Here is a 138,974-nt window from a genome sequence, read left to right on the forward strand (position 1 = left end):
AACGGTCGCCAATAATAAGCTATAAGCTTGACCCTTTGGCAACCAATGATACAATAAGAGAAGGGGAGTCTAACATGATGCTTGTGGATAAGGGGGACAATAGGAGAGACAGAAAGAGTACGAAAGAAAAGGTGATCGAAACCTTCTGATACCAGGCTTGCCATAAGTTCAACTCACAATACATACATACGTACGTGAGTATTTCTTTCCACGCACCCTATCCATCTTCTTTAATTTCCTTTTCTACTTGTCACCCTAAGAGTTTGTTGTACTCGATCTGCTGAAGCTATCATTTGGGATGACACAATGTAGTGGCATAGTTTTATGACATTATTGTACGAGGGAGAAAAAAAAAAGAAAAAATGTATGGAATTTGAGACCTGATTAGACTTTTTGCTTGGTAATCCTACGTTGATTTGATCGACGAAATCCGGCAGATTTGATGAGCAAAATATTTTCTGCTGATAGGGGGACATGCCTTCGGGCACCTGTATAAAGAATGAGGAAAAAAAAAACACAGTCAAATAAAAACAGTGTCACTGCACAGCGTCAACAACACTACTGAAATGATACTGCTCATGATGACGTAGACTAGATTTTACACACGGTGTCATTTATTCTTGAAAGTTTTGGTTTTACCCCATGTCATTCCTTAGCGATTCCTTAAAACTTTTGCTTGATTTTTTTTTCAGAATTTTCGTCAGAATGATATGTGTCAGATTCTTTAGAAGTGACAGATAAAAGTCTTGAAAAGCCCCCCCCCCTCTCTCTCTCTCTCTCTCTCTCTCTCTCTCTCTCTCTTTCTCTTAAAGGAATTAAAGCTGTTAAAATTCAGCCATACGGAAAGCATTTTTTTTTCAGTTCACACTTTGGAAGGCTTCATACTTCAAACGCTATTAAGTGCCCAGTTACACAGCTGTCATGTTATGCAAAGGTGATAGCCCCACATGGGTAGACTAATCCCCGGGAGAGGTCATAGTGACCTGTGAAATGGTGGTCATTTCTGGAGATGACGAATTTGAAGAGATGAATAATGTCATATCATAAAGTAAACCATACTGGAAGGTTTATTGGAGATTTTAGACGGAACTTCGATGCTGGAAGATGAACGATGGTGAGAAAGGTCAGTTAATATACGGAGAGCTGAAGATGCTTCACACAACAGCTGGTCACTAAACCGAAATATTTCACAGTCATTATTGCGAACGGAATATCAAACGGATAATTCACACTTTTCCCTTTGACGTTGTTTGATTTGTTTTGCGTTTATCGACCTTGAAATCAGTGAATATCAATGATCGTGTACGTAAAAGAGCAATTGCAAGAGCCCAGAACAAAGTAACGTGGTCAAAATACTAGCCAGTAACTCTCCTTTATAGGTGATTGATTTCACTTTAAAACGTTTCCGCCTTGTATTCGGTTCTTTAGCGTATCGAGCTGACTGGCATCTTCGTTATGAATGCATTTCACGCGTTATTTGCAGCCCGATTATTTTTGACAATGTCGATTATCTTCAGGATTATATTGAAGGTCATTATTTGTATTTCACGCGCGTGATGTGATACTGAAATGCTTGGGTGAAATCTATACGATCACCTGTAAGTGTCATGTGCATTTCAAACAAACTTTTATCCAGAAAGACAGTCTAAATTTGTCACAAGTCATGTCTGAAGACGGATATTAGATTTAGCTATTAATACATTTGTGACGCTTCCCGGTGATAGTAATGAAGAAGGGTATGTTAGTCATATTTTCATCGTACATTCCACTAAATCAATTCACTTGTTGCTTTGCTTTTTCTTGCGGGTATTCGTTGTCGATGAGTGGATTATGTTACTTTGTATATCGAGGAAGGGTGAACCAATTGACGTGCATTGAGTACCAATATTTTCTCATTATACCTTGAATGACATAGATTGACTGAACTCAAGAATTCCAGCCTTCGGTATTTCATGTTCTGAAGTGGATATTATTGCAATCTTATAAATAAAACATAATATGTGAATACTATAATTCTATGGATAAGTATTAATAATTATTTGTCGTTGCTCAGACCATGAGCCAAATGTTCCATGTTCCATGTTCCATGTTCCATGTATGTTAATTGATTCTACCAAATGTTCCTCTTTTCGCCAAATCTTCTTCCTTCTTGCTTTTTTCAACATCAGTCCCGAGTTTCTTTCTAATGCTGCATTTGTAGTGGTCTTGTTCGTACTTGGGTGTATCTAAGCTCACGTAAATAGGCCTTCCTGCCTTGAAATATTATGTCTTTTAGTTTTGGCTCTTGTGGATTTATACACTTTATTTATTTTTATCAACAACCTAAGCAAGGCATGTTTATGAATAATGCGTTTAATTTGATTAATTGGGTAGTAATATGTACGGGAATTGGGGACCATGCATTTATTTTTTTTTTCTTGTATGTATATTGTAACTGGTGGGACCCGCAATCTATACACAAGCTTCACTTTTCTCCATCCCTATAGAAATTTATCTATCGGTCAAATATATCACTTCTTTGATTATCATCCAAGGTATTATTGTGATACACAGTTGTTGTTTTTTAGATTAGTTATGTTGACATCTCTTTCCTTTTCTTTACATTATGTAGGCCTACTATTGATTTCATCGAGATGTGAAAAAAAAATAAACTTGAACTTGAACTTGGAATTAAAGATAATAATGAAGTCGCCGTTCCGTACTGAGAATCCGGAGGACGCAATGACAAGCTTGGAAATAATTTGTAAAAATCGCACGGGAGGTGGAATACATCGCCGCTTGATCCACATACTCACTGAAATATCACTAAAAAGTCATTATCGAAGTTACTGGACAACGTAACGAATTCTTAACTGTGTACAGTAATATTCACATAGCAGTTATATGGACAAATAATAACTATATTTGAGATTAGAATTCAAGGCGTGTATAAGCATCTATAAGTATTAATTACTAATTGCTCCCCCCTCCCACACAAACTATTCAGCACGCATCATCGGCCTTCATCTGTATTCCATCAGCAGCTTTGTCTATTTTTCACCACAAAATATCGTATAATCATAGTATATATTCACAATTATGGTTTTAAAGTGTGATTCAATAAGATATTCTCTCTTTTCACTTAATACAAGATTCCCTGATTGATCCTTTGAACAGAATCGCTAGGTTATTTGGTGGAGTTCCTTGTTTCAGAGGCTCTATACATGAACTGTTGTTCGTAAGACACATCTTCACGTTGTTTTATTTGTGTGCATGTGTGTGTGTGAGTGTGTGTTGACGTTTACCAAGATGTGGCAGATAGTTCGTGTTCTTTTCTTTCCGTCTGAATGACAACTAAGTAATGTATATCAGATCCTTCTCAGTCAGAGACCGACGTAATATTATACATAAAGAAGTCCAATTGCCGACAAAACGTTGATCTTTGATAAATGCAGTCCACGGCCCGATAATCTTAATAGACATACACTTTATTTGTTAATGAGTACAACACATACCACACATTTGACGACGATGATGATGATGATAACGTAGATTAAATCATACATTGAACGCTTACCTTGTGAGCAGTGATAGGCCTAGCTACGGGTTACCTTTGATGTCTTACATTTTGACGTCATTATGTGAACTTAGTTCGTGAATAATCCATAGTAAATTCACATTAACGGCTTTTTGTACGATTCAGTGTCTTTTCACGGCAAGAAGCGACATTACGATATCAGTTTCAGTTACCATATAGTTAGTATGATCAAATATTATATGAATGACAACGATTTTGACTAACAAAAATATAGTGAATGTAAAATATGACCATACGAGTATTTCTATTTGGGCAAATATGTCTTGTTCACGGAGTATTTATATCTTTAGCTAATTGAATATCCAAATAATCTATCATACCGATGACTCTTTCGCGTTATGTTGTTTCCGTCTGATCAAAAACAAAAATGTTTAGCACCAATAAGAAAACCTCAACTTACGTCGACCGCACGATGACGTGGCCTCGAACTTGTAGTGTCCTTGCTCTTCTATTCGTAGACCGGCGATGACAAGGGGGGGGGGGGGGGAGGGGAGGGAGGGGTGGGGGAGAATAGGGGGAAGCAAAGAAAGAGAACATTAATTACTCTCGTCACGTGGGACCCAACAGGTGTTTTAACGTCACCATGGTTACTGGCCGCAGAGATACTAAAGTCATCATGTCTGCATAACAAAGCATGTCCTGAAATTTTTTTCTTCTTAGTGGAGAAATCGTTTGGCAACATGAAGTTTAGATGCATTTACTTTCTTGAGTCTTTTTTTTTTACACAAAACACCGGTCTTTTTATCAATTTCTGAGGGATTTTTGATAGGTCACATTGTTTTTCGTCAACAAATTTCAATGCAGGCCGGCGCAGTAGCTCTCCGGAACGAGAGCTGCGAAAAAAAAAAGAAGATGATGATTTTAAGGCTATTGACATGCATGCTTCCATTTTATTCTCTCCTAAGATGGCAAAATTGATATTATTCATCTCAAAACATCTGCTGTATATTTTCTCGACTTGTTTTAGCACCCCCCCCCCCCCCCGAGGGTGGTTCAATTTATCAAACACAGACGCCATCATAATCGGTGAGGAACAGAAGCAAAATAATCATCAAGGATTTAAAGATTTAAAAAATAATCGTCCGAGTCTACGATTGCTATATACGTCTTCGATGTAGGAAGAAACGGACATATTTGATATTTATTTATGTGATATTTATTTGAATTTGATACTTATTTGAATTTGATATTCATTTGATATTTGATAAATGATAACAATAACCCACGTTCTTGTTATCGTTGTTGATTGTTGTTGAAGGTTCGATTCTTTAATCTTAATTTTGCGCAGATTTGATAAATTTGACCAATTCACTCTTATCTCTCTCCAACATGGGATATGTACAGCGAAAATCAGAAACGCTAATCTAATGAAGACAATGGTAATTTCTGCAAGTACACCCCCATGACTTGATGGATTAGAAGTGGTTTCGAGAAAAAGATAAAACATGGTAAACTACGTATAAAGATAAAGATGGTAAATTACTTATGTTGTGCTGTAGGATCACACGACACACAAACAATTATTGCAATTAATGCAGTCGACATTTCAGAGATAATGAACATCACATTTAATATTTCTAGCCTTCAGATCCGGTCGTTAGGTCTGAAATCGCCATTCATGAATACTTGACCTCAACTATTATGGTTATATTTGGTGTTGACCACGAACCTCCTTGTATCTGCGCCTTTGGGGCGCGCGCCATCCGGACAACCTTTTCTTGTTCTCGTCTGGGTCGGGCATGAGGCCACGGATAATGAGGTCCCGCTCCCGACGAACTTCATTCTGGGCCAGCTCCCTTTCCCTCTCCAGTAACTTTTCCTGTGGATCAAAATCAATTGATGCGATGTACAGGTATACAGGTGAACGCGCGTGTACACGTCTGTGTATATAGTTTAGTGCCTGTGCAGAGTTTTATTCAGTTTGGATGCTGTTTTTGTATTTCATCGAAACACCGAAAACGAATTAATCATGCAATCGCCCGAAAACAAACGAACAAACAAACAAACGCCTCGAGAGACATATAAAATATGTATCACTATATGTAATACATTGACCATGACAGCATTCTGAAATAGACTGACCATGGCTATAAGAAGAATCCTTTTCCAGGAGGGGGCGGGGCATTGGGTAAGAGTGTGTCACTATGAAGTACATTCCGAGGAATACGCAAGCGACGAAACGCAGCGCCCGAGCAGGGAAGGTGTGTGTGTATGTGTGTGTGTGCGCGCGAGCGTGTGTGTGTGCGTGGGGGGGGGGGGGAGGAAGGTATTTCCTATCCCACACGAGGGGGCTCTTGCGTTTTTACAATTGAAATTCAATGATCTAGTGCACACGTTTTGGTGGAAGTTTTTCATTAAAAACATGATGAAAGATTAAGTTTTGCACATCTGTAGCAATGATATTGTTTCATGTTTCAAATACGACTGTCCTCGAAAACTGGCCTAGTGAACCTATTTTTACCATTATTTTTGGACGATTGTAACAATAATTGCAAGGTGTGTGTCTTAAGATCTCTGTCTGACTGTGATAAGAGATGTAAGGTGAAGATGGAAAAAGCACAACAGCCACGCAGATCTTAGGCCCTACTGCTTTTTCACGCCTTGTGGACGGAAAAAGGTGTTTGTTTGTTTGTTTGTTGTTGTTGTTGTTGTTGTTGTTTTTTGCTTACTGAACATTTTATTGGAAATTCCCAAAGAAATAATGAATGATGTATTCTCAATCATCGAATTTGATTATTTCTATTCAATGCATGCGCGTTGATTATAAGGTTCATTGCTCTTTCAGTGATTGGACTAACGTATACCTGTGGGCAAAAAGTGGGGCAGAAAATTTGTCAGAATGGAATGACCAGTTATTTCTATTCATTGCATGCGCGTTACAATAGTATAAGGGCTATCACTCTTTCAGTGATTGGACTGAGGTACCTGTAGGGCACAAAATTGGTCAGAATGACCCGTTGATGACAGGTGTTTCCGGACCACTACAGGACAACAGCTGATTCTCTTCAAACTCTCGAATGTAGGATAGGGGAAAATTTTCGCATAAATATCCATGAAGAAAGCTTACCATAACCAACTTGAAAATAATTTGATTTTCAGTCGACATGGTGTCATTTCAAATGTTTGTGTTTATCATTCATTTAAAGTGGCGAAAACGCGGTTTAGAGGAACACGTGCTCTCAAAGACAGTTCTCGAGATATTGCTGTAACGAGTGTCTGTGCTCGGTAATTACGAATCTCCGCATAAAATAAATCTGCCAATACAAAGACAGCAAAGAAGGGGCATTATGTTAATATTTTTTAAGTATTTTTTTTTAAAGAGCCGTCACAGTGATTTTACGAGATACATGTTGATTTTTGTGCTCGGCACTTTTTCCCCCAGCAGGAAGCATTTTAATCTATACGACGTATTTCGAGGAAGGATTTGTTTTATCTTAGTCTAGTTTTGTTTTGTTTCGTTTCGTCTTCTAATGCCAAAATCGGCGGTAAAAGGTTTAGATTTGACGTGTGTATATTCTTATAGCTGTTTTCGTCATCGCAGGGGTAGTAAATCTGTCTCGGTGGTAAAAATGTATACTCCGAGATTATACAGATTAACAGAGCGAGATTTACGGCGTCATAAATATTTCGGGCAAATATTTAGACTCGCCTCAATACCATCAGAAGTGTATCATCACCGTCAAGTTTCAGTAATGAAGGTGTGACTCGAGTCGGACGTATGGCCGAGTTTCTCTGTCACCTAATCCGTTAAAGCCTTCCTCAGACGGTATTTAGCTAAAGTAAAATCAAATGAAAGTTTCGTCCCGCGAAAAAGTAACAGGAACGCCAAGAGCGAAAGGTCAAGTTATCTTAAGTCTTTGAATTTAATGAATCAGTAATATCACTTCAATCAGAAGTGTTAATTTTCTTTGAATGGACAAAAACAAGAGTGAATGGTGGGAATGTGACAGCAAGTCCCGCCGCACACTATACGACTCACACCTCTAATGATTGACAGACTTTGGATCCGAAATAGATCCCAATAGCCTCAGAATAAACACGCTTGTTTTGAGAATAGTCTTTGAGAACGCGTGTTCCTCTAAATCTTGTTTACGCCGGGACAGACACATATTAAACACAAATACGTTCAATGACACCATTTTGACTGCGAATAAGATTATTCTTTTGTGAGGCGATGACATCACCTTATATAATATCATCTAATTTGGGTTAAATTCTTAACTGTAAAATCAGTTAAGCTTTTGTTAAAGTCGCTATACCCTTGAGATTATGTAAATATTTACCGGTGGTCCGATTTTGAACGTCAAGTGCTAGTTCCTCTGGTAGCCACTGGCAACTACTTTTTCGCACACAGGTTGTGGGGGGGGGGGGGAGATCGAGGGCTTTGCCGAGAGCACTGCGTGCAGCTCTAGCTGTGACGTAAATGCTAGGCAATATCAATTACGCCTCTTAATATCATGACAAAAGAAGGAAGTACAGTGTTTGTATCACAAATAAAAAGTTCTACTGAGGGAAGGGAGTGACGGCGTGATCTCAAATACAAGAGCAGAGATGGTAGCATTCTATAAGGCAAATTTTGTTTCATCGAGACCTTCTTGGTTTCATAAAGGGTTACCTTGTTGAAGAACGCAACGCGCGTAGTTCACGCAGACGACAGTGTCAGAGTAGTGAGGTGGAATCTTTTTTTTTTTTTTTTTGTCATATCCCTGATCAAAGATTCTTTATTGTGGCACCGTCATCACCGTGATCTAATGCATTAGATTTTAAGACTGTATCATCTAAGATATAATTTTAGTAAGATTTCTTGAAGGGAAAAAAAGACTTTCAAAATGATCTGGAAATTACACAAATGCGCTCGGAATACAATCATGAAAGTTTAACTGACGAAAAAGAGATGCGTGATTACAAAAAAAAAAAAGAAGAAGATAAATCATGTCTTATGCAACCATAATCATGGTAACGATAAGTATCGCCTATACAGGGACATAGAGATTATGCAATGTACTGTGGCAGTGACTATATACCTTCAACTTTACGTCAGTATAGTAGTCACATGGCCATCAACATCACATTCCAAATATAATTGCAGCAAAAACTGGTGTAATAATTTTACTACTCGTGCTCACTAATTCATCTTTCAGTCAGAAAGTATGAGTATTGCTTGGTCTGTATTTATGCAGATTATCATGAATTTTCATTTATTGTAAATTATTCTTAATTTCTGACGTCAGTACAACCAAGAACCATCGTATATATGCAGAGTGTATTTAGCACAGAAAAAGGATATCGATGTGGCGTAAATAGATCCACTGGATGACAGAACATGTATGAATAAATCATTTTCTCACTACCTTTGTGATGGTTATGATTTTATTACCATGTTTCATGCTTACCTCATAGTCTTGTATCACACGTTCTGCCAGTGCGTCCATATAGCGGGCGCTCGTTAAGTCAACCACTTCGCTCCCCATTAGCCTCCAGAGGTTGCGTCGACACTGAATATTGGGTGGCACGTAATAGGCGCGTCCTCGAGTTGTCTCCTCGGAGCCAATGCAAATAAAATTACGAGAGAGATCCACAGTCAGAGAAAGACAGAGAGTATCAAATACCTTCCAAATAGGCATATCATGATATACAATTGCAACATAAATTGCGTATAGAATGTAATACATATTACATGATTATAATGTATTACATTATAACATACATATAATTGTATGGATGAAACATATTGCGTGAAACATATATACTTCGCATATATTTGTAAAGTACTATTTATACAGCCTTATCATTATGAAGTATTAAACTGTATGTATATCACTTTTCTTCTTAAGTAAAAACAAGAGAGGAAAAAAAGCAAACATAGATCTACACGCAATTTGCATGAGAAATTCTCGCAGGCCATACCAGTTTTTCATTGCGATATTGACATTCACATTGTTCGCTTCAAGACACTGCTCATAATTAGGTATACAGGCAAGTACAAGTGTAGGTAGCTTTCAGGAGTTTTGAACCTTTTTTGGAACGTCATCCAGGAATCAAGCAATTGCTGTCTGTCTCAAAGGGCAAGACGACATGTCGTTTGCTTAGCACACTTCTACGATAATGTGGAGTTTATAGGTTCCTGTCGCTAAATGAATGATGATAAAAATGAGGAAATTCTTGCGTACAATGTAACGACAAGAAGCAACATTTTGTTAGACTCTACCTTTGTGCGTGGTAATCCATGGCCACCTCCGGGAACAGAGCCCATTTTGAGCGAAGAAAAGTCAAAGTTTCCAACTTAACCTAATTGAACCTCTGTGTGTTTGAGAACTTTTGAGAGGAGAAACTACCTTCGTACTATTGGATTATACGCAGAGGGGACTGGGTATACATCACTGCCTGCCCACCAAAGTGAGCAGGTTTGGTCATTGTGACCCCTCTGTTCCCATGGTGACCAACCACGCCATGATATCCAATGACTTCTAAGGTCATGCAACAAATACCGCATTGTTTCTGTATACAGCGGAAAGCTTGTGATAGAATTTTTCTTCGCCTCTCATTCCGCGCTGATGTAACTCCCGACATGGGATGTAATTCAAGCAAGACTGCACACGCATTTATTAGCTTACACACACACAAATTTGTCCATATTTTGCTGCAGTTAGTTTCATCTTTACTTCAAGTTAATGGTTTCATTTTCCAGCTCTTTGTTTTACCATCTTTTACTCAAATACGACATTTGGTTATTAAAGAACAATCATCCAATCTTTGCTCATACTGCCAAAGAATGTACGTGGATTGAGCGAAAGCAGCAACATTAGTAGAACACATTAGTGAGAGTTTGAGGAAAATCGGACAATCGATGCAAAAGTTTTGAATTTTTAAAGTTTTGGTGTTGGAACCGCTGGATGAGGAGACTACTAGAGGTTATGGCGTCATGTGTGGACAACAATATAAAGAAAATATAAAGGGAATTCCACAAAAGAATTATTTTTCATGAAAATTACAGATTCCATCAACTGGATACTGACATTATTATGTTAAGGGTAGCAATTATTCCCCCTGCTTTCTGAAGGCGGTTAGTCAAATGCTCTTTCATTATTCTAGAAAAGTGAATCTTTGGTTTCATTTAATGCTCTCACTTTCCATGCAGTTCTTGGTTTATACCAGCTTTTACTCAAATATGACATTTGGTTATTAAAGAACAAGGCACATCCAACCTTTGCTCATACTGCCAAAGAATGAACACTTAAAAACAAACAAACAAACAAACAAACAAACAAACAAACAAACAAACAAACAAACAGAGACAAAAATGAAACCAAAAAAGTAATCCAGGAACTCACATAGGTTCCAACACTGACATAAGAAAGGATGGGTACAGCAATATCTAAAACTCCCATACTTTCCATTAGTCGCCTTATCGAATAAAAGTGTTGACCATATTACATGCATTGAACATTTAGAACGTGATCAGTTATAGATTTGTGACATGTGGCGTTTTTCTTTTCTCTTTTTGGAACTGATCGTCGGGCCACTACACATACTCTGCCCTTTTCCTGCTCTTATACCTCTTTTACACAAACCTGCCTCCACAATCACAGTCAATGTTTCGCCATTATGATATAGGACGCTTTATCTTCAAAGGAGATGAGTTTTCCGAAATATAATGTGGTAGACCCAGCGAATGCGCAAAGATTAGTGAAACGCTCAAAAAAATTTTGAGGAAAATCAAACATCCCCCCATGTTGTATTTAATTGCATATGCCACCTATTGTAGTTAAGCATAAAGAACAAAATCCTGAAAGAAATTTCACGAATCTCATTTTTTTTTTGAAATGAAAGTACTGTACTTGATTTTATCACTTGTCAGGTTGAGTTACATTATCATTTTCTACTCCGACTTGATATGCTTGAGAAGCTATAGTACGCAGAGTGTTCTTTAGATCAGGTATCGAATATGACGTTTTGTAGCAACATTCCGTCCTTGTTCAGGGCTCAGTTTATTTTGTACAAAACAAATTACTGACTACAAGCTGCAATGGTCGACGCGTCTGCTGCATTGTTTGTTTATTTGTTTGTCTTTTTCTCCATTGCATTTATTTGTAGTTTTTGGTTGTTTTATGGGTTTTTTTTTTGTTTTGCATAAGATGACATGAAAACAAACACTAGTTTTGAATTAAGTAATGCAAATTGAGGCCCCCATCCATTTCAAGCCTAATCGCCTACGATGGTGGTCTCCTGCATTCAATTATCTCTGTCATTTACTGAAAAATAGTGTATATTATATTTTATGTTTTTGTGTATACTGCTCAATGCAATCACTTATAATGTGTATCTATTTGTGTACTGTTATCGATTTATTTCACTGCACTTGCTATTCTTTGTCTTTGTACTTTTGAAATTTGTATTCAATTTGTATCTGATTGAATGCAGAAATAAATCAAATCAAATCAAATCAAATTAGAAACTACCGTCAAATCAGTCATCCTCTCGGATGATCTTAATGTGAAATCGCGTGCTATATACAAATATTGTAGTCAATGCAATGAGGATTATAAATCATCCCTGTATTTATGTTTAGAGAACGAGAAGGAAATGAAATGGCAGAAAGCTAAGAAGGCTTGCCATGTGCTAAAAAAATAAATAAATAAAAAAAATCATGGATGATGCTCAATGGCATGATGACGGTATAGTTGATAGCCTGTTGTAGGAGTTGGAGTAATGACGACAATAAGTGTGAATATTTATGATAATTATGATATGATAACAATGGTGATGAAAATTATTTTCAACAGCAGTAATAATGGTAGGCCTACTGATTATAGTTAACAAAACAACAATGATAACAAATAAAAGAAGACGACCGAAATAGAAGAAAATCATGATATGGAGGAAGAATGAGGAAAAGAAAGGATCAAAAAGTGGGGAAGGAGTAGGCCTATACAAATTTAGCCTCTTATTGCTATTATGTCAACTTTCTGCTTACCTTTTTCTTCGAACGTCGGCCCATCAACAGACAATCATAAAACGTGTGATTTAATTCCTTGATTTGCCCATCCGGCCTGTGCAGTGCTGGGGACTTGAACAGAAGAGCTCGACCTGATGACACTTTATCACATTACAAGACGTCGATAACTTATTCATGATCGTCTTACTAGTATGTTAACGCCCATGCATAAATGAAATGATCACACCCATCTCCAAGGATACTTAGTACATCGCGCATCTTCCTAAAATACACCCGACGCGCAGCGATTTACTATGACGTCATAAAAGAGTTTTCTCTTGTGGCTATTAATGGGTGCGCGCTGTGGCATCTTGACCAAAGATAAGTCTTTGATCTTGACTACACTGTTGATGGTTTTCTTCTTTGATTAAGTCTGCCTCCTTCAATAGACTGAAGATTCTTGCAGACTGGTGCTATTTACATTATAATACAATTTATTTACAGATATTTACAAGCACATAGAAAATTTGACGAAAAAACTAGCCACTGCATGTGATCAACCGTTAGACGGTTTCGAAATGATCCCACAGATGGCGCTGAAACAATTTCTGACGGCAGGGAATTCCAGTTCCTTACAGTAAGACCGGAATAACAGCTAGAGCTAAGGTGTTGATCCGATTGCAGGGGCGGATCCAGGAATTTTGTAAAGGGGGGGGGGGCGTGACTAACATTTCTGGTGCCACTTCCGGGTTTCATCTCAATTTTTTCTTTTTATTTCTTTTGTCTTTAACGAAAAATAAAAGGGGGGCGTGCGCCGGTTGCGCCCCCTCTGGATCCGCCACTGGATTGTCTGTACAGTTGTATCTATATGCCCCATCAGGAATTATATGAGAGATCAATGGAATAAGGTCAAGAGATGTTGATAGATCAGCAGACTGTCAGAAAAAAAAACAAACAAACAAAGAAGGAGAGGGATAGTTTGTGAATTTGTGATTTTGCTTGAGACAAACAGAGAGAAAGGAGAAAAATTAGAAAAATTAAGACAATAATAAACGTAGGCCCATGCTACATAGAATATTAAACAACAACAACAATAACAACTTTGTTTCCCCTTCGACGCATGCAATTTGAACCAAACGAACGAATCTAAATTATTTACCTTATGAAATTAGTGAAGGGATGTCGAGTGAATAGCTGCTTGTATTAGAGAGTTGGTAGACTGCAAGTATGCACCATGTATTTTTTTCCCCTTTTTGGGCGTTCCCAACCGAGGACACTCATTTCTTAACTTAAGTTCTTAAAATGAAATAGAAGTCATATCGAATCACAATATGATAAGCGTAAATCAAAATTATCTCCTTGTCTTCCAAATGATCGATCATAATACTGCTGCACCCCCTCCCAAAAAAAAAAAAAAAAATGACAATCGAAGAGGAATTGCGATTTAATAAATAATGGCACCCTCATTATGGAATAATCTCCCTCTCAGTGTTAGATGCATTACAGATTATGATAAATTCAAATCTGTGTTAAAAACTCACCTTTTTGACAATTGTTGATTACATGTTTGAATTAGAGAAATATGTGATAGATTTTGTTTCATTATTTTGTACACGCATAGAGACTATTTGTATGGTATTATGCGTTTCTAAGAACTGACTATTATTATTATTATATCAATTGTGATTCGAAAACCCACTCGATTATCCATTGGCTTTTGTACAAATGAGCTTAATTTCTAGCTACATAGATAATAATGTGTTGAAAATTAATCCTTCTAGCACTCGTAGGATGTGACAACAATCAGATTTATTTATCTCAGGGCTGCAGTACGATTTTATTGTGAAAGATATAGTCCGGGAGCCAGCGGGGGTCAGCCTAGCTGAAAAGGTTACCAATTTTTATGTGTATAGCAATTTAGTACATATGCCCCTGAGTATGGAAATGCACGTCTGGCTGGTCATCGGTGGTGGGTGTGGCCAGGAGGGCCACAAAAAGGACCCCCCAAAATTAGGCTAGCCTAGCTGGAAAAGTAACCCCATGAAAACCACTGGAACTTGTTCGTTACACTTACAGGATAAATGAATGACCATTGCCAGACGTTTTAAGTGGTGGGGGGTAGCCGCCAGACGCTCTTAAAGGCCCAACTCCAGCTAGGCTAGCCTAGCTGAAAAAGTAACCTCATGAAAACCACTGGAACTTGTTCGTTACACTTACAGGATAAATGAATGACCATTGCCAGACGTTTTAAGTGGTGGGGGGTAGCCGCCAGACGCCCTTAAAGACCCAAATTTTTCCAGCTAGGCTAGCCTAGCTGAAAAAGTAACCTCATGAAACCCACTGGAACTTGTTCGTTACACTTACAGGATAAATGAATGACCAGTGCCAGACGTTTTAAGTGGTGGGGGGTAGCCGCCAGACGCCCTTAAAGACCCAAATTTTCCAGCTAGGCTAGCCTAGCTGAAAAAGTAACCTAATGTAACCCACTGGAACTTATTTGTTACACTTACAGGATAAATGAATGACCATTGCCAGACGTTTTAAGTGGTGGGGGGTAGCCGCCAGACGCCCTTAAAGACCAAACTTTTTCCAGCTAGGCTTGCCTTGCTGAACAAGTAACCTTGTGAAACCCACTGGAACTTGTTCTTTATACTTACAGGATATGCATGACCGTTGCCAGACGTTTTAAATGGTGGTTGGGGGGGGGGGGGGGGAGCCGCCAGACGCAATTTTTCCAGTTAGACTAAGCTATAGCCTATATATAGCTGGAAAAATAACCTCCTGAAACCCACTGGAACTTGTTCTTGTGATACACTCAAAGGATAATTGAATGATCGTTTCCAGACAATAGCCGCCAGACGCCCCAAAGACCAAACTCTTACCAGCTAGGCTAGCCTAGCTGAAAATTAGGAAAATAACCCCATGAAACCCACTGGAACTTGTTCTTACACTTACAGAATAAATGCATGACCGTTGCCAGACGCTTTAAGTGGTGGGGCGTAGCCGCCAGACGCTCTCAAAGACACAATTTTACCAGCTATAAGGTTCACATATTTCAGAAATGATAGCAGTGTAATTCCATAACAATACCGCTAGCTTGCGAGTTCACCTGTCTATAATCTATGCATGCCTTATTCTTTTGTTCTGCTTCCTTGAGCCCCAACTCATACATTCTTATGGTGACTCTCCCATGTCATCATCCTTGTTCATTGCAATTTGCTCTATTTTTTGAAAATATTCTTATTCCTCATCCCAATTATCACAAATTCTGAAACGCTGTCCTCAGTATAGCTAATTCATAGTTGTACAAATGTAAACATCTGAGAATCACCCGGAGGTCTCCTTTAATGGGGGAGTTTCTTGAGCGCACATGGAAACATGCTTTGAAATATTAATAGGGCAAGTGTTGAGACAAAATACTGTAGAAATATGAGAATATACAGTGCTGTGGTTTTGGTGGAAGAAATAGGGTATCTGTATTTGTCCTCAGTGATAACCAAAAAACTTATTTGGAAAGAATAATAGACATCAAAAAAGAATTGCCCAATCAAACATGTCGGGATTTTTCTCAAACATCAGTGTTCTCATTTTCTTTGCAGTGTAAAAAAAAAAAAAAAAAAAAAAAAAACAGGGCCGGGTACAGTATCCGGATGGAAATTGGTGGGATGGGCGTAAACCCGCGGGTATTATAACATACTGACGTGAAAAAAAAAAAAAAAAACAAGACCAAAAACTACTTTCTTTCTGTGCCCTGGGGAGAAATATTCATCAATTGCATTTTGGAAATGTTGAAAATCACAACTTTTGATGAAATTGTGTCCTACAGTATCTCTTCTTATATGAAGGCTTTTTTATAATTAAGTTTCTTTCCTCTATGACCATGATAAAACAGACCCCTGATGATTAAAGGCATAATTTACCATTTGCAGATGAAAGCATTAGTGCTATAAAATAGTTCTAAAATGTGAGTTAGGGATAGAAACAACCACTGTCAAAATTTGAATCCGTATAATCGATGTTAAGTGTTGTTAAATACACAAAATGCGAACAATAGTTATAATAAAAAATTTTCCAGACTAAACCGTATACAGTTACGGTTTATTGACAAAAACCCTGATATCTCCTTATATTTTAGGTTTTATTGCAAATATTTTATATGGTAGGATGTTTTATGATACAACAGACCTACACATATGCATCAAATATGATATCTTGAAAATTTTTGAAATCACTGCTCCCAAAGGTAAACTGGACCTTTAAAACAAAAGACAATCAAAACTTGGCAAATGAACTCTTTGGACATTAGCAAAAGGGAATACATTAACAATTTTTGCAAACACTTTATACAATTGTCTAATACTCCATCAAGCTCATAAAAAATACAATTCTACTGCAACAAGAAATCCATTCAGTAAGACTCGTCCTCGGTGTACATAGCTTAAAATGCCAACTTTTAAAAAAATAATGCCCCAGCTCTTAAATTTACTTTAAAAAGGGGAAGTAAAGCTCAACACCTTTGGCCTATGACTTTTTAGGTACCATATCCCCTTACGGTTGAGGAGATGGGTAAAGAAAAATTATTAACGAAATAAGACTTATAGGAACATGCTTCACATTACCTCACCGTTTTCTTCTCTTAAGAAAGAAACGAAACCTGATAATTGTTCAAGAGTGTTTTTGAACATAGTACACTGCAAAAGCAGAAAAAAAAAATCAGTGTTTTTAAGAAACGTAACTCACAACAAGGAGGAATTCCTGTCGTGTCTAGTATTGCACGTTTTTGGTTTGGAGGGTTTTGGATGCTAATATTTCAAGTCAAGTTTATGCTCCGGCACTTCAATGAGCTTAAATGTAAAGTAATGATCAACCTCTCTTGCCAATAAACTCAACATTTGCTGTTCTTCAGTAAAGCATATGACAGAAACATATGAGAAACATGTCTAAAATTCATATGAATAAGCTCAGTCACAGCAACAACAAAAATATTATGTTTTCTATAAACTAATACTGCATGTACTTAGTTTCGAGGGATTAAGATGCAAAATGTTATGACAAAAGCCCCTACGTGGCTACCAGCAATTAAACATCCTTCAACTTCTTTAGCAAATGAGCTCATGTGTATCATCTTCTTGTTGAGAAGACGAAGATGAGTAATGATAAAATAACCAAACTATCAACTTTCCTTAACATATTTTACATGAAATCATTATTGCCTTCTCGTAACGAAATTGAAAAAAAAAACCTGAACATCTAAAATTGTTCAAAATCGCTTCTTGATAACGATGAAAGCAAAGGAAACTTAGTGTTTGTAACCACTATGACACGTGTCTACAGATCTGTCATGCTCATAAGAAACGTAACTCACAGAAATATAATTTTATACAGTAAGTACTTGGTTTGGAGGACATTTAGATGCCAACTTTTCAAGAATAATACACCAGCACTGACATTAACTGATGAAAAAAGGAATGCTCAGCTTCTTTATCCAATTAGCTCATAGGTAATTCCTTGTAGTTGAAAAAAAAAAACCGAGTAGACATAAAAATATAGACTTCCCGTAACATGTATCACAGGTCATGATCTCCACATTTGCTTCTCTTAACTTAAAAGAAATAAATATATATTTAAATTTGTTTTAAATGACCTTTAAAGAATATGAAGAAAAAATTCTGTGTCTGCAAAGGCTTGACACGTGTCTAATACTGGGTCACGCTCATATTAAACGTAGCTCACAGGAACAAGGAATTCACGTGTGTATAAAATAATACTGCAGAGAGGATGCAAAGTTGAACCCTTTATTGAGGGTGCGAAAATGTTCCCTTGGGTACATCTTTCCACCCACACTAAGTGGTGCTAGATTGCACCTCTTCGTGAGGGTGCATCTTTCCACCCACATTAAGTGGTGCTAAGTTGCACCTTTCTTGAGGGTGCTATCTTGCACCTTTTACCTTTCGGCGCACCTTTGCACCCCGTGTAGCCTTTACATCTTGGTGCAACTTTACATCCTTTCGTGAGGGTGCAAAGAAACACCCAAAGTTCCAAGATTGTGCCTTGTTTTGAGGGTGCAATCTTGGAACTTTGGATGCTACTTTGTACCCGCAAGAAAGGGTGAAAGTTACACCCTCGGGAGCAACTTTGCCCCCTTGAAAAAGGCGCAACCTCGTACCTTTAGGTGCAACTTTATGCCCGAAGGATGCAAGAATGTACCCTCTCTTGAGGGTGCAACCTTGTGCCTTATTGGTATGATGTTGCACCTATGTGATGCTTATTTGCTCCATGACTGCTGCAAAATTGCTCCTTTAAAGGAGCAAGTCAGTGTCACTGCCTGCTCCTTTACAGGGGCAATATTGCCCATCATCTCAAGGTGCGACTTAGCATCACAAAATCGGGTACGATTTAGTTCCTTAACTACTCTAAACCGTGAATAGTGCGAACTGATGTAAGCCTATTTGCTCAGCATATAACTTATGTTGTTGTTGCACTCTGCAAAGTAAATAGGATTAGTGTAACTTGGATCTTGTGAATCATGAAATGTGTGTGCGTGCAGAATTTGTGAGTTGTGAAAATGTTAATGTAAAAGTTAACTTAGTTGTGTTTGAATAATATACTGAAACCAAAAATTTACCCAATTACCTTTTCAATAAGGTGAGCACTATATCTATCAAACAGTTAACCTTCTCGGCAAGAGTATACATCTGCATGTTTAAGGAAGAGGTGAAAATATGATATGCAGTTGTCTGGATACGTTTTATTCAAAACGTTCTTGAATGCGTACTTATTCACATTATCTATAAGAATAACATATGCTTCTTACCAGTACTCAAAGCCTCTAAAACAAGAGCATGCTTCTTACACTTCTAAAGTATACACCATATCTTAAAAACAAAATGTAAGAGGATTTAAGAAGCTGTTTGTATGCATTCAAACGAATCCATATTTCTATCTAAAATCTAAAACGTGTCTTGTAAAAGGGGAATTCGTTTTATAATGACGATGCCAATTGTCTTAAAGTCCTTATCACGACATGTCTTGGAGTTCACGCTTATTGAAAACATGAGATTCTTGGCACGTAGATTACAACTATGGTTTAAAGAGCTAACTGAGATACGCATACCGTATACGGGCATTTCGATGAAAACAATTAAATGCAACTTCGGTACTGTAAATAATATGAAAATCAAACTTGATACCAGCCCTTATCGACAACAAATACAGACTATGGAGGACTGCAGTTATAATTGTGTTCAGATATTGTTTTGGGTGATACACGCATGCCGACTGATTTAGGATCAATTCGAGTCCCTCGAGCTGAGATTCCGGAACTGCAATGAGCAAACCATCATGATGCATAACAAAGTGACTGAGATAATGCATGCACCAGTTTCTGTTTCGTTGTTCTATACACAGAAAGTTGTTTCGTTTTCCAATCCTGTGCAGGCACACAGAGATTTACAGAATTCAATCATCTTTGGCTATAACGCCATGGTCGCGTGCAAAATGAATGCAGCTTATCTAACTTAACCTGTAGTTACTGAATAGGGGACTACTGTATATTCAATTTATACATTCTTAATCGGATGATAGAACCTGTCAAAGAGTAAATTGCGGATATCATATACCATTGTCAAATTCACTTTCTGTTCTATACATAGTATCAATGGAATGTTATGAACCACTTCAGCATTACCAATCATTATCATAATTATTTCCCTGAAACGGCTGCATTTGTATGAGCGGGAAGAGTTTGGCATCATTCATAGCAAGAGTCGTGACTACAAAACTAAATACATGAATTAAAATACAAGGTTTTAGGACACTTTGAATCATCCCCCCCCCCAAAAAAAAAAACAACTTAGTGAAATGTTGTACAATGTATGCCCTACTTCCATTAACCTATGATCTTTGACCTTTGAATACATGGCCCGCATTTTTTCAACGAATAGGCATTTGGATGCAATGTAGGTATTATATAAAAGAAAAAATGTTTTAGGAAAATACATTTAACCACTTCAGAAATAATTATGGAACAAATAGCAAAATATTGACACGTTCACTTCTTCCGTAATGACATGACAGAAAACTTTCCTCACGGAATCGTTCTGCCGTAATTCATGAGCAAGTCATGGATATATACTTAGTTCGATTAAAAGTATACATTGAGTCATTGCAAAAGCATCTAATGAAAAGTATGCTTCAGAACTACATCATTGTCATTTATTCTATAACACTAATAATATAGAGCTATTGGTCCGCCATATTGCCTAACAGGTCGTTGTCCTCCTACCACGTTTGTTTAGCAAATAAGGCACAGAATTTAATTTTGCACTTGTTGCCAAAGACTCTAATCTTCTTTACCGCTATTCTCAGACATGTATGCTGGTGCTGTATGAATTAGAAACGGAAGCTTACAAATTAATTTAATATTCACCATTTAACAAGGCAAAAGCGAAGTGATGTCTCGTCCACATATCGACTTTGTGATTACAGAGATTTTCAAATGGCATAGGCCTAGTTCATTGACTTTTTGACTGTTGACGTAGTCGGACTTCACCAATATTAACACTTGACAGCAATCATTAGATGATCTGAGGAGTGAATTTGGTGATCATATAGCTCAAAAGTGTGGAAAGTTATTGAAAGAACACCAGAATACTATGTCGACAGTGTTTATCAGGTGAGATACAAACATAGAACAAGTTCCAGTGGGTTTCAGGAGGTTACTTTTCCAGCCAGGGTTATAGTCTAGCTGGTAAAATTGGGTCTTTGAGGGCTTCTGGCGGCTACACCCCTCCCCCCACTTCTTAAAACGTCTGGCAACGGCCATGCATATATCCTGTAAGAGTAAATAACACGTTCCAGTGGGTTTCATTAGGTTATATTTTCAGCTATAGGCTAGCCTATATAGCTGGAAAAAGTTTGGTCTTTAAGGGCGTCTGGCGGCTACCCCCCACCACTTAAAACGTCTGGCAATGGTCATGCATTTATCCTGTAAGTGTAACGAACAAGTTCCAGTGGGTTTTATTAGGTTACTTTTTCAGCTAGGCTAGCCTAGCTGGAAAAATTTGGGTCTTTAAGGGCGTCTGGCGGCTACCCCCCACCACTTAAAACGTCTGGCAATGGTCATTCATTTATCCTGTAAGTGTAACGAACAAGTTCCAGTGGGTTTCATTAGGTTACTTTTTCAGCTAGGCTAGCCTAGCTGGAAAAATTTGGGTCTTTAAGGGCGTCTGGCGGCTACCCCCCACCACTTAAAACGTCTGGCAATGGTCATTCATTTATCCTGTAAGTGTAACGAACAAGTTCCAGTGGTTTTCATGAGGTTACTTTTTCAGCTAGGCTAGCCTAGCTGGAGTTGGGCCTTTGAGAGCGTCTGGCGGCTACCCCCCACCACTTAAAACGTCTGGCAATGGTCATTCATTTATCCTGTAAGTGTAACGAACAAGTTCCAGTGGTTTTCATGGGGTTACTTTTCCAGCTAGGCTAGCCTAATTTTGAGGGGTCCTTTTTTTGGCCCTCCTGGCCACACCCACCACCGATGACCAGCCAGACGTGCATTTCCATACTTAGGGGCATATGTACTAAATTGCTATATACATAAAAATTGGTAACCTTTTCAGCTAGGCTGACCCCCGCTGGCTCCCGGACTAATAGTTCGGATCGTAGTCACCGCGAGTTCGGTGATCGTAGTACACGAAACTTCATCACGACCCGTTTGAATACTTCAATACGTTTGTGTTGTGTGTACACTCAGTTGTGACGTCCTATTCAAATTGACCAATCAGGAGCCACGATTCGGCGTTATTCTTCCACATCGCCAGTGTAGTAGCGTCGCGTATCCAGCCTTTCGGAAGGTTCAGCGAGCGCACACGAGCGACCGCAGCGCTAGCGCAGCATCGATGTACAAGGCACACAAACACTACACAAACACACCTACACTTACGTACACACACGCAAATACAACGCATACGGGGGCACACTGGCACAAGTGTGCGTCACACAAAGTAGCGTCTGCTTATCATCAAGCTTCGATGGTGTAGTAGAGTTTTGCTTGTAAACGTGGTAAGTTTTCTTGAAATGGCCAGTTGTCTCATGTCTTACATGTCTGCCCCATCACTATTATCAGATTTATTGATTAGTAAGGAGTAATATTTAAGGTACTGAGTAAGGTGTAATCGGATTTATAACCTGCAATGTTTACGTTCTTGTGCCATCACCTGCATACCGGTAATCAACCGTACCATAGGCCTAACTGACGTTAGTCTGTACGTATCCACGTACAGTTCGTGTACCCGAAATAGACCCGCACTCGGTCCGGTAGCTGCTGTTTTGCACCCCCGGAGTTCCGGCCAATGAAGGGCAGGCGGATCGATAAGGTCTGGTCGTTGTGCTGGGTATATTTGATGAGCACCATACGCAACATACCTTCGAGTGTCTCTTTCCAGTGATTTTTTTTTTTATATTACATTTTGTACGTCGATAATGACTTCCTTGTTTCCTGACAGCCTGGGCCTGGGTTGGGATTCGATCGTCAGATTATCTGAGCTGACTTTGTATTATTATGAAAGAATTCAATCGTGGCTAGCTTTTAAGCTTTCTGAGGCTTAGCTGAGCTTATTCTGGTGATGACTGTTGTGTATTGTTGTGTAGACTCTACTAGTAAAACATAGATTGTGTGATTTTAGCCTGATGTTAGAATTGGTTTATAGTGTCTATTATGTTCTTTCATCAAATTTCATGACTCCAACAAGTCAGCCCTCATTTGTAACGTTAGAACTGAAGCAATTCTAACCACACTAGCGACCCCAACACGTACAGGGTTCGACCGACAAGTATGTCTAAGGCGAAAACTCTCTCATTTATAATAATGACATTTGCTGGGTCAGTTGTTCGAGCAAAATGTCATTATTATAAATGAGAAGTTTTTCGCCTTAGACATACTTGTCGGTCAAGTACATTGTCAGGGTGTATGTGTATTCGGTAATACTATTTGATACTTGACTGAAAGATCGGTCTGTATCTGGTCGTCGGGGATACATGTATGTTCCGCACAGACTGCGTCTGGCTTCATGGATCCCCTCTCTGGAGGAGAGTGATAACGTCAAAAAATGAAAGACTCCTCCGGACAGACGGATCTTTCTGTCTAGCAGTAGCATACTGGTTACCATGCTCTGGGGTTAGAGCAATTCTAACCCTAGACAGAAAAATCTGTGTGTCCGGAGGAGTTTTCTATCAGTTTTGACATTTACGGCTCTGCTCCGTAGACGGTAGGAGATATAGGAGGGGATTCCACGAAGCCAGACATAGTTTCCTCGGAACATAGCCCCGATGACCAGATACAGAGCAATCTTTCAGTCAATTCTAACCCAGACTGCTTCACACTTGACCTACAATATTTATTTATTTATTTTTATATACACAAGGGCCCGAATTCAAGAAGGTGGTACAAATGAAACCATGGTCTAAACCAAGGACAAAAACCATGGAGCGCCAAGTGTCACACGGAATATTTCGTTACGAAATTTGCCATTTCGTCGACAAAATGACTGTTTCGTTAACGAAATTATCATTTCGTGGACGAAATGTTCATTTAGTTACAAAATGTTGTCATTTCTTTACAAAATAATAATTTCATCGACGAAATTACTGATTTCGTAGCGAAATATCCCATGCGACACTTGGCATTCCATGGTTTTTGTCCATGGTTTAAACCATGGTTTCATTTGTACCACCTTCGTGAATTCGGGCCAAGGCGTCTACAGTAAGTTATGTGTGCTGTAATTTGTGAAACAATATAAACCTAACAAATGCTGATTAATTATGGTCAGGTGTGCACCAAGGAGGTTGCCCCTTTGTACAGCTCTCTCTTGTTTTTGTCCTCTGTTGATGTTTATTGCAAGTTTACCATGTGGTATTAAATTTCTTAGTGTTGTATAACGTCATACCTACTACACACTCAGGACATTGCTGGACATTTTTTTTTTTTTTCATTTTCTATGTGTGCTATTTGGAGATCCATTTGCATTCATATAAGATGGACTGGATTCCAAATTATTGACCAAAAATATGATTTTTTATAATATTTTTGTGTACAATCCAGTGGGAAAGATGTGGGTTGATGATGTGATCGTATCTGTACTCATTGAAAAACATAAAACACTACAATTCCATTTAACTTTTTTATTTTGTTTCAGATTGTGAAGAAATTCTATCATATGCATTTTGTGTGATTTATTTTAGGACAACATGTAGTGTACATGGTGTGGAGTGGTATAAAACAGTACACCGGGCTGACATCTTTCATGCAATCAGCATTAGACTCAATCAATTCCCCAATTCTAACTCTCCCACTCTGAAAAAAAAAAAAAAATCATGCTGGTGCCCTCAAATAAAAAGCAATTATAACAAAAGATGTACTCCCAAAATTCCTGATATTGCTTTGATATCATAATGTGACAATATAGTGTAAGTCATTGAGGGCTTTAAGTTATCAGTGGCAACCATAAGTGTTTTTAAATATTGCAAGATTGTGGTTTGCCTAACCAATAGTCATTTAAGCAAAATGCAAGATATTAAAAAAAAGCACAAAACATGGCTAGAAGAAGATGCATTTGAATGGATAATCTGTGAGCCATGTGATCTAAACACTACTAAGTGATTGAAGATAATATTTTCAATTGTAATGTGACCCACTGCCACTGTATTCTGATTGAGGTCCATTCAGTACATCGCAAGAAAACTGCGTACACTGTAATATGGTGATTTGGCAGTAAAGTCAACAATTTTGTAAGAAATCTGATACATTGGAACCCGTCCATGAACAGGATGGATCACAATATCTTATCTAACAAAATCATTTTGCTGCCTTTAACTGGATATTCAGAGCCATACAAAATTGATTTTCAAAGATGGATTTTCCCCTCAAGTCCAAATCAGATGCCTTCTCCCATTGATCACATCACATCCTCATGTGCCCATTACAATTTCACCACTGGTGAGTGAATAGATGCTGTTGCCATGGGAACCTGATCATTTCATTGAGAAACTGGGAGAAAAACACCTGTCGCTCTCTGGAAATGCGTTGAATGAATTACACAGCTCTGTGTCCTGTAGAGATACACTTATTGTAATTTTATGGTTATGATGGATTGAGCCCACCAATTTGTTCTGAGCACTTGATCATTAGGGATGCAGATCATATGAGCAACCACTTTTTTATTCATAATTTATCATATTTAAACAGGGTAACCCAGCCAGTTGTTGTACACTGTATTTCTTCTAAAGGGGCCGTATTAACACATGACCCAAGAACATTTATTGGCTTTCATTTTTTTTTTTTTTTCAAATCACACAAAGCATGAAAACACTTTGGGCAGAGTACTAAGTAATCCATCCATCCATTATTTGTGATATTGCCACACTGTCCAATCTGAAACAATCGGTTGTAAATTCCTGAAGTCGCTTTGTAGCAAAGTCTGCAGTTCCAGATTGTGAACAAAAACATCCTATCCAAATTTTTGTGCAATCATCCAGTATTTACTGTGTGCATCAATGAAACAACAACAACAACCTACAGTATAATAACTGTCATATAAAGATCCTGCAAAAATACACACATATAGATCTTACATCATTGTTAAATCCACATGTGTAATATTTTATGTTTTGACGTGTTGATAGTTACATGGGAGAAGCGGGAGGGAGGAAACAAAAATTGATATCGTAGTGAAAATGCTAATTTACACAAAAATGGTTGAATACATTGTAATCGGTATGCTTTACATAGCAATGTATCATTTCATGTTATTTTTAACAAATTTTGATCACCATCTAGAATGTTATAATTTACATTTTTTTCACAATTCTATCCATACAGGAATAGTATCTACTTCGAACTGTGCAAATATCCTGACTTTGTATTGAATCGATATAATAACCTATAATGGAAATTAATGTACCATACAGTTCATATCAATATTCTAGTGCAGTCACTGTGCTGAGCACTGGTGAGTGCAAGATGTACACAGAAATCAGCAGCCAGTGTAACCGTGTGAATTTGGCTTTGTTTACATACAATGTGTTAGAAGGTAGGCAGATAGGAGAGGCAGGTGCACAGGGGGGTTGAATGGCAGCCATTTCTCCCACACTGTAACCATGACAACACATAAAGAATGACTATACGTAATACAAGTATGTATGTGTGCTGAGTCATATCCCGTTGTACTGGGGCAGAAGCTGTCAATTGTTGCCCCTCAAATTTATTGTTTCCCAGGAGTATGGGGAAGAAGAAGGATGGGGGGGGGGGGGGGGGGCGGATGCATGATTAATACCCTGGAATGAATCTTTGTCTTGTTTGGGGGGAATTTTTAATATTTATATTACCCTCGTGGTGGAGAGTGCTAAGCACTCACCCATAGCAGTTCAATTAACCTGTATCTCATTTGATTCTTTGAATTTTGATAGTGAACACAATCATGTCTACAGTGTGTTGTGCTGTACACTCCAAACAAAGAAAAATCAGACAATACAATTCTTCCACCTCAAATGGCTAATTGAATTGGTACCTATTTATAATGCAAGTCATATTCTTTATCAAATGAGAAGCTGTCATGATCATCAAATAATTCTTTGTTTTTGTTTTGTTTTGTTTTGTTTTGTTAGCTCACCTGAGCCAAAGGCTCAAGTGAGCTATTGCGATCGCCCTTCGTCCGGCGTCCGGCGTGCGTCGTGCGTCGTGCGTAAAACTTTTTACATTTTCATCTTCTTCTTGAAAACCCCAAGACCGATTTTCATCAAACTTGGCAGGTAGCATCCCTAGGGGGTTAGGAACTCAATTTGTTAAAATGGGCACCATGCCCCACCCAGGGGGCCCCCAGGGGGGCCCAAACCCCCCAAAATTAAGGAATCTGTAAAAATCTTCTTCTCTAGAACCAGAAGTGATAGAGCTAAGTTGATACTATGAGTTAGTACATTTATGACTGTAGTTTCAAGTTTGTTCATGGCAGAATCAGGGGTGCCCCCCTTGGGACCCAGGGGAGGGGGGTGGGGAGGGGTGCTAATGGGGCCTAAATTATACATTTTCATCTTCTTCTTGAGAACCCCATGACCAGTTTTCACCAAATTTGGCAGGTAGCATCCCTAGGGGGTTAGGATCTCAATTTGTTAAAATGGGCACCATGCCCCACCCAGGGGCCCCAGGGGGGCCAAACCCCCCAAAATGAAGGAATCATTAAAAAATCTTCTCTAGAATCAGAAGTTATAGAGCTAAGATAATACTATGAGTGAGTACATTAATGACTGTAGTTTCAAGTTTGTTCATAGCAAATCCAGGGGTGCCCCTCTTGAGGGCAGGGGAGGGGGGGGGGGGGGGGTTGGGAAGGTCCAAATGGGGGCCTGAATTGTACATTTTCATCTTCTTCCTGAAAACCTCATGATGGATTTTCGTCAAACTTGGCAGGTAGCATCCCTAGGGGGTCAGGATCTCAATTTATCAAAATGGGCACCATGCCCCACCCAGAGGGCCCCAGGGGGCCCCCAATCCCCCCAAATTAAGGAACCTTAAAAAATTTGGGCCCTTATTGTACATTTTCATCTTCTACTTGAGAATGCCTAGTCAAATTTTAGTAGAGCTGTGAATAATTTAGATTAGTGACTGCGTGAAAGGTGAACTTGCGATACTCAGGTGAGCGCTAGACCCGCGGGTCTCTTGTTTTTTTTTTATCTGCTCTTTTAGCTCAACAAAGCCCATGTTAGACAGTGCTTGAAGTGGTGATTGAAATCATAGCATTGTTCTTCATTGCCACATTACTGTGTCAGGAATTCTCACCAGAAAATCTATATACAAACTTTAAATGATACATATTTCTATTTCAGTATATCATCTTTAGATTACAAATTAATTGCAGGAAGATTGTGCCACAATCATTTTTACTCCCCTGTATATTTTTTTTTATTTGTACAGTCTCTTCCATCTCCTCCTTCTTGGAAGTTGTTCCAATCAACGATGACGAAGGCCAAGGCCTCCCTCAGCTCCTCCTCCTCTCCCCCGATCCACATCCACGCAGACATGGAGACACCGGTCCATGTACATGTGAAGAGGGGTACCAAGAAGTCAGCTTCAGCCATGGCTGTTGAGGTATGTTATACACATGGTGTGTCTCTTCCTTTACATGCAGTGTAGGTACTTAAAAGATAATAAGTTTGTGATATGTGCATTATGCATCTGAAACTCTTTTCTTCTATCTCTTTCTCTCTCATTCGTTTATCAGTTTTGCTTTTAGTATCTCTTTGTGCTTAATTTTCTACCAGACTGATTTGTTTCTGTCTTTGTCTCTATGACTGAAATTATTCCTCTATCTCTCTTTGTTCATGGATTATCTATTTTCAGCACTGGATGTCTTATGTATTGATTGGTGAAACAACATTTGCTTCTACAACAATTTCTCCAGACTCATTTTTATGCCTCCGCCAACGAAGTGGCCGGAGGCATTATGTTTTCGGGTCGTCCGTCCGTCCGTCCGTCCCATTTTGTTTTTGTCGATATCTCAAGAACCGTGTGGTGGTTTTGCATCAAACTTGGTATGAGGGTATATCCTTGGGGGATGATACTTTGTGTGGATTTTAGGGTCACAGGGTCAAAGGTCAAAGGTCACAGGTTATTTTGTGAAAAAAAATGTGAAATTTCATGTTTTTCTCCATATCTCGCAAATGGTTCAAGGTATCTTCATGGAACTTAGTATATATGCTTGTACCAATGGGCAGTGATTATCTAGGGAAGTTGGGGGTCATGGGTCAAAGGTCAAGGTCAACTCCTCAAAATATAACTATTTTCCTTATATTTATGCAGTGCGTGAAGGATTTTTTTAAAACTTGATGTATGCATGTATAACCCAATATATATTCTGTGGGAAGTTTCTTGCCAAAAGTTCAAAGGTCAAAAGGTCAAAGGTCAAGTGAAAGTGCTAAATTGCACTTTTTCCTCCATATCTCAAAAATAACTCAGGGTATTGTCATGAAACTTACATATTTATGCATGTTCTACCTAACAGTGATTCTCTTTGGAACTGTGGGGTCAAAGGTCAAAGGCCAGGTTTCGATAATACTATTTTACCATTTGATACTGAAATTATACTTTTTCTCAATACCTTGAAAATTACTCAATGCATAAACTTGTAAAAGGGTCAAAAGTCAAGTGAAAATCATCAGTTCCCCCAAATGCCTGCACTCTGACGTTTTAATCATTCATCCAATTGAACCTAGTTCTAGGAAAGTGAACATTCAGCACATTTGTGGCAAACCTTTCATTTTAATATTTTGCCAATTGTGTGAAACTGTCATCACACATTGTCAAGACATTGTACTATAGACCTATTAGGAGAACCATGTATTATGGCGGAGGCATACACCAGTCGCCGTAGCGACATTTCTAGTTTTTTAATGACCTAGGGCTAGGGTTGTGATAGGGTTTTAGGTTTACAATGTAATTTGATGGGAGGATTATGGTTAGGTATGTATTAACATGGATAGATTTTCTGTTTGGCTTAGTGTGCAGATATTTAATGGGAGCAATTGTCGCAGGAGCATATGTCATGGAACATTATTGATCAATGTATCGATCTGTCTCTCTGTATTCTATGCTCCATCCCTCCCTCTCTGTTTAGCTATATCTCTATCAATCCAAATATTATATCTGTCACTCTCGTCATCCTGTATCATTGGTGTCATAGATTTAGTGTTAATGGAAGTTTGATTTGACCTTGTCATTCATACACATTTCACACGTTATTTCATACACTTTGTGCATAGGAGAGGATGAAGGCATCCAAGAACCGCTTCAACAGCGCCCTCGGGTCTGCTGGGAATCTGCGACCAACGAGGAGTGCAAAAGGGCCGTGGGTTCCAGCCCCTGGCAAATCCACCAAGGGGCAAAAATTTAGCTGGAATGTAAGTGCTGGAACATGCTACTTTTCTCAGGGAGAGAAATTATACAATGTATGTATATCCATTGAGTTTTACAAAGAAAACAGAGACAAAAAAACAAAATTTCAATTTGCTGTTTCAAGGTAGGAGCACACACATCTTACATTTTGTGGGATGTATTACAGCTATTTATAATGGAAGCTGTTTTGTTTGCTGGTTAGAATTTATTGATGGATTGTCTTCCGTAATGTGCAAGTAAAGAAATTATGCACCCTATTCTCTCCAGAGGGCAGACCAAGTGTCCTATTGTGATCAATCAAGTATCGAACTGACTGCCAATGTAATTAGTTTGCCATGAAAACAGGAAAAATATGTTGTATGTTATGCATATATCTATGGATATATGTGCGTACAACTGTATGTTTGTGTCAATCTATTTTTTTAATCTTATATATCCATCCCTCTTGCCACACACCTACTTACTTTATGCCTGTCAAACCATACCATCTACACCACATTTTATCTACAATAACCTTCCATCTGTCTATCTATCTATCTATCTATCTGTCTGTCTATATATCTATCTATCTATCTATTCATCTATCTATATATCTGTCTATCTATTTATCTATCTATTTATCTATCCATCTATTTATCTATCAATCTATTAACCATGCCTATCTCCTATCTGTTTGTTCCATGTCCAGGGTTCATCTGCCCGCCTAGAGATCCAGCCCCCTGGCAAGGACTCCGGTATCCGCTCCACCCTACGGATGGAGGACCTTGACGATGAGGAAGATGAAGTCCAGCACCGGCTGTATGAGAAGAAGATCGACACCCTCATGACTGAGGTTGACTCTCTGAAAACTGAGGTAACTTTGGAACACATTCTTCCCCTCTCTTCACCTATCAGGTTCCTGGAACCCCATCCCTGTAGTTCGATGTTTTATATCTTCATATTATCATGTGTATTTCATGAAGGTAAACAAAAACATTTATATTTATATGTGAGCCCTGTTTTTGTTGCAGAATTATCAAGAGTCTCTAAATTGCTAAATTTTCAACAGATCTTCAAATTGGCAATGTTTTTCTGAAGAGTATAGTTATTTTTTATGCCTCCGCCACGAAGTGGTGCCGGAGGCATTATGTTTTCGGGTTGTCCGTCCGTCCTTCCGTCCGTAATGAATTTTGTGGACAGCGTAACTAAAAAACCTTTTGAGTTATCCTAATGAAGCTTGGCATGTGTGTGTATTAGGGGGTGAAGTTGTGCCTATCAACTTTTGGGTGCACATGCTCAAGGTCAAAGGTCAAAAGGTCAAGGTCAAATACGTAAAATTTCAGAACACATCGGTGAAAGTTTGAGGAAAATCGGACAATCGATGCAAAAGTTATGAATTTTTAAAGATTTGGTGTTGGAACCGCTGGATGAAGAGACTACTAGAGGTTATGACGTATGAGAGGACAACAATACAAAGAAAATATACAGGAAATTCAACAAAAATTCACTTTTCTAGCATTATGAAAGAGCACTTGACTAACCGCTTTCAGAAAGCAGGGGGAATAATTGCTACCCTTCACATATGTCAGTATCAAGGTGATGGAATTTGTAATTTTCATGAAAAATGAGTTTTTGTGGAATTTTCTTTATATTTTCTTTATATTGTTGTCCACTCACACGTCATAACCTCTAGTAGTCTCCTCATCCAGCGGTTCCAACACCAAAACTTTAAAAATTCGTAACTTTTGCATCGATTGTCTGATTTTCTTCAAACTTTCACTGATGTGTTCTACTGATGTTGCTGCTTTCACTCAATTCACATTGCTCTTTGGGTTTGCGTTCCCTTTAATGAATCCAGTATGATGAAAATTCTGAAGTTCATTACTGTGTGTGGTTTGCTAACTATCTAGTTCCTTTTATCTTGTTTTGCTTCCTCCCCCTCGTCCCCTCGCCCCCCCCCCATCATGAATGGACAGAGGGAGATCGCCAAGAGCAAGCGGGCTGCGGAGAGAGCCAAGGAGCAGCTGGATCTGTCCAGGAGGGTCCTGGAGGAGCAGGAGGATGAGCTACGAGACTTCAAGGAGGAGCTGCAGATCACGGAGAGAGAGAACCGGCTCCTGCGCAAGTCGATGGACCAGCTCAAGGACGATGCCCACTACACCAGGTGAGTAAACCTTGTGTCCTCTGTGCACACAGGTTTCTGCTACGTTGAAAGATTCTATGGTTGAAGGCAATATATCCTCATTGTTTCAGATGATTGATGGTCTAACCATCTAACATTCCACGGACTATTTCATCTACCTTTCTCCTGACACTGACACCTCGCAGTGTAACCCATGTGGGTAGCAGTGGACAGCGAGAGATATCAACTGGTTACTTGGTGCAGTATGTGATAGAAAAGACCCCCCCCCCCATTTCTGTCTCGTCAAAATTACCCACCTTTTCCCTTTGCAAAGTCTCAGCCATCGATCTCAATGACAAAAAAGAAATTACTAAATAACCCCCCCCCCAAAAAAAAAACAACAACAACAAACACACTTGCGCTTTTATGTGTCGTATTAGAGCTTTACCGAAATCACACACATGTAGTGACTTTAACAAAATTAGTAAGCTCGGGGAAAATCTGAGGTTTTTGTGGCAAGAATTTAGAGAAGTCATATTCTTGTTTTGAATCAAGTCATTTTTTTTGGGGGGGGGGGAGGGGGATATGATGAGGTGGACATGCAATGTTTCAAGCTTGTATCACTGCTACAAACTTGCACTGCGGCAAGCCTATATGCTGATGTTATCTTTTTGTCCCCGCCGAACGAGTTCGAGCAGGGGACTATGAAACGGGCTCCGTACGTGTGTGTGTCCGTGTGTCCGTCCGTCCGTCCGTGTGTCCGTCCGTGTGTCCGTCCGTGTGTCCGTGTGTGCGTCCGTGTGTGATCAAAATCTTCAATTTGCTACTTCTCTGTCATTTATGAGCCAATTTTGATTCTGTTTGCCTTATATGATAGCACTACAAGGGAGCTTTGAAACTTCTACACAGAATTTCAGTCGTGACCTTTGACCTTGACCTTTGACCTATATTGTACATTTTGCTACAAAATGCTACTCCTTCGCCATTTCTAACCCGATTTCGATTCCGTTTGCTTTATATGATGGCACTAGGTGAGGGCTTCAAAACTTCCACACAGAATTTTGACCTTTGACTTCTTTGACCTTTGACCTTGATTTTTGACCTATATTGTACATTTTGCTACAAAATGCTACTCCTTCGCCATTTCTAACCCGATTTCGATTCCGTTTGCTTTATGTGATGGCACTAGGTGAGGGCTTCAAAACTTCTACACAGAATTTTGACCTTTGCCTTCTTTGACCTTTGACCTTGATTTTTGACCTGTATTGTACATTGGCTACAAAATGCTACTCCTTCGCCATTTCTAACCCGATTTCGATTCCGTTTGCTTTATGTGATGGCACTAGGTGAGGGCTTCAAAACTTTACACAAAATTTTGACCTTTGCCTTCTTTGACCTTTGACCTTGATTTTTGACCTGTATTGTACATTGGCTATAAAATGCTACTCCTTCGCCATTTCTAACCCGATTTCGATTCCGTTTGCTTTATGTGATGGCACTAGGTGAGGGCTTCAAAACTTTTACACAGAATTTTGACCTTTGACATCTTTGACCTTTGACCTTGATTTTTTACCTATATCGCACATTTTGCTACAAAATGCTACTTCCGGCGGGGACATATATTACGCACCGCGTAATTTCTACTTTTCCTTGTTTCCGATTTTATGTTTTCAGCCTTGAGAAGGACCTGGCCACCTCAGAGAGAGACCAGCTCCTGAAGAAGCTTGTGGAGACCGAAATGGACGCCAGATCAGCCGTGGAGCAGGTGGATGAACTCAGGGATGTTGTGCGCAGGTTGAGAGAGGTAATGTCAGGCAAGGCTACAAGGATATCTGATTTAAAACATTATCTCTGATATCTCTTTCAGATTGGACATTTGTCAATAGCTGTGCCATTTGAATTTCCTTTGTCGTCTCAGTTAAACTCCTGTTTAAACATGCATTTGCAATCTTTCCATAGCAGGTATAGCCATTGCACATTAAAAGTGAACAAGTTGAATCTTTCTGTGTGTGTGTGTGTGTGTGACTCAAGTTGTTTGATTGATCTTTTCATGATCTATCAACCCCATTATTCATACCATCTTTGTCCTTGCAGGTATGGTGATGCCACATTTGCTCCTGCCACAGTTACTCCAGTCCTATTTTCTCAGAGGACTTTAAATAGGGTTAGAGTTAGGGTTGTGATAGGGTTTTTGGTTTAGTTTGGTGTGAGGATTAGGTTTATGGTTGTAGTCATGTTTGAGGGTAGAATTTATGCTTGGCTTAGCGTGCAATTATTTTAGCAAATGTCGTGGAACTGCTGGTATATTCTTGGTCTATGTAGGAGAAGCGTCTCAGCTCTCATGATGGCAAGGTTCTCGCCAAACAGAGGCAGCTGCTCCTTGAAAAGCTTCAAGACTTTGAAACCACCAACTCTGCCTTGAGGAGAATGCTGAGGGAGGAACACCAGAGACAGGTGAGAACGGTCAAAGGTCATGGTTTACCATAGGTTCATTGCTCGTTCTCTCTGGCAGGAAACCAGTTCCTTTCTTTAAGTGTCATTCACTGTAGGTCCAAAAAAAAAAAAAATAGTCAAGCTTTTCAAATTAGCAAAAGACTTCTCAAAGAGACAGAGTCATTCTTGCTAGATGCTAATTTTTAGTGGCAGGAAACCACAAGTGTAGATGGTGTAAGCTTTGTTGAGTTTTCACAGCTGTACAAAAAAAAAACCAACAACAACAAAAAGACATAGTACCTATCAAAGCAGTATACGTATAAGAATGTATTGAGGCCAAACTGTTGGCAATCATATAACTGAAATAAAATGGTATTCTTTTATTACCCCATCCCATTGCATGCATATCACATCTCCCTCTTACTATTCTTTTACTTTCTGGAGTGACCATTGTTTATGCTGATAAATGCAGCAATGGTAAAGAGTAGAGGATATACAAGTAATGATTGCACCTGAAAGGGTAGAGACAATCAGGTAAATGGTTTTTCCCTTTCCAAATAATGTGCAACACTCCATAACATTGATGATATGTAGGAGATCATCCTATATGTGACCCGCTACAACAAAATGATCCTAAAGTCGGGCGAGGTCGATTATTTGAAAATTGCACGATATAATCCCCTAATCTTTCTGCTTTAGATTGATGTATAACACATTTTATAAAAATAATCGGCTGCGGAGATATCGATGTTTAAAAGAGAGCATGTCAAGACGTCTGGAAAATCACTGTTTCGAGAAAAGCGCCCTAAAAGTCTTCCTTTCGACGCAATCGCGATCAACGGACACGCAAGTCAGTTTTCACCTCTGGACAATAGAAGGTAAGCCCTAGCAACCCCCGAAGAGTTCATTCAAGCATATCAGCGTCGGCTGTCTCCTCACCAACCAATCAGTGACCAGGATGTGAGAAGCGGCTGAGCATTGCGCACCCCGCCCGCACGCACCAGTCGACTGGGCAGTGTGCGAGCTTCACGCTTCGGTTAGCAGCAAGCAGCAAACTGACCAATGAGAACACTCTGGTCGTTGTGAGGGGCGGAACCTATCTGTGGCGCTCAATCCAAATTTTCGAACCAGTTTCTGCTTCATTGAAACGCCAAAAAACATGGCTCGGAAAAACACTATTTTTTGGTCTTTCCTTTGATCATTTTGCTTCAAAATTTCGACAGATGATAGAACACATGTTAGACTCCAATAATATATCAAAATCAGAAAATCGTAAGTTTTGACCAATTTTAATGCTCTGACTTCAAACTCGATTTTCACGGCTTCGACCGTGCGCGACTTTAGGACCTTTTTGTTGTAGCGGGTCACATATGTTTGTTTTTTTCTTACCTCATCCCTGCAGTCCACTATGGGCCAGGCAACAGAGCAGAGAGACATCCTGTTGAAGAAGCTGACCGAGTCAGAGTCGGCCAATCAGGCGCTGCGGCTGGAGGCCCTGGAGAGCTCGCGGGCGGCCGAGTCGATGCGTGCCACCCTGGAGGCGGAGCGCAACCAGGCCCGTTCCCTAGCCGACCTGCACACATCTGTGGAGAGCACCAAGGCACACCTGCAGAACCAGCTGAGGAAGAGGGAGGCTGACTGTAACCGCATGGCCGTCCAGATCAGGGTGAAGACATTCTCCTCCTCTCCTGTAGCCTCCAACCTAGGTCGAGGATGTAGCTATTGTCTTTCCTGAGTAACACGTTTGATGCTGCGGGACTGCTAACAGTGGATGGGCGTGAAGCATCCACTGTGTATATCCACTCATCTTGCTTTAGCCATATAGTTGAATAGAGATTACCTAATCCCATAATCCCTATGTGTCACCATGGCCTTTCTGTTGGCTTAGAAACAATGCTACACTTGAGTCAGCTTGCTGTTTTACAACTAGGTAAAGTTTGGATGGATTTCTAAATGCTGATGAAAATGCTTGGCAATTTTCACAAAGTGCATAGGCACATTATTACGCACATCACCTGAGACGCGCTGCCTTGACGCTTGATAAACAGCAGCAGCGGCTTCAGGGACAGCGCGTCTCAGGTGATGTGTGTCTTTTGCCTGAGACGCGCTGTCTTTGAAGATGTTGTTGTTTATCAAGCATTTTGATTGTGAGATCATGTTGTTGCCAAATTTTTACCTCCACGAAATAATCCTTATTACTCTAAAATCTCGTTCTTCAAAATAATCCCCTTAATCGAAAAAAAGCTACGACTATAATTTTTAAATCTTTTTAAGATGATAAAGATACCACTACCTTTGGAAATGAATGATGTTCCTAGGTGTACTGAGTTTGTACTTAGCTCTCTTTTGTATCGTCATGTAGGGTAGCCATAATGTGTCCATTTTTATCGCGCGCCTTCGTATCTTGTTATCTACTATCTTTGGTAGAAGTACAGATTTGCGGGCGCGCACGCTCTGCAGTACTCGCGCGATATCGGTATTAAAAGGTATGGTAACAATGGTACGGTAAAAGTTGTGCCAACGGTAAGCCCTCTCTTTACGTGAGTATTTTCCCGGTAGTCATGTCAGCTTTGCAACGGTTTTCAAACGGTAATGCTTGAATGAAAGCAGATCGGTAAGACAATATTTTACCAGTAAGGAACGGTTTTCCCGGTAGAGCATTAAGTTGCTTCATAGCGGTAGTGTAGCATACTGTACACATGATAATGCATAAAATTTGCTATATATGAATGACTGCAGATCTGACACCGTAACAGAACGCCTGATCACATTTATATAATCATATATAATAATATATATATTCACATATATATTCATATATTCATATATTCATATATTCATATATTCATATATTCATATATTTATATATTCATATATTCATAGTATGGACCTGGGGGGTGTTTCATCAACGTTTGTCGGCGCTGACAAGCGTTGATGAAACACTAATGTTGATGTGACACTAACTATACACAGCCCAGTCGCTGTATAAATCGCGACAGAGCAAACACAGAGCAAACACAAAGCAAATTCTACGATTGCATTTAGTTTGGATACTTGACATCATTTTTTGTCACCTCAAACGCATCAAAGACAATCTTTATTAATGAGACTTCATACCGAACCTGTTTTCCTGGGGTTATTTGTGGGAATCCTGCGATCTGGGTACTATTCGCAAATCTAACAACATGTGAAAATATCAACTCCTGATCATGTAACGTGCGTGTGTACATTTCTGTGTTCACTGCTGTATTCCATGAACATGAATTCAACAACTACTGTTATATCCTGTAATATGAGCTGCCAGGACAAAACTCACTTAAGCTCTGATTCTGTATAGCAATCACTTTCAAAGCAATGTATTGATACATTGCTTTGAAAGTGATTATTTCACTTTTTATAAACATTTTGTCTCTAAATAATTGTATTTTTTAAGGAAAAAAGCTTAAAAAATGGAATTTATGTAAATTTATGCAAATTAAGCAAAAGGCATTAATTGTTTTTATTTCTAAATGTGTCCAATAATCTCATTACCCTTTATCAGGTTCAGCACTTAAATCACTTCAAATGGGTGCGCTAGCAGTTCCAAGACCTTTCTTTGGAATATAATGCCTCTGTAAAACATGGAGCTATTGACCCCCTATTCATCGGATGTGCTGAAAATGTATTTTAGGACATTTCTGGAAGATTTCGCTGTAATTCTTTCCTTATTATCATTTCCTTGTGATTATTTCATTTTTTATATACATTTTGTCTCTAAATAATTGTATTTTTTTAAGGAAAAAAGCTTAAAAAATGGAATTTATGTAAATTTATGCAAATTAAGCAAAAGGCATTGATTGTTTTTGTTTCTAAATGTGTCCAATAATCTCATTACCCTTGAAAATATCAGGTTCAGCACTTAAATCACTTCAAATGGAGAGTTTTATCCAATTTTTTGACAAAAGTTTAGAAGTTGGCGGCCATCTTGGATTTTGGCGGCCATTTTGAGTATTTCTTACTTGTGTGCTTGACACTCGAACCAAAATTGATCTATAGACAATTACCTTTACAATGGTACCAAAAATTAAACTTTTACATCAACTTGAACTGAAAATCAAAAATAGCACATGCAAGGCCCCCCACTCTATCTACTAAGCTAGAGCTACCATATGGATAGCTTAACCCTAACTAGGCCGGGGGGGGGGGGGGGGGGGGGGGGCCTCCGAGGCCCCCCCCCCCTCGACATTTCGCACGATGTATCGCTATCGCGAGAAGCTATCGCCGCGACGTTTCATGACTTTTTTCTTTCAAGTTTCCTGCATCTTTTGACACCAAATTTGCGATGCCCGGGTGTGCGGTTCCGAAGTTGCGCATAAATATGCACGTGCATGTCAGACCAAAAATTGCTCAAAAACATGAATTTGTGTACAATTTCAATGCAAACTGTGTTTCCAGGCAAATTTCATAAAAGCATGATTATTTTGGGGTTTTATTGATTAAAATCAATTAATAACGCATTTTCTTGCTCGGAACAATGTCACGGACAAATTCCATTGAAAAAACAATGAAAAACATTAAGTCGGAAAAACAAAGAAATACATAAGAAATTCAAAAAAACAATAAAATACTTAGGAAATTTTTTCTGATTGCGCAATTTTTTTCTCTTACATTTGCTAAGGACACTAAAAAGAATATTTACACAAAAACTGTGCCTGTTTTGAGCTTTATTTAGTGATTTATACCAAATTGTCTGATTTCATGCATCATTATGCATAAATTAGCATAATTTAGTGTAAATGATAATTTTTGAAAAAATTAACTTCATGGTACTTTAGATTACATCATAGGCAATGCGTGTGCCAATTTTCGTCGCGATCGCGCGGTCGACGGCCGGGATCCGGAGGGGGGGCCTGGGAGGCCCCCCCCCCCCCGGCTCTATCATCTACCTGAATAGCCCGGCCTAGTTAGGGTTAAAGCCCCTAGCTAACATTTGCACCAAAAAAAAAACAAAAAAAAAAACAGCTTTAGTGCTTCAAAATTGTTCTCAAATGTGAGTTAGGGATGAAGATAACTAACATGAAAATGTTAGTCAGTATAAGCAATGTTAATATTCATATATACAAAATGTGAACAATAGTTTTTATTAAAAACCTCTTCTATAATAAAATGTCACTGTGACAGTTTATTGAGAAAATTTGTGATTGATATTTAGGATGTTTTGTAGGATGTTTTGTGATACAACTGAACTATACATATGCATGAAATGTGATAATTCAAACATTTTTTTTTTCTAATCATTGCCCCAAATGTTAAATAGTGGCTTTAGATTTAAACTTTGTTTTGTCTTCTCTTGCTATCCCATCATCCCCCACCCCCAGAACCTTGAGAACCAGGTGGAGCAGGAGAAGCTAGAGGTTGACCACCTGCAGTCTCAGCTCCTGGCTGCCAAGGAGAAAGCCGCTGGAGACAAGGATGCCCTCAAGCGGGCCACCAGGGCCCAGAAGGAGCGGGCCTCCCGCAGCGAGGACGCCGTGGAGAAGCTCCAGGCACAGATCCTGGAGGCGGAGACGATGCTGGCGGAGTCCACCGCCCAGGTGGAGGAGCTGAAGGGGCGGGGCAGCAAACTGACGAGAGAGAAGACGCACCTCGAAGGGGAGAACAGTAATCTGAGAAGGTGACTCAACAAATCCACCTTTGGGATTAATTCATAAAGGAGTATTAGAATGGATAGACTAAAGTGACTTTTCACTCCCGAAGAGGTATCATATCAAAGCAGTAGACAGGAGAGGCCAACATGATTTAATTCTCAGAAACTTGCAAGCAGCAGGCCTGAAAAACTCAAATCACTTTCTACAGTGCATATTTGGGATAATGGCAACATTACTATCAGTTAATTACTAGTGATATTTAGAAATAGGCAACTCTTGTTATAATGAAGTCCTTAGGACCATCAACTTTCTTTTATTGTATCATATTTTTGTTGTAACCACACAGTAAAGATATAGAGATATATTGATGATTTTTGTGGGACCTGAATTCTTATTTTGTTGTAACAAGAATTTTGTTATACAAATAACAGTGTTTGTTATAAAGAAAGTCCACTGTACTGGACTGAAAATCAGACTATGCCACAATGTTTCAGTAACAGTAAAAATGGAGAGGAGAAATTCAAGAGGGTGCACCTTTACTCTTTAGATAGACCTTTGAGAGCAGTGAAGAGAAGAACAATAATCAGCAAAGTTTATGTTTTTTATCTACCTTTTTGAAGCCTTTCACTATTTGTTGATATTGTCTCTTTTGGATAATCTTTTTCAGGAGAATCGAAGAGATGGAAGAGAGAATGCGCGAACTGGACATGACCTCCAGAACGAACCTTGACCGGACCAATGCAGACCTGCACCAGAAGACAGCAGAGGCCGGCAATCTCAGGTTGGAGAACGACACACTTCAGGTAGGCAGATGAAAGAAGGACTGTCACCATGTAATATGAATGAGACTTGAGGACGGAGTATATGGATTTATGTATTTTTTCGTTGTTGGTGTTGTTGTTGTTGTTGTCGTCGTTGTTGTTTTCATCATGTTGAATGTCCACATGATTTTGACACTGTAAGTGACTTTGAAGCACTCCACCTTCTGGTAAAGACTTGAGTCACTCATATCTTCTTTGATGTTTCAGTAATCTGGAGTTTGGCTACTGTACAAGTTTTGTCCCCATCCCCCCCCCCCCCCCCCGTCACATAGTGTGCTGTATTAAAGAATTTGTACTGTTTAAACTTTTTGACACAATACTACAATGTCCTCAAACATCAGTTAAAGCAGCACCTGTCGTGGGTCAATGAAAATTTGTTTCGTCAATTTTCGCACAAATCAGATTTGAAGTTGGTAGATAATGTTGGAGATTTATATCCTTTTTTTTTTCCTTGTCATCTCATCCTGTTATTAAGACAGATTAATGTTGCTTGCAGTTAATATACTGTTAATGTACAAGTGTATGTTAATGTTTTTCATCACATGTATGAAATACTTGATCCTTTCAGGCAAGTCATGTGCATATATCAATATGTGTATGTAAATTCCTCAAGCAGATTAGTTTTACTATTCACTCAGTGTATCTATATTCCAAATCCAATGATTTTTCTATATCTGTGATGTCTACTCCCCCCCCCCCCCCCCCCCCCCCCCCGATCTGTGCAGATAGCCAAGAAGGAGGTAGAGGACAGACTAGCCCATGCCTTGTCACAGATTGACCAGCTCAAGGCCAGTGTCCAGCAGTATGAGTCACTGGTGGCGGACTACAAATCTCAGGTCAGTCACCTTTCTCACATTACTCCTTTCATTTCTTTTTGTTTTTGTTTTTGTGTTTTATTTTCTTTTGAGTGGAGCATGAGAGGTGTTTGATATACCAAGATATCATAATGCTTTCTTAGCAGAGGTTTGCAGTGTCACTCGGTCAAAACATTATAATCCACTTCATTGCACTCATCATAAAACAAGGCCATAACATTTCTTCATTCAACTTAACTGATGTCAGTATTCTACGTACCTATAACCATATACAAATGGCATTGGTAGAAAAGATATGAAATTCAATTCAATTCCATTCATTTCATATAAATTCAATTTCATTTCCATCAACAAAAGTAATGAATAAAAGTATGCATTTGTCAGTTATGTTATTTTGTAATTTGAAAAAAAAAGATACAGATCTGAAATACAATACAATAAAGAGATATCTGGAATTTGAAAGCATGAATGTTATGATATACTGGAAGATGAAAGCATGAATGTTATGAGAATAAATCAGCACCCAGAATTTAGTAGAGCTCCATGTATCATCTTACATCATCTGTCATGTAATGTTCAGTGCAGGGGATAAGTGAAAGGAATTTCCTGCTTACCATAATGCCTGTAGATGTTTGGGTGTTGTTTTTTCTTCAAAATTTACATTTTAGCAACTGCAGAACATAAACTGACTTCACAGCATATTAGGGTCAGCATTCACAATGCTGGGTTCAATAGATGACATTGAGGAATATTTTGTCATAACTTTTCTTGCTAATAGGTTTTATTGTGGTACCATGATATCTGAATAATCATGTGATTTGCAACACATACCATTTTGTAATGTAATCTGTACAAGAAAACAAGGGAAAAGTTTCATGCATGACATAGATGTCACATCTTTGCCCTCTAACTTTTCTTTTTGATTCATCTTAGCTGCAGGAATTCATAACACAATAGAATATAAGTCATCTGAAATATAACAAATTCTGACTAAAACTTGATTATTTTGACCATATCTTGTTGCATAATAATGTCAGACCTGCCAATGAGGAACATTCACTGTATCATACTTCACATTGTACCGGATACATTTACAGATCTTGGAAGATGAAAAATTGAGACCTACAGTAGATTAAAGGATTACTCATGAAATTATATGGCCATAGGATGATCTACTTTGTAAACATTCTCTCTTCATGGTAATCTTTTGTGCAATGATAGATCAGCCAGACATTTTGATAATTGCAATTAAAGACATACAGTACATGTATCAATAGACATATTCAAAAGTTAAACATTGAATAAAGATAAGTAATGATTGTGCCAGTAGTCATTATATGTACTAATCTTTGTCAAAGAATTGCACCTAAATACCAGGGCCATCTGACATTAACTGTATAAGCCATGGAACCATGTTCAAACAAATTTGTTTGAGCAGCCACAGATTGTACACTTATGAACACAAACCAACAAGAGATTTTCTCCTAACCCTCACTATGCTGGTTATACTATGTAAATTGAGATGTTCTAATCATAGTTGTGGTCCTCACACTGACACACTAACTACTTTCTATGGGTACAGTTCATTGACTGCACAATCAAAACCGCTCAGCTGGCGTACACAACCAGAAAGTTTGCCTATAACACCATTAATCACACCCCTCCGCCACAGGTGGGTCTGCATTGTATGGTTGATTCACAACAATATGTTTGCACCCCTCCCCCTGGAATGTCAACACAATATGGACATTGCATGGCTGATTTTTGTTGTTGCCTTTTGCTTTCTCTTATTAAAGTTTTCTTGTAATGACTACCCCTCAAATTGTTTTTGGTTGCACATTGTCAGGTGCGTTGTTTAAGGCCATGTTATCCTTGCAATAATTTGAAGTCAGAGTACACATGTACGCTCTATGTTACAACCCATCCGTAAGTATAAACCACCGTTGCCGAGGCATTACACTGACTTGATGCAAATTACATATTAAATATTTGTTTTAAATTTACTTCCAGAGTTTTTCTGCACACATTGCTTGTAGATTAGCAAGGCCATGACATCATTACCTCATCTCATTTGCATATTATTGTAACTGTGTACAGTTGTATCACACCACTGTTTTGTGAAAGCATTTGAAACTTTGAAATTCCATGAATTTCTTTCTTATCTTACCTGGTATGTATATCTTTTTTATCTTACCTGGTATGTCTAAATTTCAGAATAAAACTTACACCAGTGGGTTTGTTTGATTTCTAGGTAATTTGCCAGTGTCACATTGAGCAGGATGTAGATTTTTGCCTCAACCCATAAATGAGAAGAGATTGTTCTGTATTACATTGTATATCATGCCCTGATCTTCTTTCAAATAATGCTTGACAGTTTCTCCCTTATGTTGCAAAGAGTAACCACAAACCAATGCATACCAGTCATTTCTGCAATGTAAATAAAAAAAAAAAATAAGACTCTGTTTAAGGTGTGTGGTTCCCCCCTCTTTTTAACGCAAATGTTTTGCATGCAGTGTAATGCTAACGATACAGGGGTACCTTTGCTAATAAACCGGTGTAATGACTGAATTGTTATCTTGCAAGTTGATTTTTTTTTTTTTGAGCTTTCATGTGGTGACCATTATGCAGTGAAGCTAGTTTGTATTATGAATTGCATGCTACTGCTAGCTAATGTTTGAAAGTATGGCCCTGTTTTGTGCAACCACAACAGAGGATGACCATGGCTTACACATAAAGTAGATCTTGCTGGTGGCAGTTGACACTGTGTGCACTGAACTTGGCCCACATTTTTGTCCTGGTCCCCTTCCCACCCCCACTCCCTCCCCCAGTACAACCCTGTAAACAATCTTCCCACACTGCTCTTTTGATCCCCCTTAATAGCTGTCACACACAGAGCTGCATGTGCTGCATACTGTAAGTGTCCCCTTGATCCTACTCTCATTTTGGTGTCCTCTGCCCCCTCCAACTCCCTCTCTTCCTCTCTCTCTCTCTCTCACTCACTGCCGTGGCTACATTTGTCTTTTGCATACCTGACTGCCAGTAGACCTTCATTAACATCATGGACCTACTGCACACATGGCCATTCATCATTCGTTAACGAACTCATGCATCTGTTTCTGTTAAAAGCGTCACAAAAACATTTTGAACATGCTTTCCTGCTTTGAACCAGTCTTGTCCACTGACAGCCAGCCTGGACAAAAACAAGACAGCACTTTGAAAAATTTAAAAACTACATGTGCAGAAAATAATAAGTCTCTTTAAATCAAGAAAAATGCATGTGCAGTTGTAGTGTATATTGGAAGTCATCTCTCAAGCAATTTCATTTATAGCAAAAGGCAAAAGGCAAGGAAAAGCAAATATTTTGGTAGGTTGATTGTGATTTGAAATATAATTTTTCCCATTTTTCATTAGTGACAATAGATGACATGTGATATTTCCATGAAGCCATGTTACATGCATGTCCACAAGTGTCCGCTGTAGTAGTTACCAATTTTGTGACATGAAATAAGTTGTGTTTTGAGGTTTGTTCCTCCCCATCATTGGTGTTTAATCAAGGGTAGTCTAGTCTGAAAATGCACCTCAGCCACATACTGGTGTAAGACCTAAATGAGGGAAACAGTTCTTTTGTCATTAACGATGCACGATTGCACAGTCGTCATCCAAAGCATCTGAATGTCCTCTTTAAGATGTAAATAATCAGGTGGCGGCAGTGATGACGTTATCGAAGAAAGACCTCAGTTCATAGTTCATGTGTGTAGCAGGTCCATGATTACATGTTTCTTAATTCTTGTGTAATGTATACTAGTACCTGTTGAAATATGTTCAAAGATAAATGCTGACACTAACTATCTGGCTGCATTCTGTTCTGTGCAACTCATGCTGTCATGTCAATTTAATATAGATGTTTTGTCCTGTGCCCAGCTAACTCACTCCAGCATTCCACTATGTTAACCCATTACTTTACAGGGTATGGAAAACTGCATGTGCAGTAGGCTGTTTATGAATGGTATTAGAAACTGAACAAAAGTCAGTGGCATGAATTATATGTTTTATTTAGTTGCGGAAAGAGAAAAAATCTGCAAATGGATAAAATCAGTGAATATTATCATGATATCATGAAGTCCTTCGTACAATTAGAAAAATACTATTAATTAATGATTTCAATTTCTCTTCTTAAATTCTGTGTGTACTAAATGTAGGTAGAATTCATGAAATGTCTGTAAATAGACTTTCTACGTGTGTATTGTCTGTTCCACACCTTAGTACCATTACCTGTTCTGCTAAATGTGTATCTATCTAGTATGCACTGTCCCTTATGTACACTGTATATTGATCATTTCAACACAAAGGCTCTTGCATTCTGTTTCAAACCATACACTATGTCTTTGTGAGTTTGTCCTGCCTACTCTTTTCTCAACCAATCCTTTTAACGAACAAAAAATACATACTAAGGAGCATTATTACTCTGCAAATTTTATGATTTATATTCAAATGAGAAACAAAGAAACATACAAGTTACCCCCAAAAGAATATCTGTCTTTTCTCCTAGCAAATCTTGCCACCTGTTATTCCAGAAATGCAGAGCTGTACATGTAGTTTGTCCATGTTAACTACTTGTTCTACTGTATATTAATGTCTCTTGACTTTCAAACTGTAGGTGTCCAGTTCTTCTTATACTCTTATTTCCTATTAGAAGAGTGAATGATATAAGTGTCTAATATTTGTTGTGGTGATTGATGACATACATACATGTACACTAAATAAATTTAGATATATCCACATATAACATTTCAATGTAGCATAAAGTATTGTAGACAGGTCGTATATATTCAATGAATCTTACTGGAGATCATTAAATTGATTCTGCTGATTAATGCAAATGTATAAAATCCATTGGAAAAATGTAGAAAGAGATAGTTATTTTTTTTCTTGTGAAAAAGCAGATGGTATTTGATAATTCAGTGTAAACTGGTCTCAACTATTTTGTAGAATGATGAAACCAGACTGATATGAGACATGTTTGCAATTCTTTTATAAAGAAACAACTATATCATACCCAAGAATCTGCTAACTTTATTCAGTTTAACAGCATGAAGTCTTCCAGGAGTAAAAGTCTTCCTTTCAGTACTCAATACAGTGTATTTACATCTTAAGAGCACACAAAGTCTTCTTGTTTCTCTTTGCTCATGAACTCACATCTTTCCACTCCTCTGACATAGTGTCTGCCATGTAGTGACTTTACATGTACTCAAGTTTTTGGCACAGTTGTAGCAGAACCTGTAATAGCAGTTACAGTAAAACCAGAAATTTTCATGAGCATGAAACTTTTGTGAAGTTTTATGAGGAGCCTAGATTTGTGAGAGTAAAATGTGCTCGAAAGTTCCTGTCTACACAATGTACTGAATTTACGGAAGTTTTATGTTGTGAAAAAGAATGTCGACTCCAATTAAAATGGAAAGTTTCATGCTGCATTATGTTTCTGGCTTTACATTATTCTATTAGGACCTACCAAAGGTCCTTAAAGACAAGAGCATGGGGCTTCAACTGGCTGACAGAATGTCAGACTCTCCCATATAGTACTCTATGAATGACTAAGCGTTTATTGTCTCCCCATCATTTGTGTTACTGTACGACGAGAAATTCCAGCGTGCATTGTAATTTTACGAATTTCGCAGCGAAAGCCAGCATTTGCAAAGTTAAAATGCACACTAAAAGTTCTTGTCTACTCTGTACGCATTGACTGCCAGTGGCAATTCGCGAAAATTTCATGCCACAAAAAAAGGCCATGGGCTCCAATTCATGAAACTTTCATGCCATGAAAAAATTCTTGCTTTGCAGTAATGCCAAAATGTGCAAAATGGAACTTCCCATGTAGAAGGATGGTCTTGTTTGCTAGCTGTGTGAATGAAAGTGAGAGTAGACACTGTACTGTACACTGTAAAATGACTAAAATAATGGCCTACAGTTTTGTGTGTTGCTTTCATTCACAGTGGTCTACAATGCAAATTGTTTAACACATTTCTTTGTCTTATCTGGTCACATTGTCTAAGGCCATGCAAACTGCATATTAGCCACCATGTCATTGCATTGTTGTGTAAACATCTATCCTGTTAATTGTTAATGGCATTCATTTCTAAAGCATTATAGTAAAAATACAGGCCTCCATTATCTTTTCATGTGTGTATATACAGTGCAATACTGAGAATGAAAGTGTGATGGGGGGAAAAAGTGCTGGTCTATTGTATGATTACAGCTTTCTTTATCCAGCTTCTCAATCCAAAATGAAAAGTGAAACAGAAACAAGAATCATATTGGCCTTGGAGTACATAAAGTATCAACATCTTATAGGGAACAGACTTCTGGTACCGGTACATTGCTTGAAAATCTTAATCCAGATGTTTTTATGTACACTTCAGTTCTACTACATTTTCTTAGTCTCATAGTTACATCCTTTATCCAAGCAAAATTCTTTTAGTATGCTTGTATACTGGCTCTTTAAGATTTTGGTTTGTTTATTGCCAGAATTACTAAGTTTTTATGATAGTGTTGGATAGAATATTATTTGATATTTTGTTTTCCTTCCTGTCTCTTGAAAAAAAAAAATAGAGAGAATGATAATGACAACCTGTGTCAACATAATCAGTGGTATGCAGCCTATTTCTTTTGATATTATGTAACACCTCCTGTAGGAAATTATTTCATGGACAATCATATGGTGCATTTGGATGAACATAATGTGGGAAAACTGTCCTGTTTATATGGTACTATGTATTGTATATGTGTACGTACAAGTATGTGGCAGGCTTCAGAAAGTAATACAGATGATGTAATGATGTAATAAAATCAAAGATAATGATGCAATATTGGACAGTTTATGTCTCTCACTCTTAGAATATCACTCCACTACACGAACTTTCCCCCAAATAAGAAATACTTGTAAGCTTTGCCATCCTGTGTGATTATTGAGCACTTTGTTTATTTGTTCCTTAGATGAACCGGTCGCGGCGAGAGGCCCTGGACGTCTCTATGCAGTTGGAGCAGTCACAGCATGCAGCAGCCAGGGTGAAGCAGGAGACTACACAAGAGATTGAGAAGGTACGGTGTCTCAAGGTTTGCCCTTAAAGGCATAATTTACCATTTGCAGATGAAACAAAAACCTAGCATTAGTGTTTCAAAATAGTTCTAAAATGTGAGTTAGGGATAGAAACAACCAGTGTAAAAAATTGAATCCGTAAAATGGATGTTAAGTATTGTTAAATATACAAAATGTGAACAGTAGTTATAAAAAAAATGCTTCCAGACTAAACCGTCTACAGTTACGGTTTAATGAGAAAAACAGTGATATCTCCTTATATTTTAGGCTTTACGGCAAAAGTTTTACATGGTAGGATGTTTTGTGATACAACTGACCTACACATATGCATAAAATGTGATAGCTTGAACATTTTTAAAATCACTCCTCCCAAAGGTAAACAGGACCTTTAAAGAGACTAGTCTATTGTGGACCCAACTGTAATATTGCTTAAATGGCTCCTGTGAGGATTTGTGTCACAATGTACCATGAAATAGAACTGGTAATTATTTTGGCTCACCAATGATACACTAGAGAAACGCCCTTCTGCCTACAATGAATAGTTTTAACAAGCCGTAATAGAAAGTTTAATGCCTAATGCCATGTGAAACAGCAGTTGATTGCCTAGGTATGAACACATGAATGACACAAATTATAGTTCGATTTTCTTTCTAAATGCATTATTTTTTTCCCTTCTTGGCCACTTGCAGATCATATAAAACTGGAATTCGTACCATTAGTGGCAGTAGATCAGAAGTTCCAAATATATTATGCACTGTACTGGAGCATTTATTGCTGGCAGATGTAGTAAATGGCAGTTGAGTTTCCCTGTGCTTGCACCATGAGGAAAGTTAGCATCTTCTTTGCTCCCGTTTGGTGTTTGCCTTTAAATACAGTGGCAGACAATGACATTGAAACTAGTGCATGTATGCGTGTGTATGTTTGTGTGTGGAAGGTAGATGTAGTTGTTCGTGTGTTCTTTCCATGTTCTGATGGCGCTCTTTCTGTTGCCTCAATGACAGGTGAGGAGTCGTCTGGAGCAGAGACTACTGGAGCTGGAGCCGCTGCCCGGGATGCTGCGGACCACGGAGCAGAAGTTGCTGGAGGCCACCGAGAAGCTCCTGTCTCACGAGCAGAAGAACCTGGACCAGACCAAGCTTATCACGGAACTCTCCACAAAGGTCAGAGAAATTATCCCTCTTTATAGCTCCACCCATCATTAATGCATCATTAATGCATTGAGCCATACATGGGAAAAATGATCTTCTCACAACTTCATTAGTTTGAGGAATTTTTTTTTTTGCAATCATATCACAATCCCTGTTTCAAAACTTCATTTACTGAAAGGAATATTTCCCTTACAGAGAATGTTTTAAATGATTGATTCTTTTTCCAACAAATATTGTTAGGAATTTCTTTCAGGGGGAAATTGTGGATTAATTTTTTTTTTTTTTTTAGTTTGTTTGTTTTGTAATTCAATCATGGGAAAGAAAATAGCTTTTAAATAGTGTAGTTCAGGTGTACCTTGAAGAGTGAAGAAATTCAAACTAAAATCATTTAATATGTTATTTTATGATAATTTTTCTGAAAAATCTACAGTTTTGTAGATTATGATGATATGATCAATGGCCAAGATTGGGGGAGGGGGGAGAACTTGAGAGGTCCCTCCCCCCCCCCCCCTCCTCTAGTCTAATTAAAATTAGTGTTTGCCACTGGAACATATATCACCACTACAAGAAAAAATGGCCCCAGAGAGTGTTTGCATGTGCAGGGACCACCATTGTGTTTAACCCTATAAAGCCCAAGGGGGGGGGGGGGGTGCCCCCATCAGATTTTCATTTGCCACTCCTTTGCGCTTAATCCAATTTCAACCAAATTTGGTGACTTTTCCCAAAATCTTATGACGAACATTTTGATGTATATTTTAGCTACATTTGATATTGCTGGTTGCCATGGCAACCATAAACTGACAACCATGTCAGTCAGATTTTGCATCTTTTTTCTGCTTCCAATTTCAATTAACAATATTACAGTGTATGAAATGGGTGTTTCTTGGCTGAAATTTGTTGAAGAAGTAAAATGTGAAGTAATTGTAGTCCTGGAATGCTTTTCTTATTATTTCCTTTGTTTTTATATGACAAAGGCATAAAACAATAGATATACTAAGGGTAATAGAGATAATTGAAAACAACAGTATTTTCCAAAGATTGCCCTTCTATTTTGTGTCATTTTGATTCCATCCCCCAAGTTATGCCTGTAATATCATTAGTTTATCATATTATCAATCTGCAAACTCAGAATAGTAATAACCCATACATGCTCTTCTGTTGTGATGTACAGGTGGATCACCACGGCTCTCAGATGGAACTCTTCAGACAGAAGTGGATGACGGCCGAGGATGAGTGTAGAGCTCTGCAGGCCAAGCAAGACTCGGTGCAGAGGTAAACCTTGTCACACTATGCAGACCTCCCAACCATTCTGAATTTTGAGGAAAGATTCTAAATTTTGACCGTTCCCAGCTCTTGTTTAATATTAGATAGGATTTTCCTATTTTTCTTGATGATTTTACTACACACTCCTACGGGAACTGCTCTTTCTTTCCAACTTTTGAACCAGGTCTTCCCTATTTTTTTTTTTTTTTTTTTTTAAGTTAGAAAGGTTGGGAGGTCTGCACTATGGTCTCTAGCTTTACTGATTGTTTCGGGCTTACGGAAGCAAGACTGGAACATCAAAATTGAAGGGTTAAAAAGAGACAACTGACTCTATCTTAGCCTCTAATAGACAAACCCACTAAGTGAACTGCTCACTGGGGGCATGCAGTCCTATGTCAAACCAAATTCTACAGTCTGTAAAGAAGACAAGTTCATTTTCAGATGGATGCTTGATGAATTGAAGATTACCAATTGAAGTTCAGTATTCACTTACAGTATTTGTTCCTCACTGAAGGAAAAAGGATGGGTGGTGTTATCTTTGATATGATGTCCAGTAGCTTATAAGCCACCGTGATATCGCTAATGGCATCTTCTAAGTAGATTTCATGTACACTGTAAAACTTGGAAAAGGGGGGGGGGTACTACCTTTTATGTCAGACAAGGCCAGAGCATAATGTTAATTTCAAGATGGACAAATTACTTTTGATTAGATGATAAAAGCAATGTAATGAATGTAAGTGGAAATGTGTTGAATTTCATTAAGTTTATGTCTTTGTCTGTTTTGTCTTATCTCTTTTTGTGCAAACCACACAGGAGGCTACAAGAAGCAGAGGATCAGAACAGAGAACTTCACACTACACTGACCAAACGAGAAGAGGCAGTACACCAAGCACAGGTAAGTTACATAGTAAACAGAACACAACTTAAGAAATTACTACATTGTAGGAGACATGACTGAGTGCTTGTAATCAAGGTAATGTTCACATTGCAGTGCTGTCACTTTGCATACTCAGGGCTTTGATTATTTCAGAAGAAAATATTTGCAATACATTCTGTTCCTGTTTTCAATACTGGAAGGCAAAATAAAATCTTGAAACGAAATATTGCAGTAAGATGTAGGTTAGTTCAAAAGGCAACTCAGTGAATTTGAAATTGTGTAGATCCTACATTGTAATGTACTCAGCAGAAATGGATCAGATTTATGGCATGGCGTTATAGATGAAGACACTGCCACTGATGGATTAGATCTTTTGGCCAAATCGTGGTTTATGTCACTACTCACTCATGCGTATGTCTTCACAGTGTGCAAAGCCTATAGAGGTTGGAAGTTGTCACCAGCTGTGATGAAATGAACAGCGATGAAGGGAGTATGAAATGAATGGTGACAGAAACCACGCTAATGCTAATGTTGCTCATACTTTTCATGTTGGAGAGCAGTGTTGTGAAGGATTATGCCATGACATGGGGGTGAATATTCACAGTTGTAGCTAGCCACAGGACATCGAGTGCATGACATGAGTTGGGCATGATGGATAACGCAACAAACAATTTTAAAATCTCTTTTCAGCTTCGTCTTGAGGAGAAGACGCGGGACAGCACAAGCCTCACGCGGCAGCTGGAGCAATCCGTGGCCGACAATCGCCGATTGGAGGATGAGGCCCGGGAGAAGGCCCTGGCTAGGGAGCGGACGTCCCAGGCCAGGATCCTGGACCTAGAGGCCCAGCTGTCTAGACTCAAGGGCGAGGTGGTGCAGACCAGGAGGCAAAAAGAAGATGTGAGACTTAAACCCTCCCTTCTCTTGAATAGCCGTTGCCATGCCAACCTCAGTGTGTCATATATCTGGTCCAATGATGATGGTGTTAACTCCTCAATTAAGATTCATCTTCATGCTGTCTCATGTAATTCAGACACCTGTCTTGCTTATCCTTGGTTGATTTTTTCTATTGCTCAGCAGACAAAGAAAAGTTAGCTCTTGCTGAAGTCCATTTAAACAAGTTCAAATTGCCTTCTGTGGTGACAATGGATTTGACTTGGCAGTATTTTACTGTGATTTTCTGATGCAATCAAATACCATCATGCAAAATATGCAAGTTCTTGATGGGGGAAAATGGTGACTCACACTCAATAAATGTGTTACCATACAAACACCATTTGTCCAAGAGAAGGGCTTTTGTATTCCACCACAAGGCATGAGTATTGTTATGATAAAGCATAATGTCTTGATAAAAAGAAAATTACTGAGTAATTAAATGTCCTAATTCTAGATCTGACGTCTTCGTAAAGACCTAAAGTTCTATCTTTAATCCAAAAATGATGTCTTTTGAAAGATTGTTCCAAACTTTTGAATGATGTCATCAAGGATTTCTGTCTGTCATTTGTTTCAACTTTGCACTGTACAGATGGAGCGAAAGTTCAACTCACAGGTATACGACCTGAAGGATCGTCTAGAGCAGTCTCACAGCACGAACCGAAGCATGCAGAATTACGTCTCCTTCCTCAAGAACTCTTACGCAAACGTCTTTGGGGAAACGTCGGGCGTCGCCGGATCCCCGTATCGCCCGAGATCGTCGCTAAACACTTGACGCTGATGGCGTACCCATCTTCATTTGTCGGCGGTTCGTGTTTTCCGATAGGGTTGAACACTTTGGGTGTGTTGCAGGGAAAAGTTAGCATGGGCAATCAGAGTAGTGCTGCTGTTTGTATGTTATGTACAACTGTAGAAAGCTTTCCTCCGGGGCATGGAAGAAACTGTTCAGATGTGCTTGGGTTTATGAGATATATTTTGAGCAGAAGTTGGGTACTTCCGATCAAGTCTTTCCAGTGGGATTAAAGGGAAATTGTTGTGTCTTGGTGCTGTTAAATGAAAAAGAGCTCATCTTCGTGAAGATATATCCTGTTATTTATATAGTGCTCTTACGACGAGTAAACATGTATCGCAGTGCTTCACAGAGTTATAATATCAAACTTACTTTAACCCGTTGAGGACGGTTTGATTTTGCTACAACACGCATTTCCCATAGACACCTGCCCGAGTATACTCGGGACTCGTCCTAAACGGGTTAAAGGAGAAGGGAAAAAAGTGAAACAGATGAGGAAAAGAAATACGAAATATACATAATTAATCAATCAGTCATTGAAAAGGAAAGTCTTCAACGTTTTTTGGAACACTGACAGAGATGATGATTCCCTGATACTTTGAGGGAGCTAATTCCACAGGTGTGGGTCAGCTGCCGAAAAGGGTCTGTCTCCTGTCCAAGTCCTAGGGACAGATAGCTGGGTTGGGTCTTGGCCTGATCGCATCCCTTGTCTTTTAGACTGGTATTGTTCTAGCAGAAAGCCAAGTAAACTCATTCAGAGTTGGTGTCATTGACAAGAATATGATGCATCGATTAGCTTCCTATGAATTTCAATATGTATTCAGAAAAAAAGAATGAGAGAAAACTTGTTATATTTCAAACTCAAATGGCTTACTAAATCTCAGATGATGTAGATATATGCAAGAGCATACATGCCTAATCAGTGCTTTATATGAAATTAATTATGTTTAAACAGTTTGCTGATTTCTAAACAGACTTGAGCAAAAAAGAGCTTGATTTACACTTCTTGAGTTGAAACAAGCAGTAATTCTTCGAGGTGTTCCAGAAGCATGGCAATGACTTGTGATTTCTCAGTTCTTTTGAAATTGTCAAATGTGGTTGCCAATGTATGAAGACAGCTTCATGTCTTGTGCTATTAACTCACTTTGTCTCTCCATTGTTGCCAAACATGAGAGTTTGAATTGTGATCAGCTGCATCTGCTGGAATAAGACATATTTTAGAGAGTTGCTCTGATTTCGTTTTTATACTTGTTTGATGATGAAGATCAGATATCTATCAGGACCAACATATTTTTTCCGCGATATGTAGTTAGAGAATAATTTCAGGTATGTGCATGCTCCTATGCCGGTGAATATTACCCATATTTCCTGCAGCACTGATTGTTCATCTGTTCCTTGATGTTATAATAGATGCAGAAATGGCTGCTACCATGTATGGCATACATTTTATCATCATCATCATCTGTATCTTCTTATGATCCTTGCCCTTTGAAGACTTGTACAATCATACAATAATAATGCTAGTTGCCAAAAGTCATATGCCAACAGTCCGTCCAATGTGGGTTTTAAATCAAGTTAAAATTGTAAGCTGTGGTAACAGATTCTGTATGGTGTAAATACCCTGCCCCTACTCTTCAGCACACAATGTTACAGGCAAAAACAGATCAACAAAGGTTTTCCTTAGCCTGAAAGTCCCTTTTAAGACAGGCATCGATTTGCTCTTTTTTAACATGTTTAATTCCATTCTCTTTTGAGAAATTACTATGTTTTGGAAATTATGGATGTGTAAATTCCATTCTCTTTGCATGCAACCTTTTTTTTTTTACCTCCACCATTGAAAATTTGGTCACATTACACATCTTGAAGTTATCAGAAGCTAGTTGCTTTGAATTCTCTTCTTTTCCCTTCCATATTCAAATGACTTATTTTCCAAGCATTTCAAATATACCATTGAGACCTAATTTATTGCAATTGTATACTGTTTGTATTGTAGCTGTAATCCAAAGTGTCATATTTTTTTTTAGCAATGCTTCAACTCTAGAAATGTCTGATGTGTAGTGAATAGGAAACAAGATATTGTACAGTGTACATTTTTATTTTCCTCTTGAATGGTAATAGAATGCCACAATTTTTATACTGTACAGTTCACTTGACATTGTCTCAACATGCAAGATGCACACTTCACCTTGTACTATACTGTTTGTGCTTTATCATATTTACATACATTTGTACCTTATACTTTCAAAATGATATCAATTTTGTCTCTTTTGTCATCAAAATTGTGTGTCTTCTACCTATTCAGCAATGAGATTTCTCACATATTCTTGGGTACTGAAATATCAGCAGCATCAACAGTAACAAGATTATTAGTGAATACTTGATTCTGTGTCTTCTTGCATTTCAGCTTGTGTACTAATACGGTATGTGTATGTTTGTATGTCTGTGTGGGGTGTGTGCACGCATGTGTGTGTGTGTGTATGTGGTTTGTCAGCTTATTTTAGCTGGCTGATGGACAATGGTAGATGTGCATGGGGTAATTGTGATGACAGAGAGACTGAGGGTGGAGGAAAGATGGGGGGGGGGGTGGGGTAGATGGGTAGACTGTGTGTATGTGTTGGAATCTTTTAATATGATAAGGGTATCAGGTATATTATATGTGCATGTCAGTCTTAAATATGTGTTGTGAATACATGTGTATTTGGTGTGTATGTGTGTGTGTGCGTGCGTGTGTGAAAGATACACTGCAACCTAATTTGCTACGACTACTACAAACTTATGTACACATCAACATTTAGCATGAGGTAAAATGGCACAGTGTGTACCAGGCGTGTTATGAGTAGAGGTACATGTAGTAGATTTTTATTTCACTATTCACACACAGATATCAGAACAGAAAACGAGGAAGTCAGAAGAATATAAGCTGTAGGTGTGTCTTTATTTGGATATCAGTTCCTACAACGTAAATGGAGACTTCATGATATATCATGGTGAAAGTATTATGTACAGTCGAGGTGGAAAATTGTTTGAGGCAGACTTCAATGCATTAGCAGTTAAAATAAGCATTTTCGAAGGATATGATAGATGGCATGGTAAAGATCGATCACATTATGAGAATAAAATCTGCACATGTTATGTACCCGGTATATACAAATAAACATTGACAGGGTCGTTAATGCATTATATTATTTGATAATTATACTCTCTTAGCATAAAAGAGGTGGTATTATGGTGACTTCCAATGGCAACAGATTCTTTGGTATCAACTGGAAAATAATGTAGACAGCTAATAAGTGGTCACTTTGGTAGCTGCAATAATTTCTATGTCATATGTAGTAGGCCTTTGATACAGCAGGAAGGTGAGACCTCCCTTGATACAGCAAGCTCCGAGCCATTTTACATGCTAACTTGAAATGTTGACGATAGTTTTAGTGAGAAACAAAAATAGAATCTTGCATTGTTAAGCATTTATTCATTTATTCTTATATACATAATCACTGTCACGAGTTGCACAACGAAGAGTCTTCCTAGAACAATTACATGCTCTTGACTATAATCTGAACGGGAGTTTTACGATGAATTTGAATTTATGGATGATTCTTTCAAATAACTTGGATAAATATGCCTTTTCTTTACTTGCTTTGTTGCTGTTGTAAATTTTTCGTTGAAGCCCGAGCCTGATCGAGTTGTGTAAATTAGTTGTCTCAATTAAGGACAAGGTTGGGGTAGCTGTCTGACTGCTACTGTATTTTAAAATGTACATCTGTCTTTCTTCCTCGGTGTGTATACGCAAATGAAGATCCAAAACTATACTCAACTCCCTCATACAGGTGATTGTATAGCAATGGCGTTGAGACGAAAAGAGAAGCAACATAACAATGACAAATGATGACAAATAACAGCAACAGCAACAAAGCAACTTCTTTCCTTTTCTTGCTGTATCTTCCGTCCGTGATATTCCGGCGGCAACAATTTCTCCAGTCCTGGTGTGGAGGTTGATGATGACAAAGGAGGGAAGTGTCCTATGTTCTCGTAATAAAAGACATCCCTCCTCAAACCTCGCTTCTGTCTACGTTGAAGGCTACCTCATTTCCACTGAACTGAATACCAGGATTTTTGTCCTGCAAGGGGGGGGGGGGGAGAATGCAAGCTATTAATAGGCAACAGATGTCTTGCATCATGTGTATACTTGCATGTTATGTTTGAGTATGTGTATCTACATGTATTTATCTATATATCATAACATATATGAATGAATCTAAAATACATGTAGGGCCCACATTCTTTACCAAAAGACGACAAGAATACTTAAAGATATGACTACTGGAGAATATGCTCATTTTCTTGGGGGGGGGGGGGAGCAGACCGCATATCTCTGAACTTGCCGTTTGTGAATGGAAATGTCCACAAGTGCAACTATCGCACAATTCTCTACTCTACATCCCTATCATACACAATGTTAAATACGTGATTCAACTTGTCACTCAATGGCTATTCTCATGATTCTTCACATAATTTATCTATTTCACGTCAAATAAGTCCAAACTCCAGTTCAAAATGGCTCGAATTGATAATGCCAAGCTATTCTGCATTCGTTGCACACTTTTTTTTTATTGCCATCAACCTGTCATGATAAAATCCCAAGTTCAATAAAACGTCCTTATTTTGTATTACCAAGAAAAGCAGTGTTGCACATTTAAGTCAATCATTCACCTGTTTGCATGTATTCTGTTCAATGACAATAACGTTGCTCAATTGACTTTGTGCCATTATTTTTTTTTGTATGAAAAGGAAATGCAGAAATCAAATAGAATGAAATAAAATATAATATGATGACACATTCTCATCCTCACCGAAGCGTAAACCGGATTGTCCATACCCGCTGAAGATGTATCGGCATCGTATGTCCTGCGTGTAAAGACGTAGAAACATGCTGGTTGAATCAAGAGCATTAAATGTGTTCAAGTATTTGGACATGCTTAACTACGTTACTTTGGGACCTCCACTTGTTATTCAAGCTCTGAATGCTCGTCTTTGAACAAGACGTCAAACCTTTCATTTGAATTGGGTGATATTACTGTATGAATTCCCATGTGTGTTTAATGTTATGACGTCTTTTTGTGAGCATATGCGGACGTGTGGAATTCATAAACAATTTGTGTAAAGACAATCACAATATCAGTAATACAGTTACTCTTCAATATGCCTCTAACTCTCAAGTACCATCATAATTATCAATTTTGATCATAGAGCCGTTCTCACTTTCTCTCTTGTAAGCGTTGTAATCGGTGTCATGACTACCGTCGTTTAGCATATGGGTCTGAAATTTCGATGAATCGAGTTTCAAGATTGAAAGAATAGCTGATAACAAAATAAAACTTATGACCAATCAAAACAAAAGTCTATTAGAGTCCCTCTTTACAACTCTGCAGTACTTTTGGCAACTTAACATGAGAAAAAAAAATGGAAGTGAAGAGTCGCCGCAAAAACGAAATTTGAGATGATGATCCGCCATCGAGAGCCGATGATAACCGCCTAGCATTCTCTAGGCGCTTGCGCACACCATCATCAGAACAGTGACAGCCTGGTATTTCGGAACATAAAATCTAATCTATTATTAGCATACTCACAAATCTGGGGTTTTCTTTGACTTCTTCCTAGAGGCGAAGATTACGGAGACTACCGCAGCCGACAGAAAAATGGCGCCAAATACGACGCCAATGGCAATATAAATAGAAGTGTCTGACAAAGAAAGGAATTATGATATGATAACATGGCAAAAGCCAGTGTGAAATACAACCTTAATATAAACTACATTGCTCTCCGTATGCTTCATTCGTTCTTTTGGTTTATATCAAAGTTCGATTTTAGGCAATCTGTGAATGGCAACTTCGAAGCTTGCCCAACCTATTGGTCTATAATAGAGGCATGTATAGTTTCATTGAATACGCATGCTGCCAACAGCATCTATGTATTAAATTTACACGCGTTTAATGAATACACATTAGCAATTGAATGAATACATAAGGTTCTATTTCGTTCAGCGCTTTGAAAGCGTGTATTTTGAATTAGATGGCATTGGTAGAGATCCTCTTAATAACACAGATTATAAGCACTCGATCTTATTCACGGAGAGCATGACGGAGAGTATATAACAGTACAAATAGAAAACCTTAATTCATACCTACACTTCGCAGAATACAACTAATAATTCTCTTTGTTTATGCACAGGTAACACTGATCATACAATCCAATTCCTAGTGTGGTCCTAAAGAATACTAGTAAATGTGATCTGTACCATAGACTATAGACAGAATCAAGATATATCATACTGACTTAATGTTCACGGAAATAAAATTAGAACTTACTTGAACCAGTGTTCGGTTCAGCTGAAATGAAAAAAAAAAAAAGAAGAGAATCATAAATCAAGAAAACTATTAGCTTTTGTACAATATGTTCTGAATAACATGTACACATCTAACGCAGATTCGAAACTACCACGTGTGTATCATATTGTATGGATCTATCACTGTTGACCGTCTTCATAAGATATCATCACAAGTGTAGAAATTATTCTCATTGTACAGAGTGACGTCTAGCCACATGTCCAAACGTGAAATTTCTAATCATACAAATCATTCTATACACATTAATCACTCAGACTTGTTCACGAAACATCTTTCTAATCACACAAATCATTCTATACACATTAATCACTCAGGCTCGTTCACGAAACATCTTTCCAGTTATCAAATGTTACGTCACAATTAGCGTGGGAGCGAGAAAAAATAATAAGCATGACATTGTGCAGAGCATGGGGTACTATGTTTCTTTAACTTCAGTGTTTTGCAAGTGTATAAGCTTTGTGATTGCATTAATTCATTTAATTACTCAATAAATTAATTTATTCATTCATTTACAGTCAATATCTTTTGTATTGTATTATGACAGAGATCAGCAAGAGAAAGAAACAACACCACTGGGAGGGCAACAGATAGAGACGGGGTGGGGGGTAGGAAGAGAGGTAAGTTTATACTTCATTATGCGGTGGTATTAACACAGAATAACATAATACAAAACGTCCTCGGTTGGGCTCAAGGCTTATAGGCCTACAAGGCTACAACTCACCGCAGGCAAACTCGTCCGACCCGTCGTCGCAGTCCGCCATGCCGTCGCACACCCAGCTGTCGTGGATGCACACCCCGTACCGAGACTGGCAGTAGTGCGACCCCACCGGACATACTTCGACAGGCGGAAAGGTCACCGTGGGACCATCTGGCAGGAAAAAATGAGAAAAAAAAGATGCGATTACTGCTATATGATTAGATACCTTCGTCTTAATTTCTCGGGTAGTAGCCCTATTACTGTAGACGTCATACAATCCTAGCCTTGAGAACAGACCTATAAAAAGTACAATGTACTTTCAAAGGTACTTTAAAATCTTATAGTAAATAATGTATTTCATTTATTGCAAAGATTTACGAGTATAACATTTTACTTAGCCAATATTTATCTCCGACCATTAGGCGAGAAGTGACTTGGCTTCAAGTAAAAACAAAATCAAAACCGCAATATTATGATGCCATACACCATATATGCATCTTTGTTGAACTATTGCTTCCGCGACCACAGCCGTAACTAATATATGTCTAAAATGAATCTTTCGCCTACGTAACGCGTTTGCGGGTCCTAACACTTTATAATCAGATTTCAGAAACCTGAAGTAAATTTATGTAAAGTAATGCATTCATAATGGCAGTCAATGATGTTGAACCATTGCATAATAACTTGAGCTTTACTTCGACTACACGCACTTTCATTTGGTACTTACTACAACCCGACGTGAAGGAGACGTCGTCGATGGCGATGTCGCCCTGGAATTCGTTCGTGATCAGTCCCTCGAAAACGATTTTGTGTGCGTTATTGGAAGAGGTGTAGATGGTGGCGTACCGCCACTCGTTGTCCGTACCTCCAATCTTCGACCACAGCAGAAACATGGCCCCGTCTTCGTCCGTAGACTGAGAGTAGACCTGTAAGACCGGGTAGAGAACATTCATCAGACAATAGAAGAGTTGTGAAAGGCCGACAGACGTTCTAATCTTTGTTCGCATACTTACAGCGAAGATGCATGGACCTACTAGGGCCTACACATGGAAATTCATCAATCGTTAAATCAATTCATTCACCTGTTTCTGTCAAAAGCGTCACGATGAACATTTTAAACATGCTTTCCTGTTTTGATCTCATCATCACCGCCGACAGCCAGCCTGGATAAAGACAAGGCGGCGCATTGAGAAATGTGAAAACTACATGTGCAGAAGATGATAACTTTCTGCACACCGGAGAACCATCGCTCTTATAGATAAGCAATTTCATTTGCGAAATGCACGTACAAGAAAGAGAAAATATTTCGGCAGGTTGAATGTGGTTTTCTAATCTAATGTTCCATTTTCACACGTTGTTTCAGAGTAAACATGGGTCGCAGACGACATGTATGCATGTTTTACCATTAGACAACATTAAATAAATATCCACTAGTGTCCACTTCAGTAATTAGCAACTTTGTGACAACAAAAAAAAATGTCCCGTTTTGAGATTTGTTGCTCTCCATCACTGGCATGACAGGTGTTTATTCAAAGACAGTTGAGTCTGAAAAAAAAGCCCCTCAGCCAAATATGACCGAAATGAGGGAAACGGTTCTTTTGTCAGTGACGATGCACGATTTACACAATCGTCATTGCCCAAATATATGAATGCACTCACTACGATGCACATAATCATGTGGTGACGGCGATGGTGATGGATCAAAGAAAGACATTCGTTCATAGTCCATGAATATATTGTAGTAATTTCATAATGTAATATGTACATAATTCTTAACACCATAAACCTTGATACCGTAGCGCAGTTTCTTTCTGTTTCAATACCTTGGAATATTTTCTTTTAATTCACAGAATCAGTTCTAAAACTCATTTAAGTTGCTCCAGTGTTTCAAAATGTTGAAACCCTAACGAGAAGATGTCAGGAGGAGAAGTTGGTGTAGTTTTTAGCTGGGTTTTCAAATAAATCCATCAATGAAACGTTGTGTGAATTATGTTTGTCTATTTCTGTGATAATTTCTATTGAAAAAAGAAGTATTAATCAGCGTTTGCCTGCAATTGTTTGCCTGTTTTGGCAACCAATTCATGGCAGTGGTAAGGTGACATATGGAGAAAATGATAATGATCGGTTCTAACGATGTTGTTCCCCACTTAGCTCGCCTAACTGCTTCATCGCACAGGGGTTTTTTTATTTTTTTATTTCAGAGTTACGTATTCCCCAAAGTGACACTTACCCTCAGAACTCCGTGGGCTGGTTCTTTCAGGAAGTACCAGAAGCGAACCTGGCACTGGCCATCGCCGGCCGGGAAGGCCCCCGTCGCCATCCGTGCCGAATAACCGTCCGACTGCTCTTTCGCGCTCACGTACGCGTACTGACCTGACGAGAAGTTATGGAGGCGAATGCAGGCATATAGTGCATATGTTTCATGTATAGTCGTAATATCAAATGAATATTTCACTATTTGATTGATAATTCATGTCTTTTGGTACTTTAGGAAATTGCTGTTGAGATTTTTACTCAATGTGGAAATTAAAAAATAAATCCAATTTCCTTAACATTCCTTAACTTTTTTTTTGTTGCTTATTTTGGATCGATGTGATTTTGTAATCGAATGATTTATTGATTGACTGCCCAACGCTGAGATCACCGAGATTAAAGTGCTCGGGTCTGGAACAAAGACTGTAGAAAGAAACTCGTACCATTCTGGCCATTGTGATCGTTGGACGGTCCCGTGATCGTTGACGTCCCGACGGTCCAGTCGAACTCGTCGTTGGTCATCTGCGTCCATCCACACGACTCCGTCAGATCGCCATCGAATGTGCAGTCATAGGCGTGATAGGCTGCGATGAGAAAACACGGGAATCGGGTGAAATTATCAGGGTTTTTCTCTTTTGTCTGAATAAAAAAAAACCACACACACACTCTCTGCTTGGGTGCCATGAAATGTGTTGTGCAACCATCTAGCACTATGCATTACATACTGCAGAATACAAAACCTAAATTCATTGTGTGTTATCAGTACTGGTGACACTGCAGTCAGTCACTAACTTGTAGATCTGAAAAAAAACACAATATCCTATGATAAACAAACCGTAGGACACATTTTGAAGTATTTGAGAATTTGAATAGGTGCAATAGTACTGTTGATTATCACTGTATAATCCATGTCCACTGTAGCAACCTCTTGGAAAGGTTCTTTCATTCCTACTTCAATTCAAAGTTGCTTTCTTGTGGGTGTTCATATTCTTTTAAATCAGTACCGACCGAGCAAAAACTAGACGCCTCGACGTGATCTTTGACCTTGAATAATCTTGGTAATGATGAATTGTCGATGATCATAATAACCTAATAATGAGAAATTATAATGTATAATATGATGAAGATGTCCACCACACAATGTGATGTTCGCGCTTTTAAGATTGATGATCTATACTTGTCTGTCGTATACGTTTCTCTCAGATCATAAGATTGGGAAGACAAAGCGAAAAAACAAACAACAAACTCAAACAGAAACCAGTGCAAGACGCGAAAACAAGGGAAAACAAAGGGAAATCTGAATAGTTTTATTGGTGGTGAGACGTACGACAATCAGACTCGTCGCTGCCGTCCTGGCAGTCGGGTTGGAAGTTGCAGACGTACTGCATGTCGAGACAGGTGTTGTCAGACAAACAGGTGAATTCACTGGGTAGACATGATCTGGGCGTGTCCGCTGAGTCAGGCAGGGAGAAGGAGAGACATATAGAACAGTTATTTTAAGAATGTCTGTAAAACCGTCCATATCTAAACCAGTCCAAACATCTACTTAGGTTCCGTAATCATCTGGCAATGATCAATGATTATTAGTCACAGTCATGTAGTTGTGTGGTAAAAGATGAAAAAATACTTCTCTGAAAATTGCTAAGCACCGATTTCCAACCTCTTGGAACTGTCTGGCATACAAAGCGGGCATGGACTTCCTGTCAACCCTGTAAGGGGAGTGACTCAACAGGGTAGGTATAGCACAAGTTCAGGCTGTTAGAGGTATTGTGAGTTATCCCATTTCTTTCTTCTGAGTTATTTTCTTCATGTTCATTTCAAATTCATTTTTTTTTCATTTGTGATGGGGCCCAAATAAAGCAAACTGGTCTTGGACAACATCCTGCGATCGGGGTATGAATTCGTCTATGCTGTAGTTCTGCTGAATCGCATTGGGGTGTTTAGGAAGACAAACCTCTATACAGATACTGTATCAGAGGAGGTGTGTGACACCTCCATGCTGTATGCAAGGTAACTTTCAGTGGGGCTTTTCATGAAGCGTTTTGTCCAACAAATTTGCCGGACATAATAACAGTTTGTAAGAAAAGAAATATCTCACAAAACACTTCATAAAATTCCCCCTGAATCCATAAGTTCTGCATACAGCTTGACGTTGAAATAGTTTATGATTTGATTTCTTCATAGTCTTCGAAGCACACTGGTTGATAACTGTCAGTGTGTAAGCCTTTATAGTCACCTGGTGCAGCACGACCCATAAATTTGTCTTGGTATTTAAGATGCTATGTACAGTTTGATATCTGCGCGACTTTAGGACAACTCACTATCCTGACAGCCGGAGAGAACGATGTCGTCTATTGCGATATCTCCCGTGACAGTGACTCCCCGCACGGCCTCGATGACGATCACGAAGCTGTCCTGGTGCCCGATCATGATGTCGCCTGTGTTCTGCCAGGCGTCGCCCTGGTCACCGGACAAGCTCCACAGCTCGTCAGCCTGAGAGATCACAGGAATATCTGCCATGTTGAATTTTGTTTTTTTCACACTTTCTAGTATGTTACTGATTTTTTTTTTTTTAAAGCCGGCTCGCACGTCCAGCAAATTGCTTGTCCCAGAAATACATGAATATTGATATTCCTCCGTCACCAGTACCTTGAATATCTCTCTACATTAGGCTGTACGGATGTCTCTGTCAATTCGATCAGTAGCACTTTTGGAAGAAAAACCCCAAGATACAGTATTTATCATTGAGTGAATTACTTTGTCGCGACTTGTATAATAAGTGAGCTTTACTGTTTAAAGTGGCCTGGGCATCAATTGATTTGTCATTTCCATAAAATTTAGCACATTGTCAGATTTTATATAACGTCTTCAATATTAAACGAATAAGTTATTTTTAGTTAGTACTTTAATTTTATATCTCTTCATTAGATTGCTCGTTGGGCATTGTTGAATGAATCCTTATCTCGTGGCATACACGTGGAATGACGTTCCCTGTATTAGCTTGCAAATCGACTGACACACATTTCACAGTGCACGGCGCATCGCAAGCTGGCAAGAAATGCTCTAGTGTTTCGCTCATCACTCATGGACGAATTTCTGTCTCGTATATAGCTTACTGTACAATGAAAAGGTTTCTCTCTTAGTATCTAGCTCATTAGATGATTGTCTGCAGTTCCTTGAGCATTAAAGGAATCTCTTTACAGGAGTATAGTTGGAAATATTGTGCAGGAGGCAGAGCACGATGGCTCAAAAATGAAGACACCGCGAGGTAACCCAAAAAGAAAATGCATGGCTGGCAGACCGGTACCTGTCCACTGCTGCTCTTCAGGTAGACGGACAGAGTGCCAATCGTGCTCCCTTTCATGTGATACCAGAGGGAGATGGTGCACATTGCCGAGGAGTGGCTGTAGACCAGGGTCTGCATGTGAGCCCTCTGCTTCATATCGGAGCCAATCGTTGAGGGGTCCAGCACACTGGTGTCGATGTACATGTAGTAACCTATGATTGGTTGGTTTAAAACACGCCATTCAACAGGTGTCAAGATCAAGGAGGCCTTTCTTTCTACATCACTGACGTAATATGTAAAATACTTTGTCAGTTCAAAGACGCCAAACATACTACAAACTGTAAACCAATGTCAAATCATCTCAACCATTCCGAATATCTCATACACTTACAGTAACACCTTCTACGATAATGCTACTGAAGTCCATACGTTTACCTTTGATAATGTGGTATTCAAAATACAATATGCAGATCAACTTTCATGATTAGGAAATAATGAAATAATGTTAGATTCGTCTAGTATTGATCTTATATCAAGACAACGAATACATTAAGTGAAATGACGTTTGGCAAAGACGCCTTGAGAGCATATCATTTAGAAGATTTCAATACCACTAGTATATTACTATGATAGTGCTGATTATGCCGGTGCTTACCATTTCCCGTTCTAAAACAGCGAGCTCATTCCCATTCATCTCAATAATATGATGCCTACCCAGTAGCTTAAATTGCAATATCCTTGCACTTACGGTGAATGAACTGAAATTTCATCATTGTCACTGTTGTTTCATTCATAATGTTAATACATGGGAAGAGTAACAAAATTGCCGATGTCAAACGCTATACAAATCGATATGTGAAGGAGCTGGATTTGGTTAAACTCGCTGAGACCCACCGAGGTCGGTTCCAAGGGTGTGGTCCGAAGATGGTCCAGTGTTGAGATTCTCAGTTTGGTCTCCGTTACCCTTGGTCCAGTCAAGACTGTCCTTTTCAGAGTTCGACCAGCCACACGTACCGTCCTCAAACGTACAAGATGTACCTGGATTAGAAAACAAACTAGGTAAGATGTAATGCTTTATAACATATTTTGGAAAGTTGTGAGAAGCACACACTATTTGTTAAACGTTAGTTTTGGATGTAAGCAGTGAAAATATACTTAACATTACCAGCTTAGCACTTCTTTAGTAAGGATGAAAATAACAGTTCTGTATAATAAGCATGATAATGATAATAAGAATGACTATGTGCATTACAATCTATCTGTTCTTCTTCTTTTATTATTATTACTATTATGATTATGATTATATTACCATCATTTATTACTTTTATTATTGTCATTATTATGATTGTTATCATTAATATTGTTATTATCATTTGTATCGAATATCATTATTACTATTACTATTAAATTATTATTATTATTATTATTATTATTATTATCATTATTATTATTATTATCATTATTACTATTATTATTATTATTATCATTATTATCATCATCATCATCATCACCATTATCATAATCCATATCATAATTATCATTATCATTAAAATTAGCGTTATCATCGTTGTCATTATCCATTTTCATCGAATACTCTGCTGGCTGCGAATCACACTTACCACAGACACTTTCGTCGGACCCGTCGCTGCAGTCCTGAATGAAGTCGCAGTGTCTGGTCGCCGGGTAGCACTCCGAGGTCGTGGCGCACTTGAGCTGCACGCCGTCGTAACACATCTCTTGGGTGTAGTTGGTGCGGTCCGGTGCGCCGGGCACGCTGCCTCCCGGCACGCAGGCGATGGTGAAGGAGAGATCGTCGAGAGCGATCTCCGACTTGCGTCCGTCTCCGTTGATGGCCTCGAGGACGATCTTGATGGAACAAGTAGATAGATATAGGACTAAATGAATGACTGACTGCATGGGCGGAATGATTAGTAAGCACATAAATGAGGAGATGAGTCCAGAGGATTGATTTTGGTCGATCAATGTGAAAAATGAATACATGAATAGAGATATTAACTTGACAAATAGATGGATACTTGAATATGAATAGACAAACTGAAAAAAGGAAAACATGTATATAGATATACACTCATGCATGTAGCAAGATATGCTACCATATTAAATCTAGATACGTCTTATTCGTTTCTGACTATCCCTCCCTCCTCCTATCCTTAATTACAATTGAATTCTTATTGCAACTGATTAATAATTTGCCACACATTGACGTAAATAAGCAATGAAGTAATCAGAGTTTAAGTAGTAGCCATGAAACAGAAATCATGGGCATACACACTCGAAAAGGATTCGAAGCTACGACCTCCTGATCATCGATCAGGCGTCTTACCCTCTAAACAACTGAGCTTCAAATCCTGCTCGAGTATGTATGATCATGTTTTTTTTTTTCTTTTATCATGGCTATTAAAACACTGATCAACGAAGTGCTTGCATACGTCAATGTGGGGCAATTTGTCAATCAGTTGTAATAAAAACAACTCGACATAAGAATTTCACCAAATTGAAAAATTGAGTTCAAATCCGAAGCCTCTGAAAAGGGTACGGTCCTACCTCGAAGTCCTGGTCGGATTCTCTGGTGGCGATCTCGCGGAGCTGCCAGGAAGGACCCTGCTCGGATACGATGGTGTCGAGGAGCTGCAGTCCTTCCGACGGGGAGGCCGTGTACGACGTCCGCTGGTAGATGTTCAGCGTCCCGATGTCCATCCCGTCCATGAAGTACCACATGCGGAACTAAGGATTAACAGCAGATTGTCGAAGAATTCGGAGAAGGAGAAAGATTAGAAAATTCATTCAAAAACAAACTTTCACTTCACTTTTATGTGCAGTTGATGAATACATACAATAAAGAAGATCTGCTTCAAGCTTTGAAAATTGGGACGCTCTGATGTGTTTGGTGTGACTAACTGCTTTGAATTTATGCATCGCTTAGGTTCATTACTCTTTGTAATGTTATTCACTCGCACAAACCTCCAGTGAATGACTGAAATGGTCCTTATTTCAACACACGTAATTTCAAGATAGGAAATAATTATTTCAACTCAATCAAAATGCGATTGACCAGTCATGCAGCCCCTTTTCGAGTGGAAGGGCTTTTAGTGCGTATAGAGGAAATATTACTGTGGGAGAATCCGCAGAAAAAAAGCAGGGTAAGGCAGTTCGAATCATACATTCTCTAACTGTGACTGTTTTTCTGACACTGTTATCTGACATTACGTTATCAATCATTCATTGTAACCAGCATATCATTCCTTTTCTAAAGAGTACCTGGCACCCCTGACTGATTCCCTTCATGGCAGGCGAAATGAAGCGAGCAACGGCGCCCGGAGCCCGCGGGTACCCGACCTCAGTGTAGATGTAGCCACCTGTTGCAATAAGAGGCATGATTAAACTGTCATAACTTTCCTCATTCTTCATTATTCTTGCTCACCTACTGCTTTACTTCTTGGCCATATATATATATATATATATATATATACATTTATCGAGATGGATGCTGACGATTTTGTGGATTATAAATCTTCTGGCCAAACATTGATCCCATTTATCAGGTACTGCTTAATTACTTTGTTTGTTTGTTTTCATTCTGTAAGGACATTTACGGCATCACTCAATTACTAGGGAATTTAAAACTTGTCTGGGTTTTCAAACTACTGAAAAAAAAAAGTCTAGATCCGTCTTCTTTTTCTATTGATATTTACGCAATGCCGATATCGAGACGTCACATTGATAACAGCAGCGATGCAACATATTCCGATATTCTATGAACAAGAAATCTTATGTCTGCCATGAATCAAACAGATTAGATAAAGCGGAATCAGACGGGGCTCATGATATAAATCCACCCACCCTCGTTGGAGCGGAGGGTGTGGTCGCTGTAAGGTCCCGTCCCCGTGATGGGCGTGGCGTGCGATCGAAGCGTCCAATCAAAATCGTCCGTAGAATCCTGATGATACTCGCAGATATCGAGTTCAAAATTGCAGCGACCAGGGTAGTTATCTAAAAGCATAACGTGCGTAAGGATTAACATGAGACAATAAACGCATTATCAGATGAGTTATATTTGACTAGGTTTGACAAAATGAAACAACTGAAAAATCATCCAAATCGTAGCTACAAATGTGCGTTTAGTTTTGATTTCGGTAAATTTTACTAAGATGCAAAGTTTTGAACGGAGCTGCTCACCCTGTGGAGATCTAGCGAATCAAATGTTTCATAGAATTGTTCTGAAGCCTACTACGTACATATCAATTTTGCTCACCAATGCGCAATAACACTTTTGTAATTTGTTTCGTTTATTCACGCATAGAATCTTCTGAGACCAATACACGATGTCACATTTTCACAATGCCCATCAAGCAAGCAATACAGTGTTAACCAAGATCAACCGCATTTCTTCCTTGGTGAGTACAAGGCCGGCATAGATTAAGAAATAACTCGTAACAGTTATCATTCCCGTCCATACTTTGCTTGTTCTTTTTTTAAGAGAATCTATGTACAATCGCCCTCGAATTGTGGTATGAACAAAGGATTTCAAGCAACTTTTGCTTGCAACACCCACCACAGTTCGCTTCGTCGGAGTTATCACCGCAGTCGTCGCCGAAGTCGCATACACGCGCGGCGTCGATACAGTAGGTGTTGCTACAAGTGAACTGGTCGCTACTACACGGCTCTCCCGTAATGACTTTAAAGCGATTCGAGAACGAGGTTGTCGAAGAAAACAAGAAGAATAAAGAAGATAAAAACGTTATCCAACTATTATTTCCTAAATCGTATCTTTCTTAATGTAAACAGAAATTCATCGTAACTTGGACAGCTGAAAATGTGTGATAACGCAATCATAAACTTCAAGCATGTGAATTAATTGCAACACATGGTACACTTTTTTTTTCACCAGCAGATAGGGTTTTCACAAGAAGATATTAGTTACAACACTTTACCGCATTTATGTCTCGCAGTGGATATTGTCTTCACCATTTTCACAATCAAAAACTCTTTTTCGAAAGTATAAAGGCATATTTCAATTCTGGTAGGCAAGTCCTCGTGTTTGTTTTCTGCACTGGATTACTTTTAATTTCACTTTATTCTTGACGTCTCATACTCCCTTACAATAAACAGTTTTAGTAGACACATTAATGGATTTCACATTCACATTATCTGTGGTCGGGAAACCTCTGCCTTGCTGTTATGAATGTCAGCCAGGATGGTCAATGATTACATCTCGAGATCTAAGACTGAGACTACTTCCTGCACTGTTCTCTATTGCACACCTACAATTAGGTATATGTACCGTTTTCGTTTGATATGGCACAAGATATCCTAATATCATAATATTCGTTTGTTGCTGGGTTTATCATTATCATTACTATTTTTACAGACGTAAACTCAGTGAAAAGCGAAAGAGCTCGCAGATGGTGGTTTTCAACTCACCTGGCGGCGCGCATGAATTGAAGGAAATGTCATCCAAGCTAATGTCCCCACGGTAAGATGCGCCCCGTCTAGCCTGGATCACAGCCTACAGAGCATTTGTGGGAAGATACACATATCTCATGAAGCTATGGACGCAAACAGCGTCCAAACAGTTAACATCAGGCTTAATTCTGTCATATCCCCATCAATGTAGGTTTCGTACATTTGATGACGTATATTTTGTTGTTGTTTTTTGAATTGTTAGATTTTAAGTCAAAACAGACGCACATACACGGACACACACTGAAACAGCGAGAGACCACAACAATGTGGAGAAAATAGTTACAGAAGACATCCAGGACTTATAACCGTATCTCATTGGAGAACGAGACAGATAAGATTTTCACAAATTCTTAAGTTCCCTTGCAGACACAATGAAAAATCGACAGCTTAGGAAGGAGTGAATATTTCAGATAGAAAAAGTTATTACGATTATAATCATATAGACTGAAAAAGCGTTAGGTTAAAGTTTTTAAATCAAATTTAACAATTCGCCAGTCTAGTGGGAATCTACATTATGCCAAACAACTGCAGATAATCTTTATTTAATCATCCGTTTCAACACACATGACTGAAATAAGTCAAATCCATATTATGCTTCATCAACTTTTCGGGAAAAAAAAAAAGAATGCTGAAATCTGTACCCTAAAGTCAGTTCCGGTACCAATGAAGACCACTTGTCGTCTCCATCTGTCCAGCTTCCCTCCCGTCTTCCCCCACAAGTCTTTCCGGACACCGTTGAACTCGAGGTATACAGTCAACGTGTCGACATCGTTGCTGAACATGTGGTACCAGAATTCCAGCTCGCATGCCGAACCCGTTTGGCGGATGAAACTTGTGTAGATGCGGGTTTCGTCCAGGGCATACCCAGGTGAATTGTCCGCCGTTAGGTAGAACCCTGGAGGATCCCCAGGAAAGTGACCAGACATTGGGTTGTTTTGTTTTGTTTTTCTTTGTAATTGCAGTTATCACGAAAGACTCCGTCTGAATTTATTTTTTCCTTGTTCAGGACCTCAAATTACAACAAGACACTTACTTGCCTTGCTCGGTTAAACAATCGATTTTTCATGGTGTGACGAAATCATGCGGTTCGTCATGTCAGAAAAGTTTTCAAGAGCACATTCGATATTCTTGTGACTTCTATGAGAGAGACAAAGACATAAGCATATATATGTGTGTATATATATATATATATATATATATATATATATGGGTTTTGAACAGTAACAAAGCAGAGGAAGAAGATATATATATATATATATATATATATACATATATATATATATATATATATATATATATATAATTGTACATATACATATATTCAAAAAGAGAGAGAAGGACGGACAGACAGATCACAGACAGAGGAGACGAGAAATCATCGGAGAAGGCGAAAATAGGACAGAAGGACATAATAGACACACAATGAAGGAACGAAAAAAAGAAGAAGAGATTCAAGTAGGAGGAGAAACATGATGACGGGGAGGACGTGGAGGAGGCCGAAAAAATAAACACAAAACGGAAAGATGGAAGAGAAGGCAGAGAAAGGGAAAGAAAGAGAAGACAGACAGATATTTTACCTGCTTCAGTACCAAGGGTGTGGTCCACAGCTGGCCGATACTCGTCGTAGGGCGAATCAGACACACCCGACCCATTGACCCTCCTAAACATGAAGACTTGATGGTCGTCTGCAGCTCTCAACGGGTCGTAGATTCGCCATCCGCAGAGGTCCGTCTCGAAATCGCACATGTCCTTGACTGAAATGATTCAAAACGAAAATTGCCTTAATGAGATGATGCTTCATTTGTATTCATTTATGCAGTTGTTACAGCTAATATGAGTATTTATCATGAACAAACTTTTTTGTTCTACACATACTACGCCAGCAAGTTTAAAAGATGATGAGAATGATCTCATTTAACACTTGCATGCTTGCAAATGCTTCATACTAGATTATGTTCAGTGACAATGAATACTATAATGATATTCCATTGTGCAGGTTTATTTCTGCCGAACCGGACACCACTGTAAAAGATGGCGACTTTCAGTTTTTAATTTCAATTTATTTGTAATGCAAAGAAAGACACCTTAATTCTTACATACACAAATAGACAGATAAATCCTGAGGAGACTGTTATGATGTTATCTTACTCTCAACAAGCGAATTGGGCAAAACAGAAAGTGTAATTTCCGTTCCACTTCTCAAAAATCGGCTTTGTAAGATCATGACGTGCAGTATACAGTGTTGGTAATACCACATACCGACTGTGTTACCAGCGACTCCCGGCGCTTATCTTACGTTTGTCTTAGAACATGAAATTATTGTGTAGATATCGTACACAATTAATAAGACGGAGATCGCTCCTGGAAGACGATTTATTTCTTTTCTCTCCTTCTTTTTCTCAAATATACACTGAAGAATCTCACCACAGCCGGCCTCGTCTGATCCATCTGAACAGTCAACTTTAAAGTCACACATCAGATTCTTCCGTAAGCATCTGGTTAGAGGAAAACAAAAACAATTGATATCTTAAACATCCTGATCATTAAAACTTTAACTTAGCAAGTAAAATTCCCTTAGCAAGTAAAATTCCCTTAGCAAGTAAAATTCCCATTAAAATTCAATATCAAGCTTAAGCTCGTAAATGTCAATTGTATTCGTGCAGCGTCTTACAATTTTGAAGCTGTCAATAAAATAACACAAATTACAAAAGAGGAGAGATTGATTTTAAATTTGAATTTTTTTATTTGAATTGAATTAAAATTGAATTTGGATTTGATGGGTAGTGCAGTACTTGTTTTCGGCCGGGCAATATATCTGATCGTTGTTACACGCCCCCTGTGGATCCCGGGTCGTGGTTGGCATGCTGGTTGGTGCGACGGTCACCGGAGCAGCAGGAAGTTGTTCTATCATACATCGCAACCGACAGAGAAATAAAACAAACATAAATGTACAACATTGCATTCACACAATAACCATTTTCCTCAGAACGACGTCGCCTTTAACGGATTATCTCACTTCAAACACAAAAAGACACAGACGATGCATTTCATTTTTATTTTTCAAGATTTCAATTTTATATCCAATGTAATTATCTTCGACAAAAGCGGACACCGGTTGATGTTCATTCCTTCATTCATTTCATTCATTCAATTATTTTTCCATTTCCAACAGAAACATATAAATATTTTACAGAAATTGAATATAGAAATAACATTACAACACATGATAAAAAAGATAAGTTGATGCTTAAACAATCACCAAATCTGAAGCATAAAGTTACTTTTCCTCGTTTTAAATCCTAAACTTACCATCCGAGGGAATGCAACCAGGAGAAAACGTGATGTCGTCGATGGCTGTATTACCGTAACTATCTCCCACAATGCTCTCAAATACAACCTGCGCACGAAAACAGACAATTTAAAGATGAATGATTTCAACCTTAATGAATCGAACTAGGCATCTGGTGGCGTTCCATAGACGAACCTACACAGCTATAATTGTTCCGCCAAGGCAACATTTAGGAAGCAACCAGTTAGCATTTAATATTTTCTTCAGTTATCGATTGCAAATGCTGTCATTGGCATCTGGCAGCAGTCATTAGATTTTTCACTTCCAGCTATTGGTAACTACAGATCTTGGAGAAATGGTAAAATCTCTTTCTCTTTCTCTTCCTTTTCTCATAGTCCGTCGTTTATATTTATGCAATACAATCTTACTGAAATTACATCATTTTTGTTGCGCTATTAGTAATCTTCATACCTGGAAGGGGCTTCCCCCGTTGTCAAGGACAACGTGTCCCCTTTGCCAAAAGTCGCCGTCGGCGGCAGTCTTCTTCCAGACCAGTTTGTCACCCTGCGAGCTGTCCTTGTAAGGACGGATGTACACGTGGAACACGTCGATATTGAGACCATATAACAAGTAGAAGAATGCCATCTGTGTAAGAATAAAATATTGACATCAATACTACATAATCATATTAAATCACAGTCACATTATATTTGACGATTACAATCTATGTATAATATAATTGAACTGAAGTGCGTTCAAACTTGTTTATTTTTCTCTATAAATTTACCTTGCATTGCTGTTGAGATGACGTCACAAAGGTACGACTGACGAGGTGAGCCTTGAGTCCAAATATTTGCAGAGCCACATCAAAATACATGTAGTACCCTTTGGACAAAACAGATGCAAGGCAAAAAGAGGCAAAATAAAACTCGTCAACAATCCAACAATTTTCTACGATGAAGGAAACAATTTGCAGAATCATCTAAGTGAACTCAGTAATGGAGGAAATAATTGCTGCAATAATGCTACGGTTGTATTTTTTCTGTCATCATCGTAATACCCGCCATCTATCAATTATTATCATTATTATCAATTTTTAACGTCAAAATAACTACTTGCATATGCACCATGCATGACTGCTGTATCTATATCAATACATCATATTTATCTCAGAATTCTGTCTGTCCATTTAATTGTTTGGTAGTATACTTGTTTTGTTATGGTGATCTTCAACTACCCAATACTCTGGACAAAAAAGGAGGGGGAAGAGTCAAGGTTCCACCTGAATAGTTCCCCGTGGTGTGGTCCCTCTTGACCCCCTTGTCGTAGCTGGTGTCCGGGCCTTGCTGCCGTGTCCAGTCCAGGTCATCCGTGGCCTGAGTCTGGGACCAGTCGCACAAGTCCGTCTCGAAATCGCATTGTCTGTAGCCCTCGGATGCTTTGGTGGAAAATGAAATAGACCAGGTTATCTTTTCCGAGAAAAATATAATGTCTATGATTATCATAGTTGGGAGCTGGCAAAACCAAATGAAGTGAAACTTTATTTCTCTCGGGAAAATGTTGTGACGCTATAGGAGAGGTGGTATTGGAGTATACATGTCCTGTCGGGAGATTAACGATAAGTAATAGAAGTAGGCTTATCCCTGTGAGAAAAGTATATTGCTTAGGGAAACAGAAATGTATACGCATTGCTTGATTGGAAGACCATTGCGTCCTGTGATGCATGCAGGAAGTCTATACCTCCAGGGTTAAGTCTTACTCCTACTCATGTAGTTTGTTCTTTTCAGGTGTCTATAATTATACAGTGGGAAATATCACTAACACATGTAATGACGTAGCAAATGAGTGACGAGAACCAGCGCAGTAACTGTATTAACCCTCCCAAAACTGCTTTCTAAGAACTTCGCTGCTGATTCAAAGTGATGCAGTTGTCTTTGCCGATAATGGGTTTAAGAAAACTATTCATTTAAACGTATGGCACAATGTGCCTGGTTGATATGTTTGCTGACTATTGGTCACCTATTGCTAACCATGATATGTCGGCATCATTCGCCCTTTTGTGTGGGTCAGTATATGCAAGGAGGCCACTGGATTACAGTTAGCACCCGGCCTGCTCTTTTATAATGAATGAATGAAGTGGGATCGTTAACGTGCGTGAGTCGTGGCTAACTCACACACTGGACCTCCATTAAACGTCCTATCAGAGGGACAGAGAGTTTTGCCTCTTACTACAGAGGGGACAGAATGCTTTAACATTGCTCAGTTAGACTTGGAAATCAAACCCGGTACCCTGGGATCTGGAGGCACTCTCTGAGGGGCTACCAACTTAGCCATATCACTTCCCTATAGAAGGAAATGATCATGCCATGGCATTATCTTTACTCTAGGGCCCAACCCATAACCAGCGAAATACATGAATTAGTCAACCACAATTTTTCCATCTCGAGTGTCTCACCACACGACATCGGTTCGTCCGTCCGATCGCCGCAGTCGTCAGCCAGGTCGCAGTACATCGACTGATCGACACAGCCACCGTTGGCGCAGATTAGACTCGCCGTCGAGTCGCAGTGGTCGACGACCGCGGGTAGAGCGCAATTCTGATATTCGATGTCATCGACGGCCACCATGCCTTCATACAGAATGTTCTTCTGCTTGGTGATTTTGAACTATGAGATGAAGGTAGACAAGGTAAGAAATTTGTTCACAATTTACTACTGACAATGCAGACAAGACATAAAACTGCATTTTGCTCCTTACGACGGTATTATCTACCTTTCACAAACGAATTTTACATGTCATTATGCATAATCTGTAGTTTTACACCCACAGTTGAGTTGATCGAGAGAGAAATGGAAAGATTTGTAACACCATCCCATACCTGCCACGGTCCGGTACGTCGGCCCACACCCACGAGCGCTTGTTGCCACTCCTCCAGGGGGTGATTTCTCAGGAAGTAAAGCAGAACTTCATCACCGGAAGTGACATCGACTAGGGAGGCTTGAAGGTCACCGGTGTTGAGGCCGGCTTTGAGGAAGTAGAAGGAGACGATGCAGCTCTCGGAGGCCAGGTTGAATGTGGGACCGACCACCTCGGCTTTCTCGTCCTCCTCCGATCCGCCGCTCGGCGAGACGTACATGTAATATCCTGCAATGTCATATGAGGTAGTTTTCTTTCAAATTACATGATGAATGCTATCGGTATCTGTTTCATTTTGTCTTCACCATGAAACATTCGTATTACTGGTCGATGATTTATGCAATACGAAGTATGGATAGAAGAATTTGTGATTCCTCCACTAGAATAACACTTAATAAAGACAACTGAGAGTCAGTTTGCTGCAGGATCATTGAATTTTCTACTTTAACAGCCAAAAGTCCTCTTAAGGAATTATTGTTAGAATGAAGAGCAATTGCATAGTCGCACTATGCTTCGAGGTATTTAAAATGGGCATTACATTTGACATTTGACCTTGATGCAACGTTCCACGGCGTCGAATATGATGAAACTAGAGTTTCTCCATTAACTTGACAAATATTATCTGTTATCAAAATATTTAGTCGAACCATTGTTACTCATTGTTAATCTGATTACAGAAGATCACATATAATGGCTAAAGCGGCAGTGACGCTATCGATTAAACATAGCCAGCTATCTTTTTTTTTTTTTTTTTCTTACAGGCAAGTTATGGTTCCCTCACCATTTTCAGTGCCCAACGTGTGGTCGGCGTCAGGCGCGAATTCTCTCACCGCCTCAGTGGTGGCGCCATTTGCTCTCACCCAATCAAAGGAGTTTCCCTCCGTCTCCACCAGACGACACATGTCCGTCTCAAAATCACATGTCGAGGCTGGAGACAGAATTGACGTTCATCAAACACGACGTTGAAAGATAGCATCCAAAAGATGTTTTTGTACAGGAATAGGTTAATATAGAAACGCATAATGCGCGGATGATTATGTAACAGAACTCCCATCACATACTGTGACACGACCAGAGGTATTATGCACAAAACATTATTGTCTCGGGCACAAGGTAAAGCACAGATTTTCTAATATAGCAAATAGGGATCATTGTGATTAAACACGAAATAGACAGACTTCAAAATATCTCTCTCCTAATATCGTCAGTGCTTACTGAATGGTATTCGAGCTACACAGATGCATTCATGTGCTCATTTATGCTCATTCTTCAGTTTCGCCGTCAATTCGTCATCCTTTCTTCCTCTCCCGCTCTTTAAAATCATCAAAACCAATGTATATTCATTAAAAGTTCTGTTACGTGTCAGAAGACTATCCCTCCCAATTGAATACTTTCTCAAGAGAAGTTACAAAAAGAACGAAGAAGAAGCAGAAAGGAAGAAAGACATAAGAAGAGAATGTAAGCAGGTAAGTAGGAATGATTAAATTGATTTTTGTTTTACTGTGACCACCAATGAAGCATAGAATCATTATAAATAATAGCAGCCAGACAACTTAAGTCCCCTCCCAAAGACTAGGCAAATGAGGATAAAGTGCCTTGCCTAGAGGTACAACCGATGCATCCAGGGGATTCGAACCAATTGAACAACGTGATTTACAGTCAAAGGTCTTATCCACAGAACCACATCTCCCCAAACCACAATTTCTCAGTAAACATCGAGGAGCGAAACCTAGCGCTAAATGGTCATATTTTGGTAGGAAAAGAGCGTGCAGTCATCAGTTTTATTGGTGAGTGCTGCATACTCACGGCATTTCCTTTCGTCTAGTCCGTCTGGGCACTGGACCTTGAAGTCACACACCTGGTCGGGGTCGATACAAGTAACGCCGTCACCGCAGCCAAACTTGTTTGGGTTCAAGCAGTGATTCGGCAGGGGTGTGGCTAGTGAGGAATCAACACAATATGCCGATTTCAACATGACGTTTGATCTTTTGCTATTTGATATCAAGTCTGTATCTCTCTTCATCCATATGTAAATTGGTATCAAAGCCAACTGCTTAATTATTTACACGCAACGCAACTTAATTAACAGACTGAATTCCATGTAATAGAAAAATTGGATATGATTACTGCACGTTTATTCAACAAACATCATGTAATAATGTGATTTTAGCGTTGAAAATGACACGGTCGCATGTGTGTGTGCGTGTGTGTGTGTGTGTGTTTTGTTGTAATTGTTGTTGTTGTTGTTGTTGTTTTGTTTTGTTATGACAGTGACAATGATGTGACAATGGCGTCAGATACAAAAACAAAATCAATTGAAAAAAGGTTTCAGTTTCGGATTCGTTGATTTGTCATATCTAATATGAACGACTAGTTAAGACACGTAAGACACCAGACTCATACGAAGTTGTTCATAAGGTATCAAAGTCCAAAAGTTCGACACTCTGACTACGCTAGATTGCTATAGTCCTGACGAATACAAATGAGGTAGCCCATCACCTTTAGACGAATATACATTATTATCTCGACTAAAATCTACATGATTCCAACTAATATAATGAGGGTTAAGTTTTTAGCCTAGCGAAACAGCCACCAACAGGACCTTACCGGGCTGTGTGGGAATCACCGGGAGACTTGAGGCGTGCTTGCAGCCCGGAGTAAAGCTGATGTCATCGAGGGCGATATCACTCTTCACAGTGTAACCGATCGTTCCTTCGATGATTACCTAGGAGTTTCAGAATTGAAAACAAAAATGCAACCCGGCGGAGATATCATAAAACCACGTATTAACGTTTATACGCATCAACATGGAGAGGGGCATTTGGATTTTATTTGAATCCAACACGGTTGTACACAAATGTTTGTATGGAAAATGTCATAGTCTAAAAATTACAAATTTATGTTTCATATTGTATCTGAAAATGAAGTATGTGGTTTACGTGTATCTTGCTAAGTTCATGCTATGACTGATTTCTTAATTTTATCAAAACATATTCAAGTAGTCATCAGAAAGCCTAAAAAATGGAATAGGGTCAAACTAAGGAACCGGCAATTCTGATATACATGTACACTTCATAAGAAGGACTATTACTATAAACTCACCTGGAAATCGCTAGACAGTCGGAGGTCCACTGTGTCATAGAGCCAATAATCTCCTTGGTCCAGTTCCTCGGACCAGATCTGGGTCATGGGTCCGTTGATCTCGGTCCTGGTGTAGATTTTTAGGGCCCCTATTCCATGGCCGTACATGTGGTAGTAGAACCGCATCTGGAATGTAAACGTAGTGGGTTTTTTTTTTTTTTTTGTGGATTTCATCTTCGATAAAACGATCGTCTCTCTTCATGTATAGTCAGGAGTAGATAATACAGGTAGTGGACACATTTACTCAATGAGCAGACCATGAGATTGCTACGATATATCATAGCAACTGATTGACGAATTACCCTTCATAGACGGAAAGTAAACGCCGATTATTCAGTGAGTAATAGCCATGGGGGAAATAATGGCATATATCCTGGAACGGAACTCGTGACGAAAGATGAATGTGATTTCTGATGTCTTGGTCTGAGCTAAATGGATGAATGGTTGTTTGAAGAAAGCAGCCACACTTATCTCTGTTTAAAACGTGTTATACACTCACCGAGCATCCAGTAAGGGCAGCTTTGATTGGAAAGCTCTCAAGCTTGGCCCGGTCGCCGTTCCTTCGTTCGTCACTACCCTCCGTGTAGATGTAGTGACCTGCAGTGAATAAGTTCATAATGTTCAAAAGAATCTATTTCTATTTTCCTTTCACTTGGCATCATTCAGACATTTTAGCTACCATGGAATGTATATAGAGTGACAATAGGATACATAATCCGCATAGAAGGAGAGAGATCATTTACTCCGAATGGAAATCATCATTTCAAAAAGAAAAAATCATTTCCTTATTTTCCATAAAATGGAAAATCTTCATGAATCAAGTGGCATACTTAATTGACACATAAATAGAGCACACATCCCAAAATGAAACAATGAAACACAAACGATAATAAAACAACACACATTTACTCAGTATGGAAATAGCAAAGAAAACTGTACACCCAATAACAGAATATACACCCAATCTAAATTAGATTTTTTTAAAGGTTTTTAGATTTAAGATTCTTATGAAATGGCTATCACCCCCGCATCTTTTAGATCGCAACTGCTGATCTACAATTTAACAAACATGTCGGAAAAACGAACCAGTGGGAACCTGCTCCGTATCATTCAAATACACATTTAAAAATCCAATGATACAAGGATCGTTTCGAGAGAACGATCAAATCAATACTCAACATAAAATCTTTCCTTCCCATCAAGCCTCTCTCCGATCCTCCCCTACCCCATTCACATAATTTTCTTTTTCTACAGCAATTTCCACTATTACGGTGTTTGATTTCATTCAATACAGTCAGCAGTGTTGCATGTATTATTCGCATTTACCTGAATGTGTCTTAAACTGTTAAAGGGATGGTATAGTTTCGGTTGAGATGGGGCTTAATGTTTCCAGATTTTTTGCGAGATAATGACCAACTTCGTATAAAACCTCTGATGAAATATGGAAGAGCAAACGACTCTAAAAAGAGACGTCTTAACAAAAGGTGAGGCCCATCTTTATTAGGATCATTAGTTTTACTTTGTTTTTCTCAGATCTCAGCTCAGATCTCCGCTAATTCAAAACCGATTTTCATCAAATAAACTTTAAATTCCTCTTCGAATTGTATGCTCTTTAATATCTCATAGGTGACTTCTAATTATCTCGCAATAAAAAAAAAACTAAAATCTGAATTCCCATCTCAACAAAACACAGATACACATGCACAATGTCAGGGAAGACGTACCGCTGTTTGAGCGCGTGGTGTGGTCGTTACCAGGACCGGTGCCGTCACTTCCGGTACCCCCGGATATCCGCCTCCAGTCAAACTCGTCGTTCGTCATTTGTGTCCACTCGCACAGGTCCGTCTCGAAATCGCACATTGTGTAGCCAAGGGCCGCTGTGAGAAAACATATATAACAAGCATGTGTCAACATTCATCAGTCGGAAAATGGACCTCAAGTGATATTCAAATAAGTGCTGGACCGATACAAAAACATAAAAATCATCCAAGTTTATTTCAGCCGTCATATGTGTTGTCCGATAAACATAAAAGCTAAATTTAGAGAAGTGATCTTTTGTTATCTAATTCATCATTTGGGGAAAGAACCCTAGCATAAAGAATAGATATACAGTTAAGATATTCAACCATTCATGCTATTATTCATTACTTAATATGTCATGATCACAACAGAGCCTTATTTAAGTGTTGGCATCTACTTCATGTGACGTAATAAATTCCTATCGATGTTTTGGATGATGACGTACCACATGTCGTAGGTGTCTCGTCTGTCAGGTCGCAGCAGTCCACCGTGTAGTCGCACCGACGACTCGTGTCGTAGCATTCTCCCGATGCGCACTGCGACTCGCCCACTCCGCACTCGCCCACACTCACCGGCAGCGGATACTCGCAGTTCTCGAACTTGAGATCGTCCACGGCGAAGCCGCTGTCGGACGGGATCTGCTGTCGGTCTTCGACGTCGATGACCATCTGGGAAAGACAAATGAAAAACAAATGCATTTCCAGACCATGTGAGGAAAAAAAAAAATAACCGCTTGAGGATCACCTTTGTTGTCGCAAGCATGATCTAAAAAATCTGAGGTGCTAAACAGAGTAAGGCCAAGTATAAGTCTTAAAGATAATGAATAAAGAATGTTCATGTTCATATTATAAGTAATTCAATTCTTGGTTTGGACAGAAGTTGCGATGATTTCCTATCAAGGGTACGACAACGTAAATGCACTGGCTGTACACTGACCTGAAAGTTGGCACTGCAGGGTGGTACATCAACCGTTGCCAACAGCCACTTGTTGTAGTCGTAAACCCGATCGTTGACCTTCAACAGCCGCTGGTCCTTCCCGTCGTCGAGAGTCTTGATATAAATCTCGAGGTCACCGAACTCGACGCCGAACATGTTGTACCACATGGTGAATTTGCAGGTGCGAGCTGCGAGCTTGAATACGGGGCCAAGGAGGCGGGCTCGCGTGTTGAGGAGAGTGTCGGCACCGTCCACGTAGATGTAGTGGCCTTGTTAAAAAGAAAAGTAGCATCGATCCTCATACGTTTAGAAATTCCCCAAATAGTGCAGATGAACATATCGCTCTTGGGCAACTCATCTTTTAATAGTAGACCTTTTCTGCCAAATGTGAATTGAATTGAGTTTTCCTTCTTTCTCACAATCCATCAAATGTAGAAGTAAAATTTCTAACAATGATAGACCTAATCTTCTTCGATATAACTTTTACATGACGTATACTTTATAACAGCCTACACCAGATATTTACTATGTTTGATACTGCTGTTGTTGATACTATGTTTGTTTGACGATGTGTTTCTCGTCTGATGCGGTATCAGTACATTCTATATCAAACTCGTGACCATGTATCCGTGGAAAGCGCCCTCATACCATTGGCAGAGTCGGACGTGTGGTCCTTCTCGGGTCCCATGAAGCCCTCGTAAGGGGGCGGGTCGTACCACTCCCAGTCGAAGTCGTCGTCGAAGTCCTGGCTCCAGTAGCAAAGATCAGTCTCAAAGTCGCACGACGTAGCTTAAATCGAGAAGAAGAGAAGGGACAGATTATTGCAACATTTTGGTGACGTTCCCGCAAACACACTTATCATCATCATAATAATGAAAATGATTGTGTTGAAGACAATTATAGCCCCTAAATTTAGTGATACCTATGGTGATGTGAGTGACATTAGTGTAGTGACGATGGTAATCTTATTCTTCCGTTATGACAGCTGTTATTAAACCAACATATGCATTTTTTTTTTAATCTTCGTGATCATTATCATAATAGTCAATAAAAAGATAACCATTTCAAACCTTTGAAATCATCAGGTATCACAGCGTAGGTTTTCATTGCATAAATTCGTCGCTAAGGGGATGAGAACATGCAATATGTTCAATCCGATGGGTTTTAAACACTGACTGGAAAGGTTATGAGCCTACGGGCCCCTGAGGTGTCACTTTCAACCTGTTCAGGTTAAAGTGCTTTCTTAATGTTCCGACAAGCAGAATCATCAATTGTGTGGTGGAACCTACCTATCACCCTTGCCTATCGCATTAGCTATAGTCAAAGATACAATCTTAGCCGGGAGCACATTGGCCTTGTAAACTTATCGCAGAGTCAGTGGTAACTACATTTGGTAAAGCAACCCTAAATTCACGACATTATAGATGTCAAAGATGTCATAGATGTCATAATGCTGTTGTCATACTCTCATCGACACTGTGTAACACGAATGCCTTGTAACGAATTGACATGTCTTAACTGAATTTTGACTTTCAATTTCCTGACTGATTACAAGATGGTGGCACTATTCATCAAAACTTCTGTTTTGTGGTCGGTCATCAGTAGGCCTATACAGTAATGCACAGGACCGAGTGGATCGGTTAGAATTGGGTGCACGAGTTTAACCATAAATTTGGAACTGTCTAAACCGACGAGCACGATTGCTTCCAAAGTAAAACGAGAGCATCCAATTCTCATCGATCCACGACACAGACCTGTGCATCATTCGTTTTATGAAATGGTCTCATAAATTCATGAAATTCAACCTTTTTCCCCATCATGCGTCCGGCACACCTACAACACTTTACAAGGCTTGAGCCATGCGTTCGGATTTTACCGGACGCACGGCTTAATGTGGATCAGTACACATCCATGCACGATAATTGGCAATTAATCAGATTGCAGATATTCTAAAAGCCATTTGATAATATTCTGAAAAGAAATCGAGCACAGATGATCAACTTACGGCAATACTTCTCGTCGTTCTCTGCGGGCATGCAGTCGTGTCTGAAGTCACAATACCGCGACTCGTCGATGCAGTCCTGGTTGCAAGGAAGCTGGCCATCCGGGCAGCCGGGATGAACTACGAAGTGATGACGACACGACACAATTAGGTAAACGGTAATATAACTTCAGCTTAGACAAGATTGACATTCAATCTCCCTTGTACCTGAACCCAAACTTCTGTTCAGCAATTCGGGGACACGAAGGCCAAAAATGACAATTTGCACCTCATACCTACAGTCGGTTTACGGCGACACAACATTTATTTTCGTTAGAATGTTAAAGCAAATTAACAGAATGACATAGGACCTATAGTTCGTTATAATTTGACATAGGATAAAGCAGCTATGGAAATTTAAAGTTGCACAAGTTTTAACAAAACAATGACAATTATTAGTCGCAACCACATGTATACTGTACCGTATGTCCAAAAAAAAAAAAAATTCAACGGGACCCTCCTCAATGATATCTTTAAAAATGGTGAATCAATCCAAATACAAATTCAGGGTATGAAACTATAACTCATTGCCCACATCTTACAGAAAACCCCATTCGATTTGCTTCAGTGGTCAAAGAGAAGGAGGAATTTTGTAGAGGATGTGAAGAATCTCTTCCCTCCAAGTTCTGTCTATTGTATTCATACACAAAAGCATCGAAGTGCTCAACTTGAGAGTATCAGACTCAAGACATGCTTTCCAACATTCCACATTTCTCTGTGACCGCTTAACCAAATTGAATGGTTTTTTTTTTTGTTTTTTTTTTTTTTGCAAAATAGAGCTAAGATGTTATATTATAAAACCCTGGAGTAGCATTTAGACAGTTTCATCATTTTGGGTGTTATCAATGCAAAAATTTGATTGTAATTTTTTGGGGACATACTGTATATTAAACGAGGCAATCATTATATTACAAGCTGTCATTTGTTTGTCGCAAATACAACCACTTCAGGTGTAAATGGCAACATGAGTACATCACTTTATACCTTAATGCAAATGACATATATCACTTATTCCGTTTCATTTTATAGGAAAAACACAATGAGAGAAGATATGTCAATACTCCATCAAATTTGTAAACGCGGTTATGTCAATAATGGCGGTCCCATCTCATCTTTCCCCGTCCCGTCCCTTACCCGGTGGTGGAGTCCCAATGACCGGAAATGGGGCGGTGGCATTCACACATCCCGGCGTAAAGCTGATATCATCCAGGGCAGTGTCACCGACGTTTGTAGGCCCTCGAACCCCTTCGAATATTACCTAGTGTTCATGAGGAATGCGAAAGATCAACTTAAAATGACTCTGTTAAGATATGAAATCAGCTTTATTGTTTATACGTGGGAGTAGATTTAAATGATATTGAAGCAGACGATGAACGGTGAGATAATAAGTCTCATCAGAATTTATGTGCTTCCTTTAACTTTCTTCCCAAGAAATGTCTTGAATCATGCTGTCACAGTGCATCGAATCAGTTGATACCAATAAAGATAAGTATAAAAGGTCAGCTGACTCTCACAAATGAACCATTTACAGTAGAACGACGTCATGTCATTTCAGCCACGATGTTGCTTTGTTGTAGTTGTTGTTGTTGTTGTTGTTGTTATTGTTGTTGTTTCTTTGTTTTGTTTTGTTTTTTCTCGGCGAAACCATTGGATTGTGTAGCTTTCAATATTCCGGAGACATAACTTACAAACCAACAATAAAAAAGAAAGTGAAATGACATCAGTGGGGACTAAGAAATCCTCAAACCCAAACACGGTGTTACCTGGAAGTCATCGTCGCTGCTCAGACTGACAGTTTGATAGATCCAGAAATTACCATGGTGCTCATCGTCTGACCACAGAAGAGTAAGCGGGCCGTTAATTTGGTTGCGCATGTACACGTTGAGGGCGCCCGTTCCCGACCCTCGCATTACGTAATAAAAGCGCATCTAGAACGAGACAAGAGTACGAAGTTACGTTCAGATGTGATACTTTCAGAGTTTCAGTGATCCTTAACCTCGAGGATAAACTGCTCTATGGTCTATGGTCATAAGCTCTATGTTCATTTCGTCGACGAGATGACTGACTTCGTGACTAAAATAAATGCGCATTTCGTAATTTCGTCGACGAAATGACTGATTTCGTAACGAAATCGACCATGCGAAACTTGGAGCCCCAGAGAGCTTATGGTCGAAGTTGGCTTTTCCTCTACGTTAATGATCACTGTCTGAACGTGACTATTGGCAGAAATTCGTTCACATAACATGCCACAATACGCATATTTGGCATAACACAGATATCCCCTGACTCAGAAATAGACAGTCAGACAAAAGACAGGCAGAAAACACACACAAATATACAGACCCACGTACACATGCATGGACAATAATGGAAGGCTATAATTTCTTTCTAACAGAAAAGTGTTTATACAATACAATGGATATCTATCCTAAGAATAAACAGAGAGACAAAATCATAACATTTTTCATGGACTAATCCCTAACAGTTTCGTTTCATTGTTTGTTTTAACGAGTTATAAATTTCGAATCCAGCCGAATTGGTCCCACCTCGCAACCTGACGAAGTGCCCTGAATGTAATAGCTTCCCAATCTGTACGTATCCCCAGGCTGGGCGCCGTTCATTTCGGTGTAGATGTAGTAACCTGGTGAATGTGAAGAACAAAAGATTGTAATGGCATGAAAAAAACAAGTTAAGATGACAAAAAGTTTAGTTTCACCGATGTACAAGCTGTAGGTAAACGAGAGGGTTTTCATTGTGTTTTTCCCGCAAAAAAAAAGGGATTTTACTCCGATGAGAATAACTTCTATATTAGAAATCTTTACCGTCTCATCAAAATAACTTCCATTGTAATAAAGATTCGATCATGTTTTTTTTTTTCTTTGCTCTGATATGGATTCTCGGCTACCTTAGTATATATATATATATATATATATATATATATATATATATATATATATATTATATATATATATATATATATATATATATATATATATACATAATTATATCAAGAAATGAGAAGCTGAACTGGACAGTAACAATCTCTGAATATTTGGCTATTGAAAAAGCAACGCTGTTGGAGAACTCCAACATCAGAAATATCCCGCAATACAAGGAGAGACAATGAAAGAGATATATTGTTGACTGAGACCCAGATTAAATAAACATATAGATCGTTTCTGACCTTTGTTTGATTTCGTGGTGTGGTCCTTGGATGGTCCCGTACTCCCCGTGCCCGTGGTTCCCTTGTTTCTGGTCCAGTCGAAGTTGTCATCCTGGAGCTGGACCCAGTCGCACATGTCTACCTCAAAGTCGCACATGTTGTAATCAGCTGCGCAAAGAGAAAAAATAATGATGATAAAGAAAATGAGATATATATATATATATATATATATATATATATATATATATAATCCAGGGTAGCCTTTTCAGTGTCGCCACTGCTCTACTAGAGGGCCCTGCCATTACTTTTACCCTGGCGTTAGGTACCCATTTAAACAATTAGGTCGAGAGGGACATGGTTGGGTAAAAACATCTTGTCCAAGGACGTAAGCACTGGGCGGGAATCGAACTCGGGTCCTCCGATTGGGAGTCGAGAGTCTTACCCACTATGCCACAGTGCCCCCATGAACATTACTTTTCAAGAAATGACTTGCAAAGCTTGTCATGACAGGAAGGATGGTATTTGTTACTGTTATTCTTATTGTTAATGTTTGATGGGGAAAAGCAACAATAATAGCAGTGATTTCAAGAACCGTCTCTACCCGTCCAGTCCCTCCTTTACGGAAGCTTATAAGTGCCACCGCAAAGATAATGATTCTCGCCTTCTCTACCTTTCCGGATCGGAGAAGGAGACATCTGAGGTTTCATCTTCTCGACATCTAGGGTCCGAGAAGGCATAGGAAGCGAGATCTGAGATCTCTTTATCTCGATCTCTTGGGTCAGAGAAAAGCAGGAAGACGAGAAAGTGAGACAATGAGAAAACGAAATAATGAGATCCCATTTTTTTTTTTTGGCCTTCTCGGACCCCAATATGGTCTAGAAGGTGAGGAATTATCTCCTCTTCTTAGTGGCACTTAAAAACCTCCTTACTCCACCCTTTCTCATCAAAGAGAAATGAAGAGGTGGGGGTGGGTTGGAAGATGGAGATAGACAGACAGACTGGTAGTAAAATTTGCAGTTACTTTACCACAGAGCGCCGGATCTTCGTCTGTGCCGTCGCAGCAGTTGAGGGTGAAGTCACAAGTCTCCCCTTCCGGGTAGCAATGTCCGGAGTCGCACATCTCGCTGCCCGCATCACATGTCTCTCCCGTTGCCAGGGGCAACGTGTAAGCACAATCAAAGAAGCGGAGGTCGTCGACCGCATAACCGCCGATGGCGGCGCCGTTTTGGTTGTCTTTGGCCTCGATAAGCAGCTGAAAAAGAAACACAAATATGATATCTACCCGATGAGTCCAAATTTCAGTATTGTAATGAAAATAGAGGCTGCTATACATAGTATGCCTTGTTTCGAGGTATGTGAATAAAGCTTCTGTCACTTTCGTTTTAATAGCTGTAATGGTAGCTTCAAGTAACCATGTAAATAAGAGTTACTCCGCTTAGCAGCCTGGGGTCATCGTTAAGGTGGCACGAGTACAGGCAAACGGGTATCAAAGCTGATCGTTCTCAACGCCAATGAGTGCATGTATAGAACAAAAAAAAATGCATTTATTATAATGGAAGTCATCCAAGTCACTGCATTTCTTGAAATTATGATTTATTTCTACTGACATAGATTACACATATTTTCTACATAAAGATAGGTTTCTTACCCTGTCTCCCTGTGACAGCAGGTTTACATAGCAGTCTTAATGCGACGTGATATTCAATGTCAATCTTATGATCAAACCGTGGACACGACCCGTAAAATAGATAACAGTGCTCTGTAACCGAAGTAGACTAGTGCTCTGTAACCGAACCTACTGGCTATTTTGGTTACTTTAAAAGCTCTCTTTACCCTAAAACTTTCTGCACAGGCCGCCACCTCCACCTCGTAATAATTCCACCTGTCTAGCGTGTCAGGGTTCTCCGTCTTGTCTTCGGCAGTGAGGAGGTTGTAGTTGCGCCCGTCGGAGGGCGTACTTTGGAAAACTTTCAGCGTGCCGAAGTCGGCCCCGAACACGAAGTACCAGAAACTGAAACGGCAACCCCGGGCAGCACGGCTGTAAGCCGGGCTGCGGAGGCGCGTGTAGTCGTCCTTCGTTGTGTTCGACGAGTCCACATAAATGTAGTGACCTATCACAACCAACGACAATCGCATGGATGAAATAACACCCCAATATCACGCTCATAGTTTCACAGTGATGGCGAGGATGAAAGTGATGATAATGATTATGTTTCAATAATACTATCATAACAATCATATTACCAAAGATAACGTAACGCAGATCAATGATGATGATGATGATGATGATGATAAGGTCTTATTAACACAGGGTAATCTCTTCAGTGTTGACGATGTTATACCAGAAGGCCCTGCCATTATTATTACCAGTTGCCAGTTACCCACTTATACACCTGGGTCGAGAGGGACATAGTGGGTAAAAACATCTTGTCCAAGAACGTAAGCACTGGGCGGGATTCGAACTCGGGTCCTCTCTATCCACTATGCCACAGCGTTATCATAAGATTATCCATAGTTATGGCAGTTATTATTTTCATAATCACAATCTTCATCATAATAACTTAGGGAAGCAATAGGTGTAAATTTATTTTCTACAAAGAACCAAAACAATGTCCGCAAACATCGTGACAAAGTAACTTTAACCCTGTCACAGTCGACTGAAGCACAGTGATGTGCGATATACATAGCAGTGCAGACGGTGGTATCGAGGTTATTAAAACGCCAATGCTATTTTCTTCACCGTTCACGCTGTTCAACGTGTGGTCTGTTGCCGGTCCACTGTACGAGTCCGACAGATCGTCTCGGTCTAGGAGCGTCCAGTCAAACGTGTCGCTGGTCAACTGGTACCAGAAACACAGACCGTCCTCGAAGCTACACACAGACGCTGCGTGAGAATACACATATCAAAATTCACATTCAAATTCAAATTAAAACTTTATTTTCACCTTTTTTTTTTCAACAGAATGTACAATATATCCATGACTTTGACCTTTGACTTTTCTAAACGGTTCGAATAAATCCATTAGTAAATAAATAAATAAAATTAATGAGAGAAGTTGTTTTAATCATACATTTTCGGTCTTGTCCAATTTCCATTTTAATTTGACATCAAGCACTTCTTGCTTTTTGCAAATCTACATTAATTCATTGTCACCTTCCACATTTCATAGAGAAAGGGAAAGAAACCCACGTACAAATGTTTTCGAAAGGTCACATGCTAATCGGATAGCAAAAAAAAAAAAAAAAAAGAAGAAAAGAAAGAGCAACAAGATAGGCCTATACTTACGACAGGTAGCCTCGTCCCCACCATCAGGACAGTCCTCACGGAAGTCGCAGAAGTTCTCCTGCGGGATGGTCGACCCATCGCTACAGGTGTACGTCTGGGAGGCAACTGTGTGAGAGAGAACCAGGAGCAATACCGGGAAACCATGGAAACCATTGATGATAATGGTAAAATTGGTAGTAGTAATGATGGGGATGTTGGTTCCTATGAGGGCGGTGGTTGAAATGATGATGGGTGGTGGTAAGGGAGTTGGCTGTGACAGTGATAATGGTGGTAGGTGGTAACGCTGATAGGGTTGACAGTGGTGCTTATGATAGTGGATAATCAATGATGATGACGGTGTTTATGATGATGGTGGCCTTTCGTAGTCAGTAGTGGTGGTGGTAATGGTGCTGGTGGTGGTAATGGTGCTGGTGGTGGTGGTAATAATGATGATAATGACAATACTGTCACGCATGTAGATTGAGATTGTGATTTAGTTTTTTTTTTTAAGTGCTTACATTAGACAATGAATAAATATTATCATATCGAAACTGATGAGAACTGTTTAAATGCGCACATTTACACATTTTTTTTTTCTAGTAAAGATGGTAAGTGCAGAAGATAGTCACTCTTGTTGTTAATCACAGCAAATTTGATTCTGACAAGTGACTCAATAGTTCTCAAAGCATTTTACCCACATTGCGAAGGGGAACTCATACGAGCAAAATTGTTGTTATTTACCGTGTTCCGTCAGTAGCCGTAATCTTCCGTCATGAAATGAATGCATGCATTATACGTGATTTCAGTAGCCATAAACCATTTAGTTATTAATTATGATTTCTTGCCAGACAAGAATGGCCATGATTGGCATTGCGCCTCCTACTTTTGAAATGAATTTTCCCATAATCGAATCATGCGATATTTTTCTTACCTGATTTTATTCCAGACAGTGCCACAAAGAAAATAAATACCACTTCAGCCGGAACACGACTCATCTTTGCATCTCTGGTTCAGAAAGTATTTCAAAAAAGGGAGATGCAACCTTTCAACCTCGATAACTGCCTATATTTCAATTCTGGCCAGAGGATGTACACATCTGACAAAATGCTGTCAGAACATTTTGTGAGCAGAGATGCCCGACGAGACGTAGGCACTTGAATGCTGGATTCGGCTGATTTGTAACCCAATATCAGTCAAAGTAAAGCCATCAGAGGGAGGCGGCTACGGTAGGTGTTTGTATTTGGATATGTCTTGGTAAATCTTTTTGATGATAGCAAATTTGTGCCACTTCGTGTCTGCATGACTTTGTCGTTGTTGTGTTTTGCTTTTCACAGAGGATCTGACGGGATTTAAAAGATAATACTTGTCCCTGACAGATATGCTTGATCAAAGGTGGACCTTCAAATCAAAACAAAACTGTCCAAACTGACCCTATTACATAACCTTATAGGTGGCATCATTTTACGTGCCCCTTGATCTTGTTATGGATTCGGCAAGAAGTTTGTTGACGTGCTCTGATGTTCGGATCAGCGTATCAATAAAAAACTACATTTAATTGGTGACATGAAATTTGAGCGTTTAGTAATTAAGATTCCTCACAAATAATGTTGCTTTGTGTATAAGCATCATAAACAAAGCTTATTATAATGTTATTCAGGAGTTTATACATCTGTCATGGCCTTTCACCTCTCAATTATGTACTTATGTAATCTGTCTGTCTGTCTGTCTATCCATCCATCTATCTATCATTTTTTTCTTCTTCTTGTTCCATTAGGGGACCCTAGCCAGTTTCTTCAGACAAGAAGGTTTGATATCAGTGTGACCAAAAAGCTTAAATTTGGCGATATGTTTCGTCAGTATTACTTTCAAAAGGGGACCACAAATTACGACTTGTATGATAACACTTATCCTAAGCTTTATTGGGATAATAGTGAATGTATACTTGTAGCTATATTAGAGTAACAGATGATGGCACAGATGAATACGGTTATTGGTCACTTGTGGTATGTTTGGTGACACATACATCGTTCGTAGATCTTACTATTACCGTTATCACACAACCCCAAGTAAATACATCAAGGTACGGAGGAACGCTGTATATAGGTAAAACATTGTGCTCAAGACGAGGGGCGGGGTGGGGGTGGGGTGGGGGTGGGGTGGGGTATGATGTCTCCTGTAAAAGACTTCTACAAGATCGTCCAGATATAACGTGGTTTTTTTTTTCAACGTAGGAATCTACACTGTAGCACTGTGATCATGGGCTACAGGAGTAGCATGATCTTTACGCATAAATAAATAACATCAAAGTTTTCCCTATACTCCTAAGCTGCAAATCATTCTCTACTGACCTACTAATGATATGACCCGATTATTTGCTACCTAAAAACCACCAGGAATAGATCTTTATGTGTATTGATGGAACTGTATGCGATCACAACGCTAATATTTGCTTTAAGGATGAAGGAAAATCACGCCCCACAAGAACTCTAAGACTATAGGGTAAAGTCAGAAGGAAGATTTCGCGAACCTTGACTCCAGGGCCCCGTATTTACTCAGGCAATCACATCTGACATTTTACATATATCGTAGCATTAAGTCATCAAAGACTTGACATTTAGTGGGTAACAAAAACGAAATGAAGCCAACTTGGACACAATAATGTTAAAATTCCTGGTCATGGCATTCTACCCAAATTCATTTTGATTATGATAGTATCATGCTTATAAAGTCGCGTTGAACCCAACTTACTGTCTTGGAAGCTGCAATTAACCTCTGCAAAAGAGGTGGGAAGATTAAAAAATGAAACCTCACGTGCTTAAATTACGGTGTTAAAACACCTCCATTAATGTTCGTGCACCTGTAATGTCTTTCATCTACACAAGGCACGACACTAACTTTTGCTTTTGGTGGCCCGATTGGGCTACCAAAACATATTTTTTCTTAAAGATGATTGTGTGCCCGACATTCTTCTTCTGGTGGCCCTCGGCAAACGCTAATGTCGAGCTAGTTTTCAAATACATTTTATCTCCACTGTCCGTTACTCTCTTGAAGGATATGCACACTGAAGGCTGGTATAATGCGAGCACTATAGTAATAATCTATGCTTCTGGTTGTGGCGTTGATTCTGACTTTGATTTTGCTTAAAGGGATCGTACGGTTTTGGTTGAGACCTAATTTCAGATTTATAACTTTTTTTTTTTTGATGAGATAATGATAAACCTCTTATGAAATATGAAAGAGCATGTAATTCCCTGAGTAATTTCCATGATGAAAATTGGTTTTGAAATGTCTGAGATATCCAAAACAGAGCAATTCTGATAAAGTGTGTGACCCACACTTTTTTATGATTGATTTGTTTTACTTTGTTTTTGGATGTTTCAGTCATTCCAAACCTGATTTTCATCAAATAACTTTGAATTCCTCTTAGAATGATTACTCTGTAATGTTTCATAAGTGTTTTCTTGGTATCTCGCAAAAAGTTAAAAGCCCAATTCTCATCTCCACCAATACTGTCCCATCCCTCTGATGTTTTGACGAACTAAATTATATCGAGGCAAAGGATAAATATTGGGCACTAACTTAATTGTTGAACCCATGCATAACAACATGGCTTGATAGATTGTTAGTAATTCGTATTACTATAGTAACAGTGTGAATCATCATGTGAGAATAAACAAACACCAGTGAAGGAGACCGCGATGCATTAAGCGGAGATTGACAAAGGATAGATGGTGACTTCATAAACAATTTCAAAGCGTACCATGATTTGCATCTGTCAATGGGTAAAACGTAAAGAGATGGAAAAATGAAATAACATGCAACTCTGTAAGAGTGTGATGTTCCGCGTATAATAGTTCTGTGTATAAAAATGTATGTAATCGTATGTGCGTGTGTGTGTCGGGTGTGTGCATAATTATGTTTAATCAGAACATCTATCTACAGTGTGTTCTAAGATTTGCCATGACCGAAGGCTGAATCGGTCATTAGTGAAGTATCCAGGAGGGGGTGGTCATATATATAATGCAAGTATCGACAACGCTTATCGCTGGGGCTTCCTGTATAACCTGCATTGATATCGATTATTCGTCAGATCACTTCGATGGTCACGTATATATATATACGGTATGTAATGTTTGACAAGAAATGCATTCAACTGCGACAAAGGGGAAAAAACACCAACAACTGACGTGCAGAAATGAAAGAAATGTCACTTATTGTCTTAGAATGTTGGTAAATCTTATTTGCCTCAAGATTTACCCCTGGAAAATGATAATAAAAAGTTACGGAATGGGAATTAGGAAGAATTTTGGATAAAGTTTTGCTCCATGCATATATTATAAGAAAAAAGATCTTAAAACCTGTTAGGCTACGTGTCCATCTCTCGGTGTTTCACTGAACTGTGCAAGTTTCGAATAAAGACAACTTCGCAGCATGAGCCGGGTGTGTGTAGGGGGTGTGCTCTAGTGCAGAGGGTGCAGAATGTGCAGAGTCAGGGCGAGCTGGGTGTGTGCAGGGGGTGTACCGAGTGCAGGGGGTGGGTGTACTCCCAGTGCAGAGTGTGATGAGGGCCTGGGACCTAATGCCTAAAGTGTGATGACGATGTGGTGACGATGATCTAGAACACGGCTTCTCAACTTTTTATTATCATTTTTTTTTTCAATCCGAGACCAAATTTGGGTCGTACATTTTTTTTTTCGAGTCCAAGTTACAGAGAGTGGAAATTTTCTTTGATTTATGGGGGGAGGGCCGATATCGCGGCCCACTGGTTGAGAAGATTGGATTTTAAAATATCTCAACTTCAACTGTCTACTGAATATATGAGTTCATCAAAGTATGATATGAGTTTAACTTTTGGAAATTTTTAAGTCGCTTTTCAAAGTCTTTACTACTAAAATTCATATTTTGTTTTATCAACACCGTCAGAGTCAAAACGTATACCTATTTGGCACATTATGAAATAAAGATCATAGGTTAGCAAACAGCATCAGAACGTTTAAATTACCTCTTCTTACCTATTGAATACAATCATCCAAAAAGCAATAACATCCATATATTTCCTGAAAGGAGCCCATTCATGTTTGCCGGAAGGTGCACATGGAAGCAGGACTTCGGCAGTTGCGTGATCACTTAAAATCGATGAAAATCGATGCAAATGGATGCAATGGATTGCCAGAGAGAGAGAGAGACCGGAGAATTTCCAGCATGCAGTACAGACATAATTTTCTTTTATTGCTTTCAGATATGTCACCCAAATGCGCTCTCTGTCCTTAATGGACGAGAGCAATGAAGGCTTTCAACATTCTGATAACGACTGGGAACTTCGTATCCTTTGAAAGACATGTTCCATCAATGTTGATACAAAGTGTTATAGAAAATGTCAGACAAAGAGATACACATGGAAAAGACCGCGTAGAGAAACTTAATGTCCTTCATAGTGAAATACCAGTGCTTTTATGTTCTGTTTCCCTTTTCAATCTCACTCTCTTCTTCTCCTCATCCCCCTCTCTCTATTCACTGCACTTCCTTTTGTCGAAGATACATTGATTTGTATGATTCAGTGATGTGTTTTTGTAGTCATGATAAGTTTGTGATTTGATGCAGAATAGGGATGGAAAAGATCGCTACCGCGACATACCAATGATTTTGATCAAATCAAACAATACTTAATGCATTTTTTCTACATTAACAATTCTATGATTAACAGAGCCATAAACTCAAAAGATGATAACATTGTAAATGGTACTTCTGCTGACTTGACGTGCACTTGAAGTTCTATGTTTGTATATTTTGTGAAGTGGAATAATTGATGTTTTCAAAAATAGAGAAACTCGATTCTCCTACTGTTCTCAGTAAATTTTCCATGTGATTGCTCAATTATTGCGTTGCAGTAGAAATTGCAACTCACTTTGGATTGTTATTAGTGAATGAACCCACGTATCCTCAACTTCACTCGCACAACTTTCATGGGGAGAGATAAAGAAATGAACAATATTTGTAAATGAACTATAACGACAACATCAGTCGTAACGATGGTTAGGGATAGTGATTGTTTAATTCACCCATCAGGTCAACCTGTACAGTGTGAACTGTTTTCCTTACGAAAGACCCTGCCACTGCAATTACTCAACCATTGTTTACAAGTACCTATAAATGCCCCGGGATTAAAAATGAAAAAGCCGGCAAAACATTTTCTCCATTTTCTCGTCCACAGTCCACAGTTTGAACCACTATGCCGCCACACATCCACGGGTATTATCTACCCTACTGGAAAGAACAGTGTCCCACAGTGCGTTCACAGTGTGTTCATGTAGTCGACAATGTGAAAACGCTCGAATTTAACAGTGTGGAGATGATTTCACACTGTGGTTTGGTTTTCACAAAGTGTTCACATGGTAACGTTCTGAGTCATACTGTGAAGTGTCAACTGTGCATTGATGATTCACAATGTGTTCACACTATTAAAACGGTCGAATTTAACAGTGTGAAGAGATTTCACAGTGTGTTCACATTGTGTTCACATTGTGTTCCCAATTTTCACACTGTGGGACACTGTGGGGGTTTTTTTTCAAGCAGGGCATTGGTTTGCCTTATTTGTTTTTAAAGTGGACGGTATCAAATATAAACTGGGTTTAATTGCTCATTGTCCTATGTTATATAAAGAGATGATTTTCAATACTGCTCGGATCGCTAAGTTAGGGTTAAGTTGTGATAAACTGCTATTAAAACTCGTCTGTGGTAAACACCCCTGACCATCATTCGTCAAAGATACTCACTCCCTCAAGAAATAACAGCAAACAATAACAGCAAATGTCATAAAATGAGGTTGTCGATCATTATTCTCATTTTCTCTCCGTTTCTTTCATCATATGTCATTTGTTTGACATCCAATTTGGATGCATGCTTATATCGAATTGACATGTTTTTATGATCTACCTGATGGAGTTACTCACGTTTCGGAAAGCGTTTATTATAATTGTAGGCGTGTTATCACAGACATTCATGTACTGAGAGGGCTTACGTCGTTGATTATGGACTGTAGGTATGAACTGTATGATAACAATATGACAGACATGTTCTCTATAAATAAATGAATATATATATATATATATATATATATATATATATATATATATATATATATATATATATAATAGAGTATATACAGTATATCATCAAGCATGTTATATAATGTATGTATATATACTGATATCTTATAGTTTGTTGCTTATTAGTACAAAGGCAAACAGTTTCATCATTTCAGCAGTTAACTAAGGTGAGAAAGAAACCTTGCGAAAAAGAAATCATAAATTAATTGTAAAAGATAATGACACAACAAGGAGATGCTTATTCAAAAAAAAAATAAAGTTTGTAATATCACTAACCCGTGGAACGAATGATTGTGATGATGAATATTTGCACACGTCCCTGTCGAATGAAATGAATGATAATGATAGAAGCTGATATTTGATTGTGTGGAGGGAGATGGGGGTGGGGTGGGGATAGGAGCTAGACAATCATGTAGGCAATATAAATTCGACCCAGGTTTCAAATCAAATTTCTCCGTAAGGTGGAACCTTGTGCATTACGTTGACATCAAGGACTCAAGATCATTTTCATCTACCATCTTCCTCCTCCTTGCAGAGGATTTAAGCACCAAAGGTTGGTATTTTTTACTTTTTAAACAGATTAATGATGTTTTCAAAGTAATTCCGGTCTCTATTGTGACTAAATGATTATCCATGACTATACTGGAGCCAAGATTTACAAGGCGTTATTTTATCAAAATGGGATAATTGTCACATTTTCATGTATTCTGCACTTGTTTATCTATGTAATATATTTCTTAAACTTGATTGTTTTACGGCATTTTATAAACGCTACTGCTTTCAAATTAGTATTTTTCTTCGAAACTATATGAGTGACTTTATTAACACTCGCAATGCATTAGTTTGCGATGTAAAGGTACAACTGGGTCGTGTTCTCAGAAATCTAGAGCCGAAGATACTAGAAAATGAGTGATTGTTCTATGGCAAATGGGGTAAGATCTCGAAAATAGTAATGACAATAAAAACAAAAATCGTGTAATCATAGCTCTGCAGCATTAGCAGCATTATACTACATGGTATGTGTATGTGATAACTGGCAGCACGTAAAAGGCGAAAACTTTTTGCTAGAATGCTTACACTGTCGCACGTCACCAGGCGTAGTAACTCTACTATGTAATGTACAGCTGGAGTGGAATTTCATGATTTTTGCTTCACAGCGCAAGTGAAGATAGAAATAGAAAGGTGGTAGCTGATATTACATTAATGTCATTATGCTAGGATCATCTTATCTATTATCTAGCGATCCACGTCCCACAAGCTTTGCTTTTTAGTGGATCACTATTTTCCATAAACGAATCTATTTTCCGCACGCCCTCGAAGTATATGGATATGCATTGTGCCTCCTAATTATTGTATATATATATATATATATATGTTGTTATATAATTTCTCTCGGATACTACATGAATCTTTTGTAAATGTTTGAACAATATTTTTTCATGACATGTTACTTTGTACTATGTTTTGATTTTCGTTGATTGGAAATAAACTATGATTGAATTGAATTGAATTGAATTGAATTGAATATTGTAGCAAATCAAAATGGTTATAGATTACAAATTCTTGTGTTGTGATTGAACTCGTGGGTGTATTTTAAAATTCCAACGAAGTTTATTCATGTATATCCATATCAAAACATAGCATTTACAAAAATCGAAACACAATTGCTTTGGTATAATTTATACATTTTTGATAAATGGAGGGATCATAGAAAGCACACAAGAGGCTTGTTGGAAATGATGCCCCCACAGACAAGTTTGTCTTTTTATTTTCAATTTGTCACATACAGCTCAATGATGCATTTGAACTAAATACATACTTTAACTCCTTGCGTGCCACATCGATTCCCTGTCCATAGGTATGTGCGTGAAATTTGTGTGCATTTGATTCATTGACATAGAAAGGTTTCAAATTAATCTATTGGATATATTGCATTGAACTGAACTCGGCACAAGGTGAGAAAGCTGTGAGTTAAACAGTCTCACCGTAAGTTCAACCGATGTCTCATCGATGTACAAATCTTTGTTGTCCCTAAAAGTCATTTTATGGTACTTTTCCTCCTTTAGACAAATTTCACTGGCAAACCTAGTGCACAATCCACGACGTACTGCTAGGATCAACCACTGTTTAATCTACTCCGGCACTGGAACGTATGTCCACCAGAACTGCTGCCATGAGTTACAACGTATCAGAAGCTATTCAGGTAGGATCCCTTGCGTACGATTTCGATATGGCCAACTATGAATACTATAACATAGCGTCAAGCCCAAACCAGAAGCCCATCGCATGGTCCTGGAATTCGATGACCCTGTCATTGTTTGTGGTGTGCGAACTGATCACTTCCATCTTGGGAATCTTGGGCAATCTCTTGGTGGTCGCGGTCGTTTTTCAACGCCGATCTCGAAGCCGCTCGACTGACATCCTGGTCGGGAACCTGGCGATTGCCGACTTTCTAACGTGCGTATTTCTGCTGCCGTATCCGGAAATACTCACCGTTCCTGATTCGTGGCTGGGGTCACTCTACTGTAGGATCGTGCGGGGGCACTATCTAATGTGGACATCAGTGACAGCATCAATATACAGCCTTCTTGCTGTCACTGTCGATCGCTATTTCGCCATGGTGTATCCGATTCATTTCAAGCGATACGTGACCAGAACACTCGTCAACGTCGTCGTCGCATCTGTCTGGACGGTCTCGAGTATGCTCATGGCGCCAATGCTAGTCATCAACAGAATGGACGTCGAGGGGGCTTGTGTGTTCACTTTCCCGTCCACTACGTTTCAAGCTGCCTTTGGCGTCTACATTTTCTCCATCCGAATCGCCATTCCAACCACCATTATGTTATTTACGCAGCTAGCCATCGTGAGAACGCTCCATCGCCAATCGGCCCGCTTCGAGAACACCACGGCATCGTTCCACGACGTCGCGCGCACTCGCATTCTCAAGCTTACTTTCACCATCGTATTACTGTACATCGTTTGCTGGTCGCCAAACCAGTTTGCGTTCCTCGCGTACAACCTCGGGCTCACCCAGGCTTCGTACGCCTACAGTCCTCTCAGCCGTGTGTTCATCGCTATTGCCTTCTGCAACTCTTGCCTCAATCCTATCCTCTACACATTACGGCATCCCCAATTTCGAGATGCAGTCAGGGCGTACTTCAAGAGATCTACCGGCAGCCATGCACCAATCTTTGCAGAACCCAATCAGGCCGGCAAGCAAACGGCTAAGCGAGAGAACTCATCGGCCTAAAAGGTTTAGGACCCATGACGGTTGGACGAAGGTATCTTGAAATGTAAGAATCTTAATGGTTAGTCCGACTGTCAATGCATACAATGGTAATGCGTTCAGTGGTTCTGGTTATGAATGTGTACACTAACATAGCGCTTAAAAGTCATTTCTTCAAAGATTTCATTTGTCCACACGCTAACTCTGATATTGAATATTCTACTTTCAGTCATCCTTCATAAAATTTAGAGGAAACTTTTAGAGGAAAATTTAGAGGAAAATTTCAGAAACACTGAAATCTCAGTAAGCACATGGAATGGCTGGATGATTTGTTGAATGTTTGATATAAGCATTTATGTAAGACTGCGCTCAGTTGATGTTACTCTGCGTGCTTTTTTTTTCTTAACCATTTTCTCGTTTAAATAAATACACATAAGGTTAAAAGACATGTTTGAAATATATTACATATCTCACTTACACACCTTCACTTGGTACGTATTTAGGCCTATATATGTTTATATATCATATATATATATATATATATATATATATATATATATATGTAAGATATGAGAAAGGAAGGAGAAATCGGTGCGTAGATTTGACATCATTATTCCTCTTACTGTTCCTCCTTTTTGGAAAAGCGCAAGACTTGAAAAATTGGTCTCCGCCGGGGATCGAACCCGGGTCTTTGGCATGGAACGCCAACGCCACGGAGACGTCATAGCGATTCAGGCAGACCCAAGCTCGAATACCCGACGGACCAACCTTTCAACTCTTTATGCGCACGCTCCTTTTTGGGGCAGAGAGTTATGAATAACAACCAGCCGCGTGCCTCAGCTGGATTTATATATATATATATATATATATATATATATATATATATATATATATATATATATAATTCTTTTAGAGTTCGTGTCCAAAAGAAGTTCTACTATACTTAACTGTACTTACGATGGTAATAAATGATACACGTATTATCAATATAAGCTACTGGTTTGCCGTTTTAAAAAAAAAAATCATACATGAAGCTGTCGATATTGTAGACATGGTGATATTGAAACAAATCATTTTAGTCATATTTACATGACAAAAAAAAAAAATCCACTACTTGTGTTAATGTAAAGTTATTGCATTTTAAGCCATGTACCCATGCGTTTCTTTTCAACCGATCGAAACCATAAAATGTAGTAATGTATATTCCGTCAGACAGTACCTGGACATTAAGGGTGTTCATTCACTGAATTAAAAATTTGTTTTTTCAATATCAATGAATGAATTAAACTATTAATTCAGATCGTCATATACTCATTACACTGGTGCTAATTATATGATATATTCGTCACGCAGTAATGTGATCAAGTCTTGAGTCCGTGTTTGTGTTCACACCTAGCTTAATGTATCATTGCAAGAGAATTGAGTCATGATTGTTCGGGTGTTAAGATGATGCTCCAAACTCAGGATGTTGCGGGATGTTTCGTGAGATACCAGCTTCTTTGGGGGTCATCCTATGAATTAACATCCACGATCCATTCGGCCTACGAGCTAGACATTGGTAAAAGTTCCAAGAGTCTTACACTCACGAGTTATACAGAAAACGAGCCAGATACCAAGGCCTATGATCTAGAAACTGGGGCTTTATTTGCTAGCTCGAAGGAGTATTTTAACATGCCGAGCTCGTGGGCCTGTCGCCTAGCTCGTGAGCTGTATGACTCGTGACTGCATGACTTGTTGGTTGTTTTACTCTTAGGCAGGTATAACTCGTGGGTGGACAGTCTAAGTCGTGGACGTCTAGCTCGTGACGTGCACCCACTTCCAGTCACTATTCTCTATTTCTCTCAGCTATTATGAACTCAGTAAAAAAAAATCCCTTCTTTCATGAGTACATCTGAAATAAGTGTGACAACAGTACCTCTTTTTACATAATATACATAACAATTTATTCGTATTTACAAGGATCAAGTCGTGGAAAATAAGAGACACATTTACAAACGAGCTGCTACAGTGAAGTTGCAATTTCCAAATGATTACGTGTTTATTCATTTATCTATTTCAACTATAGAAAGAAATCTTGTGCAATTGCTAAATTTGTTTGATATATTGGGCATGTGTCATTGTGTGCTATCAACAATCTGGAATGTCAAGGATAAAAAATCCCGAACGATACAAGGTTTTAGATATAATAAACTCTAAATTTCTTCAAATCAAACTGCTCCAGTATTACACATGTCAATGACTACTTCAGTGTTATTAAAAGTGTGTGCGATAAGTCAAGTGGTGATCGTAGACTTTAAACGTTTATGTTGTAGCTAAGACGCAATGCAAAAAAGCGCTGTAACACTACTCTTTATCCAGGGAAATTGGCTAGTATATAATAGTTATATGATTATCTTATCGAGTTGTAATTTTGTTAAAAGACACCATGTATTTCATTTGTCTGTTTAGTATTTTTTTTTTTTTACTTCAGAGGTAAGTGCTTTGCGCTTTCTCGACATTGTCATCTCAGGTTTATTCCGTCAGTTGTCTGTGGGAATTACATATTTTCATTTTACGTCCACGTGAAGGCTCTTTCAACACAAGCGGTCAAATCAATCGGAAACCATTGTCCCCATGATAACACTGCATCTAAGTGCGTACCACGCTTCTTCTGCTGATCAGCCATAAACAGAATTTTCATGTGATCTTGTATGGAAGTATTCAAAGGTAGATTTTTGTCAGCAACTAATCGCTGCAACTGCGATAGTTTAGTCCTATATTGATGAGTACTGCTGTGGGTATCCATACGTTAATCAAATTTTACCGTTTGTCAATGAAGTAAGCCAGCATGGTCTCTTTTGATACCTTTCGTGTGTATCATCCTGATATCCGCCAAACGTGATTTATGACAGGAGATCTATTTCATTAGGCTTAAAAATACTTTGATTAATTTCATTTTCCTGTCATGCAAAATTCTTATCAATTAGGGAATAACTAAAATGGTCCCGGTATGCTCATCATACATAACATTGCTATTAATCCCTAATTTTTCGTAGAGTTAATGCATGAATCACATCCCGTTCTGTTCTCCCGCCCGGCTTTGATAAAGTAGTCAGAGATTGCGTGCTGATGTCATTGGTCACGTGATCCTTACGACGTCACGAGGCTGGATTGACCGGTCCATCACGTCCTCGGGGTCTAAACCAATCGTCTCAGAGCTTGGTCTTCTCTTCGGCCGTCAGAGCCTTGATCTTGTCATTGTAATGCTTGGACATGAGTACCATCGTGATGATGAGAAGGGCACCGAGCGCGCAGCTGACGGCGATCAGGGCAATCTTGAACGTTTCCGCCTCTTCCTCAGCAGCGTCGATGCGCTCCAGCACCTCGGTGTCGAAACGATCATCCCCGCCGTCGGGTCCCTCCGTTGGCTCGGGCTCCTCCGGCATCATCATCATCATGTCTTCTGTCATCGTCGACGCGTACGCTGGGAGGAAAAAAAAACAGGAAAAAGGATCCAAAAAAATTAGTAACTGCGTCTAAGATAATCTTGGAAAAAACCCACACACAAACAGCTTTTATTCCTAGCTAATATATAGCTAGGTTTACCTACACATTCAACTATTATGTATTCCTTGGTAACCAAGCTTGTCCCTGCCAAATAAATATAGAAGCCTTGTCCGAGTCATCCCCAGCATACCACTGACTAACACTGACCAATACATGGCTTATCAGCTGTTATGGGTTATAATGGTGATCAACTTTCGATAGGATACGATATATATATATATTTTATTTGACTCGATTATGCGATTCGATTCGATTTGCTTTTGTATATGCGCTTAGAAACATCTGTATTAAGCGCCTTATAAATGTATTGTATTATTATTATTATTATATGAAAAACTACACATCGCCGTGCCTGGGTGTATGGTATGATTAAAAAGTAGGAAGAATCATAATGATTGAAGAGAGATAAATATTATGATAAATTTCGAGTTGAAAACGCGTAAGAGACCATCATTTGGAGCTGTTACTTGTTATTGATGTTGGCCTCTGGAGACAAATAGTGATGATGATAATAACTATATTTGTTTCTATTATCATTATCTTTTTTTTTATCTACAGCATTATCATATTCTTCACTATTGCTAGGATATCATTATCCCTGTATTTGATTTGATTTATTGTTTTCATTTTTATTATCATCATCGTCTCTATCATCATTAAGAGTCTTACCTGGTATGAAAGTGTAGAAGGCCTTGAAACCGAGATCCTCGGAGGCATAGTCCGACTCGAATTTGAGGTGCAGATGTTGCCCGCTGGACCGGAAGACGTGAGGGATCATGGTCCCACAGAATGACTTGTCTCCAAGCTTTTCCCATCCATCCTCGGTCTTGTCATAAATCTACAAATAGAGAGAGGGAGATGGGGATATAGCCACAAACTGTATACTAGCGAGGGTTTAACATTTCATAACGATCAGCGTGTAATATGTAGAAGTGTTGGCTTTTTTGACAGCACAATTATCAACACTTGTGATGGAGCACATAACTTCTCCGCGGCATTGTTTCTTGTCCTTCTCAAACTCCTCTATGATAAAAATGAGGTAAGGAGAGACAAATGAGTACCATAGTGAATGAGCACAGTCATTGATAATTCGGTTTATTTTTTTTTTCATTTTTTTTTTCATCCATCACGCTTGTACACCCACTGGCCACTTACCGTGAGACTGTCGTGCATACACTGCGATTGCCACTGAGTGCGGAAGCGCAGCATGTAGACCGCCACATTGTGTCCCGGGGGCGCCACGAGGTAGTGGTTGCACGCCACGTTGCTCGGGTAGTTCATCGGGAACATTGGGGAAGAGATGTGGCCAGGTCCGCTGGTTATGGTCTCGTCACAGGAATAGCCTGCAGAGAAATTATTATGTTTTTTTTTTTTAATACCGTTGACTATAATTAAAAGGGGAAAATGTATGATATACATCTTTTTATATAAGACGTAATGTTCATATTGATCTGATGGAGGAGAAATAAAAAGATAGTTGGTATCATTCAACCTAGATTACTGATTTCGATATCATGTTTCCTTCTTTTAAATTGCTGCGTGTCCGCCTAGAGGGGAAATTATGTATCACCTACACCTTTCATATACAGCAATCACTCAATTGTAACTCTTATATAGATTCTAATCCACGCTCATTAAGTTTCAATAATATTTGACATCGTATTTGTCATCAATCTTTCTATGCTTTGATGGATGGAGGAATTGTTGGACGAAGTACCCTCTGCATGATTTGGACCCTTCTTGCGCCAAGATCTTCATCTGACTGACAGATCAGCCTTGGTCGTCAAGATAAATGTAGGTCTTATTATATGTATACGACAACACATGACTTGCCGCGATGGGGATTTTGCTCGAGACGGTATATTAAAATACGAATCTCTTTCGGCAGTTCGGCGGTGTAAATTTACGTTGCTTTAAAAAGACCAGTGCGGCTATACACACGTACACATGGCCCCCCCAAAAAAACACCAAAAAAAAAAACACCAAAAAAACCCAAAAAACACCATAGACTATTCTCTTTAGCATGAATGATTTTCTTTATGAAACACTTTTCATTGTTCTAATGCTTCTTTTATCACCACAACAAGGCGTAGACAAACATGCATCGCAATTCATCCCTCATTGAAAAGACCTCATTGCATATCCTGATATTCTTAAGGATGGGATTTCACCATGAAATTCACAAAATTTCATTTTTTTCATGTTTTTTTTTTATATTTGGTCAATATAACTGACCGGATATCAGGCTTACCTGATCCATACTCCATGACGACACCCAGGTACTGTGCCTTGGTGGAGTACTGGTCGATGAGGGCGTGCGAGCCTTCCACAGCCACTACTGATTCCTTTTGAAGCTCGCTGAGACAGTGCGCTACTCCTCGTCCTTCTTTCGACTTCAACTTCATGAGAGCCTTCTTCAGTTTGGCCATCAGGTACGCCTTCATCTCCATGGTAATCTCCTCACCTCCCATGCCCTGGTCGTCCTCCATCTCGTCATCACCTTCCATCATCCCTCCTTCTTCCATCATGGCCTCCATCATCATTCCCAATTCTCCGCCCATCATCCTTTCCATCATCTCACCCATCATCTCGCCCATCATTCCTTCACCCATCATCATCTCGGACATCATCATCATATCATTATCCGTTCCCATGTAGCCTTCCTCCATTTCTTCCTCCCCACCCATCCCGCCAGCCATATCTTCGCCCATCATCCCTGGCTGTGACTCTTCCATGCCCTTCATGCTCTTCAACTTGTGCAAAATGTCCAGTATAGCTGGAGGCAACATTGACAAGACGTATTCCTCAAGCTTTTCTCCCATCTCCTCTTTATCCATCTCGCCTTGGTAATCCATCATCATCTTCATCTTCTTCATGATTTTACCCAACAGCATCTCCAAAGGAGGAAGGAATCCTCCGCGAGCGACCATTAGCCCAAAGTTTGAGTGGATGTTGTTGCAACTGAACGGTCCTCTTGAATCCAGAACGCGGAAGTGGAGTTTGTTGGTGGTGAGCGGAGACTGCATGATTGTCCACTTGTGATGACCACTGGACAATTTCTTCAGCATCATCAGAGCAAACAGCATCATGTGTTGCTTCTTAGTCATATTCTTCTTCATCATGGCCATCATCATGTCTTCACTCATCATATCCCCGCCCATCATGTCCCCGCCCAGCATAACTCCGCCCATCATATTTCCGCCCATCATGTCCCCGCCCATCGTCATATTCCCGCCCATCGTCATGTTCCCGCCCATCATCATCATCATCTTTTCAAAGTACTCCGACATGTTGCATTTTCCCATCATGAGTATGGCGCCAATCATCTTGATTTTAAGGAGGACCTTGTGCTTCTTTTCCGTCAAGTTCTTCATCATCCCATCCTCTCCCATCATCTCATCGTCCATGTCCATTCCAGCCATGTTGGTCATCATCATCGATATCGGGTCATCGTTACCCATCATGCCCCATACGTCTCCCATCATACTTCCTGCACCCATCATGACTCCTCCCATACCCATATCCATACTCATATCCATACCCATGTCCATTCCTCCGTCCATGTCTTCTCCCATATCTCCTTCGTAATCCATGTCGTCAACCATGTACATATTTGCCAAACTCAACTCCTTCATCAGTTCCTCGAAGGCGTTCGACATGTCATCGTCCATCATGCCCTCCATACCCGGCATGGGCGTGGCCGCCATGTCGTCATCTCCCATGTCTGCCTTGCAGCTGAAGTTGGACAGGACTTCTTTCACCTTATGGAGCACCCCTTTGGCGATTTCACTATGGTTACAACTCATCATGATGCCGTAGAGAACCTTGGAGTGGTTCATCTTCAGCTCGTACAAGTGCTCCTTGACCAAAGTGATGTTCGCTTTGAGCGCCATCTTCTTCTCCATTAACATTGCCTCATCCATATCTTCCATCTCCATGACATTACCTTCTCCCATCATGTCTTCCATACCACCCATCATCATCTTCTTCACCATCTGAAGGTGTTCCGCCTTCTCCCCTAGCTTCTCGACCGCCATCTTGTAGTGTTCGATCATCCCCCAGTCTGCGTGCGACACGAGGCACTTCTTGTAGGCGAGTTCGACCAACTGCTCGACCAGGGCAACCTTCAAAAACATCAGTTGCAGTTTGTGATCGTCGATGTGCTGACCGATCCTGTGGCCGAGAACGTAGGAGGGAGACACGACGAGGCCCTTTGGTAGGTGCAAGTTGTATTTTGGAGAAAGGAGAGCTGTTGGGATACAAAATACGAAGACCTAATATGAAACAGTGAGCCAATTATACTTCTATACCCGTTAGGAAGTAAACTAAATTCCTCTCATTGCTATACACATTATTTTGTTGTAGCTAGTCATGCTCTTAAGGAGCATTGACAAGTTCAAGTTTACGTTAAAGTCGTTGTTTTTACGCCATCTCCATTTTGGATATTGACGTATGGTCCTGACATGACGCTGTTGACCTGTTTGCTCTCTAAATTCCCAAGATGTTACTTCCAGTTCCTGTCAAGAATACACTAGAATAATGTTTACAAACACTTATTATGCTCATTGTGGTGGTGACATACGGGTGACTCGCAAACAGACGTCCCTGAATAATCTAACCACTTGCTGCAAAGTGTATCCGGTCTAGCGGTTGTGATATTAACAGTCACAGTCGGTTGCACAGAAACAAAAAACTTAAAAAAAAAATCATATTTAGTAATTGTTGAATTTTCTCACATCATAGTAGCAATGATTACCAGAGACTAAACTAGAAAAAATGTAGGGTTTTTTTTGTGTGTGTGTGTGTCTCTTGATGTGCATACCTGTGATTGGGGCGTGTTGTGGAAGCTTGAAGTGGAAGTGAATCCGTGGCATCTCTCCATCTTCGCTCTCCCCCTTCACCAGAGCCTTGGCGACGTCACTCAGCGACACGTCCACGTGATGGACCTCCACTCCCTTGTCGGCGAGAACACAGAGCATCTTCGTCTTCTTCATGCCGTGGTCGTTGTCGTCATCGTCATCCTCCATCATCATCCCTCCGGCTTCCATCATTGAGTCCATCATGGAATTATTCTTCATGAGGAAGGACGGATACGGAATGTAGACGTCGAAGCCAGAGCAGAGAAAAGGTGCCTTAAGACAACTGAGGGCGCACTCTTGAGGGGAGTAGACGCTGCGATTGTGATACCATGTCTCGTATTTGATCGCCTGATCGAAGTAGACGTTGAAGCCTTTCAGCGCTCCGTCTAGAAATAACATAAAGTAGAAGGCAGTTTTATTTAAATGAGAAGTTATGCATATTCTAAGCATCCTATCATGTCTTGCCAATTACTGATTTGGGGTTATCATATCGATTATTCGGAGTGAAGAAAAATAGTTATCCGAATGTTGGAATGACATGAACAAGAAGGGATAATCTTATTGTTTGTTTGCTTTTTTTCTGATGGAAGAGAGTCTGATAGTACGATTAATAGATGAAGGAATGAGGGGAGGTAGGGAGGGAGGAAGGTGCTACCTACCACAGAAATGTTCGTCAGTTCCCAGGGTGCAATCCTTTTTCCCATCACACCGCTGGTCCTCAGGCACGCACCATCCATCTCCGCACGAGAATTCTCCCATCTGACACTGCTTACTCACTGCAAAGAATCAGTCAAATGATGAACTCAATATAACCTTCCGTCATATACATTATTTTGTTTATTTAAGAATTATAGCCATTACGGAAGTTTAAATGCCTGAACGTGCGCGTTGATAACTCATCATATTTTTGTTTGCATGTATGTGTTGCTTACGATTACTAGTTTCGTTTAGTTGATCACGTTCCATTCCGACTCCAGTTTTGCCTGTATTACACAAAATTGACGTCTTCGTTAGACCTTTAGTGCGACGTCTTAGATTACTATCAAGGAAGACTGATGATAAGAATTATACTGATAGATTATTAAATAGTACAAACAGCAACAAACGTTTCGTTGCACTCAGAAAATGAGAAATGTAAACACACGCTAGCGATAAGATAAAACACAGAAACGACAGCAATAAAAACGCGACAACAGCAGCAACAACAATAACTATGTCAACACCAAGAGGCTGTATATTAACAGGCTTACCACTCTTTGGTTTGTAGTTGTTGTAGATGGGTTTGATCCAGTCCCCGAGTCCAAAGACATGTGAGTAAAGACCAGGAGACCCCTTGTAGAGGCATCCATAGGGTAGACTGGTTACCCCTAGGACATACCACTGACCGTTCACGGATGCAACAAGGGGACCTCCTTTGTCCCCCTAGAGGAAGAAAAACGCCACGACAGGAGGAAGAAAACAAATTAGTTACCATGGTGACTAAACATGCAGAGAAAAAAAATTTTCCTTAGTTTCTGTCTAAATGATTATGCTCACGTAAGCAATTAGCGATGTAAATAATGTTTAGTGAAATTTGCCAGACAGAAAAACGTGTTCTATCGTACAGTATTATCGTCACTACTTCTAATGCTGTCATTTCGGTCTTAATTTCTATTCTCATCCTTATCCTTTTTTCTTCTTCTTCTTCTTGTTCCTTTTTCTCTTCTTCTTCTTCTTCTTATTATTATCATCATCATTATCATCATCATCATCATCATCATCATTGTCATCATCATAATCATTATTGCTATCAACATCATCGTCATTATAGATTTCATCGCTACTGACAAAATTTGACCCTGATGATGTCAATCAGATTTGAAGAACACATTTCGAGAGATACATTGGGTGATGTTGTATGAAGTTTGTGCATCATAACGTGCTTAGTACAAACACTTTTATTTGCAATGGAGGCAAATCAAAACGTTAGTAGATGATGTGCTTCAAATTGAAATCAGACAAAAACAAACAAACAAACAAAAGCTTACCATACACTGTCCCTGCATCATGGTCTCCATAATTTCTTCCTTGTCCATACCGCCCTCCATCATCATGCGTACCATTTCTCTCATGGCCTCATTCTCCATCATCATGTCGTCCTGATCTTCCTCCTCCTGTTCTCCGTCACCACCCATCATGTCTCCCATCCCCATTTCCTGCATCATGTCTCCCATTCCCATTTCCTGCATCATTTCTCTCAGCCTCTCCATGCCTTCCATGTCTTCCATGCCTTCCATTTCTTCCATGCCCTCCCTCATCATCTCGGAGAGCGACCACGCCCCACTGCGGCGCTTTCCGTGGCGCTCCTCCACGCCGTCCTTCTTATCGACGGCCTTCTGGAGGTGCGGCAGGAGCTCCAGGAGATTCAGGGATGCAAACTTCTCCATCACCTCCTCCTTGATTTCCTCAAGGTCGTCCTCTCCCGAAAGCTCTCCTCGCTTCATCATCTCTACCACTTTCATCATTATCATCTTCTTTTTCAGGAACGAGAGGAGCCCGCCCTCAATCATGAAGTCGCCCATCTTCTTTTCCATACCTCCAGCGCAGATGAGGCTGTCGGGAAGATCTCCGTTGAACGACATCTTGCAGGAGTCAGCGTCCCGGAGAGGGATTTTGTACTTGTGGAGGATTCCCGGTTTGATGGCCCCCTCCATTTCCTCTGGCTCTGTAGTGTTTGAATCAGATTTGTTTAGGAGGAACAAATGGCATAAATTTTGTCAATCTGACAGCTAAACTAAATGCGACGTTGGCTTATACATTTTTCGACATGTGAACTATGACATGCAACTAATGAATATCTCAGTATTTGCCATTTTCCTACTACGATCAATTGTTTTAATGGTACTATATGAATACATCGAACGATAAAGGAGGAACATGGTATGCTAAAAGTTTCCTGTGTTAAGACATTTGTTTGGTATCAAAAGAAAGTAAAATCAGAAATCTATCTCACACGACAGATATAAATATCTCTACCTTTATATGAATACGTTACATTGCAATAGATGAATGCAATATTCCTACATACATAGATAAATAGATAGAAAGAGGGAGAGACAGACAGAAGGAGACAGACAGTCAAAAAACAAACAGACGGGGGAAATGGTTCTGTGGGTGGTAGAAGCTTAACGGTGCACCACATATTCTTTCGTGGGTAAGTATGTGGCTTTTGAAAAGAGGCCTACCCACTCAACGTTTTGGCAAGCATGTTGTTGTTATTTTCAAAAGAAAGTGAATTGTTCTCTTAAAAACGGCAAGAACATGCTTGCCGAAAAGTGAAGAGTGGGTAGCCCTTTTCAGGTCCTTTTTCGGGTCACATATACCCAAGAAAGAGTACGTGATGCACCGTTAAGTCTTCAACCACCCAACGTTCTACTGTCATAGAAACTTTCAAAGATTTCAGAATGGTTCTACTTTCCACTGTAAGATTTCAACTTGGCAACTGCTGCATCAGTATGCTTTAATGCCATCAAGTTGTATATCACATTGCAGCTCCTTGGAACATCAACTAACCTGCAGGTGCCATGCAGGCCATGCCGCATCCATTGCTACAACACATCTTCTCTCCCATACAGTCGTCGTCTTCCTCGCACTCGCGTTCGCACTCATCGAGGATACTGCCCTCTACGGCTGGGCAGCTCGGTTCTGTTTCCAGTGTAAAGAGAGAAGAAAGGAAATGTTCACCTCTAAGGAGTAAAGTAAATGCATGTTAGCTCCCCTCCCCCTTCCTCTCTCTCTTCCTCTCCTTGTTAAGGTCTCAAGCTACTTCGATTAGCAGTTGTGACGCAGAATGTTTGTTTTACAATGCCCTATCTTCATTCTATCCACTTTTTTTTTATTTTATTCACTCTATCCAACTGTCAATATTGCATCTCACTACTATCATATCGAAATTGAGATATAAGAATTAATTGCTCCACAACACAGAGACTTATAACACTAGTGCGTGTATATCGAAAACACCAAGTTCTTCCAAATTGAATCCGTGTATATATGAAGAGTTTGTTTGCAAAAACCGATAAGTCCATATTTGCCAAACTGAGATATTTGCGATTAAAGTTCAAGAAAAATAAAGAGAATAATAAGAAAATTTTTGCCTCTTTTGACCATAACTTCAAAAATATACCTTTATATGTAGTGACCAATATATCATTTAAAAGGTATTATTTTGTACCTTTTGACGGAGATCGTACTTCAAAATCTTCAAAAATGGACTTATCGGTTTTTGCAAACAAACCCTTCATATACTATGGGCTTGTTACAGTTGAGAAGGATCTTATTCGTAATTTAAAGTCCGATCACATCATTACGAACACATGAGAACGAGTACCTGAAAGAGAGATCACTACGAAAACTACGAAAGAAGACCAGTGGTCTTCTGTCTACAGTCTTCTCACCTTTCATCGCCATCATCGGGTCGCCGAACGAAGCGACCACGGCCTTCATGCCGGGCTCGAAGTGCGAATGCATCGACGACATGGGAAGACAGGCCACGTTGACATAGTCGGTGAGCTCGAATGCACCGTCCACGCGGACCAGTGCGACGTCGTACTTCCACTTCCTTGCGTCGAAGTACGGGTGAACATGGATGCTGGATACGTTTCGGTACTGTTTATTCGGACTGGGCGTGGCCATGTCTTCTCCGAAGAGTAACGACGTCGTGCCGACGACCACCTTGTACTTTTCGACTTCCTTCAGAAAGGGGCTGCCAGGGAAAACAAACATGAATATTAACGGGGAGAATACAAAAGGTGTTTACCAGTGATTTGATATAATCTTGTTGGCAGAAGCTTGGCAAAGAATATGTAACTGAAATACTTTCTGTCTATTTCTATTTATTTACAGATTCAGAAGCGCAACTTATCAAATGTTGCTTTTCAGGACGACAAAGGCATTGCTTTGACACAGATCTCCAAGTGTTCAATTAATACGTAGCAGAATCAAGACTAAACAGAGCAGCCATACCAGAATTAATCTTTATGGAATTTTAAGGCCTCGCGATCAATTCCGGGAGGTGCGAAATGACTGGTAAATGTAATTCATGAAATAAAAAAGGCGTTCCACTGGCATTTCTTTTATAAGTCTTGATATCAATAAATGCAAGGGCAATGAATGAAATGCACACATTTTCCTCATTGACACAATTGGTTTTGTATTCGATTATTGTATTTTAGTTTAGTTTAAGTTTTATTCCTTTTGTTTTATACGCAGGTGGAACCGAATGTTATTTGCTACGTAAGACGAATCATTATTGTTTAAAGTCTTCTCGGCGAATAGCTTGATAAAATAAGACGGCCAGAAAGTGTCATGTTGGACTTGCCAAGGCACATTGGGTTCGATGAAAGAAAACAAGGAGGCAACCTGTTCATTCAACAAGGTACCTTGAGTAGGGCAAGGAGGAAAGGGAGAAGGAAACTTCCCGGGCAACTTACGTAGGCGCCAAGGTTCCTCTTGTCCGAAACAAAGTTCAGCTTCAGACGTGCAAGAATGATATGATTGTAATCAACAATAATAATACAGGATAAAGTTATAAAACTCTTAAGGTATTTTTAAAAAAGGTAATTTTAAAATATTCCGTAGTTGCGATCACTTTGTGCCGTTCGCCCTCATAACACTATTTCGTAAAAGCATGTAAAACTTAAAAATCCCATAAATTTCATGACCCGATTTTAGGTCCAATTTTAATGAAATGTTGATCTTTGTATTTGTTTACGATCTGATTTAAATCTGTTCATTGACGTCAATATGAAGCTCTGATGTTGAATTTCGCGCACACCTTCTGTTTGTTTCTGACTTGGCAGGCGATACTAAAGTACCAACATGGCGACTTACATGCAGCTTGCGGCGGTCAGTACCCACTCCTCGTGGATGAGGACACCGCTGCACACTTTGTACATGCCGTGGAAGATGGCGGCCTGCCAGGGAATCTCGCCTTCTGCTGCTCCGTAGTCCATATCGGCCATCATCCCATCCATGCCGCCCTCTCGCTCCATTCCTTCCCCGTCACCCTCCATCATGGCGCCCATCGTTGGCTCCGTGTAGGCCGGCCGATGCCCACAGGTGGAGTGATCTGAGCAAGATGTGAAGACAGAGCCAAATTTCATCAAACAAATAGCGCACATTTCAGAGGGCGATAATAAGAATGATCCCGAGCCGATAGTAAGTTTTGAACGGTGGTAAGCACACAAGGGGAAGGCGAGTGTATTGTAAACTGTTCAAAAGTTACAGAGAGTTTAAACAGAGTTTGTGTTATAAGATGATGATATGATTTGTATTAAATTTATGAGGTACACATGCAATGCAGCTGTAGAACCGGTCTTTAATAGTACACTGTCGACCGGTGAAAAAAAGGAAGTTTTGTCTGTATAAGCAAAATAAAATCTCCCACCCCATCATATTCCATTTCATTTTTAAATAAAATAATATATTTCTAGAAATACGATATATTCAATCATGACAAAATCAGATTTCTAATGCTTTGCTAGATATTTCGCAGTTGGCTATAAGAGCATTAATTTACTAATAATCTGCCTAAAATGTAGAATAAGTTGATCCGAGAAGTCAAATGGTTGTTGCTTCAGTTTGTCCTCTTATAGCAGCAATCCCACTCCTAGCCGGTTGGATGAAATCAAATACATGTATCTACCTCTCTGTTTAAATGTCAATTCCAATGCCATTTTAATAATATTATTCATTGTCAGTCAGCTGCTGACTGTGTCACCGCCAATAACACCGTGATTCGAGACTCAATGTCTCTCTCTATACCGCCAAATAAAAAGGTTCACCGTTATCGCTTCACTTGTAACTGTTTGCAGTATTTGTCCTTTTTATGACCTGCCAATTAACTTTCGATCGTGAAAAAAGAAATACTTAGTAAAAAAGATGAACGGAATGCAAACACTACTTTGAATGATCAGGCAAAACCCGTCTCAAAGCTCTATGCAAGTATAGTAATTGTGACTTACCAAAGGATTGAATTCAGTTCCATTTCATATTGTAACAGCACCGACTAATCTCACATCAAAGGCTATCATAAAATAATGTGACAGACAATGATATTGCACTTCAAATGAACATGCGTGCTCCCTCCCACCTCACACACACACACACACACACCCACACACATACATACAATATATCTAGTATATGTATGTGTGCGTAAGTGTGTGTGTGTGTGTGTATTATGTATATTTGTCTGTAACTATACTTTCATGCTACATGTCCCGATTATTTCGTCAATATTCTACCCGTCAATATTAACTAACATGGTTAACTCTTTTTCCTTTTTTTTTTCTTTTTTTTGTGGGGGGGGGGGTGGTGGGGGTTCCTTCTTGCGCCAAAGTTCACCTTGAATTAATTTTCCCTGATGCACATATTTGCTAAAACTTGAGTGAGAGGAGAAATTTTCCATACTACCTCTCTCAGTTTCGTTAGCATAAAAGAGGCGTGAACTTGTTGACTTTACGTAGTTTACTGTCACGCTTCATTGGTAGTGTCTCAGTGGGAAAGAAAGATCACAATGAGGTTTGTTTGCTCATTTTTCCCCTTGTCTGGAGAAAAGATGGCAAGCTTCAATACGTGACTTTCGTCTCCATTTATTTCCCTTCAGATCTCTCTCGATTTCTTTTCTCTCATTTTGTGTTGTTTGGTTTTTGACCGTATTTGCTTTTGACTAGTATACAAATAAACTAAATGCATGATCTAAAAAGTAATTATAACTTTGTAGAAGGTAATATGATTATACAACGGTGAAGTGCAGAAGTCACTGAGAACAGAATCCGTCCCAAGTTTTGTTACAGGGCATACAGCTGTTTATTTCGTATACATTTAAAAACTTATTCCATAACGGCGAATCAAAATGCCTATGCAAACCAATTGTATGATTTTATTCTCAATCTGATCCCGTCAGCATTATTCATTTTATTCATCACATATCATGCTCTAATTTTCTTGATCACTCTGTCGATGACATAAAAAAAGACATACAATATATGATATGAGCATTGTGAAGCCACGAACAGCCTTGATTAAGGCCGGTTGATTCCGAAAGCTTTGTAGATAAAAACGAAAAAGTGCCGAAAAATCTATCACCAGATATCGCTCTCACTCCCGTCCACCTTACTACTATAAGAAAATGTTAAACTATATTACATTTATATGCATTTATTATTATTATATACATTTTATATATATATATATATATATATATATATATATATATATATGTACCTTGTACATAAGTCATGTGAGTAGTGTGTGCGTTTTCAAACACACACATATACACATATAAAACGTGTGTGATGCGTGTGTGTTCAGTTCTACCTAAGATTCTTTTTTTTCGCGCCAGTTTCATGTATTTCCCAAACTTGTGTAAGAAGGAGATGGTAAGAGTCACATGATCAACTTACTTTGATACATAAACATGAATTTGCTCAAGAAGCCGTCATCCAGCGCTGAGCTTGCTCTGGCCAATGAGAGATAGGCTACCATGACTGTGAACATGGCCACGTGCCTCCAGGAAAGACCCGACATGATTGGTCAATGAGCAGTCCGCCTTCCGCCTACATGAAAAAAAAGAAAAAAAAAAACTAATTTACAACCTGAGTAACGACGTTGTTGGAAAAAGGTTTAGATCTGCTTTTCCAGGATTTTCTCTCTCTTGATGTGACGTGCTGTTCTAAATAAATGCTGCGTTTCATCCGGTTGTTTATCTTGATCATCAGATCATATTAACCTGTTTTAGAGCGTAAACAGCTATCTACGAAAAAGATAAATTTCATTTTATATGATACGGTAGCTGTAGAATGTAAATGATAAATATCCACCAACGCTTTGCTAAGATTAAGAAATTCCATCGTCATTTTCAGACAACCATTACAAGACGTAGAAAATACCAAATTTGTCGAACCAAAGAATGCTTGCAGTAGATATTAAAGAGTGTCACAGTCACTGTTACAGTGGTTACGTTACTGTGTCAGACTGGAATTTATTACTGCATCAGTCTCAGAAAGCTTATAGTGCTCGTATATAAGCTTATCATATACTGAACATGTCATATCCCTTTCTGATTGAAATTACGTGAAAATCGACAAGAGATTATAGTGGAAAAGACCGACTTACATTCACCAACATTCCCCCCTCCCATCTCCACAAAAAAGAAGATAATTTCATCGTTCATGCAATAAATTGCTCGAGGTAATGTAATACAGAGCAAACTACTACTGAGTAATTCACATTATACTAAATACTAAGTACTAAACGTGAATGTGGTCAAGTTTGTTGTTTTACGGTTTTTCCTTATGTGAGTTTAAGGTCAATTTTCATATTCTCCTGTGTTCTCTTCAGATATTAAAAATACTCAATCATGAACTTGAATTTGAATCTGAATGTTAATGCCCATGAAACATAATAGCTCTTTGAGGGAAATGAATTGATGCTCTTTACAAAGGACAATTATAAAGACAAGTTCAATTCTCAGACCAAAAAAAAAAAAAAGAAAGAAAGAAAGAAAGAAAGAAAAAGCTTTACCATACACTTTTCTTGAGTATACGTCCATGATCACGTATATTTTCCATTACATGCTAGCAACAAAGTGACGAGCGCAACAAAAATTGTGTTAAGGGCGAAGATGAGATTAGAAGTGTTGAATCGGGTATACATTAGCTTTTAGAAATGAACAGATCGTAATTGACAAAATACCTGTGATTTTAACTTAAAAGTATTCTGCTCATTTTCTCTCTCATCGCTTCACTTGACTTATGTCGAAAAGTAAAGAACAAAATGGATTTGATAGCATAGCTCAGTTTGTTTACCATGTCGAGGTTCGACATCATTTTTCCTTGACTAAGGACATGAAGAAACAAAAATATCAAGGAAAATTTACAAAGATCGCTTGAATGAAAATCCATTTTAGTAATTTAGTTCTTTTCAGTTTCATTGGGTCTCGAATCCATCGCTACAAAGGTGAAAAAAGCAAGCAGAAGAAGAAGGTCGTCATAGTTTGATTCTTGTCACTGACACTTAAGAACAACGTAAAAGCATGATACTCAATCAAATACAGAAAAAAGTAATAGAAACGACAACTTGACTATTGTTTGACTATTGTTTGACAGTTACAGCCACTTAGAAGAGGTACAGCAAAGGTTTTAAGAAAATCAATAACACTTAATGATCCCTTCAGCACATGGTGATCAATATCTCACTCTGAGAAATTTAAAGGACAAAATAAGCAACGGAATGTTTAACAAAAAAATGGACGAATACTTGATAAAGAAATACCGCACTGAATTTACCTGCTGAAACCGAATATGATTCCGCTAAGGAACAGCAAAGAGTCCAGTGGTATCACGCTGATTTTTTTCGCCAACTGAGTTTAGATCAGAATTAATTGGAAGCCCCTCTGATGATCTTCCTGGCGTGCCAACGGCATCGAATGAAATGACAGATCCTGACACAATTCTGCCAATTATCTGCGAGTCCAATTGTGCGCGGTTTAATGAGACATGTCGCGAACAAACGGATGGTTCCGATTGGTCAATCACGTCATCATGCATTCTTATGCAAATAACCGCTTTCGGTCTGTCCACACCCACCACCCCATCCTCATGGCCGTTCTCCTCTTTGATATTCTCACGCTGCGCACTCTGCAGAGTAAATACGGGAGGACAAAAACCATCTTGCGGAAAGGAAACGAATAAGAAATGAAAAAAAAAAAGGTAAGAAAGAAAGAAAAAAATATCCCGCGACGGAACGGCCAGGCACTCTAAATAATAATGGACTTGTGTTTGCACTTGGAGATATGATTTTTGGGGCGATGTCCCATTTGTTTGCGTAATACGCACAGGTACCTCGTTTGGTCCTTGATCTACTTTCGTTGACCTCAGCCAATAGAACGAGAAACACGTATACTGGGTAAAATTCATAGAGCATAACATCCATTTTGGTAAAACCCTCATGACATCATATATATGCCGGTTCCCTATTTCCCATGCCGCACGGAGATGTCGAACAGATATTGCACACTTTTGTATGAAAGAAAAATATATTCTTCTAACAAACAGGAGAAACTTTTATTAACAAGGTTAAGGCACTGGTTGATGGTGTGTTGCTGTTGTTGTTTTTTTTTTTAAAGAAAACATTGAGTTGCATGGTCCTATACCCTGTGCTGCCAGTCTCCCGTTGTGAATGAATATCACAAAGTTTTGAAAAATGAATGATGTGGAAAACACATACATTTTAACGCTGTAAAAAGTGAAAAACCTGTGAATAACGGATATGCTGAGTTCCCCCCTACAACTGCCATATTTGATAGGCAGTCGTGTTATATTTCATAACATTTCTTACTAGCTCAGAAGGGAAATTCGACAGAATCTAAATTTGATCCACAACAACTTCTGAATTGTGTAACTTTATCTTGGGATACAAGATTCATGTGTAGATACCTATAACGCATGTCAGTGGTAACTGTCTCAAGCAACGAGGACCTCTCAGACTTTAATTCTCATCATTAAAGATGTTATCAAGCTCACCAGGAAATTTCCTGAGTGTCTTAATTATAGACTGTACCAACTGGCAGATTCAACTAGCTCTTTGGTTGCGCCAATTTAGGAAACAAAATGTCTGCCTAGACATGATGGTGAAGGGCTTAATCTAAATATTTACATTGGAGGAGAAAAAAAAATGAAAACTTGACCAATTAAATTCAAATGTCAAGTTTCTAGAGTGCTTAGTAAACAAAACCCACATGATTCACAGCTCCCATCCGATTTCATTCTAGTCGGGGTGCTGCATAACTGTATCAGCGTTAGATTTGTCATTATTCGCGTGGAAATATAATTTGCTCTTACCCATTCCTACTGGACAATCTATGACAATTTACACTCTCTGAGCGAGTAAATGAGGGTGTTTTTTTTTTTTCTTCCAAAGCTCGGTTTGTTCTTTCTTGAGTTAGACTGCATAATATGTCGGTGTTTCTATTGATAGTTTATTTCCATTCTTTGTCTTTGTTGATGTTTAGTTCCTTGGTTTTGTTGTTGTTAGAAAACTGAATAGGAAAATAAATTACTGGCCCTGGCTTTGTTCAAGATGTCAACATATTTTTTTCCTTCTAGTTTGTTTGTGTCTTCATGTAGTATTCCTGTATAACAAATTATTCCATCAATTCTCTCTGTCTTGGTTGTTGTATAGAGACACATTCCACGTGAAAATTTTAATAAGCAATTGGAGATGAAAACCAACGCACCCGTTGCTTGTTTCTTTTTGCTATGGCATTTATGTTTAGAATACTGTATTATTATCGTATATGATCGCAATTGTCTGTGTTAGCTTATTAGTTTATGGTTTATGACCTTGTAATATAATGACGATGATAAAAATGCTTATAATTATAGCGCTTAATGCTGACGTTTCTATGGGCTTAATATGGACAAATATTGAATTGAAATACAGTACATATATAACAACAAAATTATTCGTACATGATTTCATGACTTCAAGAACAAAACTAATCAGAATTCACATTATGTAATAAGATGAAATCTATCGCAACTGTATTTTTGTACCCTCACTTTTATGGTCGCTAGATGTCTAAAGGATAACTTAATGATAATATATTTTCATGATATGGTTCAGAGTCATGAGTGCTTGAGTATGTTTTTCAAATTCATGAAATTCTTCCTTCCAGATTTTTTTTTTATTGCATCTGATTGAGAAATTGCCCTACATCAACGTAAATAGGCACTGAATTTATCAGTGTTTTAATAGTATAGCCATGATAAAAGAAATCATGAGCGCACGTACTCGAGCACGATGTGTAGGTTCGAATCCTGCTCATGTTTCTTTCATCATTTTTTCAATTCAATTCATTTATTTTCATACTTCTCATTTATGAACATTACAACAGAAATGATAATACAAGTTCTTTTACCTTGTAAACAATGTGTAGAAAACAAACAATATACATGGTGATATCACAACGATTGTAATGATGACTGGTCAGAATCGAAATGACGGGACCTACATGAAAGCTAGCTTGTTTGGCTGTAAGCCCCGAGTAATCAGTGTTTGTGAAAAAGAAACGGAGAACGGATAGAAGAAGACTAGGTGATGTAATGGTACCAAATATGAAAAGCTGGGTATGCCTATGTGATAAAAAAAAAAGACACCCCCCCCCCCCAAAAAAAAAAAAAAAATATATATATATATATATATACAAAATGTGAACCATTACTGTGACCGAGCTATCTTTGTTTTCTGGAGAAGAACATGATTTGCATATAAAGCCTACTTAGGTGTATACACTATAAACTGTTGTTGCATTTAAATTATCACAAGGTTATGATCAGTAAGACACAAAAAGTAACATGTATAGCCATTAATTCATTTATTGCCTGCCGTCAAGCTCTGGGTAGAAAGTGAGAGAGAGGTAGAGGGAAAGAGGAAGAGAGGGAAACGAAGTAGAATGTGGATTTGCTAATGATGAATTCAGAGAGCCTGATGGCAAGACACAAAATGCAATCTGCATGGCTACTAATAAAACACATCATGGCTACTAATAAAACACTGATCAATTCAGTGCTTATTTACGTCGATATTGAACATATTAGTATGGTATATCCTAAAATCTCGACGACGAACAAAGCAGACGGCGAATTATGATTAATTGCTAAGCTTAATGGCCGTGAACACGGAAAAGTCAATAGCACTCACTCACATATTGTGCAAGTTAATTGTAACACTTACTTCTTTTTCTTTGTCTTATATTCTCTCTTTCCTTTCTCTCTCTCTCTCTCTTTGTCAATCTCCTACTATTCTTTATCTCTTTATATCTACATCTCTCTTATCTCTTTGAAACTCCGTGTTGGAGTCAAAATTTGTCACTACAAATTTCACGAAGAAACAAGTGTCTTTTTGGAGAGCATTAATTTTGTTTAATCATTGTATACAGATGTATCAAAATAACAAGCGAAGTGAAAATAGCAAAGTCATGTTTCAAACCCATACGTCCTTGAAAACTTCAGAACTGACTGAAGGTTTACATGAAATAAGAAATGCAAGCTTTTAAGTTGGAGTGTCTCACTGAAGCCTTAATATAATATGGCGTCCAAACCTTCTACAAATTTGGTGATGGGCTAATAGTACAAGTTTGATATCTAGGGAAAGATATTTATGCCTAAAGAAAAACAAAGTAGAAAAACATACGGATTTTAAACATAACCGCTGTGATACAAATATACAGAAACATTCTGTGTAAGTGAGATTAGGTCAGTTGTGTAAGTTTTTATCTCATGCAAAATTAAACTCATATGTTCATTTTAACATCTTGTGAAGAAGGGAAAGGAAATCAGCAGAAAGAAGCCATCTAAACTTCAGTCATTATGCATTCAGCCAAAATATTCTGCTTAGTGAAGCAATAGATGTACAACTCATATGGTTTCGTTTCAGAAGGGGCTTTCCCATACTTTTATTTGTCATAAAATGTCATACAACCACACAGTCCATGATGATTTGATGAATTGTTTCACATGTTCTTTTCTTCTATATTCTATTTCAATTCAGAGGGTAGAATGTGGAAATTATGAATAAGATTTTACGTAGATTTGAGAGAGCTGTTCAAGCATGACGTATTCTTCGCTTTATATTTGAAGAGTTTGTTTGCAAAAACCGATAAGTCCATTTTTGAAGATTTTGAAGTACAGTCTCTGTCATAAAGTACAAAGTAATACCTTTTAAGTGATATATTGGTTACTACATATAAAGGTATATTTTTGAAGTTATGGTCAAAAGAAGCAAAAATTTTCTTATCATTTTCTTTATTTTTCTTGACCTTTAATCGCAAATATCTCCATTTGACAAATATGGACTTATCGGTTTTTGCAAACAAACTCTTCATTTCTTAAACTGATATCAATTTCATTTGATATCTTTAAACAGATTGACTATAAAGCTATCAATGTCACGTGCTACGATTTACTGTATAGTGTAATGCAGACTCGAAAGTAAGACATTTTCATAACATGAACTACATCATTGCCAATTCTTGATGAATAAGAATCATGGAAAAAAGAAGATGAATGTTCTGCCACATGATGTTACTTTTATGAAAGCTGTGTTCAAGCAGTTCTTCAGTACTGACTCATATTTGAACATAAATGAATGAAGAAAAACCAGATCGAACTTGCGATAAAAAAATCTTTGTGTATTTCTCCAAAACTTTGGACACTTAGTAAGTTTTATAAAACTGTCCCTTGTGTGTGCGTGTGTGTGTGTGTGTGTGTGTGTGTTCTTTCTTTTTTTATCTTTGAAAGAATGAAGTTGTGGATCAAATGAAAGTTTAGCTGGTTTTATGAAAGAATATGTATCGGTGAATTATTATTATAACGAACAGCAAAAGATCGATGTCTATACCATGAAGAGGCTAAATACTTAATCGGGGTCTTTTTGTTATTCAAGAAAAATCATCCCGGTGAAATAAGACTCTTTTTCTTCTTAAATTTCTATACATGGAAAGCTTGGTATGAGAAAAGGCATTCGGCAAACGGCAAACCGTAAGAGACGTAATGGCTTCCTAAATACCTTTTTAAACATCTAGACGTGCAGTGTTCCTTGGTGAAAACGCGAAAATAATGCTACACAGGACAATTGATATGAAAATGACAAGGTAGATGTGGACAAGGTAATCATCTACTTCATTCTCTAGATCAAAATATTGGCACTAGAACACAAACGAAAGTTAAACAAAGACCCCCGAATTCAAAAGTATGCTTCCCAACCTTGCTATATGATGGTAAAATATAGATAATTTGGTTTACTTCTTTTCGTAATCTTTATTTATAGTGTTTGTTCGATGATATAAAAAGTATACTGGCAATAAACAAGCGCGCAGTAAAAAGAATGATGGCAGATGGATATACTCACTGATGATAAAAATTTCGTACATGCAAAAGAAAAATTATAGAAAGACCTGCAACCATGTATACATAAAACTCTTAGAATAAATGAATCACCATGATCATCCTGATTAAACTCATTAATGTTTCTTGTTCCAACAAAATGCATGAATGGAAATAAAATGATATAACAAGATATGCAATGGAATGCCGTAAGATAAGTCCCGCGTGAAGAGAAACAAAGCCGAGAAGGATTGTATTTGAAATGATATCAGCAGCATCAGGATATACCGCGCAAATAGGATTGATCAGCAAACATTTCCCTTCTAATATCTCATTATCTGTCGAGTAACTCATCTGTCGGTGCAAGACACGGAAGAGAAATGCTCATTTACAATTTCGTATCGAATGATTCTTCAAGAAGATCCTTGGATTTCTTAATCTGCATCCTCTGCCTGACCAGGCGGACGAGACCGACTGCGATGAGGAAAGTGAGCACGAAGCTGATCACGATGACAGCAAGCTTCATCGACATCAACTTGTCCATCACGTAGGACAGCTTCGTCTGAAGTCCAGTGACATCGGCGGCGTCCTGTGAGTCGGTCGACGGTGCCGTGGTTGGCGGATCTAGCATAGACACGATTCCAAGCTTCCGAGTGCCAGCTGGGAGAAAGTAAAATCGGACAAAACAATGTTTTCACCAATGATTAGCAGAGTACACAAAACTTCACTAGTTCGGTCTTGTATAGCTGGCATTTTTAATTGATGGCTGTGTGTGATGTGGAGTAAAATTTTCCAGAGATGGTGTATGTTGTTGTGTTTCAAAGAAAGAAGAGAGAGAAAAAATGGTGCCCTATAAAACCAAATTTGCCCCGACAATACTGACATGAATCTAACATAAGAAATCTTAAAGGTATCAAACATTAATATTAGATATACCATATAACGTGTATAATGATGGTGTACTAAAACACGGCACCACTATAAGGGGAAAATAGTGTGTACGAACATAACTAGAATCGAGGGGCACCACCTGTCCTGTTCCGAGAAAATCATGTCACGTTTTTATTCAAAATCAGTCTTCGGGCACAATTTTTACTAATTCTCCATTTACAATTTCCAGGGTCTTTAAGGCGAAGATGAAAGGTCCAGAAGATAAGTGATTGGCAGGATTGCAAACTGAAACAAATAACTGTTATTATATTTGCATTATCAAAATGTTCAGGGGAAGGGTTTTGCTCCCTTGCGATAATTGGCAATCAATCAGAGGACTTTATGATTGATCGGTCAATCAACCGATTGACGGTTGCCACTTCGTTGCCATATATTATGTTAAATCACATGATTGCACTTCTAGCGGTCCATTGCGTGACACGCCATAAGTTACATTGAACTCATACATATAGTTTCCAGATATAATACAGTGTTAATTAGTGCCACTGGCTCATGCACTGCTTTTTCTTCAGAATCATAAAAATATTACCCTGCTTCAAGGCTTGGACACATAACGTTTAGATTTTGCCATTTCAAGATACCATGAATTACTCATATCATGTATCATACAGATGTAATGTTATCATGATGTTAGGTATCATAAATTAACTATATATACTTCATCATCATTTAGTCCATATTTAAGGGCTTTTATATTGTGGTCATTTCTCCTTCTCTGGCCTACCACATGACTGCTTAAAAGTGGAATCACTAAAGTTATTTACCTGGTTCAAACCAGTACGTTATTTCGAAGCCCAGATCTTCGAGTTCTTCGTCCGACTTGAAGAAGACCACCAAGTGTTGGCCGCTTGACCGGAAGACGTGAGGCACCACAGTCCCGCAGAAGGATCCCCCGCCAACCAGTTTCCACCCGTTTGCTGTCTTGTCTAGAACCTGCCAGGAAAATTTATAAGTAATACACTAATGCCTCCCTCACACTTTAAAGTTGTCATGCAAAATCATATGTCAATATTTTTCTCACCCATTTCCCATCATTGAACGGCAAATGGGTGAGAAAATATCGATATATGATTTTGCCTGACATATATGATAAATAATATACTAGTATGATGTGCATTTATGAAACAGGATAACCTAAAAGACTCTGTATATGTTTTAGCATTATGTATATATATATATATATATATATATTATATACGTGTATACATAGATATGTGTGTGTGTGTGTGTTCGTGCATGCGTGTATACAAGTATAAGAGAAAAAAGCATACAAGAGGGCACAGGTCACAGGTCACTAAGGGGGTAAGTGGTCACCAAAGCGGTAACAAAGCAATGCACTTGCTCATGAAGGAAGAGATGATGATGATTACTGTTAATCTTCTTTCTACTACTATAAACACTTCAATATCTCAGGCAGTCCCTCCTTCTTCAAAATGTGTACTAACACCATTCGAGTTTCAGTGGTTGATAAAATCAGGTTGCCCCCCCCCCAAGCCCATCCCTCTGAGAGTATGGATTTACACATAATTGACATCGTGTCTTACCGTCAGACTATCGCTTAAGCAGTATGGACTTGCTGCCAGCTTGAACCGAAACACATAGAGAACGACCACGTGACCAGCGGGCGCCACGAAATGTGTCTTGCATTCGACGTTCCTCGGGTACTCCATAGGGAAGTTCGGTGACGTCAGGACACCCGGCGCGGTGGTCACCAATTTCTTGCCGCAAGACCAGACTACATAAGAGATTATCATGATGAGAAGAATTCTTTAAAACCACAAAACGTCTTCGTTCTATCACGGAACACAGACACGGAACTACAAACTGCCATGTTTACATGTTTCTAAAAGACGTCCAAGTCTTTACTATTTTCATTTTGAAATTATTTTGGCTGGCATGGTATCTTACCAACCATGTCACATACAACTGATACTTACTTCAATAATATATATTGTATACTTTTCGGCCCAACATACCTGCTTCGTATTCCAATATCACTCCGTATCGACTGTCGTTGGTGGTCATCTGTTCCACATAGGCCACGGAGCCTTCTGCGGTCATTCTTTTGCCGCGGTAAATGTCACTCAGACAATAAACGACACCCATTGCTCCCTGGGGCAGCATTCTCGTCAGCCGCTCGTCAAGCTTTTCCTGCATGTTCTCACACCGTAATCCTGTCGCCATGGTAACGTTCATGATGCGGCATGCGCGCATCATGACACCTTTGACGACCATTCCGTCGATGTCGCCAGAGAGGAATGCTCTAGCAACTCTGTTGAGAATGTCCTCACCAATCTTCGTGGACACGGTGAGATTGGTCAGGTCTGCTACCAGTCCCCAGAACATGCGTTCCTTTCTTTCTTCGCTCATACCGTCATGCGACATTAGTTCCGACCTGCCCATCGATTCGCCCTCGGGAAGTGGTACTGGAGGCATGTTTCCACCAATATCTGGTTGGTCTTCATCCGCGGAGGGACCATCTGCCAGTGGCATCCCCTCCTCCATCCCACCGTACCGGGGAGGGGTAGCACCATCCGTAGAATCATCAGAACTCCAGCTCATCTCCTCTTCATCAGCGGACGCTCCTTCTCCACTTGACTCGTCTTTTTCCTCAATCATGCTTATGATTGCCTTCTTCATTTTCTCACCCTTCATCAGCAGGTCAAAGGTACTGAGTCTACCTTTTGCGATCAACATCCCAAAGTCATTGCCGATGCGCCGGCAGTTAGTTGGACCTCTGGAGTCCAACACTCTAAGGATAACGTTGTTCACCTGATGGGGAGGTTGCGAGACAACCCACTTGTGACGGCCGGTGGGTACTGCCTCTTCCAGCTTCATCTCCCATCGTGTTAAATCCATCATGGCCTCTTTGTTGCTGGCATGGTCCAGTGCAAGATCACTCTCTGAGTTGCCACTGTCCATACTAGCTCGAGCCTTCCCTCTCCGCCCGCTGGTCTGATTACACAGATCTTTGTTCAGGAGAGAATCTACAAACTTAATCTTTTCCAGATAAGCAAGCCTGGTCGACGTGAAATTTGTCACTCTCTCTCCGGCCTTCATTGATCTCCATTCATCCATCATACCAGTCACGATATCTTTCATGAACATCGACATGATGTCGTCACTGCCAATCACTCCCCACCAAGTACCCATCATGCCTCCAGGCACCAACATGTCTACCATGTCCATTTCACTTTCGTCCTGATTCACGCTATTCATCGGGTCGTTTGATCCATCCACCATGTACATATTCTTCATCGATAATTTTTCAAGAACCCTAGACAAGTCACCATCCGGCATCATCTTCCCACTCAGTTCATCTAATCCGACATCAGTGCCGTCATCTTCTCCGCTCCTAGAATTGTCCGTCATACACGATGTGTTGCTCAACATGGCTCGCACCACGCGCAGCTCTTGACTCAGGAGATCCCGCGGGTTGCACGCTTCTTTTATCCCATTTGCCATCGAGGTGAAGTCTATGATCAACTGCATGTATTCCGATCTCATCCCGGCTACCATGTTCTGATCCACACCACCGCCTGGTCCCATCTCACCTTTTCCTTTGGGTGCGGTCATCACTGTCACCGCAACGTCCCGTATGTGCTCCATTTCCCTGCGCAGTTTCATGGTGGCTGCCCAGTCCCTGTGTGACGTCACACACATGATAACGCTCACCTTCACGAGGTGGTCTGTGAGTAACTTCTGCATGAAGCCGAGAAGAATGTTCCTGCTGTTGATGAACTTCGAGAGATGAGGACCAAGAACGTAGCTAGGAGACACCATCAGTCCTCTGGGCAAGCGCAGGTTCATGTCCGGAGACAGGATAGCTGTAGGGAAGCAAAGATGACATAAGGTTGCAGTGTATGAATGTAAGTGTAAGTGCACAATTCAGACGGTGGGTGTCGATCGACATATAGCATAAAAAAAAAAAAGAAAAACCCGCAGTGAATAATAATAGGGAAAAGTGGTTGCAAGTGTTTTTGCATGAGAACGTTTGGGCTGTGTCTATGTTTATCTCACTGTCTCGCTATCATCCTTAAGAACTCTCCTCTTAAGATTCTATACTAGTAATATACTGTCTACCACGACACAGGTTTGAAAAGATAAATTCTGACGTAAACAAGGTTGCAGAAGAGTGGGATATATTCGTACCGGAGAGAGCAGAATGTCTCGGTAGCTTGGCATGGATGCTGACGTTCTTCGTTGTCCGATTCCCCATCAACAACGACTTCAGTTGTCCGAACAATGGGGTAATGCTGTGCACCTGCGAGGTCGCATTAGCAAGGGAACACATCATCCGGACATTCTTCATCTTCCTAAGCATTGCAGTCACGCCGTAGTCATCGTCTGCTTCGTCGTTGCCATCATCATCGGATTCGCCACCTACATCGCCATCGGAATCGTCGCCCTCTGTCATCTCTCCACGACCGGTGCCACTGGGCACACGTGTCTGGACGGCAGGCCGTACAATGAAGTGGACGTCGAAACCGGTACACAGGAAGGGGGCACGAAAGCATTCCAGAGCACACTGGCCCGGTGACTGGACGGGGAATGCCTTGGACGCAGTGGTGGCGTTAATCTGCTCATCCAGGTAAAGGTTGAACCCTTTGATCGCTCCTTCTGCAAAACATCAATCATTACGTATTCAGGACGTTTGTCAGGACGCCAATTGTAATGACAGAGATTACCCTGTCAAGATCAACAGCGGTCAGGTGTTCATCAATTTAGTCAGCGCTGACAAGTTGTCAGTCTCTGACAATTTCAGCAAAATCCTTGGTTTTAATTGGCTGAGATGCTCTAGTCACTGACTGTTACCATTGTCATTGTCAGAGACTGACAACTTGTCAGCGCTGACAACTTTCATGAAACGGCACCCAGGTCTTTTCACTTTATATGATATATGAAGAGTTTGGTCGAAAAATAAGTTAACTCCATTCTTGTCAATTTGGGATATTTGCTAGTAAACCTGCTAAAAATAATAGGAAAATATGGAATATGGTTGATCATAACTTCACAGATGTTTCTTGTTATTTCTTTTGTTTTGCACTATCTGATGATGGACTTACTTTAAAACGGCAAAAAAATGATAAAAATGACACTTCCGTTTTGCTATCAAATTCGTCCTAATATGATGCTGACGGGCCTGGCAGAGCAAAACTGATTTAAAAAGGAGAAGATGCAGGGTTACCGTAAGACCAGATATATTCATGGCACGAAATTCATCTGAATTGGAGCCGACGACCTTTTTTTTCGGCATGAAATTTTGGCAAATTACCACTGACATTCAATTCATATAATAATGTAGACAAACTGGTAGACAAGAGGGTTCGCATGTATTTCAATTTTGCGAATCTTGCCTCTCTCGAAATTAGAATGCTCGCGAACATTTCTGTTTTTTTTTTTTAAATCGTAACTTCATTCAGGATCGTTCTAAAACAGGACACGTTCTCACACTCACCGCAGAATATCCCTTCGTCGGTGCCCAAGCTACAGTCTCTCTTGCCGTCGCAACGCTGTACCTCTGGGATGCACCACCCGTCCCCGCAGGAGAACTCGCCTACTACACAGTGTGTTCGCTCTAGCAGTGGAAATTTAATTACGTTTTATAACGATTTAAGAAGGCAAAGGTGACACAAGTGAAATTACATACATCAATACAAAAGTTGAATTCATGTTTATATTCAACAGATGAAACGCACACACATACAATCATATCAATGTATTATATATACATACATACATACATATTCATATAACTACTCACACACATACAAAAACGCGCGCGCGCACACACACACACACACACACACTGTCTCTCCCTCTCTCCATACATTATATACTGTATAACGCAGTATGCAAGTTTCCATTATCTCTAGATTTCACTCTCTTCAAAATCAAGTGAGAATGTGATTTCTAAGCAGCCACGTTTTAGAGAAATATGATACCAGAAGCTGACAAGATTCCTTGTGAAGGGGAAACATAAAGATCTAATAAAGACATCAATCAATCCCATCCTCTCAAATAAATTGATATGTCACAGCTCACTTGTGATCGGTTTCCCGCCATTAAAGATGGGCCTGAGCCATTTCTGCAGCCCGAAGACATGGACGAAGAGACCCGGCGAGCCACGGTCAAGGCAGCTATTGGGGAGACTGTTCACACCAAGGAGGTACCACTGGCCTTTGAAACTTGCAACAAGGGGGCTGCCTCTATCACCCTGACAAGCGATTAAGTATCGATGGCCAACATAAATACAAGTATCTAACACATACAACATGAACAGTCAGAGAATCTTCTAGGTGCCCCTAGCTGTAAAGAATGTGCAAATATGAAGGAATATGCCATTTGCTCTTCAGAGAAACAGTGAACACTTAAAAAGAAGAGAATGTGATATCTAATGACATGGGTAGATGATTCATTTTGCCTTCTGATAATGATTTAAATTGGTCGAATGTAGCGATGTTATTATCTTATATTTCAAGATAACACTGAGAAATGCGTTTCAATAATCCCTAAACATAGATTGTGTAAAACCTTAGAGTTCAAAATACTGTGCCTCAGTTCCCCATGTGTATATAATGATTGTGTTATGTATCGAGAAATCGCACCTTGCATGATTTAAGCATCTGAACCTTCATGTCGTCCTCTCGCATTCTTACATCCTCAGCCGGCTGGCCATTGCTTTCCATGTCATTTGTCTTATTCATCCACTTCCTCATCGTGATGCCCTCTCGTCGCGTTTCCATGCCAACTGACCAGGCGCCTCCGTGCCTGACTCCTGTTTTACTCATCCCTCCCACAGACTTGTCGATTGCTGTAGACAATACCGGCATCCAACGCGTCATGTCCAGTGGAAACATACCACCAGCCTTCTCCTCCTTCTCGTCCTCCGTCTCCAAGAAATTGTCGTCTTCATCACCTCCATCCATTCCCAATCTCTCCTGCATCATGATATGTCTCTTCAGCAGATTCGTGAGACCTCCCTCGGTTGGCGGATCTGACCCGTCTCTCTCAGCTCCGGCACAGATAATACTCCCTGGCATCATCCGGTGTAATGCCCTGCTGCAAACGCCATGGTCGAGCAGCGGGGTCGTGAACGTCTTCAAGATTCCTTGCCGAGGCTCTAGCGGCATCGCTGAACATGGAAAAATGTCGAGTTGGAAAGACGATTAAGGCAGTTCTATCCAGCATGAATACTACAGAATTAACATGTGAAGAAATACGACATCACAAAGTGATAATATTTGGGTTGATCCTCTTAGACAAACTGCAATTTTGGTGTAGTAAAATTTACTGAACAAGATCGCCTTGGACGAAACAGCCACTCAAGCACGAGACTACTCAGTATCAGAACGAATCGCTGTTACTCACCCACGGGATCAACGCAAGACTTCGCGCAGCCATTGTTGCAGCATTTCTGCCTCCCTGGACAGTCAACGTCGACGACACACATTTCGTCATCGCACTCATCAAGGATGTCACCCTCCGGATTGGGACACTGACCAGGACGCTCTGAAAAGAAGCGGACAGCATCGGTGAAGATAAGCGATTCTTGATCATTGGAGGCATGAAATTATGAGGAGAGTTGTGTAAACTTGGACAAATTTAACTGTGCATGAAAGACCACCGTGTATAGATAAAACGCCGCTCTAAATCATTGCTACAGTGAGGCTCTAAACGTGAGGAAATTACTTTTTTTTTTTATCATTCCGCTCTTTGCCCAATAATTTGTCGAGTTTAATAGAAGAGACAAAATGTCTGTTGTTGACTCCATGAATATTGTAGTATGTGACTGAGAGAGAGGTGTATTCAGGTATATATCTAATTATTAAGTGCATCGAGTCATATTACAGAAGATGTTCCATTTTTAAGAAGAACTCGCCAAGGTTTAAATGAGACAAACTCTTCTGAAGGCAGTAAGAACATGCTTACAGAAATATCGAGATTGACTGGTTCCTTTTCGGGACCAATAACTTATTCACATTCAAGAAGGAATACATGGTGTAACGTGAAACTATCCACCACAAAATCTCTGAGGACACATTGGTAGTGATAGTTACTTAGGTGACAAAGTGCAACAATTTCTTTATCTACATTCATGTTGCTCCTTATGTAGAATCACTAGGTCTAAGGAGTTTTTTTTTTTCCATGCAAGTCTTTACCTTGAACGGAAAGCTGTGTACCCCAACCCGTCACTCTGGTCATATTACCAGGTCTAAACACATAATGCATCGCTGGATCGGCCAGGCAGATGATGTTGGTGTGGTCGTCGAGCTCGAAGGCCTGGTCGACCCGGAGGAGAGCCACATCAAAGTCCATCGTCCTCGGCGCGTATCGAGGGTGGACGTAGATGGCGGAGACCGTCCGTCGTTGAAGTTTGCCGTTTGCTTCTGAAGAGACATCAGTACGGATACCAAGCGCGGTGCCACCGGCAGTCACCCAGTACTTCCCTGTCAGAATCGGACTATGCCATTGTTTGGAAGTAAGTGGGGAAGGTTCGTCGATCAAAATCAATCTATAAGAATTACTTAAGCTATCGTTTTTGTTTTTGTTTTCATTGTAAGGTCTGCTTTCCACACCAGCACAATGTCGGCTTTATTTATCATTAACAATAAGAACGTGACGCAACCTTAATACCTTAATACAGTAATGATAACGACTGGGACAATAACAGTAAAGTAGATGGTTCAATAAAATGTCCAGTGGTCAGTATTTTCGTTGTTCAGGAGTTGAATTCATGTTGGCATACGTTTTCCTACAGACACCAGGCAGATAACTCGTATTGCATCCAAGGTATGGAAAAAAAAAACACCTTAAAGGAACATACAGGAACAGTCGTATTATTTTTGTGTTTGTGCGGATCATTATGCATCAGAAAGGAAATGTTTCACGTGTGTAAAAATCTTTAAGAATCTCTGAATTGTAATTTCTTATGTCAACATCGACAGGTCTTAAAAACCAACAAAACAAAACAAAGCAATGAAGCAGCGCACAATATGGCTTGAAAGCAATTAATCAGGGATAATATCTAATTCCTCTTGATGTGTCCTTCTTTTGTTCGTATGATGTTGACTTATTTCTAAATATCTCTGATGCCGGATTTTAATAAGATAAAGAACATTTCTTTTAATAAACCAAAACAAACAAACACAACGCTTTGTTGGTAGCATCACTATGAGCTCGGTTATTAAGAAAGACCGTTATAGATATAGCGTTATGACTTTGGGAGCGGTCCATGCTTAACTTTCATTTCATAAAACGAGTGATTCAAATCTTCGATTACCAAGTATTTGATGAAAAACTGCACTGACTTTTGAACATGACACTGAGAACTTTTGTTAACCAATCACTGTGCTTTCCAGAATGGTTCCCATGACAACAGACTCACATGCAGCTGGCGGCGGTGAGAAGCCATTCTTCGTGGATGAGTGCCGCGCTGCAGACGAGATAGTCTTCGAAGTAGATAGCCGCCTGCCATGGAAACTCGCCCGCTACCGCCTCCCGCTCGATGTCGACTTCCCTTTCTTTCTCCAATCCGTGGTCAACTTTTCCTGGTCGACGATACCCACAAGTTGATCGATCTGTCTCGATAGAAAGCAAAATGAACGTAGATGAGGTCGCTTAATTCAAACATGAAGTTGCAAAGAAATATCTTTATGGATCTACACCCATAAACGAATTAGCCCTCCATACTCACTTGCGTCATGTGTTACCCAAATCACCTAAACTTAAAATATAAAGGAAATAATGTGAGGAATAATACATAAAGACATTATTTATGCTTGTGTGTGTGTCTGCCTGTATGCGGGAAGAGAAAGAGGAAGAAAGAGGGAAGGAAGAAAGACAGAAAGAAAGAAAGACTGAAAGAGGGAAAGAACAAAAGAGAGAAAATTGCATTAAAAAACAACCAAAAAGAATGGTCATAAGCAGAATGTGAGAATTGGGTTCATCTGTGTGATCTTTGACATTTCGAATATCGCTGTAGTGCATGTATAACGAAATTATTCCTGCATGATAATGAAATTTAAAGCATAAATTCTAACAGTCATCCTGCGTGTGCTTCGGGAGGTATAGATTCATAGCTGTTACGAACGGACCTAGTTAGTGTAAGAGAAATCGCATGAAATGTTGACAACGTCGAGGGCAATCACCATTGCTGAAAGACTCGAGCTCCATAACGTCTTTTAGGAGTAACCTAAAATCTTATTTGTTTGACAGTGCGTTTTGAAGACAGACTTTAATGTATTCTTTTTTGTATTCTTCTTCTTTTACGGTATATGTATTAACAGGTCTTTTTGCTTTGGTGTAAAGCGCCTTGAGTATCCAATCAGAGTGGA

General features: G+C 39.3%; 6 protein-coding genes across 7 annotated transcripts in view; 2 read left to right on the forward strand and 4 right to left on the reverse strand.

Annotated features, from left to right (window-relative positions):
• Window positions 1-12,724, reverse strand: part of LOC140240992 (uncharacterized) — a 14,082-nt gene extending 1,358 nt beyond the window's left edge. Inside the window, exons 1-5 of one of the 2 annotated variants that reach the window (XM_072320768.1) lie at window positions 12,552-12,724; window positions 8,971-9,114; window positions 5,247-5,396; window positions 3,978-4,025; window positions 381-488 (exon numbers count right to left, since the gene is read on the reverse strand). In XM_072320768.1, the coding sequence (XP_072176869.1) occupies window positions 381-488; window positions 3,978-4,025; window positions 5,247-5,396; window positions 8,971-9,114; window positions 12,552-12,575 (474 nt within the window). In that variant the 5' untranslated portion in view covers window positions 12,576-12,724. Of the gene's footprint in view, window positions 1-380; window positions 489-3,977; window positions 4,026-5,246; window positions 5,397-8,970; window positions 9,118-12,551 lie in introns of both variants that reach the window. The other variant, XM_072320767.1, reaches the window with a different exon arrangement.
• A 9,743-nt stretch (window positions 12,725-22,467) lies between these two features.
• On the forward strand, window positions 22,468-54,457 carry LOC140240844 (outer dense fiber protein 2-like). The gene is made up of 17 exons (XM_072320618.1): window positions 22,468-22,571; window positions 28,471-28,644; window positions 30,315-30,452; window positions 31,136-31,300; window positions 32,403-32,590; window positions 34,223-34,352; window positions 34,871-35,002; window positions 36,384-36,647; window positions 40,339-40,634; window positions 41,276-41,411; window positions 42,155-42,265; window positions 49,235-49,339; window positions 50,339-50,497; window positions 51,657-51,757; window positions 52,562-52,643; window positions 53,316-53,522; window positions 54,148-54,457. Exons 2-17 carry the CDS (start codon window positions 28,513-28,515, stop codon window positions 54,328-54,330), a joined length of 2,529 nt encoding a protein of 842 aa, XP_072176719.1. The 5' UTR covers window positions 22,468-22,571; window positions 28,471-28,512; the 3' UTR covers window positions 54,331-54,457.
• A 3,937-nt stretch (window positions 54,458-58,394) lies between these two features.
• On the reverse strand, window positions 58,395-94,015 carry LOC140240621 (MAM and LDL-receptor class A domain-containing protein 2-like). The gene is made up of 39 exons (XM_072320375.1): window positions 93,952-94,015; window positions 93,042-93,146; window positions 92,496-92,639; window positions 84,552-84,820; window positions 84,061-84,283; window positions 83,540-83,692; window positions 82,315-82,412; window positions 81,777-81,941; window positions 81,282-81,399; window positions 80,481-80,612; window positions 79,456-79,602; window positions 78,637-78,902; window positions 78,214-78,424; window positions 77,041-77,196; window positions 76,546-76,643; window positions 76,230-76,403; window positions 75,779-75,866; window positions 75,262-75,373; window positions 74,894-74,964; window positions 74,047-74,223; window positions 73,111-73,364; window positions 72,428-72,512; window positions 71,559-71,681; window positions 70,847-70,996; window positions 70,265-70,362; window positions 69,551-69,730; window positions 68,605-68,851; window positions 67,880-68,023; window positions 67,007-67,197; window positions 66,021-66,192; window positions 65,027-65,152; window positions 64,143-64,283; window positions 63,677-63,819; window positions 62,174-62,372; window positions 61,471-61,617; window positions 60,711-60,731; window positions 59,973-60,084; window positions 59,196-59,250; window positions 58,395-58,463 (listed from the first exon to the last, which is right to left on the reverse strand). Exons 1-39 carry the CDS (start codon window positions 94,013-94,015, stop codon window positions 58,395-58,397), a joined length of 5,628 nt encoding a protein of 1,875 aa, XP_072176476.1.
• An 8,341-nt stretch (window positions 94,016-102,356) lies between these two features.
• Window positions 102,357-103,376, forward strand: LOC140240622 (galanin receptor 2a-like). Its single transcript, XM_072320376.1, has one exon. The coding sequence runs from the start codon at window positions 102,357-102,359 to the stop codon at window positions 103,374-103,376; it is 1,020 nt and encodes a 339-aa protein (XP_072176477.1).
• A 3,167-nt stretch (window positions 103,377-106,543) lies between these two features.
• On the reverse strand, window positions 106,544-115,345 carry LOC140241180 (uncharacterized). Its single transcript, XM_072320940.1, has 9 exons — window positions 115,310-115,345; window positions 113,785-114,461; window positions 113,008-113,179; window positions 112,417-112,533; window positions 111,721-112,143; window positions 109,150-111,147; window positions 108,054-108,241; window positions 107,568-107,736; window positions 106,544-106,815 (listed from the first exon to the last, which is right to left on the reverse strand). Exons 1-9 carry the CDS (start codon window positions 115,329-115,331, stop codon window positions 106,544-106,546), a joined length of 4,038 nt encoding a protein of 1,345 aa, XP_072177041.1. The 5' UTR covers window positions 115,332-115,345.
• A 75-nt stretch (window positions 115,346-115,420) lies between these two features.
• LOC140240623 (serine protease 27-like) lies at window positions 115,421-120,328 on the reverse strand. Its single transcript, XM_072320377.1, has 4 exons — window positions 120,205-120,328; window positions 117,629-117,866; window positions 116,183-116,501; window positions 115,421-115,441 (listed from the first exon to the last, which is right to left on the reverse strand). Exons 1-4 carry the CDS (start codon window positions 120,326-120,328, stop codon window positions 115,421-115,423), a joined length of 702 nt encoding a protein of 233 aa, XP_072176478.1.
• Window positions 120,329-138,974: the final 18,646 nt, after the last annotated feature.

This window comes from Diadema setosum, chromosome 17 (assembly GCF_964275005.1).
Source record: "Diadema setosum chromosome 17, eeDiaSeto1, whole genome shotgun sequence".
NCBI lineage: Eukaryota > Metazoa > Echinodermata > Echinoidea > Diadematoida > Diadematidae > Diadema > Diadema setosum.

What these genes read in the sequence shown, in the direction of transcription:
- LOC140240844 (XM_072320618.1), top strand. Translation starts at nt 28,513, where the DNA reads ATGACGAAGGCCAAGGCCTCCCTCAGCTCCTCCTCCTCTCCCCCGATC. An exon ending in CTTCAGCCATGGCTGTTGAG is followed by an intron (nt 28,645 to 30,314) that starts GTATGTTATACA and finishes CTTTGTGCATAG; the next exon opens with GAGAGGATGAAGGCATCCAA. An exon ending in AAGCAAGACTCGGTGCAGAG is followed by an intron (nt 51,758 to 52,561) that starts GTAAACCTTGTC and finishes CAAACCACACAG; the next exon opens with GAGGCTACAAGAAGCAGAGG.
- LOC140240621 (XM_072320375.1), bottom strand. Translation starts at nt 94,015, where the DNA reads ATGAGTCGTGTTCCGGCTGAAGTGGTATTTATTTTCTTTGTGGCACTG. An exon ending in GACGTACCGGACCGTGGCAG is followed by an intron (nt 78,425 to 78,636) that starts GTATGGGATGGT and finishes TTCATCTCATAG; the next exon opens with TTCAAAATCACCAAGCAGAA. An exon ending in CACCCTCCGCTCCAACGAGG is followed by an intron (nt 70,363 to 70,846) that starts GTGGGTGGATTT and finishes TTATTGCAACAG; the next exon opens with GTGGCTACATCTACACTGAG.
- LOC140240622 (XM_072320376.1), top strand. Translation starts at nt 102,357, where the DNA reads ATGGCCAACTATGAATACTATAACATAGCGTCAAGCCCAAACCAGAAG.
- LOC140241180 (XM_072320940.1), bottom strand. Translation starts at nt 115,331, where the DNA reads ATGGCCTGCATGGCACCTGCAG. An exon ending in CAACTACAAACCAAAGAGTG is followed by an intron (nt 112,534 to 113,007) that starts GTAAGCCTGTTA and finishes GATTCTTTGCAG; the next exon opens with TGAGTAAGCAGTGTCAGATG. An exon ending in CGTCATGGAGTATGGATCAG is followed by an intron (nt 108,242 to 109,149) that starts GTAAGCCTGATA and finishes ATTTCTCTGCAG; the next exon opens with GCTATTCCTGTGACGAGACC.
- LOC140240623 (XM_072320377.1), bottom strand. Translation starts at nt 120,328, where the DNA reads ATGTCGGGTCTTTCCTGGAGGCACGTGGCCATGTTCACAGTCATGGTA. An exon ending in ATTCATGTTTATGTATCAAA is followed by an intron (nt 117,867 to 120,204) that starts GTAAGTTGATCA and finishes CATCTTGCTCAG; the next exon opens with ATCACTCCACCTGTGGGCAT. An exon ending in CGATGAAAGGTGAGAAGACT is followed by an intron (nt 115,442 to 116,182) that starts GTAGACAGAAGA and finishes CACTGGAAACAG; the next exon opens with AACCGAGCTGCCCAGCCGTA.